The sequence below is a fragment of the Euleptes europaea genome, chromosome 9 (assembly GCF_029931775.1).
Source record: "Euleptes europaea isolate rEulEur1 chromosome 9, rEulEur1.hap1, whole genome shotgun sequence".
Lineage (NCBI taxonomy): Eukaryota > Metazoa > Chordata > Lepidosauria > Squamata > Sphaerodactylidae > Euleptes > Euleptes europaea.
The window spans coordinates 12676597-12798492 of record NC_079320.1 but is presented as its reverse complement, the minus strand read 5'-3'; the positions used below and the strand labels follow the sequence as shown (position 1 = coordinate 12798492).

Here is a 121896-nt window from a genome sequence, read left to right as displayed (position 1 = left end):
ATGCCTTTAGTGTTTAGCAAATCCTTGGAAATTGGATCCAAAAGAACATAAGAAAAACCATCTGGATCAGACCAAGATCCATCAAGTCCAGCAGTCTGTTCCCACAGTGGCCAACCAGGTGCCTCTAGGAAGCCCACAAACAAGACGACTGCGGCAGCATTTCCCTGCCTGTGTTCCAAAGCACCCAATATAATAGGCATGCTCCTCTGATCCTGGAGAGACAAGAAGAAGAAGAGTTGGTTTTTATATGCCTACTTTCTCTCCCACTTAAGGGAGACTCAAACCAGCTTACAGTCACCTTCCCTTCCCCTCCCTACAACAGACACCCTATGAGGTAGGTGGGGCTGAGAGAGTGTGACTAGCCCAAGGTCACCCAGCTGACTTCATGTGTAGGAGTGAGGAAACAAACTTAGTTCACCAGATTAGCATCTGCCGCTCAGGTGGAGGAGGGAGGAATCAAACCCGTTTCTCCAGATCAGAGTCCACCACTCTTAACCACTACACCATTAAGTCGAGCATCAGTTTGCCAAGGAAACCAGACAGTGCATGTCTTTCCTCATGAACTTGCTGGGCCATTAATCTCTTGTCTTTTTGGATTTTGTAAGCATCATTAAGTTTGAGCACACACTGTGTTGTTTTTTGGTGGGGGCGCATCTGAGATATTGTAACTAACCCTCTGCCCTCTGTCAAGCAGGCTGGCAGTAGCGTGTTGACCATCCACAAAAGACCATATATGCTGCAGCACTCGGATGCTTCAAGGTGAGTTTAGTCCTCTGCATTGAACTCCCTGCTACTAATTAACGTCACTTGGGACACGAGCCAAATGGAGATGCAAGGCTGGTTCTCCGGCAAAGTCACCCAAGCAATTGCTTGGAGCGGAGGCTCTGAGAGGCTGCACCTAATTCTCTGCCTGGAAGATGTGTTCTCTGTTTGGCCAAGCACACAATCCACAATAGCTCTCTAGACTAGTACCTTGCTGGAGGCCCAGTTCAAACCCAAGAGGCCACACATGTGCTGTTTTGAGATCTTCATGAAGCCACTAGGAGAGCTCATCCACATCTTTGGAGTCTAGTCATCAGTGTTTGGATGATGCTCAGTTCTGCCTGTCCATTCAATTCCTGATGTACTAATGCAGTGTCTGGAAGTGGTGAAAGGCAAGATGAGAATGAACAAACTGAAACTTAATTCAGATTTATTATGTCATCTCTATGGGTCTTCCAGTAGGTTTAAAAGACTCATCAGCAAGTTTAAAAGACTTGGCGTGCAGAAGGTCCCAGGTTCAATCCCCGGCATCTCCAGTTAAACGGACTAGGCAAGTAGGTGATGTGAAAGATCTCTGCCTGAGACCCTGAAGAGCTGCTGCGGGTCTGAGTAGACAATACTGACTTTGATAGACCAAGGGTCTGATTCAGTATATGTGCTCAGATAAAGCAGAACCGAAACTTAATTCAGATAAAACAGAAGGGCTGAGGGTTGTGTGTAAAACCAGTTTGGAAATAGGTATACAACCTGTTTTGAATGGGGTTATATTCCCATTAAAACTGTAGCTTTGCAATCTGGGAGTGTTCTTGCATTTGTCTGTGTTCCTGGATATGGAGAAGTGGCAGGGGATGCTTTTTACCCAGTTATCTTGGTTCAGCAACAGTGACTGTTCTTGAGAATAGTGATCTGGCCCCAGTTACAAATGCCTTGGTAGCCTCCAAGTTTGACTGCTGTAATGGGTTCTGTGTGGGGCTGCCTTTGAAGGTGGCCAGGAAACTTCACCAGGTTCGTTATGGGGCAGCGAAAATGTCACCTGGGGGCAGCAGCAATGAGTTTGTTAAACCACAAACCTCTTTAGTCCAGCTACACTGACTTCCAGTATGTTTCCCAGACCAATCTGAAGTGGTGCTTTTCAGCTTCAAATCAGGTCAGGTCCAAATTACCTAAAGAACTAAGGTTATGGAAGGGTGCTCTGCTATTAGGAGTTGTATTATCACACAGGTGTGTTTGACGGGGACCAATATGAAAGTAGCAACCCCTAAACTGTGGAACTCCCTGCCCAATTAGATTTATTATGGCACCTCTGTGGGTCTTCTGGCAAGTTTAAAAGACTCATTTGCTTTGGGAGGCCTTTAATAGGATTTTATGTCATATTCTAGTCTTTATGCTCTAAGTGTTTTATGATTTTATGGATTATGTTGTATTTTAATTAAAGAGACCTCGACAAAGTCCTCCTAATGAATATATCTCCATCTCTCCTTAGCAGAGTGGGGTTCTCATCATTTTAGCATTCTCATTGTCTTTTTTTAGAATGATTCAAAGGGGAAAGACTTGTGTTAAAGCTAACTATATTTCCATGCACACAAAACTTGATGTTGAAAGCAGGCCTTTTAAAATATTGGGAATCCTGAGCAGGCATTCATTTGGTGCAAAAGTCACACATTTCCTGGACAATGTGGTGGGGTGTTTGTGTGTGTGTACGTGTGTTTGCTTGGGGGGGGGTTTCCTTGCCTGGGTTCAGTTTTGAAAAATCACACAATGAAGGGTAAAGCCCGACTTTTTCTCAGGCAAGCAAAACCAAAAAATGCGCAGGTTTAATATCCCTTATCCTAAATGCTTGGGATCAGAAGTGTTCTGTATTTCGGACCTTTCCGTATTTTGGAATATTGGCATATACATAATGAGATATCTTGGGGATGGGACCCAAGTCTAAACACAAAATTAATGTTTTATATACCCCTTATACACGTAGCCTGAAGTAATTTTATACAATATTTTTAATAATTTTGTGCTTGTGGGGCATCGCGGGGAACCTGCTGTTGGCGTGACCATTTTGTTACCCTTTGTGGGTGCTCATAACGTTTTTGATTTTGGATCATTTTGGATATCGGGTCTCCAGATAAGGGATTCTCAACCTGTATTAAGACACACATGAATTAGAAAAGTGGATTTCGTTTTCCAGTGGATTACAGGGAGGATTTAAGAACAGAAGGAGCTGAGTGGAATAAAACAAGAAGTCTGTACGCTAAACTATAATCTAAAAGGATCTGGGATTGTAAGGAAATGGGCTGGGTGCTTCACCTTGAGAATTACCATTTTCCAGATTCATGAGATTTAAAACATGGAGGGGAAGGGGGAGTCTGTAGAAAACTCCAGGAATCGGAGAGAATGATGGCCGGGTCAACTAAGATTCTCTTTATCTGCTTCCCTTGTTAATTCCAGTCACTCTGAGGCCTTCAGCAACACCCATCTTCTGTTAGGTCCAGTTGAGTAGTTCAGTTGTTTCCAGAGTTGTTTCCTATTATCTTACACAAAAAACTCATGAACACTAATTACTGAAGCCTGCCAAACTTGGAAGAGGGGGAATCATCTTTTCAAGCATGGATGTTCTGTTCTACATAAACCTTGGTACGTGTTGCTATAATAGGCCTCCATCCAATTAAATAGCCAAGACCTATTTAAACATAGGGTTGCCATCTCTGGGCTGGGAAATCGTTGAAGATTTGGGGAGGGCAGGGTTTGGGAAGGGGAGGGAGCCCAACAGGGATACGATGCCCTAGAGTCCATCCTCCGAAGGGGCCATTTCCTCCAGGGGAACTGATGTCTGTCATGTGGAGATCAGTTATAATTCCAGGAGATCTCCAGGCCTCACCTGGAGGTTGGCAACCCTATTTAAGCCAGTACGACAAGTTAGTCCTGACTCATATTTTTGTCCTACTTTTCCTCCAGGGAGTCTGATGTGATGTACAGTGTTCTGCTCTCCCTTGCTTTATCCTCACCAGGTTAGGCCAAGAGAAAGTGTCTAGCCCAGACTCACCTACTGAACTTCATGGTTGAGGGAAGACCCGAACTTGGGTCTCTTCAGTCCTAATCCAATCGCTACTGTAGTTGTGACTGAACTTATGTCTTACTGCTTTTAATGCTGTTCAGATGCAACTAACTTTAGCAGGAACAGTATCTTGTGAGTCTAATCACATTTTGCAATACGAATAAAAATGTTTTAGATGAAGCCAGCACCACCAAGTAAGTGAAGTTGTGCCCTGTTTGCATAATTTAAAACACAAAATGGGGGTGGGGGTGGCGGCATACAGCTTGAGGTCTTCTGTGGAGCTGAAGGCCTGGCTAGTGTTGTCATTACCTCTGAACAACCTGACACTAACTCCTGGATCTCCAGATCCTAGCTTGAGACTCTAACCACTGTACCACACTGGATTTTATGGAGTAGCTGCGCCCTGGTTGAGTCATGCAAGTCAGGTGGTAGCAAGTTGCCCACTGGTTGCTGATAAACCTGGTCTGACGAGTCCTTCTTTGAAGGCTAAAACTGCCCTTGAAAGGGCCTTGCCCCTTCCCCCTGCATTTTACTGAGATTAACCAAGGCATGAAGGCTGCCAATGTTGTTGTGGTTGCCTAGCAATGGCCACTGAGAGCATTCATTTCTTAAAGCTATAGGTGCTGCTTCTATTATTTTGGAGAGTTTTACCCCCATATATGTGGATATGCGTGCGTAAGATTTTTCTGCAAACATGGAGCTTTTCTGAGGTTTGTAGAAAGATCTTTCTTGTCTATTTATAGCTCAGATCTCTGGATTTGCGTAGCCACATATTTGGATACATTGAGAAATAAATATATTGATGATAATGCCAGCCTTCAGAGTCAGTCTTACAAAGCAAATCCTAATCAGGTCTATACAGAATCCTACTCAGGTCTGTTCAGTGAGGCTTCCTCCCAGGAAAATGTTCTCACGATTGCCCTGCCAATTGTGGTGGCACAATGGGTGCTTTCAAAAAAGGGATTTTCCCCATGGGCACTCTGCAATGGCATGCCCTCGCGTGACTGTACTATCTTAGCAGTTACATAATTTAAATTGTTCCAGACCGTCTTCTCTATGCTCCTGCTTGTACAATGTACCATGGTAGTCCCACAGAACAAAATTCAACCCAGCCGTGTGAGAATTTAGGATGCTGGTTGGGGGGAATTATTTTCCAGACTGGACCCTCTGTATTCTGGTATCTGGCCTAGGGAGATGTGACTGTCTTTGTTGGTCTCTAACTTGCTACTGGACTCAAATCTAGCTCTTCAGGGCATGGAGTAAGGGTCACTGGGGGCGTGGAGGGAGGAGGCAGTTGCATTGTGCAGGAGGTTGGACTAGATGACCCTTGTGGTCCCTTCCAAGTCTATGATTCTATCATTCTTTTACTACAGACCGACATGGCTACCCACCTGAAACTCATATTCTGGCAGGGTTGGGTCTGATTGAGTGAGTTGTCTGCCCCTCTCTGTTGACCCCTGGAGACTGGCTTCCTGTGACTTGCACATGTCTCCAAGATGTGTCAACTCTCTATGCGGTGAAAGGGATACTAAATTCATTCTGGCTTTCACAATCTGTGTCAGAGCGTGTTGCCCGAATGAATTCTTTCTGGGTCCTGTTAAATGTTCCTGAACAGAACCTAGCTGTTCAGTTTATCCCTACCAAGGGCAGAACATCCGGCTCATGACATAAGCAAACGAGTCAGTGGCTGCACGCCGCCCCGTGCCTGGCCATTCCGTTCTCGCTTCGTGCATTTGACCAGTGGATACTATTTGCAGGAGCGGTCAAAGTTTATCAAAAGGACTATTGTAGCCTCTTGGTTTGTAGAGCAGAGTAAAGCTTAATGCCCCATCTCTCGTTTGGAACTCGCAGAGTGAGGAGGGGAGGGGCTGTGGCTCAATGGTAGAGCATCTGCTTGGCATGCAGAAGGTCCCAGGATCAATCCCCAGTATCTCCAGTTAAAGGGACTAGGCAGGTAGGTGATGGGAAGGACCCCTGCCTGAGAGCCACTGCCGGTTTGAGTAGACAGTACTGACTTTTATGGACCAGGGGTCTGATTCAGTATAAGACAGCTTCATGTGTTCATGTGAGCTCCACCATCCGGCCTTCCTAATCCGCGTAATCCTGCCATTAATAGCTGGCTGTTAATGTTACCGTGATTCCCTGACGGTTTATCTAGCACGAGGCATTTGCTGACTCAAGGAAGGTGCTCCTATGGGCAAGAATGGAACCAAAGATACAGGCTTGGCATGCAGGGGCCATTGCAAAGTGCAGGTCACATCTACGTTCTACAATGCACACACGCACACCCCCGATGACAATGGCTGCATCCACAAATTGTTGTAAATAAGAAATAACTAGCATGATGGCAAATGGCCTATTAACTACAATCTAACAATGGTCTAACACCTTTGCGCTATTTCAATATACTGCAAAAAGGAATATTGTATTAATCTATGGTTTATATGTTCTTACCTTGTTGATGTTTTGTATTCAATTATAAGCTTTAGAAGAAGAAGAAGAAGAGTTGGTTTTTATATGACGACTTTCTCTACCACTTAAGGAAGACTCAAACCGGCTTACAGTCACCTTCTCCTCCCCTCCCCACAACAGACGCCCTGGGAGGTAGGTGGGGCTGAGAAAGTGTGACTAGCCCAAGGTCACCCAGCTGGCTTTGTGCGTAGGAGTGGGGAAGCAAATCCAGTTCACCAGATGAGCCTCCGCCGCTCATGTGGCGGAGCGGGGAATCAAACCCGGTTCTCCAGATCAGAATCCATCGCTCTGAACCACTACACCACACTGGCTTTAGATGAACAACAGTGGTGCTCTTGTGTGAGACATTGGGAGACTCTTTTTTCTTCGCAGTTAAGTCTCTGGTAAATTGTTAGCTTGTCGTTAATAGACCGCTTGCCATCGTGCTGGTTATTATTTACATGGTATTGCCTGTATCGGCAGAGGTTATTTTTTTGTTTTGTTTATAGTAGTCCACACATTGCTGGATGTCGCTCTGTTGTTTCACTACAGCTGTGTAGACCGCCCAGTTGCGAATGACGGCCATAGTGCTGTGATAGCACAATATCCAGTGTTGTCTGGATACAGCCAGTGGGTTGGAACCAGCAGAAGAGTTCACAGAAACGCTTAGCACAGCAGATCTTTTCTCTCCCAAGCCCCCTGCCACTCGTCCCGAAATTTCCAATGACAATTGCGAGAGCTTTGCAAGTGTAATGGGCCCACAGTCACAAGAGGGCAAATAAAGTAAAAACCCCTTTCTCCCTTCTCTGTTGATGGAAGAGAGAGAAGAGGACAGAAAAGCAATCTTACTCGATTTCTCTTTGTCCCTGCAACGGCCCATCCTGTTCTGCTTACTTTCTCGTCTCCCAGTCCTCAGAGAAAAGTTGTGGGTTCCTTAGGGAAGGTAGGGAAAGAGCCATCTCTATAATGCCTTTGGTAAATTTATCCGCTGGATCCAGCCCAGTAAATTGCTAGATGAAAGTTCCTACCCCTAGCAGCAAAAGGCTTCTTTCGGCTTGTTGGGGAGCCAGGGATATCCTGTTCTGCTTACTTTCTCGTCTCCCAGTCCTCAGAGAAAAGTTGTGGGTTCCTTAGGGAAGGTAGGGAAAGAGCCACTTCTATAATGCCTTTGGTAAATTTATCCGCTGGATCCAACCCAGTAAATTGCTAGATGAAAGTTCCTACCCCTAGCAGCAAAAGGCTTCTTTAGGCTTGTTGGGGAGCCAGGGATATCAGCAGCCCCTAGAAGCGCTTGCATTTATTTATTTATATCCCACATTTCTCTCCAGTTGGGACTCAAAGCAGCTTTAGAACATCGTTCTCCCCTCTTCTACATTCTCACAACAACTCACCCAATCGAGGCGAACAGAAGCACACACAAACTTGCACAAAGGAAATGCAAGAGATACAAAAAAAGATTTTGAGGGGCATATTGCTAAACACATCAAAACAAACAATAAGGAATTCTTTAAGTATATTAGGAGTAGGAAACCAGCTAGGGAAGCGGTTGGACCATTGGATGACAATGGGAGGAAAGGAACTCTAAGGGAGGATAAAGCGATTGCTGAAAAACTACATGAATTCTTCTCATCTGTCTTCACTGTTGACGATACAGGGCAGGTTCCTTCTCCTGAACAGAGATTTTGGAGAGGGGAGAATGAGGAACTGAGACAAATAGTGGTAACAAGGCAGGAAGTCCTAGAACGTCTAGACAAACTGCAAACTAACAAGTCACAGAGACCAGACGGTATTCATCCTAGAGTTCTTCAAGAACTCAAATGGGAAATTGCTGAACTTCTAACAAAGACATCTAATATGGCCCTTCGATCAGTCTCTGTTCCAGAGGACTGGAGAATGGCCAATGTAACACCCATTTATAAAAAAGGTTCCAAGGAGGAACCAGGAAATTACAGGCCAGTTAGCTTAACATCTGTTCCGGGTAAATTAGTGGAAAGCATTATTAAAGATAAAATTGTCAAGCATATAGAAGGGCAAGGTCTACTGAGCAAAACCCAACATGGCTTCTGTAAAGGTAGGTCCTGTCTCACTAACCTATTAGAGTTTTTTGGAAGCGTCAGTAAGCATGTGGACAGGAATGAGCCTGTGCATCTGGATTTCCAAAAAGCTTTTGACAAAGTCCCCCACCAAAGACTGCTAAGCAAACTTCATAGTCACGGGATAAGTACAAGTCTTATGGATTGAGAGCTGGCTGAAAAATAGGAAGCAGAGAGAAATCAATGGTCAGTTCTCACAATGGCGGGATGTGAGCAGTGGGGTGCTTCAGGGATCTGTGTTGGGACCGGTGCTTTTCAACCTGTTCATCAATGATCTGGAGTTGGGGTTAAACAGTGTAGTAGCCAAGTTTGCAGATGACACCAAATTATTTAGGGTGGTTAAAACAAAATCAGACTGAAGAGCTCCAGAAGGATCTCTACATACTGGAAAAATGGGCATTAAAATGGCAAATGAGATGCAATGTGAGCAAGTGTAAAGTGATAAATATTGGGGCAAAAAATCTCAACTTCACATATACACTGATGGGATCAGACCAAGAAAGGGATCTTGGGGTGGTAGTGGATAGCTTGATGAAGATGTCAACCCAGTGTGCGGCTGCTGTAAAAAAGGCAAATTCCATACTGGCCATAATTAGGTGAGGAATTGAGAATAAAACTGCTGATAGCACTGCCCTTGTACAAATCTATGGTGAGACCACACTTGGAATACTGTGTACAGTTCTGGTCACCGCACTTAAAAAAGGATATTACAGAGCTTGAGAAAGTGCAGAAAAGAGCAACCAAAATGATTAGGGGACTAGAGCAACTGTCCTATGGGGAGCAGTTAAGACACTTAGGGCTGTTTAGCTTGGAAAGAAGGCGGCTAAGGGGAGATATGATAGAGGCCTATAAAATTATGCATGGTTTGGAGAGAGTGGACAGGGAGAAGTTTTTCTCCCTCTCCCATAATACTAGAACGCGGGGTCATCTGTTGAAGCTTGAGGGTGAGAGATTCAAAACAGATAAAAGGAAGTATTTTTTCACGGAACGCATAATTAAATTGTGGAACTCCCTGCCCCAGGATGTGGCGATGGCTGCCAACTGGGAAGGCTAAGAGGGTAGTGGACATGTTCATGGAGGAGAGGGCTATCCATGACTTCTAGTCACAATGGATACTAGTCATGATTCACACCTATTCTCTCCAGGATCAGAGGAGCATGCCTATTATGTTAGGTGCTGTGGAACACAGGCAGGACGGTGCTGCTGCAGTCATCTTGTTTGTGGGCTTCCTAGAGGCCCCTGGTTGGCCACTGTGTGAACAGACTGCTGGACTTTATGGGCCTTGGTCTGATCCAGCAGGGCCTTTCTTATGTTAGGTAGGCCAGGCTGAGAGTTTGTGACAGGCCCAAGGTCACCCAGGAGCACCTTAGAGACTAACAGAATTTATGGCAGGGTATGAGCTTTCATGAGCCAGAGCTCACTTCTTCAGATATCTGCCAGCATGTTTTTTAGTCTTTAAGGTACTACCGGACTCTTGCTCTTTTCTGCTGCTACTGACAGACTAACATGGCTACCCATTGTGATCTATCTCCATGGTCACCCAGTAGGGTTGACAGGTCCCTCTTCGCCACCTGCAGGAGGTTTTTGGGTCAGAGCCTGAGGAGGTCGGGGTTTGGGGAGGGAAGGGACTTCAATGCCATAGAGTCCAATTGCCAAAGTGGCCATTTTCTCCAGGGGAACTGATCTCTGCTGGCTGGAGGTCAGTTGTAATAGCAGATCTCCAGCTAGTACCTGGAGGTTGGCAACCTTATCACCCAGTGAACCTCCGTGATATAAGTGGGGATTTGGAGCCGAGTCACCAGGGTCCTAGTTAGGGTTGCCAGTTCTGGGTTGGGAAATACTTGGAGATTTTGGGGGTGGAGCCTGGGGGGGCGGTTTCCATAGTGGCCATTTTCTCCAGGTGAAATTATCTCTTGTCTCCTGGAGATCAGTTGTAATCCCCAGATATCTCCAGCCACCACCTGGTAGTCCACCACTCTATCCACTACATCACACTGGCTGTGAGTGTGCCCCAGGCCTCCCCCAGTACAGGCATACCTCATTTTATTGCACCTCGCTTTATTGCACTTTGCAGACATTCCTTTTTTTACAAATTGAAGGTTTGTGGCAGCCCTGCGTCGAGCACGTCTATCGGAGCCACTTTTCCAACAGCATGCGCTCACTTCGTGTCTCTGTGTCACGTTTTTAGAGATAAAGTATTTTTAATTAAGGTATGTACATCTTCTTTTTAGACATGATGCTATTGCACCCTTCATAGACTACAGTATGATGTAAACATAACCTTTATATGCACCGGGAAATCCAAACTTTTTTTAACTCGCTTTATTGCGATATTCGCTGGAACCGAACCCACAATATCTCCAAGGTGTGCCTGGATCTGATGGTTGGGGTTAACTCAAAGTCAGTCTGGAAAGATAAGCTCTCAGAGAAGGAGAGTTCCAGTCTAGGCTTATGCCTGCTTGACCACATCAGAAGAGAGATCTAAAGACAGGAATGGTCTGATTTCATGACACATGTACCCCTTCAGGAGGCAGTGGTCCCTGAAGCGACCATTCCACTAGAGACCTCCACACAGCCCCAAGAAACAGAGTCACCTCCATCCTCTGCTGCTGGGAAGATAGGCCTGACCCCTTCCTCTGATTCTATCCCTTTCCTACAATCTTTGCATCTTTGGAGAGCTCTTCCCCCTTCCGCCGTTCCAAATCCCATGGGGGCAGAAGGCATCACAGCCCCACCCAAGCGAGTACGCACCAGCAGAACAGAATGAGCCCCCCACCCCAATTCCTTCGCTTATTTTGTTTTGTTTATATCCTGATTTTCAGACCCTTGTCTCCCCCAAAACGGCTCACATCAGTAAAGAGAGACAGGCCCTGCCTGCAGGATTAAAAAAATAAAGAGGCAAAGACACGCCAGGAAAGGTGAGTGGAAAGAAAAGGGAAGAGGGAGAATGGTTGGACAGGGTCCGAACAGAGGGAATTGATCTCGAACTAGGACTCCGCTCAGGTGGATAGCTGTGTTGGTCTGCACTGCAAGAACAAGATTTGAGTCCAGTCACACCTTACAGATTAAAAAGATTCCATAGGGATAATATTGTCAACCTTGACTTTCGAAAGCTTATAACCTATAAATGGGGTTGCCAACCTGGAGATCTCCTGGAATTAGGACTGATCTCCCTGAGACAGAGATCAGTTCCCCTGGAGAAAATGGCTGCTTTGGAGGGTGGACTCTATGGCATGATAGCCTGCCGAGGTGCCTCCCTTCCCCAAACTTCTCCCTTCTCAGGCTCCACACCCAAAATCTCCAGGTATTTCCCAACCCAGAGTTGGCAACCCTACCTGGAGATCCTGTTCTTTAAAGTGCTACTGGGCTCGAATCTTGCTCAGGGGCTGAGCTGATTGTCCCTTGCTAGTATTCTTGCTTGCATGGAAGACCATGACCTTCAATGCACGGCTGTTTCCCTTGCTGGCACCCCTCCGACAAGTTGGGGTCTTTGTGTTGATCATGCATGCCGCTTCTGACCGTCAGCGGTTGCCTCGCTCTCCTCCCTGCTTTCCGCGCGTTTTGCCCGCATTTTCAAACCTGTGATCAAACAGGTCTCTGAAAACCTGGGCACAACGCGAGGAAACGCGGGGGTGGGGGGAGCGTGGCAACCTCTGACGGTCGGAAGCTGCATGCATAATCAACACAAAGACCCAAAGTTGTCGGAGGGGTGACAGCAAGGGAAACAGCTGTGCATAAAAGGCCCCTGTGGCCTCCTACAAAACCCCACCCTCCCCTGGCTCCACCTCCAAATCACCTGAACTCCACAGACAACCATGAAGTTCTCCTGGGACCAGGGTGGGGATAGAGATAGACCAGTGGTTCCCAAACATTTTGAGTCATGGAGCACTTTTCAGGAGAGACATTAGTCACGGAGCACTCATTCTCACCTAGCACCTATATGCTAAACCGAATGACAGTCGCATTTTTCTTTCCAATCTCTTCACGGAGCAGTAGGAGATGTTTCGCGGAGCACCAAGGGCTCTGTGGAGCACAGTTTGGGAACCGCTGCGATAGACAATTACTCCCCTCCCTGATCTCTGCAAATAGCAAACACGTTTCTAGAAAGAAATGTTCCAGCCTAGCTCTCCTTTCCCATGGTATAGTAGTTTTCTATGCGTAGGAGCTTTTTAAAAAAAAAAATTCCATGAGCGAAAACTCCATCCTGTTAGCTCCCATCTGTAGTAGGGTTGCCAACTGTGGGTTGAGGAATTCCTGGAGACTTGGAGATGGAGGGTGGAGTGCCATACAGTCCGCCCTCCAAAGCAGCCATTTTCTCCAGAGGAATGGACCTCTCTAGACTGCAAATCCATTGTAATTCCAGGAGACCTGCAGGCCCCACTTGGAGGTTGGCAGCTCTACCAATCTTGAGGTGATAGCACACCTCATGTTTTGTTGGTGTGAATGAGGCCAGTGTAATGGGAGCACACCATCAAGATCAGCTTTTCACATGTCAGTGAGGCAATGCCAAGCTGCACAACAGAAGAGAGATGTTTGTAAAAGTCATCCACCACATCACCTGACCTGGATAGTCTAGGCTAGCCTGGTTTTGTCAGATCTCAGAAGCTAAGCAGGGTCAGCCCTGGTGAGTACTCGGATGGGAGACCACCACGGAAGTCCAGGGTTGCTATGCAGAGGCAGGTGACGGCAAACCACCTCTGAAGGTCTCTTGCCGTGAAAACCCAACGGGGTCACCATAAGTCGACTGTGACTTGACGGCAAAACAAAATTACTTCAGCAAATTGTGAATTAGGCCTCAAAGTAGGGTTGCCAGCCTCCAGGTGGGGTCTGGAGATCTGGAATTACAGCTGACCTCCAGACGACAGCGATCCATCCCTCTGGAGAAAATGGCTGCTTTGGAGGGTGGCCTGAATGACATTATAACCCACTGAAGTCCCTCTCCTCTTTAAGCCTCACCTGATCCAGGTGCCACCCCCAATTCTCCAGGACTTCCCCGACCCAGAGTTGGCAACCCTACCTCAAACAGGCCTTGTTTTCTCCTTGGCTTGTAGGAGGCAGTCTGTCAAAACCAGCTTGCTGTATTTGATTGCTGCATCTCTGTGGCCTACCACTTGGGACCTAAATGCCCTTCTGGTTTGCATTTTCCTTCTTCCCACACTACTGCAATAACTCCCATGTTCTGACTGGGGAACATGGTGCAAGGAAGCCCTTAGCAGCCCCCCACCCCAGATTAAACCTCCCAGGACAGAAAAAAAGATTCTTGGCGGGGAGGTTCCAATTTTGAGACTTCTAGCCTTAAAGCACTTTGTGATCTCCTGACCTGAATACACGCAGATGGCAGAGACCCCTGGAAAAGGAATGGCCAAGACGCAAGGCTACAAAGCAGCCACTGAGGTGCCAAAGGATCGCGTAGAAACATCCCAACCTCCAGCAAGTAGACGGCTGGGTCCGTGGCTTACATGTGAGTCTGCCCCACAACAGGGGCTCGGGTCCTACTGTGATGTCCCCCATGCTAGGTTACAGCCCTACACCTCGGATAATTGCATCCGCACCCTGGTATGGGAGCTGCATTTCTGTGGCTTTGTCTTACGGTGGATCTGTAACGTTTGACAAAAAAGCACCACATAGTTGGTGCCTGTTGTGTCCGGGTGCCATGCAGTTGTTTCCTGGTCAGGACCAGGTGGGGAAGGAACACCTGTGCACCCTGGCCCCACACTTGTGGTTCCAGGTCTTTAAAGGTTGCAACAGCACTGTGTAGGGAAGCCAGAAAACAATGGGGAGGGTCTCTGGCTCAGTGGTAGAGCATCTGATTGGCATGCAGAAGGTCCCAGGTTCAATTCCAGGCATCTCCAGTTAAAGGGAACAGGCAGGTAAGACCCCTGCCTGAGACCCTGGAGAACCGCTGCCAGTCTGAGTAGACAATACTGACTTTTTTAATTCCATGAGCGAAAACTCCATCCTGTTAGCTCCCATCTGTAGTAGGGTTGCCAACTGTGGGTTGAGGAATTCCTGGAGATTCGGAGATGGAGTGTGGGGTGCCATAAAGTCTGCCCTCCAAAGCAGCCATTTTCTCCAGGGGAATGGACCTCTCTAGTCTGCAAATCCATTGTAATTCCAGGAGACCTGCAGGCCCCACTTGGAGGTTGGCAGCTCTACCAATCTTGAGGTGATAGCACACCTCATGTTTTGTTGGTGTGAATGAGGCCAGTGTAATGGGAGCACACCATCAAGATCAGCTTTTCACATGTCAGTGAGGCAATGCCAAGCTGCACAATAGAAGAGAGATGTTTGTAAAAGTCATCTACCACATCACCTGACCTTTTCAGGAAAGAGATATATATGACTTTGATGGACTGAGGGTCTGATTCAGTAGAAGGCAGCTTCGTGTGTTCAGTGTCTCCTGGGCCACTTCCACTGCATAAAGGGCGCTCCTGTGAATGTCCATGCTGGAAAGAATTGTGTCTTGAGATGACGTCAGGAAATCTCGCTCTTCTGTGATGGCCGTTTCATACATTCTGGTGACAACATGGAGCTGGTTAATGCACTTGCCCAGTGACAGTCGTATTCGTGTGATGGATCTATAAACGGCTGACCTGTGGAACATAGGCCTGCTCTATGCAATCCCCTGCCCTTGTAGGTAGGACTGCCAACTCCAGGTCGATAAATTCCAGAAGATTTGGCGCCTGAAGAGGGCAGGGTTTGGGGAGTGGAGAGACATTATAGTGCCATAGAGTCCATCTTCTCAAGCAGCTGTTTTCTTCAGGGGTACTGATCTCTGTTGTCTCGAGAGCATTTCTAATTTCAGGAGATCTCGAGGCACCCCCTGGAGGTTGGCAACCCTACTTATATGGGTGTTCCATAGTCACTCAAGTTGGGTCTTTGCCAAGTCACAATTACTGTGTATGTGTCATGAATGAAGCTTATTTATGAATGAATACCCTTATGAATGGAGCTTATGAATGAATACCCTTATTTTCTCAGGTTTCCCGTTGACTTTCCACTGCAGCATGGTGACTTTTTTCCTTCTTCTAGGGAACTTATGATATTTTTTTCTCCGCTTTCCACATTGATTGCTATTATGTTAAGAGATTCTGTGTAGTCTATATGTTTTTTGTTGCTGCCAATTATATTTGATCGTCGTCTAGGTACAGCATTGCTGGGTTTCTGTCTGTTTCTTTGTTGTGCTTTTTATTGCACGGCTCTCCTTCTGATGCAGTTCTCTGATCTTTTGATTGTTACGTGTTACCTTTTAAAATTTTCTGTCAAAAATCCATCTTCCCAAGAGTGTGGGTAGAAAAATCTAATGATAGTCATGTGTGTTCATATGATCTTAGATATCAGGTGCTGGGAAGGATCTTTCCCTTCCCAAGATCCCTGGAGGATTGCTACCATTAAGAGCAGACAATACTGAATTAGGTGGACTAACCTTCTACAAGGTAGCTCATATTGGGATATTTGGTTAATACAGCAAAGTTTGCCCAGTCATGGAAGCATGATATTGAGTGCAGTAAATAAATCTCCCAAGAAGTATATTGCAAAAATTAAAACTTATGTTTATTCTAGCAGATTCAGTTCACATTCGGGTTGCAGTCGAAAGGAAGAGAGAAAAGCCTAATCTAAAAAGTACTTTTCCTATCGCAAGTGGCCAGCTGATCTGGCAACATGTGTATGGAAGTATGAGGCATTGTTCCTACTGGAGAGATCTGTAAATACCTGTGACTCCATGAAAAGCCATGTGGAGATTGGAAAGAACAATAGACGCAGAAAGAGAGAGACGAGGGGTCAGAGGGCAGATCCCAGGTTAAGACAAAGAGCTCAGGGCACAGTTCCCCCTGGGGCTGACTAAATGCTTCAGTCTTGGGTGTGTCCTTTGCTTAGTTTTACTTCTTTTTCTTTCTCTCAGGCATGGATGGGAAGAAATGCAGTGTATGGATGTTCTTACCTCTTGTACTGACACTGTTTACCTCAGCGGGACTGTGGATTGTGTAAGTGGCTTGTGATTTCTTCTTTTTTAATGGTTCCTGGAAGGAAGCGTTTCTTCAACATATAGCATGTGTCAAGGTGAGGTAGCTTATCACTAAGGGAGCATTATTGTGGTTAGAAGATCTCTCTTGATATACTCTATTCTTTTCCCGGTGAGACATATTTTGTCTCTTGAAAATACCTGTTTTCAGGAAAGAGATATATATAGGTATGGGTGTTCCGCATCTGAAATATAACTAAAATTCTACCTCCACAGAATCCAAATTTTGTGCCAAGGAAATCTGAATTCTCCAGGCTCTGTATATTAGCTCTATATGTATCTATGTATACATCACAGTTGCTATGCAGAGGCAGGCCATGGCAAATCACCTCTGAACATCCCTTGCCTTGAAAACCCCTTAAGGGGTCACCAAAAGTTGGCTGAGACTTGATGGCAAAAAAAGAAAAAAGGCCATCAAGTTGCAACCAACTTTTGGCAACTCTTGCAAGGGGCTTTCAAGGCAAGTGAGAAGCAGAGGTGGTGTGCCAGTGCATTTCTCTGCAGCCTTCAATCCATGAACCTGGCTAAACTGCTGATTCTGGCTTGGCTTACTCGTTTTGAGCTGTGCTGCTCAAATGCAGGTGGAGCTCCCCATAGCCTGATTCCCTGTTGAATGACACCTTTGCTGAACTATTTGCCTGCCTCCGGGCTACCAATTATAACATCCCCTTCTTTCTCAAACAGGCAAAAAAAATGATATCAGCTTCTCCATTTCTCTTTTGGCAGATATTTTATAGCTGTAGAGGACAACAAAATTCTCCCACTAACGGTGAAAGAAAGGTAAAGTACTTGAAAAGCTATTTTCTAATGGCAAAGGCCTCATTATTCAATATTTTGAATACTTCACAGCATCACGATTATCAGGTTGTGTGTGATTCTTGGGAACAATGGTGAGATGCTAGAATTAGCTTTGACTCAAGCTTAGAGTTCAGTCCTCCTGATAGGGTCCAATTCCCCTGGTGGGATGGGGGAAACCCCCCCCCCCATGTTCCTGTTGCCCGCTGTTGCTCCAAGAACACCTGGCTTCTTTTTTCGCTATATGTACTATATCTCATCATGGGAAAAATGAGGGGGGGGAACCTCAGAGCTGGCTGTGATGCTGTGTCACTTCCAATATTTAAAAAGAGGAAAGTGACATGGGTAGCTTTAGGAATTGGTGGGAACTCTATGGTTTTTCCAAAGAGTTCCCGCCAATTCCTAGAGCTATCCATGTCACTTCCATTTTTTTACCACAAGTCATGTGGCGCTGCAGCTGGCATCACGGCCACCTCATATCCCCACCCACAACCCTCCCACCAGTTGCCAACGTAGTTCCTGAGTGGAGACAAATTCTCGGGTCCTGGTTGTTTGTGGTCCAGGCCCAAACAACGAGAAGAGTGTGAGTCAGTATCGGTACTGCACCAAGTATCTTCTTTGTTAGACATTATTCTGTGATAGCCTGTTTACTCTTTGCAATCTGCTACTAGCACTGTGCTTTGGTTGAGTTGTGAAACACATTGAAAGTTTAAAATTGGCTAGAAAACAGTCTGCATTGAGCCGTGAGCTCTATAACAATGTGACAAATTGCAATATTTTTCCCCCCAATTTCACTTAGGAAACCAGGTCCCCTGAAGCCGCCTTATATAAGGTAATGAGATCATTTTCCTCCTCTCCATTTCAATAAGGCCCATTCCTTGTCAATGGACTTTTATTGATTGCTTTAATCTTTGTTGCAGGCTGAGTAAGAGTTACAATGATACGCGTTATATTTTTGAAGTATTGCAGGTGATGCCCCTCCTGCAAGCTGTGTGTTTAGCCAAGTCATGAACATGGCAGCATTTCTAGGTAGGAAGTGCATGAAGAACGCCTGGTTTCTTTTCTCTCTCTCTCTCTATACTATATTTTATCACGGAGTAGTCAGACTCTGCCCAGTAAATGTCAAGATCAAATACTGGAGAGTCAACGAGGTGTAGATACTGTGGCATAGTTCTCACAGAGGAGTTAAACCTTCGTTTGAGCAGCTCAACTTCAGACCGCAGGCATGGCTTTGCATCGCACCAAAAGAAAACATAAAACACCCTGCACATGGAAGTCAAGCGTGTAAAGGGAAAAGGATTCTGACCTAGCCTTCTTCCTGACATGTTTTCAGTAGTAAAATAATTGTTATCTATCTGTATTAGGGCTGTGCATTTATTTTCTGGTAAATTTTGGGTTCAGGTTAAATGGACTTGATTTTTCAGGAAAACTGAAATAAGCCGAATACCCATACCTGTAAATGGGTATTTTGGCATTTTTAAGGTTTTCCCCCAAAAACCGGGTCTATTATAGTCAGTGGGAATTTTTTTTTTTGAAGCATTGCTTTCCTATGGAGAAGGGGGCAACCCCTTTGGGGTTCCATAAAATTGGACTGTGTCCCCCCAAACTTTACCAGACTTCGGAGTTCATGCAAGGAGAATCCCTTGCAGATACCCTGAAAATGTGGTAACTACCTCAAAAAATGCCCCCCGGAGCTCCTCAAAAAAAAGATTCCCATTAAGAAAAGCCTTGGGAAAGCAAAAGCTCACAAAAGCCAAATCCCTATTCGGCTTTTTGGGCGGTTGGCTATCCAGCTTAGGCTTTATTCTCTGTTTCAATATTCGGCCCCAAATAAATCCGAAAAAAGCCGAAATGCCTTTTTGGGATTTATTTTTGGGTTGGTAAACCCGATATGCACAGCCCTAATATGTATGCCTGGAATTTATTGTTTGTGTGTGTTATGTGCTGTCAGGTCGCTTCCAACATGGTGACTCTATGAATTAATGACCTCCAAAACATCCTATCATTAAGACCTTGCTCAGGTCTTGCGGGCCAAGGGCCGTGGCTGCCTTTATTGAGTCAGTCCATCTCATGTTGGGTCTTCCTCTTTTCCTGCTGCCTTCAACTTGTATAGAAGACTGTTAATCATGTGAGTCTGAGGTGGTACAGCCCAAACTCAGGTCTACTGCTCCAATGAGAACTAGGCTTATAATGTGATTATTATAGGGAATGTTTGTAAAATATGTGGATGAAAAAAAAACATTCATGCTTCCCTTTCTTCCCATCTGTTCAATCTTTGGAATCACTTCACCGTTGCCACGATTTTTTTTTATTTGCATGACACTTTCACCAGTTTTGAGTGCTTTAAAATCCCGCATAAGTGTGACCACTGCACGTGTCATAACTGTGGTGCTGTGCCATTTTTATGCAGCACGCATTTATGTGCTACAGGTCACAGTTCCCATGTAATAGGCAGGAACTGAGATATTGTCGCTCATAGCATCTTTGTCAATACCTACACACCTCGTTGCCTGTGGCAAGTAAAAATTGCTTCTTGGCGGGCAGACATCGGTTTTGCATGTGGAAGTCTAGTGTATGTGTCTGTGTATTTGACTATATACGCAAATACGATTCGTATATACGTACAAAGGGATACATAATGTAAATCTTTATTCAGAAGCCATTGAGGTGTTTTCAATTTATCAAGCATGTATGCACACAGGATCTCTTAAAAGCATAACTAATCTGTGTTTCGTTGTCTTTTCTCGGTTTTAGTTTATTAACTGAAAGCAGGCTGTGATTTTTAGCAGCGGAACAGTGGGGAGAGGCAAGGGAGGGAGGGAAGCTCAATCCCTTCCCTCCCAGCTATTTTCCTCCTCAAACATTTTCTCCAGTTGCTTTTTATTTTTCGCTTTGGTGTGTGTGTGTGTGGGAGCTATCTGAATACTTTCTTACGCATGGTGAACACCTGCTGGAGGGAATTACAGTGAAGAGAAAAATGGCTAACAGGGAAAGGAGGTAGGCAATATCTCTAAATTAGGGGCTGAAAATAGGTTGACTGGGTATCAAGGAGAACAGATCCTCATGGACAGAAGAGGGACTTTTGACGGGCTGTTCATGAAGCCAAAATTTCCTCTTTTATGCAAGCACGCAAGGTATAAACAAGGGTCACCTTCATTAGACAAGTTGAAACAAACAATTCCAGAGATCCTACTGAGATAAATGGTGGCCCTGGAGAGGCTTACAGGGCCCTAGTGGGGGGTGTTGCTTCACGTTAACCTGGAAGTAACCTCCATGAATCAAGCATGGAGGGCGTATCAGTAGATGTACCTTCACATGCATGACCTCACACAAATGTCCTGCAGACAGAGGGGCAGTAGCTAACCCAGTGGGTCAGCTGGGGCAAAGTAATCGGCAAAGATTACTCAGCTCTTGGTCTGCTGAGCTCCTGCAAGTATTTGCCTGGTAGCAGACAGTTTACGGGCGCTTTGCAAAACCTAGCTTTTGGGCCTCAGTTTGGATTTGTAATTGCGGTTAGATTTGGAGCTTTAACGGCACGTTTGTGTGACTCTTTTCCTCTCACAGCCCTCGTGGTGGCCGTCCTTCGCTTCATTCAGCTAAAGCCAAAGGTCCTGAATCCCTGGCTCAATGTGAGCGGTCTGGTGGCGTTATGCTTGGCCTCCTTCGGAATGACTCTCCTTGGCAACTTCCAGGTGCGCTGTTCTCTCTCCTGCACATAAATACACCCAAAGCTGTCTGATAGTGGATCAGACCATCGGTCAGCCAAGCTCAGCCAGCGTGATGTAGTGGTTAAGAGCGGTGGTTTGGAGCGGCGGGCTCTAATCTGGAGAGCCGGGTTTGATTCCCCACTCTTCCACATGAGCGGCGGGCTCTAATCTGGAGAACCAGGTTGGTTTCCCCACTCCGCCACATGAAGCCTGCTGGGCGAGCTTGGGCAAGTCGCAATTTTCTCCAAACTCTCTCAGCCTCTCCTGCCTCACAAGGTGCCGGTTGTGGGGAGAGGAAGGGAAGGCAATTATAAGCCACTCTCAGACTCCTTAAGGTAGAGAAAAGCAGGGTATAAAAACCGACTCTTCTTCTCAGTCTTGTCTACTCAAACTGGCACTGGCTTTCCGGGGTCTCCCTAAACAAGGTTACACCCACATTAGTTTAATGAGCAGGGTAGGATTGGACTGCATGAACAAATGTCTCTGCATTGTAAATGAATCTCCTGCCGTTTCTTGTATGGCCACACGAGGGCCGCTTCTGTGAGCCTGGTGTTTCTTGGTAGTGGTCCCTGGCTCAGTGGGTAGCCGTGTTAGTCTGTCTGCAGTAGCAGAAAAAGGCAAGAGTCCAGCAGCACCTTAAAGACTAACAAAAATATTTTCTGGCAGGGTATGAGCTTTCGTGAGCCACAGCTCACTTCTTCAGATACAGCTCGAATGTGAATCCATCTGTCTTTAAGGAGAGGAGAGTGAATTTAGACAAGCATTAGTATGTAAATGTTAACAGTATGTAAATGTGAATAGCAGGTGTGATGGGATTAGGTGTGGTATGCAGAAGAGTCTGTGATGTCCAGGGGAGAGATGGGTGTGGAGAAATCAGCATTGGTCATGAGCCATGAATACACAGTTTGCTTCATTCTTGGGAGCAATTGGTAAGTTCAGGGGTGTCGAGCTCATTTGTTACGAGGGCCAGATATAACATTAATGTCACTTGGTCTGGCCAGGCCTCGCCAGCCCAGATTGGGACTGGGGAGGGGGTTGCCTGGGCTGCCTTGCACGGTGTACATTACCAATTTTTAAAAATCTCCAAAAAGCCCCGATGGCTGCCACAAGAACTAGTCTAGAAGACCAGGAAAATACAGATTTTCCCACCCGTGCAGCAGCTATCCTGGCCTTGCTGCGTCCTTTCCCAAAATATCACAGCAGATCAAGTTTGGGAAAGATCACAGGAAGGACAGGGGAAACCTAAGAGGTGCACAAGAAGAAGAAGAGTTGTTTTTTATATGCCGACTTTCTCTACCTCTTAAGGGAGAATCAAAGCGGCTTACAATCACCTTCCCTTCCCCTCCCCACAACAGACACCCTGTGAGGTAGGTGAGGCTGAGAGAGCCCTAAGAGAGCTGTGACTAGGCCAAGGTCACCCATCTGACTTCATGCGTAGGAGTGGGGACACCAACCCGGTTCACCAGATTAGCGTCCGCCGCTCATGTGGAGTAGTGGGGAAATCAACCTGGTTCTCCAGATTGGAGTCCACCGCTCTTAACCACTACACCATGCTGGCTCTATGACAAAAGCACTATGATGCTGCAGGGGAAGTGAGGGGGGGAACCTATTTCCCAACAGCATCCACAGAGGGAGCTATTGGGCCTGTTGGGGAAACCCACATGTATCCCTGGGAACATGTGGGTTTTCCCAAAGGGTACCTTTCTGGGACTGTTTCGGGTTGAGAAAAAGGCATGGGTGAGAAGGCTGAAGCTCCTTTATCCCATGCACCACGGTTCTGATCCTAATTGGGCAATGTGTGGAAAAGAAGTGAGGGAAACCCTCAGATCACATACAATTGCATTACATCTCACGCAAGGCGGGGACCCTATACCCAACCTTTGTATCCCATAATTACACTGTGACCACAACTACCAAACCCTTTGCAGATTCCACTGTATTTATTAGGAAAGCTGTTTGGGGAGGGGCTGTGGTCTGCTTTGCACACAAAAGGTGCCAGGTTCAATCCCCGGCTCCTCCAATTTAAAGGACCAGGCAATAGGTGATGTCAAAGACCCTGAGCCCCTTGGAGAGTCGGTGATAGTCTGCATAGACAGTACTGACCTTAGTGGACCAGTGGTCTGATTCAGTATAAGGCAGCTTCATGTATTAATTGTTGGAGTTAATAAATCAGAATCATTATGAAATTTGGGTGAGTGTTTTTTCCCCCCACTGGTCTTGCAAAGAGGTCACAAGTTCTTTTCTTGGCAGCTTTCCAACGATGAAGAAATACATAATGTTGGCACTTCCTTGACCTTTGGGTTTGGCACCCTGGCCTGCTGGATTCAGTCTGCGCTAACGCTCAAGATAAACTTGAAGAATGAAGGAAGGAAAGCTGGAATCCCACGAGTTGTCTTGTCTGCAGCAATAACCCTATGCGTAGTCCTTTGTATCCTTTGGAGTCTATACGTTCCCCCCCCCCAAATTTGAACAATCAGTTTCAAGATGATGATGAAGAAGAGTTGGTTTTTATATGCCGACTTTCTCTACCACTTAAGGAAGAATCAAACCAGCTTGCAATCACCTTCCCTTCCCCTCCCCACAACAGGCACCCTGTGAGGTAGGTGGGGCTGAGAGAGCTCTAAGAGCTGTGACTAGCCCAAGGTCACCCAGATGGCTAGTTCACCGGATTAGCCTCCGCTGCTACCATAAATAAACCAATAACATCCAGTAGACAACGCAATAGGATTTGACTTGTAAAACTCTGGAAACCAACCAGAGGTGAAGCAAAGCATAAATATTAACATGAAATGTTGAATGAATGCAAATATTACCTAGTAGTCTACATCCCGTAACGCTTTACGCCTAGCTTCTTTCTGAAACATACTGTTGCAGTTCAGTCCCATTTCCTGTGCTAAAAGCCCTCTTAAATAATTCAGTTTCGCATAGCTTATGGAAAGCCATGAGGCAGGGAGCTTTCCTGACCTCCTCTGAGAGCTAGTGTGGCATAGTGGTTAAGAGCAGCAGACTCTAATCCGGAACCGGGTTTGATTCCCCACTCGTCCACATGAGTGACAGACTCTAATCTGGAGAACCGGGTTTGATTCCCCACTCCTTCACACAAAGCCAGCTGGGTGACCTTGGGCTAGTCACAGTTCTCTCCGAACTCTCTCAACCCCACCTACCTCACAGGGTGTCGATTGTGGGAAGGGGAAGGGAAGGCAATTGGAGTCCACCGCTCCTAACTACTACACCACTACACAACCATCTAAAAGCAGCCTCTAATTTCCCACAGTCCTGTACATGGCAAGACTTGCTACCATTGTGCCATCCGCATGCTCGTGCTCCCAGGTGTATCTTCCTTGACCCCCCCACCCCTTCAGATTTCATCCTGATGGGACAGAAGTTCCACATGCACGCGTCGCGGATACAGTGGGGCATGGTGATGTGCTTCCTCTGCTTCTTTGGCACCTTTGCGGTGGAGTTCAGGCACTACCGGTTTGAGATCGTTTGCTCCGAGTACCAGGAGAACTTCCTCAGCTTCTCCGAAAGCCTGTCCGAAGCGTCCGAGTATCAGACGGATCAGGTGTGACCCAGCCTCTCCGCCCTTTTCCCCAAGGCGCTGGGCATTTGCAGTCACATGACTCTACTCACCGCTCCATTTCCTGCTTCTTCTTCTTTTTAAAAACACCTTATTTCCCATGCCTGTAATCACTGGCAAGTTGGCAAAAAGTTAACCGGCGAGGCAGGAGTCGACCTACGAGATGCGGAGCGGCTGCCACGCTGCACCCTTTGGCTCTTCCTTTCTTCCGCAGCGTAACAAGATAGCAAAGGGGCGTGGAGCGTTCTGCCCAGAGGGTGATTATCAACTGTTTAGGGGTCCGGATGGGGGACAGAGCCAGAAGTCTTGTCCATTCTTGGGTGAACCTAGACTCGAGCCCTGCAGCACCTTAGACCAACCAGATTTTTTTGGGGGGGGGGGCATAGAAGCTTTCTGGAGTCAAAGCTCCCTTTGTCAGAGCTCTGACTCTCCAAACCTCTGTGGTTCCTGGCCTCTGGGTTTTCTTGGTCCTCCCGTTCACTCTGCTCTCTGGCCTGCTGCAGTACAGACCAAAGGCCAGGGGAGGGGAGGGGACGACATGGAAAAGCCACGACTGCTGAGTTTCCTGTTTTCAGCAGCGGATTGAAAGGTAATCTCCAGTTTGCAGTCCGGCAACACAACTCTTCCTTCCACAGCGTAACAAGACAGCAAAGGGACATGGAGTGTTCCACCCAGAGGGTGATTAATTATCAGCACGGGAACACATGAAGCTACCTTCTACTGAATCAAACCCTCGGTCCATCAAAGTCAGTATTGTGTACTCAGACCAGCAGCGGCTCCCCAGGGTCTCAGGCAGGGGTCTTTCACATCACCGACATGCCTCGTCCCTAACTGGAGATGCCGGGGATTGAACCTGGGGACCTTCTGCATGCCAAGCAGATGCTCTACCACTGAGCCACAGCCCCTCCCCGGTTTAGGGGTCCGTGTGTGGGGAGCAGCTCTCCAGGGTCTCAGGCGGAGGTCTTTCACATCACCTGCTTGCCTCGTCCCTTTAACTGGAGATGCCGGGGGTTGAACCTGGGACCTTCTGCATGCCAAGCAGATGCTCTACCACTGAGCCACAGCCCCTCCCCGGTTTAGGGGTCCAGGTGGGGGGGGGGAGAGAGAGAAGTCTTGTCGATTCTTTGGTGGCCCTAGACTCGAGCCCAGTAGCGCCTTAGAGATCGACAAGATTTTGAGGTGGCATAGAAGCTTTCAAGAGTCAACGCTCCCTTCGTCAGAACTTTGCCTCTCCAAACCGTATACCCCCCAAATTTTGTTGGTCTCTTAAGGTGCTACTGGATTCGAATCTAGCTGTTCTACCGCTGACTGACACAGCTCCCCTCTAAAGCTGTCTTCCTTGGTGAACCCGTAACTCGTTTAGAACATAGGCAAGCTAAAAAGCGGTCACATTGGCAGCTGCTGTTTTTGAGGCTGTCTTCGCACCGACTTCCTGTACTCTCAAAGTGCAGAGTTTAAAATGCAAAGGCAGGTGCGTGAGCCACCCTCTCCGCTCCATGAAATTGGAGGGAATTTGGCCACACAGTTTGCATGTCCTGAGCCAGTCCCTGCAGCCCTAGGATTTCCAGGTTGCAATCTGGAGCTTTCTCCTTTACTGCTGAACTGGGAGCCGTTGCCTCTGTGGTTCCTCACCTCTGTGTTTTCTTGGTCCTCCAGCTCACTCCGCCCTCTGGCCTGTAGTACAGACCAAAGGCCAGGGGAGGGGACGGCATGAAAAAGCAACAGCTGCTATAGCTTGATGTTGAGAAATCAGCCAGGAACGCTTCACAGCATGGGAGGTTAATGTCATCACCTGTTAGCATCAACACATCAAATCACTATTAGCTGTGGCTACAGGTGGCCATTGAGAAGTTGGCAGCTATCACTTGGGGAGCATCAGAAAGGTTGGCATCCCTCCTTGCAGTCACAGATCTTTGGAATTGGAGCCTTGGCTTCTTCCTTACACCATGTAAGAGAATAGTTAGATAGCTACAGGTGAAGATGTGTCAGTGCTGGATTGTTCTTTTCTCCTGTTGGGGTCTAGATAACAATTGCAGGCTTAACACTACAAACTTGTCAAAATGGACAATATTTGAGCATGTTCACAGTGGGACAAAGTCTGCCTTTGGATATGAACTATTTGGGGTTGGAGAAGCTGGCTAGAAATGTGTAAGGTAGGTATGGGGTTTTTCTCTTGGGAGAATCGGGGCCCCAGAGTAGATCCAGTCCCAGTATATTTTATGCATGGTCATGGAAAGGTAAGCTTGGAAGAAACACACTGAGAGTGAATTTCACACACGTAGCTGAACTGATAGGTTTCTGTTCAAATTACTGTAAATAGTCCACTGTGACTTTTTAAAAAGATAAATGTTTACACGGTATCATTTTATATTTAAGTATACTAGACAAAAACAATCAATTTGTGAAAAGGTCCCCACCCCCCCAAACCCTATATGCAATCCGAGCCAAAATTCAAGCTTTTTTGGTGATATGTTGTACATTTCTTATGAGTATTTCTTATGGCACATTTCAGTACAACTGAGCAATGACTGATAACTGTACACTGAAACATGACCACTAAATACATTTCTTTTATGGAGAGCGTGTGTCTGTATGTAAAGTGCCGTTAAGGCGCAGCCAACTTAACGGCAACCCAGTATGGTTTTCAAAGCAAGAGACACAGAGGTGGTTTGCCATTGCCTGCCTCTGTATAGCGACCCTGGTATTTCTTGGTGGTCTCCCATCCAAATACTAGCCAGGCCTGGCCCTGCTTAGCTTCTGAGATCTGACAAGATCAGGCTAGCCTGGGCCGTCCAGGTCAGGGAGAGTATGGAGAGATTGTTGTTGTATTATTGTACCCACGGACCACAAGGCAGGATGCAGTGGAGAAGCACACTTGGACTTGCATCATCCTCAGGAGCTCAGATAATAAAGTGTCATCAAGTCACAACCGACTCATTCTGGTCACCACACCAAAAAAAGGATATTGAACAGCTTGAGAAGGTGCAGAAAAGAGCAACCAAAATAATTAGGGGACTAGGGCAACTGCCCTACGAGGAGCAGTTAAAATGCTTAGGGCTGTTTAGCTTGGAAAGAAGGGAGACATGATAGAGGTTTATAAAATTATGCATGGAGTGGAGAGGGAGAAGCTTTTCTCCCTCATAATGCTAGAACGTGGGGTCATCTGCTGAAGCTGGAGAGATTCAAACCAGATAAAAATATTTCTTCACACAACACAGAGTTAAATTGTGGAACTCCCTGCCCCAGGATATGGTGATGGCTGCCAACCTGGAAGGCTTTAATAGGGGAGTGGACATATTCATGGAGGAGAGGGCTATCCATGGCTACTAGTAAAAATGGATACTAGTCATGACGCATACCTGTTCTCTCCAGGTTTAGAGGAGCATGCCTATTATATTAGGTGCTGTGGAACACAGGCAGGACTGCTGCTGCAGTGGTCTTGTTTGTGGGCTTCCTAGAGGCCCCAGTTGGCCACTATGTGAACAGACTGCTGGACTTGATGGGCCTTGGTCTGATCCAGCATGGCCTTATGTTTTCATGCCAACCCCTCATGGGTTTTCAAGGCAAGAGATGAGCAGAGTTGTTTGCTATTGCCTTCCCCTGTATCACAACCCTGGTCTTCCTTGAGGGCCTCTTACCTACTACTGACTTGGCCGACCTTGCTTAACTTACTAGCTCAGGCTAGCCTGGGCTACATGTCTTTGTGTATCACACACTCCATCTGGCAGTAGGTGATGTAAAAGACCTCTGCATGGAGAGCAGCTGAATGTCTGAGTATACAACACTGACTTTGATGGGCCAAGGATCTGATTCAACACAAGGCAGCTTCTTGTGGCAAATACAACTGACTCAATTGGGTATGCTAGCTAAAAAAATCACCATTTGGATCTCCCACGCCTTGGGAGTTTCAAACAAAAATTTTCTGTGTAGAAGAATCACCCGCTGGAGAGCCTCAAATGTGTGGATAATTGTGTTCTGCAATATAGTCTATACCATGATAACATACGAAAAGCCATGCTGGATCAGACCAAGGCCCATCAAGTCCAGCAGTCTGTTCACACAGTGGCCAACCAGGGACCTCTAGGAAGCCCACAAACAAGATAACTGCAGTAGCATTATTCCGCCTGTCTGCCTGTTTGCACAGCTAGCCGGAGCTTGCAATATTTTCCAAAACAACTGACCCCACAAATGGAATTGGTTATAACCCACTCAGCAAAAACACAAAAGGAAAGAACAGAAAGATTAAGATATTTTTATTTGTAGGAAAAGCTTTCAAAGTTACGGAAATGTGATGGTCACACTGGGCCACAATCCACCAAGAGATTCTCTTACGGAGCCCCGCTGAAATGAACAACCATCTCAACCAGGTTTGTGCAGAACTTCCCAGTGGATTGGGCCTTCTGGTTCCTCTCTGTGCAATTCAGAAGTAGGGGTGCCGACCACCAAAGGGCTTCACGGGTGCTACTCTGAAATGCAACACCGGTAGACGCACCAGTCACGCCGGCCTCTGTTTCTTGGCATCCAATGATCTGACATGCTCTCTTTCAAAATCACCAACAAAGCTACCATAAATTATACAGGAAAAATTCATCAGGTGACCACTGGGGGAGGGGGCAGTTTGCTTTCATTCCCTGTGCAATTTTGCGTCTTAAGTGGACGGTGGCAGGAACAGTTCGTTGAAAGACGTTATAAGTCTGTAATAAGATTTCTCGTCATCTGTTAGTCCGGCGTTGCCTGGCCGAATGACAACCGCGACGTGAACATCGACTTCTTCTGCGGCATCAGCCTCTGAGGGGGAGAAAAGACCCATAGCCAGTCAATTATTGATAACATTTATATCCCACCTTTCAAGGTGAGCCACAAGAAAACCTGGTCCATCGGTCCAGGGTTGTCATCCATATCACACATCCGATGCTGAAAGTAGCCAGCAATATTAGGTTGGTTGTGTGTGTGTTAAGTACCGTCAAGTCATGGCTACACTATGAATCAGTGTCCTCCAAAACATCCTATCTTTAGTAGCCTTGCTCAGGTCTTGCAAAGTGAGGGCAGTGGCTTCCATTATACAGTCATTCTATCTCTTGTTGGGTCTTCCTCTTTTCCTGCTGCCTTCAACTTTTCCTAGCATGATTGCCTTTTCCAGTGACTTCTCATATGACCAAAATACGATAGCCTCAGTTTAGTCATTTTAGCTTTTAGTCATTTGATTACCACGTTTCTTTGGGGTCAATCTACACATGCAGATGAACCACAAGGTACAATTCCTAGGACTGTCCCAATTTAGACTGCAGATGGTGGGGGGAAATCACAGATTTAAATAACCCTCTCAAAAATCTCCCTGCACATTTAATGTGTTAGAAAGAGCATTCTAACTTAGCAAACTAGAATGTCAGGGAGAAGGCTATACACGGGGAATTTCTCTTTAGCACGGGGGAGAATTAAGAATGAAATTTAACACCTTAACACTTTGCAAATGAGGCCTGTATCACGCTCCTTGCCTCTCATCACGTCTCACAAACACAGAATATAGGTCTATTATTCACGGCTGTTTCACTCACCGTCACCCTTCCGACAACTTTGGGTCTTTATGTTGATTATGCATGCTGTTTTTGACCGTCAGAGGTCGCCTCGCTCTCCCCCTGCCTTTCCCCCCCCCCCCCCCGCATTTAGTCCACATTTTCAAATTTGAGATAAAATAGGTCCCTGAAAACACGGGTGAAACGTAGGGAAAGGCAGAGGGACAGCAAGACGACCTCTGATGGTTGGAAACAGCGTGCATAATCAGCAAAAAGACCCAAATTCGCCAGAGGGGGTGACGTTGAGTGAAACAGCCATGCATAAAAGATCATTGTGAGTCAAATGAGATATGAAGTTAACTTTTTGTAGAAAACTGACTTGGGGAGGGGCTGTAGCTCAGGGGTAGAGCATCTGCTTGGCATGCGGAAGGTCCCAGGTTCAATCCCCAGCATCTCTAGCCAAAACGACCACGCACTGGGTGATGTAAAAGACCTCTTCCTGAGACCCTGGAGAGCTGCTGCCAGTCTGAGTAGACAATAGTGATCCTGATGGACCAAGGGTCTGATTCGGTATAAGATAGCTTCATGTGACTTCATTCACACATGTTAGGGAATTCAGCTTTTCTTGATGCAGAACCTGAATTAACTTGGTAAGGAACTGGTTTTCCCCCCCTAAAACCAGGGTACATCAAACTCTGATTACAATAGATAAGGAGTGTTTACCTAAGTGACTTTGTTCCCAACTTTGACCTGCACTCCACTATCACCGCTTGGTGTCAGGCAACCTGGACAGGTTTGCCCTATTTTCCCTTGCTCAGAGACAGAAACATCATTAAACGGGCTGAAACTAAAATGCAGAAGCGGCAGAGACAGGCTGACACAGACAATGCCTGTACAGGACCCTGCCACTTCCCCACTGGGATGGGGAGGTCCTCCGTGACCCCAATTACTTCGCAGTTCACCTCTGGGCACATCTGTAGAGGTACGGACAATGGGGAGGGGGGGAACCAGCCCTCCTACCTCGAGTGACATCTGTCAGGAACAGGATATTGTTTGTAGAACACCCGATGCTGGTGGCAATCCGCTGGTAACTTTCGCTGTCTACTTTGGAGCCAATTTCGGTGTCAAAGTGGCCGTCAAGGAGCTGTAAGGTTCCGTAAGGAGAGAGCAGGAGGGTCAAAGGTCGCTTGCGGGAAGAAGCAAAATTCTGACGGTGAAGAACAGAGCAGACCACAGCAGGGGCTCTCCAAAGGGATTCAGTAACATTCGAGCCCCGTTCACAAGTGCTAGTGAATGCACATAGAGAGCCAGCGTGGTGTAGTGGTTAGCAGTAGTGGACTCTAATCTGGAGAACCAGGTTTGATTCCCCACTCCTCCACATGAGCGGAGGATGCTAATCTGGTGAACTGGATTTGTTTCCCTGCTCCTCCACATGAAGCCAGCTGGGTGACCTTGGGCTTGTCACAGCTCTGTTAGAGCTCTCTCAGCCCCACCTACCTCACAGGGTGTCTGCGTGGGGAGGGGGAGGGAAGGTGATTGTAAGCCGGTTTGATTCTCCTTAAAAGGTAGAGAAAATCGGCATATAAAAACCAACTCATCCTCTTCATACCAATCACATGCACCTATTTTTTTTATATACCTGCACTACATTATTCTCATGTTACATTCAATGCATGTCTAGCTAGGTAATGTTAGGTAATGTTTTGTATTGTTTTTTGTATTGTGTTAAAATATTAATAAAATAAAATAATTTTTTTTAAATGCATGTCTAGCTGAATATGTGAAGGAAACCTTTAGTTTCTCCTGGTGCCAGTGCCCCTTTTTTTTTTTGTAAAGTGAACACGTGTTGGCGCTTTCTTACAAAGAGGCGTACGCATGTACACACAGGCTGAGCATGCATCCACCATCAAAATTTGATTTATTTCTTTATTTCAAACATTTATTAGCCACCTTTCTTCCTTACGGAGCTCAAGGCAGATTGCAATATAAATAAAACACATAAAATAAAGTATATAAAACTCAAAAAATTTTAAAACCGCAATTTGGAATGCTTTGACTAGACGCAGTCCTAAATAAAACGGTCTTCAGCTGCCTCCTAAAGATTGGAAGTGTGAGGGCCTGGCGCACTTCCCTGGGGAGGCTGTACTGTAACGTATGAACAGGGCTTCTGAGGATCAGAGCTCTTTGCTCTTCCCTGGTGCTACTAGCAGAATTATGCGTGCTCAGAGAATGTCTGGAGGCCCCCCAACAGCACTGTACTGCTAAGCTTGGCAAACCTGGCTTGACAAGCTGCCCAAGGAGAGCCAGTGGGGTGCAGTGGTTAAGAGCGGTGGTTTGGAGCAGTGGATTCTGATCTGGTGAACCGGGTTCGATTCCCCACTCCTCCACATGAGCGGCGGACGCTAATCTGGTGAACCGGGTTGGTTTCCCCGCTCCTACGCATGAAGCCAGCTGGGTGACCTTGGGCTAGTCACAGTTCTCTTATGACTCTCTCATAAACCGTCACCACTGGACCTACCTCCAAAATATCGCCTTCCGTTGAGTTTCCAAACAAGAGCTTTTGTGCCTCCACGCTCCCAGAGGAATAAACATAAATCTTCATTCCTCTTTCTCGCCACTTCCTAACCGCCGGTACCACATCCTCAAAAAGCCTGCATGAAGAGCACAACAACAGGTCAGCAGAAAACAACCACCTCTCTAACTCTGCCTGAAAAGCCGTTTGGATTTTCACTCGGTCAGGATTGGCCTGAATTCATCCGAGCCACAATGCTCATTGCAGAAAAGCTCTGCGATGAGCATCCGGACAGACGTTTGGAAACAACAGCTCCCAACTAAGAATGCATTGGTGTGCGGGGGTGCATTTTCAGGGGAGAAGCCATGGCAGAGAGCGTGAGAGAACGCGCAGGGTGCGCTCACTGTACCATCTGGGCCCTCCCCCGCCAAAGATTCTACCTGCTTATTGTAATTTTTTTATTTTATTTAAAATTTTCAAAATATTACAAACAAACATACACACATACTTCTCAGTCATCCATATATATACACAATGTGAACAGTCTTTCTAGAGTTCATTTTAAATTAGTACTTGTGTCAAACTGAACATTTATTTAATCAGTCTACTTAAATTCAGTATCCATGTTTCCTCTCCAAGCTGACTATAAAAGCTATACTTAATATTTAATACTTAGTACAGTTCTTATTTTTGCAGTCTATGCTTCACTTTTATTCTTCATCTGCTACTCTAGACTTGACTATTACATAAACACAATATTTCAGTTACTTTGATATTAGTGTTCTTATATTTATTACTATATCTCCCCCGTTCTTTACTGACATTACTAAATTCTAATGTCTACTTCTTATTGTAAATTTTCTACTTATTGTAAATTTTTAACTGTTCCCAAATACAGAGTGCTTCTCTCCAAGGCTAGATTAAGTGTGCTGGTATTGGGGCAGTTAGCAGGCAGGTGTTCAGGGGTCCCCTTTTCCGAGCGATTTTGTGATAGTGGATCGGGGAGTCGGGACGCGGTTTGGCATTTTTTGTTGTCGTTGACTGTAAAAAGCATGCTCTCGCCAGAGACAAATGGATCACAGCATACCTTCAGAGGTGGGGACCTGCCCCAAAGCAAGAGATAGTTGCAACGCTATTGGCTGGTACTGATCCAAATGTAACCCTTGCCCTGGCAAAATTTGTATCTGTGGTTTTAAGTGATACTTCCTTTTAACTGTACTGCTCAGATACTGTATTTCTGTATGTTTGGTTATTTCTGTATTATTGAATTTATTGAATTTGTTTTGCTCATGACCTGTTTGTCTGCGAGCATAAAGAATAAAGGACAGGCAGAGAGTGTGTTTAACTCTTCCTCGGTCTGCCATGTTCTTCCACAACTGTGCCCCTCCCCTCCCGGCTCTTTTGCTCCTGTTTTCCGCACCGCTGGGTGCCAAAACTAGAAATAAGCCAACTGGCAGAGGGGAAATGGCGGGCAGGAAATGTGAAATGCCTTCCCCCTCGCCATTTCTCCCTTGAAAATGCTTCCACCACACCCCCTGCAGTTCCATATCTCAAGCATAATTCAGCGGACCAACGTCATGCAGAGGGAGTGTTGGACTACGATCTGGGAGACCCAGGTTCAAATCCCCACTCTGCCATGGAAACCTGTTGGGTGACCTCTGGCTAGTCACATGCTCTCAATCTAACTCGCCTCACAGGGCTGTTGTGAGGATAAAACGGAAGAGAGGAGAATGATGAGGGTCGTTTTGGGTTCCCCTTTGAGGAAAAAGGTGGGGTACAAATGAAGTAAATAAATAAACCGATGAAGATACACACTTCAGATCATCCCCCTGACTTCAGTAACTGCAAAGCATATTCAAGGGGCTGGTATATGAAGCAAGCTAACGCGATCATTAGAGTATAAGCCAGCTCTGTTAGATTCATTTAGTGGAGGGGCTGTGGCTCAGCAGAAGGGCCTCTGCTTTGCATGCAGAAGGTCCCAGGTTCGATCCTCGGCATCTCTGGTTAAAAGACCAGGCAGTAGAAGAAGAGTTGGTTTTTATATGCCAACTTTCTCTGCCACTTAGGGAAGAATCAAACCAGCTTACAATCACCTTCCCTTCCCCTTCTCACAACAGACACCCTGTGAGGTAGGTGGGGCTGAGAATGTGACTAGCCCAAGGTCACCCAGCTGGCTTCATGTGTTGGAGTGGGGAAACAAATCCAGTTCACCAGATTAGCCTCCTCTGTAGAGGAGTGGGGAATCAAACCCGGTTCTCCAGATCCAAGTCCACTGCTCCAAACCACCGCTCTTAACCACTACACCAAGCTGTGAAAGACCTCAGCCTGAGACCCTGGAAAGCTGCTGCCAGTCTGAGTAGACAATACTGATCTGGATGGACCAAAAGATCTGATTCAGTATAAGGCAGCTTCGTGTGTTCAAACAAACATGTTGCCAACGTAGCACATGTTTTTGCCCTGACGTATACGGGGGGGGGGGGGAGTAATATGTATATGGGCCTTCAGGACTATACCAGGAGTTCAAGAAACTGGCTACTCACTCTCCCTTCACACAACCATTTTCATAGGCTGCTTTCCATATGTGTCCCTGGAGCTGTTTCAAGGCCGTGGTCTTTCTATCTGAAGACATCTGCCAGTGAACGTTGTCTATGACAGCCTGGATAACGCGCTCGATCTCTTCTTCCCCGTCCCTGGTTTCCAGCGGGATAGGAACAACCCCATGCATGTGAGAATCCTCTTCAGCCTTTGAAATTTGGAACAGAGGGAAGGTAACACAATGCCAGCCACGGTCTCTTTCACAGGGCTGGCAACTTATTCCATGCAATGCAACCTTTTTAAAAAAAATCTAAAAAAGGACTAAAAAGTAACAGTAAACCTTAGTGCATTTTTCCATACTGAGGTTATTCTGGGCATGATTAAAATCCTGAGACACTGAGCCATAAATCACGGGAAACAAGGTAAAATGCACATTCTGTAGTCCTTTGAAGAACTGGCCTGAATGGCCCAGACTAGCCTGGTCTCATTAGATCTCGGAAGCTAAGCAGGGTCAGCCCTGGTTAGGACTTGGATGGGAGACCACCCAGGAAGTCCAGGGTTGCTACACAGAGAAAGGCACTGGCAAAACTAACTCTGAACGTCTCTTGCCTTGAAAACCCCATGAACAACTCCCATAAGTCGGCTGCAACTTGATGGCACAAAACAAAGTCTTGGCCCTAATGCAAAACTTTATCTACTGCATTCTTATTCTGCGCATCCTCCAGGGAACTCAGGGTGTAGTTTCATAAGAACATAAGAAAAGCCATGCTGTATCAGACCAAGGTCCATCAAGTCCAGCAGTCTGTTCACACAGGGGCCAACCAGGTGCCTCTAGGAAGCCCACAAGCAAGACATAATAAGCATGCTCCTCTGATTCTGGAGAGAATAGGCATGCATCATGACTAGCATCCATTTTAACTAGTAGCCATGAATACCTCTTTCCTCCATGAATATGTCCACTCCCCTCTTAAAGCCTTCCAAGTTGGCAGCCATCACCACATCCTGGGGCAGGGAGTTCCACAATTTAACTACCGTATATACTCGGGTATAAGCCGACCCGAGTATAAGCCGACCCCCCAAATTTGAGGCCAGAAAAGGGAATTTCTTATTGACCCGCGTATAAGCCGAGGGTCAATAAGAAATTCCCTTTACCGGCAACACTGCGCTCTAAAATGGCGGCCGCCATTTTAGAGCGCAGGGACCCTGCCCCTGGTCGCCCTCCCGCCGGCCTCCCGGGCCCTCCCGACCCACCCCAACCACCCCGACCCCAGTGCCATCCAAGGGGGGGAGGGGGAAGAGCCCCTGAACCCCCTACTTACCGGGAGACGTGGCGAATCGGCGGCGGCGCGGCCTTCCTGGGCCGGCAGGAGGCCCCTCCAGGCCCCTGCTGGCAGGAGGAAGGCGCCTGGGCGCGTGGGTGGCGGCGGCGCGGCCGGCAGGGGCCTCCTGGTGGCCCAGGAAGGCCCCTGCCGGCAGGAGGAAGGCGCCCGAGCACCTGAGAGCCGGCGGCGTGGCCAGCAGGTGCCTCCTGGTGGCCCAGGAAGGCCCCTGCCGGCAGGAGGAAGGCGCCCGAGCACCTGAGAGCCGGCGGCGTGGCCAGCAGGTGCCTCCTGGCGGCCCAGGAAGGCCCCTGCCGGCAGGAGGAAGGCGCCCGAGCGCCTGAGAGCCGGCGGCATGGCCGGCAGGGGCCTCCTGGTGGCCCAGGAAGGCCCCTGCCGACAGGAGGAAGGCGCCCGAGCGCCTGAGAGCCGGTGGCGTGGCCGGCAGAGGCCTCCTGGCGGCCCAGGAAGGCCCCTGCCGGCAGGAGGAAGGCGCCCGAGCGCCTGAGAGCCGGCGGAGCCCCGGCAGGGACCTCCTGCTGGCCCAGGAAGGTCCCTGCCGGCTAAAAGAACACGCCTGGGCGCGTGGGCGGCGCGGCCGGCAGGGGCCTCCTGCTGGCCCCTCCAGGCCCCTGCCGGCTGGAGGAAGGCTCCCGGGCGCGGCAGCGATGGCGGTAAGTTCCCCCCTCCCTCCCTCCCTCTTTCCTCCCTCCTCCCCTACCCTACCGTATTGACCCGCATATAAGCCGAGTTCGGCTTTTTCAGCCCTTTTTTGGGGCTGAAAAACTTGGCTTATACGCGAGTATATACGGTATGCGTTGTGTGAAAAAATACTTCCTTTTATCTGTTTTTAATCTCTTACCTTCCAGCTTCAGCAGATGACCCTGTGTTCTAGTATTATGGGAGAGGGAGAAAAACGTCTCCCTGTCCACTGTCTCCAAACCATGCATCATTTTATAGACCTCTATCATGTCTCCCTTTAACCGCCTTCTTTCCAAGCTAAACACTTCGTCAGATATCAAGGGTGATGTATGCAGACCTCCCCCTCCCAAAAAAAAATGTTTTATGCTCACAACAAACCTGTGAGGTAAGCTAGGCTGAGCGAGAGTGGTTGGTCCTGTCCCCAAATAAGTGGAGATTTGAACCCAGATCGTCTCAGTCTCCAGTCTGACCCTAACCACGGCACCACACTGACCTCTAGTGGTGGGACAGGGATATTGTACACTGCCTCCTTTTTCTTCTTCCAAAAATCATTCCTGATTCTGCTGGAGTAGGAAATGGGATCCCACTTGTCTGCATGGAGGTCCTTGGACAATTCTTACACTGACGAAAGAATCCTAAAATTGCCCTTAACAAGGCTACATCAGCACCAGAATCTGAAACCCCTGATGAGGGGAGGTTTGACTCTCAAAAGTCAAACCCGGAAATCTAGGCTGTGTGACCGTGGTCTTGGTATTTGATCACACAGCCCGGATAACCTACAAGAACCAATGAACTCTGACCGTGAAAGCCTTCGACAATACTTCGACAATACCCGGAAATCTAGTCGGCCTCTAAGGCGCTACTGGTCTTGAATCTAGCTGTTCTACTCCAGAGCAACACAGCTACCCTCTGAAAAAAAGGTAAAGGTTCCCTGTGCAAGCACCGGGTCATTCCTGACCCATGGGGAGACGTCACATCCCAACGTTTACTAGGCAGACTCTGTTTACGGGGTGGTTTGCCAGTGCCTTCCCCGGTCATCTTCCCTTTACCCCCAGCAAGCTAGGTACTCCTTTTACCGACCTTGGAAGGATGGAAGGCTGAGTCAACCTTGAGCCGGCTACCTGAAACCAACTTCCATTGGGATCAAACTCAGGTCGTGAGCAGAGCTTTTGACTGCAGCACTGCAGCTTACCACTCTGCGCCACAGGGCTCTTACCCTCTGAAACTGTCCCCGAAAATCTTATTGGTCTCCAAGGTGCTACTGGACTGAAATCTAGCTGTTCTACTGCAGACCAACACAGCCACCCACTTGAAACCCCTTTTAGATGGTTTCTCTAGCATGGCTTTGTCAGCCAAAGAATCGTGAATTGTCATTCCATGACAATACACAAAGAAGAGAATCCTCAGCGACTTGGGAAACAAATCCTAGGGGCTAAGGGGGGGTGTTAGCAACCTTAGAGGAAATCTGATTCCCATAAATATACCTGTTCTCTGGTTAAAAGAGACGCAAGGTGCTTTCTTGACAGTGGCTATGTGAGAACCACAGTCAAAACTTGCTGACCCAGAGTCAGCAACACAAGCTGCAGTTTGTAAACAAGCCAGATTCCAACTCCTTTCCAGGCGATCTGTACTCTGCTCTTCATACAGAAGGCCTCATCTTCTCTCACTTCGAGCCATTACCGCTCTGAAATATTAACGACACACGTTTCCCACACTTTCCCCTCTGAGCGTTTCATATAGCATACATCACTGCTTAAGAGAATACCTTAAGGTTTGGGAACAGCCCCACTGGTGGGTAGGAATTGCCACCTGGGAACCAAAAGGAAATAAGCTGATTTCCTTCCTGATCCTCAGTGTGCCGCAACAGATTTAGGCTAGTAAAAAATTCTGGTTGGCTACCAACTGTTGCAGACTTTTTAGCAATGCTGAAATAAAACCTAGCCCTAATGTCTAAACTATAAGTGACTGCAAGACATTGGATCACTCCTACGAGGTGGGGGGGGGATCTGAATCAGAGCCACAATGCAGAGGAGAGAGGGGATTTAAGTTTTTGCCTCTGTGTATTCCCCAATCGCAGTCATGCCCTTCTCCCCCAAAGCTATTTCCCCACAGTTAACCCTCTCTCCCTGCCCCAATCTGAATTTCTTCACATTACGACTAATCTTAGTACTTAAAATTTTAAAAGAAACAAATACAGGTATTCCTGATCTATCATGGATCTCCTATGTCTATGCATGGCGGTGGAAAGGGCTGTCAAAAGTTATGGCGACCCCGTAGAGCTTTCAAGGCAAAAGACTAACAGAGGTGGTTTGTCATTGCCTGCCTTTGCCTAGCTACCCTGGTATTCCTTGGTGGTCTCCCATCCAAACACTAACCAGGGCCAACTCTGCTTAGCTTTCATGATCTGAGGAAACTGGGCTATCCTGGACCACCTGGTTGGCCGCTGTGTGAACAGACTGCTGGACTTGGTGGGCCTTGGTCTGATCCAGCAGGGCCTTTCTGATGTTCTTATCAGGCTACGGCCCTAAATTCATAGAGAGGTTTTTTTAAAAAAGACAGCGGAGAAAGAAAAAGGTTTCAGGCACCCAACCTGTTTTCTCAGAAGGCCGATGTCCTGTTGACACGCCTCGTCTTCCCAATGTGCTCGCAAGTAATCTTTGATGTTGTCTTTGATGTAAGGAAATAAGATGTCCTATGGATACACAAAACACAACTGTTGGTAGGCAACCGACATTTATTACCAGCCCAGATCTGTTGGGGCACACTGAGCACCAAGAAGGAAGTTATATACCTGGAGACGGTGCTCACATCATAATCTGAAAACAAGAACACAGGGGGATATTTTAAAGATTCTTAAACAACAGTACAGCGTCAAAACAGCGCCTTCAGAAATGCCATCCGGTACATCCTTCTTGGGTTTCAGAATCTGGATGGGGGGAAACTGCATGTCTGAATGATCGAAAACTGCCTATGGAAAGGTAGCATGTCAAGATGAAATGTTTTAGGCCTCTCTAGAGCTGGCAGCTTTCCAATATGATTTTCAACAGGCACCAAAACAGGCGCTGCCCAAGAACATGGTCAGATAGTGGCATAAAGACAGTTCACACCCAACTGAGGTTGTGCTTGTACTCCACACAACAGTTTTTGAAAAAAAAACACAACAAACCTGCTCTTAGGGGGGGAAAAGAAGAAAGGAATGGTAGAACTTCCTGACAGCACGGTTCCTCAGTGGGACAGGCTTCCTCGGGAGGTGGTGAGCTCTCCTTCCCTGGAGGTTTTTAAGCAGAGGCTAGATGGCCATCTGTCAGCAATGCTGATTCTGTGACCTTAGGCAGATCATGAGAGGGAGGGCAGGAAAGGATGAGCCAGCATGCAGCTGTCATGGCTCTTTCTTACATGCCCAGGGTCACACCAAGGGCCAATTTGGGGTCAGGAAGGAATTTTCCCCCAGGCCAGATTGGCCAGGGATCCTGGAGGTATGGAGAGATAATACCACAACGTGGGGTCATCTGCTGAAGCTGGAGGGTGAGAGATTCAAAACTGATAAAAGGAAATATTTCTTCACAAAATGAACAGTTAAATGATGGAACTCCCTGCCCCAGGATGTGGTGATGGCTGCCAACTTGGAAGGTTTTAAGAGGGGGATGGACATGTTCATGGAAGGGTTATCCAGGGCTTCTAGTCAAAATGGATACTAGTCATGATGCATGCCTATTCTCTCCAGGATCAGAGGAGCGTGCCTATTATATCAGGTGCTGTGGAGCACAGACAGGACAATGCTGCTGCAGTCGTCTTGCTTGTGGGCTTCCTAGAGGCCCCTGGTCGGCCACTGTGTGAACAGACTGCTGGACTTGATGGACCTTGGTCTGATCAAGCATGGCCTTTCTTATGTTCTTATAACCCTTGAGGTCCCTTCCAGCTCTATGTTTCTAACAGCAAATTGATCACGGCGTCATCTGGAACCCCCAGTATAACAAACAATGGTCATTACGCTACATTTCACAAATGTGGAATCAGCCCTATTGCTGGTTCTTGTAGGTTATCCGGGCTGTGTAACCGTGGTCTTGGAATTTTCTTTCCTGACGTTTCGCCAGCAACTGTGGCAGGCATCTTCAGAGTAGTAACACTGAAGGACAGTGTCTCTCAGTGTCAAGGGTGTAGGAAGAGTAATATATAGTCAGAAAGGGGTTGGGTTTGAGCTGAGTATTGTCCTGCAGAAGTATTGTCCTGTAAGTATCAAGATAATGTGCTAATGAGGGTATGGTATGTTAATATGGAACCATTGTATCCTGAAGTGATCTGTTAATGTGTGTAATCCAAAACTAATCTGTATGGCTATTGTTGAATGTTGTCTTTGTCTGGAGGTTTTTCAGGGCAGGAAGCCAAGCCTTATTCATTCTTAAACTCTCCTCTTTTCTGTTAAAGTTGTGCTGATGTTTATGAATTTCAATGGCTTCTCTGTGCAATCTGACAAAATAGTTGGTAGAATTGTCCAGTCTTTCAGTGTCTTGGAATAAGACCCTGTGTCCTGTTTGTGTCAGTCCATGTTCAGCCACTGCTGATTTCTCAGGTTGGCCAAGTCTGCAGTATCTTTCATGTTCTTTTATCCTTGTTTGTATGCTGCGTTTTGTGGTCCCGATGTAAACTTCTCCACAGCTGCAAGGTATACGATATACTCCTGCAGAGGTGAGGGGGTCTCTTTTGTCTTTTGCTGATCGTAGCATTTGTTGTATTTTCTTGGTGGGTTTAAACACTGTTTGTAGGTTATGTTTTTTCAAAAGTTTCTCCATCCTATCAGTGACTCCTTTAATAAATGGCAAGAATACCTTTCCTATGGGAGACTGTTTTTCTTGAGTTTTCTGATTTTTGTTTGGTTCAATGGCCCTTCTGATTTCATTCTTGGAGTAGCCGTTTGCTAGCAGTGCGTGATTTAGATGGTTAGTTTCTTCCTTGAGAAACTGTGGTTCACAGATCCGTCTTGCACGGTCCATTAATGTTTTGATTATTCCTCTTTTCTGTCGGGGGTGGTGGTTGGAGTTTTTGTGTAAGTAGCGATCTGTGTGAGTTGGTTTCCGGTAGACCTTGTGACCTAACTGTAAATCAAACCTTCAGTTAGGTCACAAGGTCTACCGGAAACCAACTCACACAGATCGCTACTTACACAAAAACTCCAACCACCACCCCCGACAGAAAAGAGGAATAATCAAAACATTAATGGACCGTGCAAGACGGATCTGTGAACCACAGTTTCTCAAGGAAGAAACTAACCATCTAAATCACGCACTGCTAGCAAACGGCTACTCCAAGAATGAAATCAGAAGGGCCATTGAACCAAACAAAAATCAGAAAACTCAAGAAAAACAGTCTCCCATAGGAAAGGTATTCTTGCCATTTATTAAAGGAGTCACTGATAGGATGGAGAAACTTTTGAAAAAACATAACCTACAAACAGTGTTTAAACCCACCAAGAAAATACAACAAATGCTACGATCAGCAAAAGACAAAAGAGACCCCCTCACCTCTGCAGGAGTATATCGTATACCTTGCAGCTGTGGAGAAGTTTACATCGGGACCACAAAACGCAGCATACAAACAAGGATAAAAGAACATGAAAGATACTGCAGACTTGGCCAACCTGAGAAATCAGCAGTGGCTGAACATGGACTGACACAAACAGGACACAGGGTCTTATTCCAAGACACTGAAAGACTGGACAATTCTACCAACTATTTTGTCAGATTGCACAGAGAAGCCATTGAAATTCATAAACATCAGCACAACTTTAACAGAAAAGAGGAGAGTTTAAGAATGAATAAGGCTTGGCTTCCTGCCCTGAAAAACCTCCAGACAAAGACAACATTCAACAATAGCCATACAGATTAGTTTTGGATTACACACATTAACAGATCACTTCAGGATACAATGGTTCCATATTAACATACCATACCCTCATTAGCACATTATCTTGATACTTACAGGACAATACTTCTGCAGGACAATACTCAGCTCAAACCCAACCCCTTTCTGACTATATATTACTCTTCCTACACCCTTGACACTGAGAGACACTGTCCTTCAGTGTTACTACTCTGAAGATGCCTGCCACAGTTGCTGGCGAAACGTCAGGAAAGAAAATTCCAAGACCACGGTCGCACAGCCCGGATAACCTACAAGAACCAATGAACTCTGACCGTGAAAGCCTTCGACAATATTTAGCCCTATTGCTGTTCACTGGTGGTGCGGTATGTCACCTGAAATCCAATTCAGCATTCAAAGACACACAACAGACTGGTTTCTTCTACCTCCGCCCCATACAATCTTTTGCATTTTCTGGTATCATCAATACAGCAACATTAGCAAAGGCACAGGTTTCCAACGGTGACTTTCAAATGGTATTTCCATTATATGCATCACTGAATGAAGAATTAGACAACAAAGTCCTCATATAGCTGCTACTGCAGACAATCGGGAAAGGTGCCAGGGATAAAGCATATCTGTATCAGGAGCTGTCAACTTAGAGAACGGAAAGATTTGTCACAGCTGGCACTTGAGTTCATGGGGTCCAGGAAGAAGGTACTCACTGAACTAGACCTTCAGACCCTCTAGTCAAGGAAGAAGGAGGGTTGGTTTTTATACGCCGACTTTCTCTACCTTTTAAGGAGAATCAAACCGGCTTACAATCTCCTTCCCTTCCTTTCCCCACAACAGACACCCTGTGAGGTAGGTGGGGCTGAGAGAACTGGGACTAGAACAAGGTCACCCAGCTGTTTTCAGGTGGAGGAGTGGGGAAACCAACCCGGTTCACCAAATTAGAGTCCGCCGTTCATGTGGAGGAGTGGGGAATCAAACCCAGTCCTCCAGATTAGAGTCCACCGCTCCTAATGAGTACACCATGCTGGGAGTTGTGGCTTTACGATCATCTCAAAACAGTTGTTCTCACAAGAAACTCCTGGGAAGGATCCACTCATTGCTGGATACTATGCCATCAAAATCCTTTGTGCTGTCTGAAACAAAAATTCAGGAAGTGAAGGATTACAACAGAACAATGTCCAACGGCATGTCGATCTTCTCCTGATCTTCAGAATTTAGCTGAGAGAGACATTCCGTGAATGGCTGAGCTGACATTTGAACCGGAAAGCTCACAGCATACGCTCTTAACTCCTGCAGTACAACAGCTCTCATTCAGGAAGACCCGTGCATCGACTATTGGCTTGATGGAACTTGGCGGCATGCTGCAATTCCCTGTGGAAATGGTGTTAACTATGGGGGTTACCGCACTTTGTATTCCCAGCGACGTATTAAGAGTTTGAAAATGTTATAAAAAACATCGCTTTGAAAGGGTTTTTGGATACCACGGCTAAAAAATGGTTGGAAGACGTCTTCACAGCTAAAGGGGCCAAACAAAGTGCGAGCACTATTTTTTATAACGTTTTCAAACTCTTAATACATCGGTGGGAATACATAGGAAGTGCGAACAGTATTTTTTATAACATTTTCAAACTCTTAATACATCGCTGGGAATACAAGTGCGGTAACAGCCAAAGATTACAGATTACTACATTCTTGGCAACCTTTTGTACGTGGTACAACGTATATAGTCTGCCAGCCCATTTCAACAGAGCTTGTACAGAAAGGCCGAGTGTTGTGTATCTGAAACTTTGACGTGGGTTTCCCTTGGGGAAAATGTTTCGGAACCACAAGTTTAAATAAACTGAAGCACCAGCTCTAAACCCGTTAAGAGCTTATCTTATCAGACTGACTTATAAGGGAAGGTCACTCCAGTTATCCATTTTTAACAGGCAAGGGTCAAAGATACAGACGACCCTTCCAAATGTTCTTCCGGGCACACCAACTCTGGCTCCTGTGCGTGCAAAGACAAAGTACGACACAAGCACGCCACGATAAAAGCGGGATGCCCGAGGCACAAACCGTGACCTGGTTCTCCAAAGACTTGATGTGACAAGCCCGCGTATAAAATCCTGAACGAACTCGTTCTATTTTGATAGCAGGAACGCAGGCAGAAGGCATAACGGCCCCAAGTTATTTCTCACGATTATCAAGTGCTTGTTCAACTTCAAGAGCAGTTCTGACTTCTCTTAAGAAAACAGGGTAGTAAAGGCTACATAGCAAAAGTCAAGGGACTTAGTTGAAACCAATTTTCAAAGGGAAAATATTGCTTTCTATTTAGTACATTTTCCCCAGACCCTTCTCCAAGGATCGCAGGGCGGTATACGTGTTGCTGTGCACCCCCCTTTAATCCTCACAACAACTCTGAAAGGTAGACCAGGCTGGGAGAGAGTAGCAGGCCCAACCTCATCCAGCAAGCGTCGCGGCAGAGAGGGGATCTGAACCGGACTCTCTCAGATCCTACTCTAACCACTGCATCACACCGTCTCTCAGATCCTAGTCTGATGCTCTAACCACTACACCACACTGTCTTTCAAAGCGGTAAGAGACAATTCAGCTGTGTCTTCTCCAGCCAGAGGTCACTTCATCAGTCCTTTCCACTAACTGCCACAGCTGAACTGCCACATTTTGCCGTGGAGCAGGCAGGATATGAGGGCAGGCGAAAGAACCGAGCCACGAGAAATCACCGCTGTGTTGTATGCTTTAAGAGACACACAATATCTCCAAGTTGCAACCTAGTCTGATTAAATTTGCATTGCATGTGTAAAGTTCCATCATAGACAACTAATGATACCCCCCCCCCCCCGCACAGGGATTTCAAGGCAAGATACGCTCAGAGGTGGTTTGCCATCGCCTTCCTCTGCGCCGTGAACCTGGTCTTCCTTGGAGGTCTCCCATCCAAGTACTCACCAGGGCTGACCATGCTTAGCTTCCGAGATCTGACAAGATCAGGCTAGCCTGGGTCAACCAGGCCAGGGCAAATGCGAACTAGGCAATCTATATTTTGTGGAGCCAGCGTGGTGTAGTGGTTAAGAGCAGTGGTTTGGAGCAGTGGCTTCTGATCTGGAGAACTGGGTTTGATTCCCCCCTCCGCCACATGAAAGGTGGATGCTAAACTGGGGAACCAGGCTGGTTTTCCCACTCCTACACACAAAGCCAGTTGGGTGACCTTGGGCTAGTCATAGTTCTATTAAGAGCTCTCTCAGCCCCACCTACCTCACAGGGGGTCTGTTGTGGGGAGGGGAAGGGAATGTGGTTGCAAGCCGGTTTGATTCTGTCTTAAGTGGTAGAGACAGTCGGCATATAAAAACCAACTCTTCTTCTTCTATCCTGCTCTTCTCCGGAGGTCAACCACGGAGCTCCCCCCATTTTATCCTCAACAAACCAACGCAGGGTGCCAGGCCAAGGACAGCAATTTGCCCCAAATCAGTCTAGTGGGCTTTACAGCTGGGTGGGGATTTGAACTCCTGCCTAGGCAATTTTTTTGGCCCCAAGTGCCAAAGAAGTGACAACTACCAGGGAAGATGTCTGTGTGCTGACAAAGAGGAGGCACGGCGCATAATCATCAGGCCGCACCCAGCTGTGCATGCTTAGTGCACCACTGCTTGGCACACGTGCTAGGGGCTGTTGACTCCACACTATCTCCTACCCCATACTGCCCCTTTAAACTCACCCACTAAAGCCGGCAGCCAAAGCCAGTTAGCTTCCATAGTGAGCAGACTTCACTGACACCAAGATCATAAATCTGACTGTAATGAAACAGGATTTACAAGGAACGATACTGATCACGGTAGAGGACAGAAGCAACCGACATTTAACCGGTAGCACGGCAATGGCGATTCACTCAACACGGTGTAGTGGCTGCACTGTTAGCTAGGACCTGAGAGACCCAGGTCTGACCCTCAGCTCTGCCATGGAAGCTTGCTGCATGACCTTGGGCTTTTCACGGTCTCAGCCCAGCCTACCTCACAGGGCTGTTGTTGCGAGATTACCACGGAGGAGGAGAGAACGGGGAAAGCTGCTTCGGGGCCCCACTGGGGAGAAAAACAAGATGTAAGCATCTAAATAAATAAATATGAACTGCAACCTTTGGGACCACTCCAGGACTAACTCCAAAGCAAATACTTTGCAGACTGCAGTATATCTACAATGCAGGAAAGCACACGCACTGAAATTTAGGCAAATATAATACCTGCTGTGACAACATCAGCTTCAAATGTTAATGCTTCTGTTTGTGGCTTGTTACTGTAATCGTTGGCAACGTATTCATTCATTCAGTCTGGTTTATATAGTATGTTTACTACAAACCCATACAAAGAAATAAGCATGGGACCTGGAAAGACTCATGGTAGGCGTCTCATTTTCCCCGCCCCCATCATTTCTTATTCTCCTTCCAGTCTGAAATGCTAACCACCACACCACACTGGCTTTTATGGGGAGTTTGCTGTTGCATAGTAGCAGCCATTTCTGGATGAGTCATGCAAGTCAGATGATAGACAGTTGCCTGCTGGTTGCTGAAGGCCTGACCCTGATGAGTCCTCCCTCAAAGGCCAAAACAGCCCTGGAAAGGATCCTTCCCCCCTCCTGACAGAAACCAAGGCTTGAAGGCTGGCACTATTGTTGCGGTTGCCTAGTAACAGCCACTGAAGGCATTCATTTGTTAAAGCTACAGGCGCTCCTTTTTTTAACCCCCATGTACTTTCTTTTAGACTTCAGATTTCTATTCCAGGGGTTGTCTGTCCCTGTCCCCAATCTTCGGATTTAAGTATCTACAGATGGGGCCCTGTTGAGAATTGGGATATGTTGATATCAAGAAATCCATGCAAACTGATAAAAGCAACTTTTAGAACATTAAATTCTGCATTCTCCCAAAACCAAAACACAAAGCAGTACTTAGCATTTCATAGTTTGGGACTGTAATAATTATATGACAGATGGCACAATTACATCGAGTTACAATCTTGAAAAGAGAGGACAAAGTTCACTGAAACTACCTAAACAGCGGCTTGTGAATGACAGCGGCTCCCATCGATAGAAGATGGTCCCATTAAAGATGCTGTCAGTAATAATTCACATTTCATCAGTACAAAACATGACAGCAATGGTTTGCCATTCCTGTCTTTAACAAACAACAACCCTAGTCTTTACAAGTTTATAGAGAATGTAATAACAAGAGGGGTAGTATAAAGTAGATGTCTGTGAGCAGTAGTTTGATCAATTTTAAACTGAGTTAAAATATTGATAAAATAACAATCAATAGTACACAGGCAGCACTGATAAAAAGCAGTAAGAAAATCAATCTGATATTTGAAGGATTATGAATGTCGCTCAATATATGTTCCCTTTGGAAGATATGATATTTGTATGTATGTTTTATTTTTTACTTTAATAAAAATTTGGGGGGGACGACCACCACCCTAGTCTTCAAGCTTGTCAGGATGGCGGTGCTAAATGCAGTTTAAAGAAGAAGAGCACAATCGTCTGGGGGAAATAGCCACGTTCAGTGGCTTCTCAAAGAATAAGACACTTGAAAGCCATAAGTGGGTTCCTCTGTTGCAGTAAAAATAAAATAGAGTCTTGTACCATCTGAAATGACTGAACTGAGGCTGTCGTACCTTGGTCACATTATGAGAAGAGAAGAGTCACTAGAAAAGACAGTCATGCTAGGAAAAGTTGAGGACAGCAGGAAAAGAGGAAGACCCAACCAGAGATGGATGGACTGAAGCGATTTGAGGGCACTTAACACACACACCCCATCTGAAACCCTAACCACATTTTATTTCCGCAACAGCCGTCCCGACTTAGACCCCGCGCATCTGATGAAGCGATATCGGGCTCATGACAGCTGGTCATAAAAATGTGTGTGTGTGTTAAGTGCCATCAAGTTGCTTCCGACTCATGGCGACCCTATGAATGAAAGTCCTCCAAAATGTCCTATCGTTGACAGCCTTGTTCAGATCTTGCAAATTGAAGGCTGTGGCTTCCTTTATTGAGTCAATCCATCTCTTGTTGGGTCTTCCTCTTTTCCTGCTGCCCTCAACTTTTCGTAGCATGACTGTCTTTTCCAGTGACTCTTGTCGTCTCATGACGTGACCAAAATACGACAGCTTCAGTTTAGTCATTTTAGCTTCTAGGGTCAGTTCAGGCTTGATTTGATCTATAACCCACTGATTTGTTTTTTTGGCAGTCCACGGAATCCGTAACACTCTCCTCCAGCACCACATTTCAAAGGAATCTCTTTTCTTCCTATCAGCTTTCTTCACTGTCCAGCTTTCACACCCATACATAGTAATAGGAAATACGATGGCATGAATTAATCTAGTCTTGGTCATAAAAATACAGGTGCCAAACCCAACGTGCATTTTCACATGGATCGGGTCTAAGCTTTCCTAAAGCAGACTCTTCCCCCCTCCCCTCCCCGTGCTGCATCAGCTCCGCCTAGAAAACCAGGCTTCGGTGACTCAGCCCAATCCTATGCACAGGCGTCATCCCCAAAGGAAGGAAGCCGTTCGGAAACCTGCAGGGGCTGTTCCGCCCGAGGAAGCGCGCAGCAGCCTTGGCCCGATCCTAAACACATAAGAACATAAGAAGAGCCCTGCTGGATCAGACCAAGGCCCATCAAGTCCAGCAGTCTGTTCACACATGGCCGACCAGGTGCCTCTAGGAAGCCCCCAAACAAGATGACCGCAGCAGCACCATCCTGCCTGTGTTCCACCACACCCAAGATAATAGGCATGCTCCTCTGATCCTGGAGAGAATAGGTATGCAGCATGACTAATATCCATTCTAACTAACAGCCATGAATACCCCTCTCCTCCATGAATATGCCCACTTCCCTCTTAAAGCCCTCCAAGCTGGCAGCCATCACCACATCCTGGGGCAGGGAGTTCCACAATTTAACTATGCCTTGTGTGAAAAAATACTTTAGTTTATCTGTTTCGAATCTCTCCCCCTCCAGCTTCAGCAGATGACCCTGTGTTCTAGTATTATGGGAGAGGGAGAAAAACGTCTCCCTGTCCACTCTCTCCAAACCATGCATCATTTTATAGGCCTCTTATCACCTCTCCCCTTAGCCGCCCTATTTCCAAGCTAAACAGCCCTAAGCGTCTTCACCGCTCCCCATAGGACAGTTGCTCTAGTCCCCTAATCATTTTGGTTGCTCTTTTCTGCACCTTCTCAGGCTCTGCAATATCCTTTTTTAGGTGGGGTGACCAGAACTGTACACAATATTCCAAGTGTGGTCTCACCATAGATTACTACAAGGGCAGTATGAGATCAGCAGTTTTATTCTCAATTCCTCGCCTAATTATGGCCAGCATGGAATTTGCCTTTTTTACAGCAGCCGCACACTGGGTTGACGCCTTCATTGAGCGATCCACCACCACCCCAAGATCCCTTTCTTGGTCTGTCGCTGCCAGCACAGATCCCATCAGTGCATATGTGAAGTTGGGGTTTTTTTGCCCCGATATGCAACACGCACGGCCTCCCCCCACCTCGCCCCGGCCCCCAAAGCACCTGGACAAACGCGACCGGCGTGGTCGTGCCTTCGACGTCGAGCAGGATCACGCGGACTTCTGCGGGGACGGCGAACCCCGCCATATCCACACCCCGCGGCACACAAAGGACCACAGCAAACCCCCCCGCCGCCGCCTCCAAAAATGCAACCTCCGAGCTCCCGGGCAGCTAGCAGGAGGCGTGGAGGAGGAAGAGACCCACGTGGGGGGAAGAGAGCCGGCCCCGGCGTCCGCATCGCCGCGGCCTGATTGGTGGGTCGGAAAGGGGGGCGGAGACGGGACCGCCCTACTAGAGTGGGGAGGAGATGGGGAGGGGCAGACATCCCCCCCTCCTTTGCAAAACATGGAAGCGGTCGTTGTGCTGCAGATCTAGAGGAAAAGGGCCAGAGTCCAGCAGCACCTTAAAAAATAACAAAAATATTTTCTGGTAGGGTATGAGCTTCATAACCCTGCCAGAAAATATTTTTGTGAGTGTTTAAGGTGCCGCTGGACTCTTGTTGGGATTCACAGGCTAACGAAAGCTCATCCCCTGCCAGAAAATATTTTTGTTAGTGTTTAAGGTGCTCCTGGACTCTTGCCCTTTTCTAATAGCTGTACCTGAAGTGAGCTGTGGCTCACAAAAGCTCATAACCCTACCAGAAAATATTTTTGTTAGTCTTTAAGGTGCTACTGGACTCTTGTTGGGATTCACAGGCTCACAAAAGCTCATCCCCTGCCAGAAAATATTTTTGTTAGTGTTTAAGGTGCCCCTGGACTCTTGCCCTTTTCTGCTAGCTGTATCTGAAGAAGTGAGCTGTGGCTCACGAAAGCTCATAGCCCTACCAGAAAATATTCTTGTGAGTCTTTAAGGTGCTGCTGGACTCTTGCCCTTTTCTATTAGCTGTATCTGAAGAAGTGAGCTGTGGCTCACGAAAGCTCATAGCCCTACCAGAAAATATTCTTGTGAGTCTTTAAGGTGCTGCTGGACTCTTGCCCTTTTCTACTAGCTGTATCTGAAGAAGTGAGCTGTGGCTCACGAAAGCTCATAACCCTACCAGAAAATATTTTTGTGAGTGTTTAAGGTGCTGCTGGACTCTTGCCCTTTTCTAATAGCTGTACCTGAAGAAGTGAGCTGTGGCTCACGAAAGCTCATAACCCTACCAGAAAATATTTTTGTTAGTCTTTAAGGTGTTACTGGACTCTTGTTGGGATTCACAGGCTCACAAAAGCTCATCCCCTGCCAGAAAATATTTTTGTTAGTGTTTAAGGTGCCCCTGGACTCTTGCCCTTTTCTGCTAGCTGTATCTGAAGAAGTGAGCTGTGGCTCACGAAAGCTCATAGCCTTACCAGAAAATATTCTTGTGAGTCTTTAAGGTGCTGCTGGACTCTTGCCCTTTTCTATTAGCTGTATCTGAAGAAGTGAGCTGTGGCTCACGAAAGCTCATAGCCCTACCAGAAAATATTCTTGTGAGTCTTTAAGGTGCTGCTGGACTCTTGCCCTTTTCTACTAGCTGTATCTGAAGAAGTGAGCTGTGGCTCACGAAAGCTCATAACCCTACCAGAAAATATTTTTGTGAGTGTTTAAGGTGCTGCTGGACTCTTGCCCTTTTCTAATAGCTGTACCTGAAGAAGTGAGCTGTGGCTCACGAAAGCTCATAACCCTACCAGAAAATATTTTTGTTAGTCTTTAAGGTGTTACTGGACTCTTGTTGGGATTCACAGGCTCACGAAAGCTCATCCCCTGCCAGAAAATATTTTTGCGAGTCTTTAAGGTGCTGCTGGACTCTTGCCCTTTTCTTCTAGCTGCATCTGAAGAAGCGAGCTGTGGCTCACGAAAGCTCATAACCCTACCAGAAAATATTTTTGTTAGTCTTTAAGGTGTTACTGGACTCTTGTTGGGATTCACAGGCTCACGAAAGCTCATCCCCTGCCAGAAAATATTTTTGCGAGTCTTTAAGGTGCTGCTGGACTCTTGCCCTTTTCTTCTAGCTGCATCTGAAGAAGCGAGCTGTGGCTCACGAAAGCTCATAACCCTACCAGAAAATATTTTTGTTAGTCTTTAAGGTGTTACTGGACTCTTGCCCTTGTCCATGTTGTTTGGGATTCACAGGCTCACGAAAGCTCATCACCCTGCCAGAAAATATTCTTGTGAGTCTTTACGGTGCTCCTGGACTCTGGCCCTTTTCTACTACTGCAGACAGACGAACCCGGCGACCCACTGTAGATCTAGAAGTTGGGGCTCGGCTGCGGCCCGGGGTCGCAATGCGCGCGTGCCGGGAAGCGCGCTAGCCAAGGGGGCTTTGCTCGCGAGTCGGCTGCTCAACCCGCGCGGTGGTTTGCACCGCCCGCCGTCGTTTCGGATGACGCGTTTGCAAAATGCAAGGGCGAAAACGCACGGGAGGCTTTGGCCGCTCTCTAAATGCCTGTTTTCCCTAGCTGGGTTCTCAAAACTCTGCACGGGGGCTTATTGTTGAGCTTTTGAGGACTTGGATGGGGGGGGGGAACGGTGCATTTAGAGAGCGGCAAATCCAAGGCAAAACCTCCCATGCATAAATGGCCTTTTTTTTTGTGAAGTCTGGTCGATCCGAAGCGGAGAAAATGGATTTCCTGGCTTGGGGCTTTTCCTGTCCAAGTCCGGGGAGGTTGGAATATATATTTTGACTTGGGTTGGAATCGCACTGTATACTGACCATTTTATGCATGGGAGGTTTTGCCCTGGATTTGCACATTTCCCCCCCCCCCATCGGAATTCTCAAAACTCTGCATGGGGGGCTTATTTTTGAGTTTTGAGAGAATTCGGATGGGGGAAAACGTGCATTTAGAGAGCGGCAAATCCAAGGCAAAGCCTCCCCAGCGTTTTCGCCCAGTGTCGGCCTGGAGAAGGGGGGGGGAGGAATGCACGGGGGTGCAAAATCGCGGGGAGGCTGCAGCTGCGTCAAGACGCGGCTACTGTTTCCTAAATGAAACGAAGCTTGGATCACGCCCTCGCGGTGGGTTTTTTTATAAGCAGAAGGGGCTCCGGCCTTGGCGGTTCAAACCCAGGGCGCTGTGTGTCGTCTAGCCTCGGACGGCCATTTTCCCCCCCACTGCATGGCCATTTCTGCACGGGAGGCTTTGCCTTGGATTTGCCACTCCAGATGCACGCTTTCCCCATCTGGATTCTCAAAGCTGCATGGGGGCTTATTGTTGGGTTTGGAGAATATGGATGGGGGAAATCTGCAGCTAAAGAGTGGCAAACCCAAGACAAAACCTCCCGTGCATAAATGGCTTAATATGCATAAATGGCTTATGATGCATAAATGGCTTATGATGCAATCAAACGATGGGAGGATGAAAGCGCGTCCTTCCTCTGGAGCGATGCATTGGCAGGACGGTGGGCGGCTGTAAGAGAAATCAGCTAGGTTGATCACTCGATACGGGAGATCGCGGATGCGATTAAAAAAATAACAGCTTGAAAGTTGTCTGCGTTTGCCCCGCCTCTCCTAAGGCAGAGGCCATTTACGCACGGGAGGTTTTTGCCTTGGGTTTGTTGCTCTAGATGCCCTTTTTTACCAGCCGCATTCTTAAAAACTTAAAAATAAGCCCCCGGGTAGAAGTTTGAGAATTCGGATGGGGAAAAATGTGCGTCTATAGAGCAGCAGATCCAAGGCAAATAAATGCATAAATGGCCGGAGAGTTTGTGTGTGAAATTGGAAGGTTGGGAATCTGCCTCCCCTAGATGGGGCATCTTTCGAAAAGGGTGTTTTCCCCCTCCGGGGATTCCTGAAAGACTTAGGGTTGCCAACTCTGGGTTGGGAAAATGCTGGAGGTTTTGGAATGGACCAACATGCCAACAACAACAAAAGGGGGGGACCCTAAAAAACTAGAATAAGGTACCCAAAGGTCAGGAATCAACATGAAACATGGGGATAATATTGTTGTGCATATTAATACAAGTAATCCTGTAAATGGTGTATAATACATTGAATACAAACAGAAACAACTTATATATAGCCCTGTTCTATGTATCTATTATAAATAGATAAATATGTATCTATTATAAATATGCCAAATAAACACAAAAATACAGCCAAACAATTCCAAAGCTCAGACCAAACATGTTTGGGCTGTAAAGCCTTCTTCATCGGTGTGTATACATGCAGTTCTGAAGAGACCTATGCCATTATACAAGAACATAAGTATATATGAATATTACAGACTTGGTGACTGAGTAGAATGAAGTTTGTAAAATACAAAATGTGTTTATACCATCCAGGGTTGCCTTTTTAGTCTTAGGCGCCTACAGATCTACTGAAGTGTACCGTTCAAAGTGGAGCCAAGGAAGGGGGAGGAAATTTAGCAGGGATGTCATAAGAGTCCACCAGCCAAAAGCAGTCCTTTTCTCCAGGGGAACTGAGCTCTAGCCTGGAGATGAATAATAGCACTCCGAGATCTCCAGGCACTGCCTGGAGGCTGGCAACCCTAAGTCATAGCAAAGCCCCATCCTGCTTCCAACAACAGCTGGAACAAGAAACAAAATTCCTATTGGGGCTAGCCAAAACAACACAAAGCAATGCAAATTTTCAAGCTCATCAGAGCTCTTTGTTAGGCCAGATGTTACAAACATTTCAAAATGAAGGAGGGAAAAAAGATTTTTCCAGGTCCAGATCTTAAGAACCGTCATGCCAGCCTTGTGTTAGATACAACAGCCCTACTTTGTCCCCTAGGGTATGCTATTCAAAGGTGTGCCATCTCTGAAAGTAGAGGCTCTCTTTAACTGTCATAATTAATAGCAATATCATAGGTGTAACATTGTGTAATAGGAATTACACAACTTTTAAGATAATGAAAGATTGTCTATTCCTTGGCTCCACCATCAACCAAAAGAGAGTGCAACCAAGAGATCAGAAGGAGGCTGAGACTGGGAAGGGCAGACATGTTAGCAACAACTAACAAACATTCAGCAGAGCTCCTCCAATTTGGAGCAGGAGTTAATTTTTGAGCTAAAGGTGTAGAAAATGGGGAATAGTGGTCTAGAAAATAGGGGGGAATAGATCAGAGGGAGAGCAAAGATTACCTGTCCTATTCTACACAGAAATGAGATGGAAGGAGGGATCCAGTGTGCGTTGGGAGTCTGTTGCAGTTCACCTGGTAACCAGGATTGGAGACTTTCCTGGTCCTAAAGCCAGGTTAGGTATACTGTTTGTGGCCCATAGCATAAAATGGGTTCGTTTCAGGAAACAAGATTACAACAGAGGATAAAGGAAAAGAAGAAAGGTGGTTTTTATATGCCGACTTTCTCTACCACTTAAGGAAGAATCAAACCGGCTTACAATCTCCTTCCCCACAACAGAGTTAGGTGGGGCCGAGAGAGCTCTAAGAGGACTGTGACTAGCCCAAGATCACCCAGCTGGCTGCATGTGTAGGAGTGGGGAAACAAATCCAGTTTACCAGATTAGCCTCCGCCGCACCAGATTAGCCTCCGCCGCTCGTGTGGAGGAGTGGGGAATCAAACCCGGTTCTCCAGATCAGAGTCCACCGCTCCCAACCACCGCTGTTAACCACTACACCACGCTGGCTGTCGGGAGTAATCAGGAGAAAACTATAGAACTGACTGAAGGGCTCCAGGAAGGGCAGTTTTTGATTGGATTATGATTACAAAAGCTGGAGATGTTAAGGGGATCATGTATTTGGCCGGAGCCTTGGGGATAAGGGGAAGCTTTGAGTCGTAGATTCCAGACTGCCACAGGGCACTTAACTTCCGAATGGTGTTAATGGTCAGTGATTGCATCTCCTGTGAAAGAATACAGGGACAGGCATCTTTGCTTTCTTGCCTGGTGTGGCTTGATTGCTGTTGGCACACCCTGATTTCTCCCAGAAAGGCTTCCTTGGAAGCATTGCTGCGGTCTTTGTCCCAGGATCCTCTGCTGAGTTCACTGCTGCATGGTTCCCTGTGAGACCCGCAACATGGAAGCGCCCCCCATGTTTGGCGTGTACCTCTTGGGACTTGCTCACGGTGTTACTCTGGCAGTACGGAGGCACAACATTCAAGTCGCAAGATGTCCTAGTTCCACTGTACGCTGCATTGGTCAGGCTGCAGCTGGAGTATGGTGTGCAGTTCTGGAGGCCTCAGTTCAAAAAGGATGTGGACAGTAAGGAGCAGGTGCAGAGGAGAGCGCTGAGGATGATCAAGCCCTACGAGGAAAGGCTGAGGAAGTTGGGAATGTTTAGTCTGGAGAAGAGGAGGTTGTGGGGGACATGATTGCTTTCTTTAAGTATTTGAAGGGCTGTCACTTAGAGGAGGGCAGGAGCTGTTCCTGTTGGCAGCACAGGATAGGACTCACAATATTGGATTTAAATTGCAGGCGGAAAGGTACCAGCTGGCTATTAGTAAACAAAAATTTACAGTAAGAGTTGTTTGACAGTGAAATCAGCTACCTAGGGAGGTGAGCTCCCCCTCATTGGCAGTCTTTAAGCAGAGGCTGGACAAACACTTGTCAGGGATGCTGTAGGCTGATCCTGCATTGGTCAGTATTGACCAAAAAAGTCAGTATTGTCTACTCAGACCGGCAGCGGCTCTCCAGGGTGTCAGGCAGAGGTCTTTCACATCACCTACTTGCCTAGTCCCTTGAACTGGAGATGCCAGGGATTGAACCTGGGACCTTCTGCAGGCCAAGCAGAGGCTCTACCACTGAGCCACAGCCCCTCCCCAAAAGTTCCTGGCTTTTTCAATTCTCCTCTACAAATAAAGCATTTAATAAACTTCTATGCAAACATAAAATCTTGGAACGTTTACACTATATTAGCAATCAAAACTCAAACTCACCCAGTGCAAAAATACATTCATCAGTTCCTTGGAGTCATAATATTTTGCTGCTTCTCTGGAGTCACAAGGATCAGGCTGCCCAGCAGTTTCCAGATTGCAAGCTGCCGATATTGTAGGCATAACATCTTCCATGTGAAGTCAACTGTTCCTTTGAGGATACTGCAGTCTTTATCAAGAATAACCCTGTTTATGTGTTAAGAGTGAATTCATTTCTTTATATGTACACTGAGTAACTCAAAGGCATGTACAGTTAAATGTGTGATTGAAACAAAACATTTGGATTTCCAGAAGGCTTTTGACAAAGTCCGCCACCAAAGACTGCTAAGCAAACTTCATAGTCATGGGATAAGAGGATAAGTCCTCTTATGGTTTGAGAGCTGGCTTAAAAATAGGAAGCAGAGAGTAGGAATCAATGGTCATTTCTCCCAATGGAGGGACGTGAGCAGTGGGGTCCCTCAGGGATCTGTGTTGGGACTGGTGCTTTTCAACCTGTTCATCGGTGACCTGGAGTTGGGATTGAACAGCGAAGTAGCCAAGTTTGCAGATGATACCAAATTATTTAGGGTGGTTAAAACAAAATTGGACTGTGAAGAGCTCCAAAGGGATCCCTACAAACTGGAAGAATGGGCATTAAAATGGCAAATGAGATGCAATGTGAGCAAGTGTAAAGTGATGCATATTGGGGCAAAAAATCCCAACTTCACATATACACTGATGGGATCTGTGCTAGCAGCGACAGACCAAGAAAGGGATCTCGGGGTGGTAGTGGATAGCTCGATGAAGATGTCAACCCAGTGTGCAGCTGCTATAAAAAAAGCAAATTCCATGCTGGCCATAATTAGACGAGGAATAGAGAATAAAACTGCTGATATCATACTGCCCTTGTAGAAATCGATGGTGAGACCACACTTGGAATATTGTGTACAGTTCTGGTCACCACCTAAAAAAGGATATTACAGAGCTTGAGAAGGTGCAGAAAAGAGCAACCAAAATGATTAGGGGACTAGAGCAACTGCCCTATGAGGAGCAATTAAATTGCTTAGGGTTGTTTAGTTTGGAAAGAAGACGGCTGAGGGGAGACATGATAGAGGTCTATAAAATTATGCATGGTTTGGAGAGAGGGGACAGGGAGAAGTTTTTCTCCCTCTCCTATTGTACTAGAACGTGGGGTCATCTACTGAAGCTGGAGGGTGATTCAAAACAGATAAAGGGAAGTATTTTTTCACGCAACGCATAGTTAAATTGTGGAACTCCCTGCCCCAGGATGTGGTGATGGCTGCCAACTTGCAAGTCTTTAAGAGGGGAGTGGACATATTCATGGAGGAAAGGGGTATTCATGGCTATTAGTTAAAATGGATACTAGTCATGCTGCATACCTATTCTCTCTAGTATCAGAGGAGCATGCCTATTATATTAGGTGCTGTGGAACACAGGCAGGATAGTGCTGCTGCAGTCGTCTTGTTTGTGGCTTTCTAGAGGCACCTGGTTGGCCACTGTGTGAACAGACTGCTGGTCTAGATGGACCTTGGTCTGATCCAGCAGGGCCTTTCTTATGTTCTTATTTATCCAGGTACAGGTCCCTGGTTTCATTAATAAAGTGAATGGGTGTTGGCTCCTTCCTACAAACATTCTGGCAGTGTGTGCATATTGTGGCTGGGCCGTGATTTAGGAATGTGGCTTTTAAAGATGTTCTCCTACCTTTCCTTCTCTCAACCACCCCTTCTGAACCATTTCCTTAACAGTCTCTGTTGTTATTGTTTTGTTCTTTCCTTCCTTCTCCTTGCCACTAAGGTATGCAAGAATATCATACCAGTAACTCTCCTTTTGGATGCTAAATATTCTTGCGCAGCAGTCTGGGCAACACTCCAAGTGAAGATCCACTTTTTATGGTTGCATCCACATGAAGATTTTTCTCTGCCTTGGCTCCAAAACTGCAGGGTTTTTTTGGAAGGGGGAGATGAGGAGCATCCACACAACATCCTACTTTATGGACCACCTTCCAAGCTTTCTCCAACCTCAGCACATCCTTTTTCAAACCTGTGGAGCAGTCACGTGGGAGCTTTGTGTGCACTTTCCTCTCCCAGGCACCATTTTCTTTGCAATTCCCCCCTACCACACCACCAGAGGGCTTTTTAAAAAAGCAATTGCTAAAGTGCTGTAGCACAATACATATTGATTTACTTTGTTTATACTCCGCCTTCCTTTGCAATGGGGACCCAAAGCCTTTACATTGCAATTACTCATTCCTTTGAATTTCTAGCTTTCATTTTTTTAAAGTAAGTTACTAGCTCTTTTCATTGCAGGGTGGGTTTCTCTTAGAGACCAACAAGATTTGGGGGGGTATAATCTTTAAAGAGTCAAGGGTCCCATCATCAGAGCTCACGATCTTGTCTGATCCAGCGGGCTCCACTTATGTTCTCACTTACGCTGTGAATCTTTCAAGTGGAAATCTCAACGTTAAGGCGAAATTGCTATGTGCTCCTGTGCACATGGGGAATGTAGTCCAGGAGGCTTAGTTCTTAGTAAACACATAGGATCTGAAACTGAACATGATAGTTGCAATGATAATTATATTTGCAACGCAATCCTATGCATTTGCCTTGAAACGGGACTTCCTGCAAAGAAAGCGCGCATAAGATTGCAGCCTTTGGATAATAAAAGAGCTGAACTCGTGGCCCACGTCTGTTTTGTTATTTCGGCTACCCTTTTGGCATACAGCCTGCCCTGGACGCAGTCTTGCAGTGCAAAAGTGCGGGAAACTATGTGAAAACGACTCCCTCTGACCCCATTGCTCTAAGGCAGTGGTTCCCAATCTTTTTTGGACCAGGGACCACTAGGACTTTTTTGTTCGGTGCAGGGACCCCAAGGTTCAAAATAAAAATTCTGAGAATTTGAAAATAAACTTTAATCATAACTGTTAGTTAAACATTAAGCTTAGAATAATATTTGAATATATATTTTTCTAATAGAGAACTTTTAATTGAAAATATTAATTTATTATGAGTTTATAACTTTGTTTTGCGGATCTTAATTTAGTTCTCGCGGACCCCTGGGGGTCCACGGACCTCTGGTTGGGAACCAGTGCTCTAAGGCCTGTTACGTGAGAACTCCCTGCAAATAAGTCTTTGAATACCCGCTGTTTATTGCATAAAGAAAATGAGAATCGAGTTGAGCTAAATAAGAGATGATAATAGTTAGTTGTTTATATGATAAAGATATGGGTGATTTATCATAAAGAACTAGACAACAAATACAAAGAGAGTAAAAAGGGTAACAAACGGATAGAGGAGGGGAGGGGGGGAAAGTCAAAAATATATATGTTAGTTAAATGGCAAGAAAGGACTCGTTTGATTATATAATCTGTTAATGGATATTTGTAACTGAATATGAACCAACTTGGAAAAAAAATTTATTAAAAAAGAAATAAAATGAGAACCGCGTTGAGGCCTGCCTTAGTGCAAACAGTCGCCAGGGACGAGGCCTGGCAGGGTAGAAGCTAAACCCAGAACTGGGAAATAGGGCCTCGGTACAAAGGTGATCCCAGCGGGGCAGCCGCAGCAAAACCCCGTTTGCCGCAGCAAAATTAAGTGGTCCGGAGGTTAACTTTACTAGGAAAGTAGTCCCATTGAACTCAATGCGATTTACCGCCAAGGCAGGCAAACGTGTCCAGCCGCGGGCGGGAGAAACCGCTCATCCCCCCCTCCCCCGCCGGCGCCATTGCCCTTCCGCCGGCGCCTCCCGATTGGCCCGCACGGATGTCGGCCCCGCCTTCCCGCTGTCCCATTCGGCGCCGCCGCCGCGCCTGCGCCAGGGGGCTGTTCCCATTGGCGGAAGGAGCGCGTATATAAAACCGTCTCAGGCTCTGCCCGGATCTTTTCTTACAGCCGCCATTTTCGTACTCGGGTCGCGTCGCCTGCTTTTCCTCCCCCTTCCCGCTCGCTTTTTGTGGGTTTTGTCGTCCTTCTCGATTATCCCCCCCCTCCCCGGCTCCCTCTCTCCGCTATGGAGGACAACACCGACTACGGCAGTAGCAATAACAACAACGCCGGCTCCGGCAGCGGCCAGGAAGACTTCGCCGAAGGCTCCAAGATCAACGCGAGCAAGAACCAGCAGGATGACGGGTACGAAGGGGGGGGAGGGGTGCTTCACCTGGCGCCATTTTGGGCCTATACGGCGAGGAGGGGGGAGGGGCCTGGCTGCCACAACAGCCTTTTTTTAAAAACAGCCGCCACGTGACCCGGCTGTTCCCTTTCTAGCGCCTCCCCCCCGTCTTGAATTCCCTTTGTCTCCCCTCCCCCCCTCGTCCTCGCGCGCTGGCCTGAACTTCTCAGTGGGCGGGTGCCTTGACGTAACCGCCAGCCTATAGGAGCGCGGAGGGGCGGGGTCACGCTGGGCGGTAACCTGAAGCGCTCGAGCGCGGGGGGGAGCTGAGGAGAGAAGAGTGGCTGGTGCCGTGTGCACAAGAAGAGGCGGGGCGATCGGAATGTGCGGAGGACGGGAGGGGGGGGAAGCCCGGAGAAGGGCGGGGCTTAAGAGCGCCTCTGCAGGGGGAAGTGGAGTCGTGTGGACAGCCTTAGCATCGGCTCCTGTTTGAGGAAAGGGAGCTTTTGGCCGTCGAAAGCTGATACCCTGACAACCGTGTTGGTCTCTGAGGTGCCACTGGGCTCGGATCGGACTTTAAAAGTCTTGTTGGTTTCCAAAGTGCCACTGAGCTATTAATAAAAGTGCCACTGAGCTATTCTACTGCAGGCCAACATGACTGTTCTCTAAAATAATAATAATCTTATTACTAATAATAGTAAGATTATTATCATTTCCATTTTAGAATAAGGGGAATATTTCCACTCCAGAATAAGGCAGCTGGGGCAGGCCAACATAGCTGTTCTCTGAAATAATAAGATAATTATTATTTCCACCCTGGAATATGGGGACTATTTCCAGTCGAGAATAAGGCAGTTGGGGTGGGTGGTGGTGGTAGGAAATGCAGAACATTCCCCCACTTTTTGTTTGGGGGGTCCTGGTAACTATCTGGCAGAAGGGACTTTCTTAACATAGGTTCTCCTGTAGAGAGGGAAGAAGATGTACCTCCTGAAGTTGCGTCTAAAGTGAGCTAAAGCGCTTCGCTTTTGCTTCTGGTCACTTTGCTGGGTTCTCCTTTCTCTTACAGTCTGTCTCTTTCTTTGTGGCCCATGTCACAAGATCTTTGGAGTACTTTAAAAACTGTCAAATATGCTTTTTGTGTGCTGAAGCCTCCTTTGTCAGATGGCATCATGAAAGCTTATGAATGTGTTGGCCTTATAAAAGTGTCACAGGGCAGCTATTGCTGCAGCCAAAACACCCCAGGTATCCTCTGGAATCTCCCTCTGCCTCCTGATAAACTCAACCAGTGATTGGCTGTGGTGGTGCTTTGTTCCACCAATGGGAAATCAGTGCCTCGCAGTACAATCCTATGCAGAATTACTCCAGTCTAAGCCCATTAAAGTAAATGGGTTTAGACTGGAGTAACTCTCTTTAGGATTGCACTGTAAGTATATATCTGACATAAATCTGTGTTTTTAAGGGACTTTTCTGCTGTTGGTGGCAGCTCAGTGGAACTCTTTAGGCCAGTGACTTGTAAGTTCTGTGGCCACTTCTCCCATTTATGTGCATGGCCCTAAGATCATCAGTTCTAAATGGGTGACTTGTTTGCCCTACTTGAGGCAATATAGTACTGTCATAACAAGGGTTACATATGCTTTGCTGGTTTGCTTTCCTTGTAGAGACCTAAGGAAGGATGGTGACTGAGCTTTGAGCTATTAAAGCTTTAATTTAAATTTAAAATTTTCTTCTGCCATCTGCGGTAACACTGTAATTACCGGGAAGATGTCTGCATATTTATAAGTGCTTGTTCTTCTTACATTGTGGCTTTAATTTGCAAAGTACCTTACAATCCTTGATAATTGCCCTTAAACAGCTTTTGGGCGTAGGTAGCAGGATTTCCATGTTACAGACGAGAATATGAGTTTGAAAGAGTGATATGGGGTTGAACTTTATTCTGGGGCAGACACATGTAAGGTTTCACAACTTTTTATAAGTTGTATATTAAATCTAAGGGGAGTCTGCATTTTCTTGAACTACTGCAGTAGTGGTTAGAGTTGGATCAAGGAAACCAGGGTTCAACTTCCCAGTCCGTTGCAGTGTGTACCGGGTGACATTGGGTTGATCTCTACTTTCCCAGCCAAATCTGCCTCACAGACTTCTGATAAGGGGTGGGTGAGTGAAGGCATCTCTGCTTCAAGTAGTTGAGCTTCGTATTGCTTATGTATGCGTCTGAAAGGGCGGTAGAGTACAACTTGCATATGAACATGTCTTGAAACTGTAAGTCAGCTTTTGAGTGAAGGCATTAGAGTAGATAAACATTTGTCAGTAAAATAAAAATACTATGGCAAAGTATAAAACAAATAACAGTTTTAGAACCTGGAAAAGAATCTAATGAACTTTAGTGATGAGGCTTGTTTGCACACAAAGCCCTGTGCATGTTGGTAAAAATGAAATAGTGCTTGCATTAAGACTAGGGACGTATGTTTGTCCTTTTAAAAATGCAGCATTAGTATTCATATTGCTTGAAATTGAATTATCCCTCTATATGTGAACCTTGTTGTATGTTTATAGATTGATCTGCTCTTCCCCCAGTGAGGTTATGGATATTAACATGAGGAGAAGCAATCCAGCTGAGCTGTATGTGTTAATAGTTTCTGTTTGTAATACATTGATATGATTGCTTTATGGGATTTCAACTTTGTCGGCCATCTTGAGTGTGCTAATGGAAAACGGGGATATCAGTTTACTAGTATTTATTGTTTATTTTCTTAAAACATTTCTACGTCACCTTTCCACCCAAATAGGGTCCCCAAAGAGTTGAACATCAGAATGTTGAATTAGCATTTAAAATGTATGTAACATAAACAATCCAATAAAAAAAATATGGCCTCCAAAGATGACCCGAGTGGATGGGTAGGTTCATGTGGAAGAAGGTAGTCCTTCAGGTATACTGGCCCCAAGCCGTATATGGCTTTAAAGGGTGATGCCAGCACCTTGAATTGGGCCTAGAAGCAAACTGGGAGCCCACGTAGATGGAGCAAGACTGCTGGGATATGTAAATAAAGCTTTGTGGAAGTGTCACTCAAATACATCTTGTGTTCTTCCACTGCAGCAAAATGTTTATTGGAGGCCTGAGCTGGGATACAAGCAAGAAGGACTTGACAGAATACTTATCTCGCTTTGGAGAAGTGGTGGACTGCACAATTAAAACCGATCCCGTGACAGGGCGGTCCAGAGGCTTTGGGTTTGTGCTTTTCAAAGATGCTGCCAGTGTTGAGAAGGTATGTCATCACATAGTATACAGCCATAAGGAATGTATTTATATTCTTGTTGTATCGATGTTCCTTGCCCTGAAGATAATCTTCGTGTCTGTCTTTCTAGGTATTGGAACTGAAAGAACATAAACTGGATGGCAAGTTAATAGATCCCAAAAGAGCAAAAGCTCTGAAGGGGAAAGAGCCACCTAAAAAAGTGTTTGTTGGTGGACTGAGTCCGGATACATCTGAGGAGCAAATAAAGGAATACTTTGGCGGCTTTGGAGAGGTAGAGTCCAATGGCTTGATGTGGGTACCTCTAGTGTGAATGTTAGGTCTACAGTTGAGGGCTGTCATGTACCTTTTTTTCCCCCTTTCCCCGCAGGGTTTTCAAGAGATGTTTTTGATGTGGTTTATTTATTAACAGTACAATCCTTAGGAGAGTTACTCCAGTCCAAGGCCATTCATATCAGCGGGCTTAGATTGGAGTAGCTCTGCATAGGATTGTACTGTTAAGGTATACTACAGTTATTTAGAATTCTAGAGTTCAATAAGACACGAAGGGGCTGTGGCTCAGTGGTAGAGCATCTGCTTGGCATGCAGATGGTCCCAGGTTCAATCCCTAGCATCTCCAGTTAAAGGGACTAGGCAAGTAGGTGATATGAAAAACCTCTGCCTGAGACCCTGGAGAGATGCTGAGTAGACAATACTGACTTCGATGGACCAAGGGTCTGATTCAATAGAAGGCAGCTTCATGTATTCTTGTTCGTTCAAAGTTTCAGAAGAGAGGAATAATTGGGAGTCATGCAAGGGTTACATTGGGAGTAAGATTTAAGTCATTTCAGATTATTAATCGTGCCTATTGCTGTTGCACTGTTGGTGTGTATGTCCTTAAGTTAAAAACAACAACAGATCCTTGCCCCAAGGATTTAAAATCAAATACAGTTGGCAGGCAGGGTAGAAAGGGCAACAGTAAAAAGAGATTAAAATTGTAATTAACTTCTTTTCAAGGTTTTGGTATAAAACCTCAATTTGTAAAGGAGGAATTTTGAAGAGCTGATACCATGTGGCAACTTGAGATGGAATTCATGACATATGTTGGAGGTAGAAGGGCTAATGGGGGAAGTTACTCCATAGGTGAGAGACATTAGTAATGCAGGGCAGAACAGCTGAGGCATGCCATTCAGTGGATAGCTTTAAGGAAAAGACGGAGTGTTTTATGTTGGTACAGCACATAACTGTTTGATGTGGGTTTACAGATTGAAAATATCGAGCTTCCCATGGACACCAAGACAAATGAAAGGAGGGGGTTCTGTTTCATCACGTACACAGATGAAGAGCCAGTAAAGAAATTGCTGGAAAGCAGATACCATCAGATTGGTTCTGGCAAGGTACTGGTGCTCAGATTTAAGAATGTGTTCGGCCCTTCCGCAAAAGGAATGGCTGAGAATGGAAGTGCCTCCTCATGGTATTAAAGTCAAGCAATTTTTTTTATTTCCATAGTGTGAGATCAAAGTAGCACAGCCCAAAGATGTGTATAGACAGCAGCAGCAGCAACAGAAGGGGGGCAGAGGCACTTCCTCTGGTGGGCGTGGTGGTTCCCGAGGACGCGGCAGGGGTAAGTGTGGTTTGACGTCTCAAACTGCCTGTTGAAAATGCACATGTACAATTTCAGCAGCAAGAATAGTATATGCACAGAAATGGAAAAATTCATATATACCTACAATAGAAGAATGGCTTGTAAAGATGTTGGAATTAGCAGAAATGGCCAAACTGACTGCTTTGATTAGAGAAATAGTTTACCTACGTTTATAGAAAGTTGGAAACCCTTTATTGACATTTTGTGTAATACGGGAAAAAATGATTTGATGATTTGTGGGTTTGAAGATTAGAAGAATAAGAACGTAGGGATGATAGAGAAAAGTCCCATTGTTAGTTGTAAGAATAATTTAAAAACTACTTTTTTATTTGTGGCTAGAGCAGAGGAAGGCACTGGCAAACCACCTCTGTTAGTCTCTTGCCTTGAAAACCCCATAAGGGGTCGCCATAAGTCAGCTGCGACTTGAAGGCACTTTACACACACACACACACACACACACACACACACACACACAGAACAGGTAGTAATTTTAAAATTAGATTTATGCTCGATACGAATGAAAACGGAAGTGTCTTTTTGTCCCTCTGTTTTGTATATTTTTCTCTTTGTTTCCTTTTTATCCTGTTTATTGTCTTAGTGTAATTTTGTTAGCAATAAATTTCATTTAAAAAGAAAAAATGCGCAGCCAGGTTGTGGGGGTGCTTGCAGAGGAGCACTGCTTTCCGTTCTTGCTAAGAGGCAAAATTTATAATCTAGTCTTCCAGTGCTGAGCCCAAATTGGGAAGTGTGTTTTTAAAGCAGGTGTGCTGTTGTGTGCTTTACCAGCTTTGCATTTTTGTTTCAGTAAAACCATAACGGCTAGATTTTTTTAAATGAGTTGTTATGAGCCAACATGGTGTAGTGGTTAAGAGCGGTAGTTTGGAGTGGTGGAGTCTGATCTGGAGAACAGAGTTTGATTCCCTACTCCTCCACATGAGTGGGGGATGCTAATCTGGTGAACTGGGTTGGTTGCCCCAAACCTCCACATGAAGCCAGCTGGGTGATCTTGGGCTAGTCACAGCTCTTTCATCCCTACCTACCTCACAAGGTGTCTGTTGTGGGGAAGGGAAGGTGATTGTAAGCCGGTTTGTTTCTTCTTTAAGTGGTAGAGAAAGTCAGCATATAAAAACCAACTCCTCGTCATCTTCATTTTAGGTCAAGGCCAGAACTGGAGCCAAGGTTACAATAACTATTATGATCAAGGATATGGAAGTTACAACAGTCCTTACAGCGATCAGAGCTACAGCAGCTATGGCGGATATGATTATTCGGGGTATAACTACCCCAGTTATGGCTATGGTCAAGGATACGCCGACTACAGTGGTAAGGACACTTTCTCCCATTTGCAGTAGTGTCTCTCTGCCATAGGATTCTCTATAGGACTTGGGAGCTCCAGTGGACCAGGAAAAGAGGAAGACCCAACAGGAGATGGATTGACGTATGGCAACCCTATGAATCAGTGTCCTCCAGAATGTCCTATCTTTAACAGCTGTGCTCAAGTCTTGAGCAAAGCCGGTAAAAATAGGACGTTTTGGAGGACATTGATTCATAGGGTCGCCATGAGTCAGAAGCGACTTGATGGCACTTAACACGCACGCACACAGTGGACCAGGGGAAGGTGCCTCTAGTACAGCTCTTGGTGGCTACAATTCTTAAGGCTTTTTGTGGTGTGTTGTGGCAATTAGAAAATTGCAAGAAGCTTGTAGTATAGATGTTGTAGAACAATTGTATTTAAAGTTTGGCATAGAGGGGTGTGTCCACATGATTAAAAATAAAGCCTAGGTGGATGATAAAAATTATTATTGTAATAATTCTCAGTCAGGTTTTGGTGGTAGGACCAAGCTGGATTTGAGATTTGAGTATTGCTTGCTTTTTTTCTCAACAGGACAGCAGAGCACGTATGGAAAGGCATCCAGAGGTGGTGGTAATCACCAAAATAACTACCAGCCATACTAAAGGAGCACTGGAGAAGAAACAGGTGTGTAGTGAGTGAAAGCGTCACCTTCCATACCTCTAAACTAATTTAAAGATCAATAGACAAACAAGTAAAAACCACTTTCTTGAATAGTCTGACTCCTCTTCTTTTTTTAAAAAACTGAAAACGCGTGTTTAAAAGATGTGTTTTAAAACTCTTTGCCTTAAGTGTCTATAGATCTTTAACTCTGTAAAAGGTGGTTCGGCGTCCTTAGTACTTCAGAGAAACATAAGAGTTTTTCTGCTTACAATGTGTACCAGGTGGTGTAGAGGAATAATTAAAACTTTGTAGAAGTATTAACCAACAGGTAAAGTACTGAAATGGGTACAACTTAAGCAAAACAAGATTGTTGTCTTCTAACTCTGACATTATACCTTGTTTGTACCCGCCAGCGGGAACTTCATTGCAGGCCGTGTGTCACCCTGACCACGTCTATCTCTGGGGGTCGCACGTTGCAGGCAGAGCGCAAGGCATACACCAGAAAACGCTGTCCTGTGGTATGGTCTCTTCCAACTTCATGTACCAGCGTAAAGATTAAAGTGGAAAACTTCAGACTTTGGCTTCTTTTTTAAAAAAAATCTTCTTTGAAGATTTCTAAGTGTCTTAACTTAAAATGATTTTTTACAGGAGTTAAAGTGCATAAATGCCTTTACAGCTTAATCATTTTTTGGTCTTCTGTTTAGTGTTGTATATCAATTGTGGAACCTCATTTTAAGTGTTCGTTCTTTAAGATTTAATGCTTGCTTTTTTCTTTTTATAGCTTAGTGAAATCTACAAACCAAAACGAACTTTTAAATCTGGGAACATTAAAGATCATATGCAAGCAGCAGGGCTGTATTTGAATCACCTGGCTAACAATTTTCCTCAGTGTAATCTCCACTCTTTCTTTCCCACTAGCAGTTGAAGCCGTGAAAGGCTCTTTCCGAAGCTTGGTTTTTAGGAAACCAAGAATTTCTCTTTTCTGAGTTCCTACAGTTCTCTGAAATAGCTCCATCATTTGAGCTGAACTGGTACCATCCGGGCATGTTAAATCTAATTTGGGTCCTCAGAGATAATTTCATGTCAACAGATGTGCATATGATCTTTAACGGTGAAGCGAGGAATAAATAAAGGACTTAAAGCAGTTCATGAAAATGGACCTTTTAAAATGCTTGTAAACGTTTCACAGGCCTGATAATGGGTTTGTCTTGGTTTTATAGGTGGAGACTACAACAAAGCCATCTTGCAGAACATCTGGACTCGACTTGGAGGGTGGTCTTCGTGACATGAGATTATTTTGTAAAAGACTTTTAGTGTATGACACAACAGTGTCCAACTGTACATAGTGACCGACTAGTTTTCTTTATGGTTTTTACTTTGTCCTTTTTCGTCATCCGTGTTATGATGCAAATGTGGTTTTTGTGTTTATACCATTTTTATTTGTATGATTTCATGTTGACCGATTCCCAAATAAAATGCTTCTGTGATTGCTGCCTTCTGAATTCAGACAATGTTGCAGCATTGTTAACGTTGGTAAGAATTGGCTTAGTGTACCCAAACGAAGTGCACCGAGTCTTAGCTGATGCCCAGATGTACAAGGGGATGCTCTGTACGTGCAACATTTCCTAGTTTTCAGCATCACACATGGTGTTGCAGCATGATTAGTCAGTGCCATGACTTTTAATGGCGATATCACAATGTGGTGAAGGATCAGTTGCCTTGGTTCAGGACAGATGCTAATAAACGTCCTTTGGTGCATATGTTGGTCCCCTGAGTGTTTGTGAAAGGGATTGCTGTAAAGGGGCCGTGACTTGGCATTTTTGATAAACTGGATTAAAAATTAGGCCTGGTGTAATAAACATATCAGTTGAACAATGACTGAGGGCTCTTTATACTCACACGCATAGTGGGACAAGTTTTTGCAGGCTCAGATTCCCGAAACTGTGTGCCTCGAGTCCACTGAGCTCTTCATAATTTTGATTTACTTTTATCACAGTTTTGGTGAGGTTGCCCATAAATAGTGTGGTTAGTAAAGAATGCTAAAGCAGAGACCCTAACCTCTTTGCTATGGGAAACCCCGCGTAGTATCTGTCAAACCATTAGTGCCATTCTAAATAGAGTAACTAAGCCCACGGACTTTGGTGTAGATAGGATGGCATCATATATCACTATGGATACATGGGAACAGACCAAATGTTAGATTAACTCCCACCCATCAGCAGAACTTGTAGGGGAGGTGAGGTTTTTAAATCTAATCTTTGGAGATCATAGCTTTGAATTCATGAAGTGGGGTCAGGGAGGCCATTTCAGTCCTTCCATCTGCCAGCTAGAATATTACCATTTTGCAATTGAAGATGCAGACTCCTGCAATAGCTTTTTTTCTTTACCTTGCTACTAATTTTGCCCAGCGCTAATCTACCAATTTGTGTCTTGAACACTGTCTTGTCAGTCTGATATCAGGTAACAATGTGTAGAATGCACAGGCAACAAGAATAAACCTTATTCATATAACTTTGGTTCATTTATGCTTATTCATGGCCAGTGTGCCCTGTGAACCCAATTGTATTCAAATTACAGTCTGCTTTTGATAAATCGCTGTCAGTGGCTGATAAGTGGAATGTCGGCAGTAGGTATGTCCTGGAATCCTTATTCTAAGGTGAAAATAGGTACTTTTACACAAGTGCACCATACAGTCACCCTTTGGTCACTACAAGTGTAGGAACTGACAATGAAGATGGCTATTACGTGGAATGTAAAAAAAATGCTCTGCCTGGGCACAAGTGAAGAGTTGGTTTTTATACGCAAATTCTTTCCCACTTAAGGAAGGCTCAAACCGGGTTATGATCACCTCCCCCTCCCCATAATAGGCACACTGTGAGGTAGGTGGGGCCGAGAGAGCTGTGACTAGTCCAAGGTCACCCAGCTGGCTTCATGTGTAGGAGTGGGGGAATAAATCCAGTTCACCAGATTAGCCTCTGCCACTCATGTGGAGGTGTGGGGGAATCAAATCCGGTTCTCCAGATCAGTCCATCACTCCAAACCACTGCTCTTAACTACACGCTCTACTCAACCCAGTTTTAATAGTCTGATGTGTTTATCTGAGTATCTTACACTTGCTCTCTAATAGCATTTCTTTCAGAGGTAAGGGAAGTACATTTATTTAGAAAATATGTGTATTGTATTTAGGAAGAACTTTTTATGTTACATGGGAAAGAAGTTGTTTTGACCTAGATCTACATACTGAACATTCTCCAAAGGTGTACGTGTCAACTTGGAAGCAACAGCAGGAGACTGTTTTTAATTACCATTCCATCCTGCTTGCCTCCAGTTAACAGCTTTCTCATCCCTGTTTCTAACTCATCAGTTAGGTGGTTAGCAGGAGGGCAGGAAAACTGCTCCCTCCAGTTCCAATAGAATCACAGTACAAAGGAATATTTGTTTTATTCTGGTGATCTACTTCAGGAAGCCAGAAGCTGCGATTAAAACAACCAGGCATAAAGATGGTGTTTAAATATTTCCTTGTTCAAATCTGAGGTTTCCCCCTTTTTTCTTCTTGAGCTCAAGTACGTAAAGAGAAGCAGTTGCTTTTAAAAATTGGCTTGCTGTGGAGAAAACTCGTTCTGTGAAGCCTGTTCAGCTAATGCAAAGATGTTCGTCTGTGCTATTGACAGTTTTTCAAAGGAGCAGGTTCAGATGCACGCTTTCATCTCAACATTCCCAAGACCATATGGCTTGTTTACTTCAAAAATTCTAGGATACCCTAGAGTGGATAACTGCTCATTTATTACACAAATAGATGCAAAATCTTTTAGTTCTCAACCTTGTTTCTGCCCTGTATTCCATAACAGAGATGGGCTAGTGTTTATTTTGACAGAACAGCATGTTTGAGAAATAGCAACAAATAAAACAGTATCTTTTAAAAATTACAGTAAGAGTCCAAGGTTAAATATGAGCCCCGTGGTGCAGAGAGGGAAGCTGCAGTAATGCAATCCAGGTTGACTCAGCCTTCTTCCGAGATCGGTAAAATGAGTACCCAGCTTGCTGGGGGTAAAGGGAAGATGACTGCTGCCAAACGTCGGGATGTGATGTCACCCCATGGGTCAGGAATGACCCAGTGCTTGCACAGGGGACCTTTACCTTTTGTCGAGGTTACATATATGAATGCTGTCATACAGCAGCCCTGCAGAGCGCTGTAACTTTATGATATGTCTGTAAATGAGTGGAGAGGGAAAATATGGCAACTGGTAGCACGTGGGACTACAGGGGAAGAGGTGCTAGGGTGAAAATAGGCACCTACAGTTTGGTATTGGCCACTAGCTTAAGCTTTAGCGGTGGTATAGGAATTCTAGACAGAAAAACATGTGCAAAGCACCAGAGGTTTCAAGGCGTTTAATAACTTGTAGCTACACCAAAAATTTTACAAAATAGTATTAACAACAAAGGTTCAAATAAATTGCAAAACGTATTACAGTATACAAATAATGAGCAAACAAAAAGCAAAAGTGTTGATAATATAACACAGAACCACAACAGTTTGAGCACAAACAAAAGTGTTTGTTGTTACTACTATTTTGGAGTAGCTACTAGTTATTAGATAAATGCCTTGTAACGTCTGATGTTCTGCACCTTTTTTTCCTGTCTTCTATCAGAGGTTTCTCCCCCTTCTTCGGTATAGGAATTCTATACTTTGTACAATGTAATAATGAACATGTTCGCTTGGGTGTGTTGACTTCAGGCTTCTTTATGGCTTTTCTTTCTATAAAAGGACTCAGTGGGTTACAATGTTATTTGAAAACCCAAATAAAATCAATGTAGCAATACTAGTAGCCTTCAATAAAATCAATGTACCCTTCAATTTGCAAGATCTGAGCAAGGCTGTCAAAGATAGGACATTTTGGAGGACTTTCATTCATAGGGCCGCCATGAGTCGGAAGCGACTTGACGGCACTTGACACACACACAGCAATACTAGTATCTGACATAGAAGCTGGACTGTCTTGAGAGTTCAGATTTCACGTTTGAATCGCCCGAGTTTATCAGCCTCCAAAACAATAGCATGGATGCATTCCCAACAGCCTGAGGAAGCCCTTTCCTTTACGTGGGAGCTGCTATTGGAAAAGCTCTGGAATGAACAGGTGCTGTTCCAGCCTGTCTGAAAGATAGGGCCTTAATCAGCACAGAGGAGCTTTCACAGTAAAGCACTGTGGGAGAGGTGGTGACATCAATATTTGTGCCTTGAAGTCCTTGGATACTTAATGGGCACTCAGTGAAGTGCTATCAAACAGGTGCAAGATATCTGTTGCTGTTTGCTCCAAATACCAACTGGGTGGTAACATTTTGCACTAGCTCAAGCTTCCAAATGGGAGGGAAAGCTGCGTGGTGCGGCCTGATCTCGTCCTTTCTCTGACGCGAAGCAGGTCAGTCTTTGGGTGGGGGACTGCCGAGGAAGGCTCTGCAGAGCAAGGCAATGGCAAACCACCTCGCTTACCTTGAAAGCCCCTTTCTGGGGTTGTCATAGGTTGGTTGCAATTTGACCATGTACAAGCGGAGTTTCAAAATACTAATCAAGGGCAATCCTACATGGTATGGAGAGAGTGGACAGGGGGAAGCTTTTCTCCCTCATAATACTAGTATGTGGGGTCATCTGCTGAATCTGAAGGGCGAGAGATTCAAAACAGATAAAAGGAAGTATTTCTTCACACAACGCATAGTTCAGTTGTGGAACTCCCTGCCCCAGGATGTGGTGATGGCTGCCAACTTGGAAGGCTTTAAGAGGGGAGTTGGACATATTCATGGAGGAGAGGGCTGTTCATGGCTATTAGTAAAAATGGATACTAGTCATTATTCATACATATTGTCTCCAGGATCAGAGGAGCGTGTCTATTATATTATGTCTATTCTGTTAGGTGCTGTGGAACATAGGCAGGACAATGCTCCTGTAGTTGTCTTGTTTGTGGGCTTCCTAGAGGCACCTGGTTGGCCACTGTGTGAACAGACTGCTGGACTTGATGGACCTTGGTCTGATCTAGCATGGCCTTTCTTATGTTACTATGTACATGTTATCATAACCCAGTCTGGAGGCTATTCTGGCGTGGATCATTGTGGCCAGATCGGCTGAGTTAGGGAGCTAACTTGCACACTAGTTGGAAGAAGCCATTCTTCGCTAAATTAATGTGTTTCTCCAGCATTGTTGGATCTAGTACAACTGCCAGAGCTCACTAAGTCAGACAGAGCCTCACTAAATACATGGAGCCCTGTGGCGCAGAGTGGTAAGCTGCAGTACTGCAGTCAAAAGCTCTGCTTATGACCTGAGTTTGATCCCGAATGAAGTTACTTTCAAGTAGCCGGCTCAAGGTTGACTTAGCCTTCCATCCTTCCGACAAACAACCCCGAAAACATAGTCTGCCTAGTAAACATCATCAGTGTGACGTCACCCCATGGGTCAGTAATAACCCGGTGCTTGAACAGGGGACTACCTTTATCTTTTAAATACAGGGAACACAGTACCCTCCAAGACAGCTTTACCAATGGCCATCCTCTCCAGCTCAGTCAGGATCCACCTTCAGACTTAAGCTCCTTGACGTTGATTGCCCAGCAGTTGGAATTCCTACTGTATTTAAATACAGCATAGAATCATAGAATAATAGAGCTGGAAGGGACCACCAGGGTCATCTAGTCCAACCCCCTGCACAATGCAGAAAATTGGCAACTACCTCCCCCCACATCCCCAGTGACCCCAATCCTCCACCCACCATGCAGGATCCCTCAATCAAAGCACTCCTGACAGATGGCCATCTAGCCTTTGCTTAAAGACCTCCAAAGACGGGGACTCCACCACCCTCTGAGGCAGCACATTCCACCGTTGAACAGCCCTCACCGTCAGAAAGTTCTTCCTAATGTTTAGGTGGAATCGCTTTTCTAATAGGCAGTAGCAGCCTATTTACGTTGGAGTGAGTCTCTTTTTATATTATGGCCTGCAAGCTTGATTCATATATGAAAGTGACTTGAGGTAGCAGAACAGACTGTGCTTTAGACTGTAGATAAAGGGTACATTTGTGGAATGCTGATTTATATTAAACTCCATAATACATTGGGCTGTCTTTTCTCTCTCAATGAGCAAAGGGTAGGCCCATTTTCTGCATGGTTGGGTTATAAAAATTACATTGCATTGGTTGCCTAAAGAAGGGGCACGGGTATAATAAAAATGTTTTACATTTTTTAAAAAATGGGATGGTCCTAAACAGACACCAATATAGGATGGGGGACACTATGACTAACAGATTCCCCCCCACACTGCTGCCATTCTGGCATTATTAGGATTGCCAGCTCCAGGTTGGGAAATACCTGGAGATTTTGGGGGTGGAGCCTGAGAAGGGCAGGGTTTGGAGAGGGGAGAGATTTCAATGCCATAGAGTCCAATTGCCAAAGGGGCCATATTTTCCAGGTGAAGTGATCTCTATTGGCTGGAGATCAGTTGTAATAGCAGGAGATGTCCATCCACCACCTGGCAGTTGGTAACCCTACCAGGTGAACTGATCTCTATCGGTTGGAGATTAGTTGTAATAGCAGGAGATCTCCAGCTAGTACCTGGAGGTTGGCAACCCTAGTAGGGATTCAAACCTGGGTCATCTAAACAGTAGTTCAGCAGTAGCAGTAGTCTATAAAATAGGTTTCCCAACTCCGGGCTCACAAGTTCCTGGAGATTTGAGAGTGGAGCCTGGGATACACCATAGAGTCTACCCTTCAACGCAGCCATTTCCCCCAGAAGAACTGATCTCTGTAATCTGGAAACCAGTTGTATTCTGGGAGATCTCTAAGCCCTACCTGGACCTTTGCAAACTTAATAAAATTACACTAAGACACAGTTCTTTGCTGCGTCTGTCGCCCATTATGTAACCAACAGAAGCCACCTATCCATCTCTGTGTCCTGCTTTCCGCTGTGTTTTCTGACTCCCAGGGGCTGCTCTGCGCTGCCACTTTTCTCTCATCTATTATTCAGAAGTCTCTCCTAAACTGTGCCCGCCCGCAATGGTGGCAATGCCCTACAGTACACGGATAATCCACAGCTTGATTTAAACAAACCACAGAGTTGCTGATTTAAGAGTAGCAGTTCTCTTACAAAGGGATTTCCAAGGGAGATTAGAAAGAGAGACTGCTGAATTACAACTAATAATGAAGCGCAAGACAATTCATTATCCTGGACTTAATAGTGATCTGGGATTCCTGTCTCATTATCAAGGCTGATTTCTCCACAGCTACGACCCCTTTGCATATCACACCTAATCCAGTCACGCCAGCTAATGTCATTTACTTGCTTTTGACATTGCCATTGCATGTCTAATTCACTCTTCTCTGCTTAAGGATAGATGGAATGATATTCTATCTGTATCTGAAGATGTGAGCTGTGGCTCAAGAAAGCTCATATACCCTGCCAGAAATTTTGTTAGTCTTTCAGGTGCCACTGGACTCTTGCTCTTTCCTATTTTGAAAGACAGACTCACACGGCTACCCATTGTGATCTATCTCACATTCTAGCAGTGTCTGAAGAAGTAAGCTGTGACTCACAAAAGCACATATACCCTGCCAGAAATTTTGTTAGTAGAAAAGAGCAAGAGTCCAGTAGCACCTTAAAGACAAACACAATTTCTGGCAGGGTTATGAGCTTTCGTGAGCCACAGCTCACTTCTTCAAATACAGATAGAATGTCATTCCATCTATCCTTAAGCAGAGACCAGTGAATTAGACACACAATGGCAATGTAAAGTCAAAAGCAAGTAAATGACATTAGCAGGCATGATTGGATTAAGTGTGATATGCAGAGGGGTAGTAGGCGTGGAGAAATCAGCACTGGTAATGAGACAGGAATCCCAGATTTTGTTAGTCTTTAAGGTGCTCACTGGACTCTTGCTCTTCCTTACTACATGTGTGTGTGTTAAATGCCATCAAGTTGCGTCCTACTCATGGCAACCCTATGAACCAATGTCCTCCAAAACGTCCTATCCTTAACAGCCGTGCTCAGGTCTTGCAAACTGAGGGCCGTGGCTTCCTTTATAGTCAATCTATCTCTTGCTGGGTCTTCCTCTTTTCCTGCTGACTTCAACTTTTCCTAGCATGGTTGTCTTTTCCAGTGACTCTTCTTTTCTCATAATGTGACCAAAGTATGACAGCCTCAGTTTAGTCATTTTAGAAAAAAAAGAGTTGGTTTTTATATGCAGACTTTCTCTCCCACTCAAGGGAGACTCAAACCGGCTTACAATCACCTTCCCTTCCCCACAACAGACACCCTGTGAGGTAGGTGGGGCTGAGAGAGCTCTAAGAGAACTGTGATTAGCCCAAGCTCACCCAGCTGGCTTCGTGTGTAGGAGTGGGGAAACAAATGCAGTTCACCAGATTAGCCTCCTCTGATCATGTGGAGGAGATAGGGTTGCCAGGTCCCTCTTCGCTATCGGCAGGAGGTTTTGAAGGCGGAGCCTAAGGAGGGCGGGGTTTGGGTAGGGGAGGGACTTCAATGCCATAGAGTCCAATTGCCAAAGTGGCCATTTTCTCCTAGTGAACTGATCCCTATCGGCTGGAGATCTGTTGTAATAGCAGGATATCTCCTGCTACTACCTGGAGGTTTGCAACCCTAGGAGACCAAGCCAGGTGCCAAGTGGCCCCGCCAAGGGTCACTTGACAGTCTTCTTTTGCAACTGGAGGATTGGGGGAATCAAACCCGGTTCTCCAGATCAGAGTCCACTGCTCTTAACCACCACACCACGCTGGCTCTCTTTTACCTTCTAGATAATTCACAGTGGGTAGCCGTGTTAGTCTGTCTGCAGTAGTAGAAAAGGGCAAGAGTCCAGGAGCACCTTAAAGACTAACAAGAATATTTTCTAGTGGGGTATGAGCTTTCGTGAGCCACAGCTCACTTCTTCAGATACAGCTCGAATGTGAATCCATCTGCCTTTAAGTAGAGGAGAGTGAATTCAGACAAGCATTAGCATGTAAATGTTAACAGTGTGTAAATGTGAATAGCAGGCGTGATGGGTATGCAAATAACAAAATATTTTTGTTAGTCTTTAAGGTGCTCCTGGACTCTTGCTCTTTTCTAGTATGTAAATGTGAATAGCAGGTGTGATGGGATGAGGTGTGGTATGCAGAAGAGTGTGGGATGTCCAGGGGAGAGATGGGTGTGGAGAAATCAGCATTGGTCATGAGCCATGAATGCAAGGTCTTTATTGAGCCCAGGTAAATGCAAATAACAAAATATTCTTGTGAGTCTTTAAGGTGCTACTAGACTCTTGCCCTTTTTTACTACTGCAGACAGACTAACCCGGCTACCCACTGTGAAGAATATTTCCTGGCAGGGTATGAGCTTTCGTGAGCCACAGCTCACTTCTTCAGATACAGCTAGAATGTGAATCTATCTGTCTTTAAGTAGAGGAGAGTGAATTCATGACAAGCATTAGTATGTAAACGTGAATAGCAGGCGTGATGGGATGAGGTGTGGTATGCAGAAGAGTCTGGGATGTCCAGGGGAGAGATGGGTGTGGAGAAACCAGCATTGGTCATGAGCCATGAACGCAAGGTCTTTATTCATTCTTTGACCTTCTCGGTTCAGTTCAGCCTTGATTTGATCCAGGACCTCCTGATTTATTGTTGTTTTGTTTTGGCCCTCTGCGGCACCCGTAACACTCCCCTCCAACGCCGCATTTCATCACGACGTAGAGCGTAAGGAACGTCAACGGTTCAAAAAAAAAACTTCCGGGACTGATTCGAAAGCCGCCATTGGTCAGGATCCCTCTCCCCCCCCCCATGGGCGGAGCGCTCTTCGAACCTCCTCCGGCATGGCGCGTTAGCTCCACAACCTCCCTCCCTCTATCTCTCTCCCCCTCCCTCTCTATGGCGGTGGCCACGTGACCCACCGCGCCGTTGCGGCCCTTCCGGCGGCCATTTTAGGTTGGGACCATCGAGGCGGCGCCATTAAAGTGTGAGGGAAAAGGAAGGGGGGGGGGACAAGGCCCGCATCTCCCGCGCTCCGTCCCCGTCCCTTCTCCTCGTTCCCCTCCCTCGTTCACCCGCCGAGGCTGCAGGGCGGCCATGTCGGAGCAGCAGTTCGCCGAAGATGCAGAGGCGGCGGAGGCGACGGAGCCGACGGAGCCGCTTGAGGGAGACGCGGGGGGCGCCGAAGGGGGCGAAGGCGACGGCGCGGAAGGGGGGGGCGGCGGCGGCGAGTCGGAGGGCGCCAAAATCGACGCCAGCAAGAACGAGGAGGACGAAGGGTAGGCGGAACGGGGCTCCCTCTCTCGGGCCGGCTCGGAAGGCGGCGGGGCTGGGCCCGCGGAGGGCAACGGGGGCTGAGGCCTGGCGGGCGGTGTTTGCTGCTGCTGCTGCTGCTGCTGGGGGGGGGGGAGGGGAGGGAGTCGAGGGCGGCTTCGCTGCCCAGGCGCCGGTTGCTCTCCTCGAGAAGGCCTCCCGGAGTGGGCATGTTCATGGGGATAACGCGCAGGGGGTCGCCGGGTTCGTCTGTCTGCAGTAGTAGAAAAGGGCCAGAGTCCAGCAGCACCTGAAAGACTCGCAAGAATATTTTCTAGTAGAAAAGGGCCAGAGTCCGGTAGCACCTGAAAGACTCGCAAGAATATTTTCTAGTAGAAAAGGGCCAGAGTCCAGCAGCACCTGAAAGACTCGCAAGAATATTTTCTAGTAGAAAAGGGCCAGAGTCCGGTAGCACCTGAAAGCCTCACAAGAATATTTTCTAGTAGAAAAGGGCCAGAGTCCAGCAGCACCTGAAAGCCTCACAAGAATATTTTCTAGTAGAAAAGGGCCAGAGTCCAGCAGCACCTGAAAGACTCGCAAGAATATTTTCTAGTAGAAAAGGGCCAGAGTCCGGTAGCACCTGAAAGCCTCACAAGAATATTTTCTAGTAGAAAAGGGCCAGAGTCCAGCAGCACCTGAAAGCCTCACAAGAATATTTTCTAGTAGAAAAGGGCCAGAGTCCAGCAGCACCTGAAAGCCTCACAAGAATATTTTCTAGTAGAAAAGGGCCAGAGTCCAGCAGCACCTGAAAGCCTCACAAGAATATTTTCTAGTAGAAAAGGGCCAGAGTCCAGCAGCACCTGAAAGACTCGCAAGAATATTGAGACGCTGTCCTTCAGTGTTACTCCTCTGAAGACGCCGGCCACAGCTGCGGGCGAAACGTCAGGAAAGAAAATACCAAGACCACGGTCACATAGCCCGGATAACCTACGAGAACCAATAACAAAAATATTTTCCGGTAGGGTTATGAGCTTTCGTGAGCCACAGCTCACTTCTTCAGATACAGCTAATAGAAAAGGGCAAGAGTCCAGCAGCACCTGAAAGACTCACAAGAATATTTTTTGGCAGGGTATGAGTTTTCGTGAGCCACAGCTCACTTCTTCAGATACAGCTAATAGAAAAGGGCAAGAGTCCAGCAGCACCTTAAAGACTCACAAGAATATTTTCTGGTAGGGCTATGAGCTTTCGTGAGCCACCCTACCAGAAAATATTCTTGTGAGTCTTTAATGTGCTACTGTACTCGTGCCCTTTTCTACATGTTCATGGAGGAGAGGGCTACTTGTGGCTACTAGTAAACATGGGTGCTACTTATGATGCATATACCTATTCTCCCCATGATCAGAGGAGCATGCCTATTATATTAGTTGCTGTGGAACACAGGCAGGATGGTGCTGCTGCAGTCATCTTGTTTGGGGGCTTCCTAGAAGCACCTGGTTGGCCACTGTGTGAACAGATTGCTGGACTTGATGGGCCTTGGTTTGATCCAGCAGGGCTTTCTTTATGATATTATGTTCTCTCCAGGATCAGAGGAGCATGCCTATTATATTAGGTGCTGTGGAACACAGGCAGGACAATGCTGCTGCAGTTGTCTTGTTTGGGGGATTCCTAGAGGCCCCTGGTTGGCCACTGTGTGAACAGACTGCTGGACTTGATGGGCCTTGGCCTGATCCAGCAGGGCCTTTCTTATGTTCTTATGAGTGGACATGTTCATGGAAGATAGGGCTATCCATTGCTACTAGCCAAAATGGATACTAGTCATGTTGCATCCCTACTCTCTCCAGGATCAGAGGAGCATGCCTATTATATTAGGTGCTGTGGAACACAGGCAGGACAATGCTGCTGCAGCAGCTGTCTTGCTTGTGGGCTTCCTGGAGGCACCTGGTTGGCCACTGTGTGAACAGACTGCTGGACTTGATAGGCCTGGGTCTGATCCAGCAGGGCCTTCCTTATGTTCTTACGTAGGGGTGTGTGATTCCTGCTGCAGAGGCAGGAAGGACACAAGCTCCTTTTGGGATCTGATGGTTAGTCGGGTGGGAATGGCAGCAGCTTGAGAAAGGTGGGCAGGGGTTTAATAAGGGCCGTGGCTCAGGCGGTAGAGCATCCGCTTGGCATGCAGAAGGTCCCATGTTCAATCCCCAGCATCTCCAGTTAAAGGGACTAGACAATTAGGTGATGTGAAAGACCCTTGTCTGAGACCCTGGAGAGCCGCTGCCAGTCTGAGTAGACAATACTGACTTTGATGGACCCAGGGTCTGATTCAGTAGAAGGCAGCTTCATGTGTTCAATAATAATGATTTATTTCAGCCATAGACCAGAAAACATCATATTGCATTTCTATGCTCCATTTCTGAAAACTTAAAAGCTTGAATTCAGAAATTGCTAATGAAACATAAAATACAGATAAAATACTAATTAAGCCAAATATAACAGTGTGAACTTGGAGCAGTATTTCTATACTTATTACAGTTCCTTATCCTTTCCAGCAGCCTCTCTTTCGTGCTTCGGGCTTTTACACACAAGCACAAAATTTGGCCACTTGTTTTGAGATCATGGGATTTTCACCAATTAATAACTTTTCCAGCCATACCCGCTCCGAACTTTCCGTGAATTGGGCAGGGGTTTTGCAGTTGTTTCTTCAGGGCTCTCCGGTGAGATGCTTTGCCACATGGAGTCAGAGAGTACTGTGGAACAGCTAAAAAAACAAAACAGGCCAAAACCGCACATGTGTTTTTACAAGCTGTTGCTGCAAATTTGCTAAATAAGATCGAGATCTGTGTAATACCAGCCAAAACTGTATAGTCCCCATTGTGTGGACTTTTGCTAGAGAACATGCACACACACAGTTCCGGTTGGTCGTAATAAAAAAACCCATGGATTTTTGCTATGGAATGACCTTTAAAAAAAAAAGAAAAAAGAAGCTGTGTTCCACAAGAGCAAGTCACTCATGCTTTCATCTCTTGAAGAGTTTGGAATCTTTTCTTCACTGAAGTGGGCGCACTGAAATACGTTGACATCTGTTTTGTTACTGTTTTTGGCTCAAATCCTCAGGCTTTTCTTTAGTCCGATTCTTCCTCTAAGCAGCTCAGGCTGGTGTACCTATTTTTCCTTTTATTTTCACAACTGCCCTGGGTGACGAGGAAAGACTGGCCCAAAGATCACCTGGATTGCCTTGTGGCATGGTCTTATTGGTCCTAATCTAGTACGCTAACCACTAGGCCATCCTGGCTCTCTTGAATGCCAGGGGGAGGCTTGCAGAACTTTTTAGGCACTTCTCTTTGAGAATAGATGGAAGAGGATAGATGGACCATAAGCTTAGCATTAGTTTGTGATATCCTCCAGGCAGGGGCCTGTCAAGTGTATATTTGTTATAAAGTTTGGTGATCCCACAATAGAAGTAATAATCTTGGTGTTGTGTTGTATGTGTGTTTGTATGTTTGAGAGGGACCATGTATATAAGGAACACCTAAAGCAGGGGTGTCCAATCTTTTGGCTTCCCTGGGCCACATTGGCAGAAGAAGAATTGTCTTGGGCCGCACATAAAATACACTAACACTAACGATAGCTGATTTGTAACGTTTTAAGTAAGTTTACAATTTTGTGTTGGGCCGCATTCATGGCCGTCCTGAGCCCTAGTTTGAAATAGCCTAATCTAAAGCATCATGTTTCGCTTGCTTTAGGTTTGGGGATTGGCTTTGAAATGCTCTTTGGACAAATTACCCAAACTTACAATAGTAGTTACTGATTCTTGGCTCTCGGCAAATATTTCCAGTTCTGGAGTGCTTTGTGTTAACACAAGTTCTTTCGGCTCAGTTCTGTTTCTGTGCCCGGTGTGGATGTTGAATAAGAGCTCGAGCTGGGTTGTTACAGATGTCCAAAGAGTGCTCTGTTAAAAGAACGGAAGGAACTGGGAATTTTTAGTGCATTAGTGGAAATGGGAACCTGCATGATTGAAAAGCAAACAGTGACCGTTTATTTCATGCAGCATAATAGGCAGCCTGGCACATAGCTGCAGCTTTCGTATAGCAGATGGCAAACTGTCTTTTTGGATATATATAGCTCTCCTTAAGCCTACGTAGTATAAGTGGAAGTTTGCTGCATGGGTTGTGCACAAAGTCCTGTAAACCTTTACATTAATGCTGGAATTTAGTGGTTTGGAAAACTGAGGATAGGGGATTTCTTTTTGAGTCCTCAATAAATGCTAGTCTTTTCCTTAACCAGTCCGCCTTTGTTCTGTCATGAAGCCTGTCTTTACTTACTGCTCGCATGGTACTGGCTTCACAGTTTGAATAAAATGTATAAGAAGCTATGATGAGTTTAGGATTAGGTTTTGTTGTAACTATAATGAGAAAATATGGTCATTAGAATACAAAACGCTGAAGACCCGAAAATGAGTCTGATGCCTGTGCTTTTGAGGGGCTGTGGCTCAGTGGTAGAGCATCTGCTTGCACGCAGAAGGTCCCAGGTTCAATCCCCGACGTCTCCAGTTAAAGGGACCAGGCAAGGAGGTGATGTGAAAGACCTCTGCCTGAGACCCTGGAGAGCCGCTGCCGGTCTGAATAGACGATACTGACTTGGATGGACCAAGGGTCTGATTCAGTATAAGGCAGCTTCATGTGTGAGCAGATTCCTAGAGCCCCCCCTTTTTAGTCAATGCCTTCTTTTGAGCAATATTTTTCCAGAGAAACTAAGCGTTACCTGTGGCCTATATTTCCAACCCTTTTCATTTGTGGTTCTGAAATACTGTCTTGACATGCTTGATAATCGGTAGAGATCATCTTCCCACAAACTACTCTTGTTGTGAAATGTGTATTTTTTCTCTCTCTCTTCTGGTTGACAGATGTAACGTGCTGAAGCATAGAAGGTAGCCTGTAGGGTCATCTAAGGGCATGCATGCAGGGTGTGTAATCCTGTGTGGTGTGGCGGCACGCAGGCACTAGGATAGTTGTTCTTTTTCAGGCCACCTGCAGATACTTGTACATGAACTGATTTTCTCTGGACTTGTGGACTGCTTCCTTAGAAGGAAGCTGTGTCTTTCTATGTATGACCTCCTAGGCTATCCTTAAAAAAAAAAAAAACTTTTTTACCTTCGGAGATCGCTGGCATATTACCCATGGAATAAATTTAAAGGTATGTCTGTGTTGGTTTATCAGGTGAGCTGTTTCTGAAAATAGTCTTAGGAAGCCTGCAAATTTCTACCATTTATTACTGCGTTCCGTTAGCTTGCAACTTCTTGGTTGGTTCCTTCAGTCCAAAATTAATGCCCAAAGAGTGGGCACCACATTGGGCTGCAGCATCTGACTTAGCTTGGGGTACTGCTGACAAAGACAGCTATAAGGTATAGTCTTCAGATAGGGAGGAGGAGGAGAAGAAGAGTTGGTTTTTATATGCCAACTTTCTCTACCACTGAAGGAAGAATCAAACCGGCTTATAATCACCTTCCCTTCCCCTCCCCACAACAGATACCCTGTGAGGTAGGTGAGGCTGTGAGAGCTCTAAGAGAGCTGTGACTAGCCCAAGGTCTCCCAGCTGGCTTCATGTGTTGGAGTGGGGAAACCAACCTGGTTCACCAGATTAGCGTCCACCGCTCATGTGGAAGAGTGTGGAGTCAAACCCAGTTCTCCAGATTAGAGTCCACCGCTCCAAACCACCGCTCTTAACCACTACACTACATTGGCTCTGCAGCTGCTTACTGATAGGTGAAGGGGTAGCCTGTTGAGGATGGAGTCATGTGGCACCATTGAATGCTGGCCATTGGACAGTCACCCCCTTTTCTTCTTGGACCCTTAGGTGTTACTTCCTCTCCAGACAGCCTTATTTGCAAAGCTTTAGGGAATCTGGCATAGTTGATGGCATATGAATGCCTCTGTCTGGCGCTGCTATGTAAGGAGTGGCTGAACGTGTCTCTACCTGTTGGTTTGGAAGCTGCTGTTTGGCTGTGTGTTTGATTAGCAGGGGCCTCTCGTGATTATATCAGCACTATCTCACGTGAAAATCCTTATAATATCCAAAACTTGTTCACACTGAAGTTACTTCTGCAGGCTTGACATTTTAATTTTTAAAAAAATACTTTAATAAAACATGTGTAACAACGTGGTGGGGAACTACAGGAAAAGGCGGGATAATTGTAAGACTAAGAGAAAAATCAAATTGATCACCTGATGAACATTAGTCATGTGACTTACTACATCACCACCACAAACAAGATTCTGTTCAATCTTGTAAGGGGTTGACTGGTCATATGCACTTCAAGAGTGAGTGGCAAAGAAACTCTGGGGTTCAGCCTGGTCCTTTGACGGGGATTTGATTGTTGTCTGTCATGGGAACCTACTGCAGTGATTAACTTGGATATTTGTGGGATTAATTTGCTTTTGTACCTTTCTTATAGCTTTAGAAACCTATCAATTCACAATCTTGTGGAAATGAAATGTAATAGTAAAATATGTTCAAGAAGGCACTTGGTCTGGAACTGTACTGTTGGATTTTATTCAGTAAAGGTTCTGTGGCATGCCAAGTAGGGTGGTTTGTGCTTGCACTGTTACCTAAGTTTTGTGTTGTTGCCTGAGACTCAAAGCGGGTTTGGTCTCATCAGATGAGCCGGCCACCCATATAACATAGTCACCTCCATATCTCGCTGGCTGTACTGCTTTTATTTAGCATAGTGAAGCTTCCAGGTGTAGGAAATGCGTTGGGCTACTTTGATAAGTGTAGTGGTTAAGAGCAGTGAACTCTAATCTGGAGAACCAGGTTGGTTTCCTCACTCCTCCACATGAAGCCAGCTGGGTGACCTTGGCCTACTCACAGTTCTCCTAGAGCTCTCTCAGCCTCACCTACCTCACAAGGTGTCTGATATGGGGAGGGGAAGGGAAGGAGATTGTTAAGCCGGTTTGATTCTCCTTAAAAAAAGGGTAGAGAAAATCAGCAATAAAAACCCAACCCTCCTTCTAACAGATTAGCAGTGGAGAAAAGGAGTGGGGTATGACTCTTGCCACAATACTCTAGTTAATTATGATTCTTGTTTGTTCCCGAACCGGGGGGTGGGGGAGTTGAGAGAGCATTTCAGTGTTCCTCCAAGCTGCGTGCTTGACCAAGTGAGTAGAATTATCGGGTGGGAGGAGAATGAATACTGGTCGGTGATTCTCAAATATTTTAAGTGGAAACCACTACTGGCAGACTCAGCCTCTCTTAGTGAAGTTGGGGCACAGGATGGAAGAGTGGGGGAATGTCCATTTCCTTCATTCTCCTTTCCTTACCACTAAGGAAGGTGGGTCTGAATCCTTCCCAGCTTGTCCTGTTCCTCTTCTTCCTTCGTGTCTTTGCCATCTACTTGCTGGAGTCAGAGCCTGCTTCTCAGTCCTCCTGACCCAGAATTAGGGAACAATTCAAATGAGCTGTGTTCGAGTCCAGTAGCACCTTAGGCAGTTCATGAGAGGCAGTTTATGACAGGAAGGGCATCTTGGCCATCTTCTGGGCATGGAGTAGGGGTCACTGTGTGTGGAAGGTAGTTGTGAAATTCCTGCATTGGGCAGGGGGTTAGACTAGATGACCCTGGTGGTCCCTTCCAACTCTATGATTCTATGATTAGTGACTAACAAGTCAACTCTTCTGACGAAGAGAGCTTTGACTCTCGAAAGCTCATATCCTGAAAACCTTGTTGGTCTCTAAGGTGCTACTGGACTTGAATCTGGCTCTTCTACAGCAGATTGACACGGCTACTCTCTGAAAATATCATACAAGCTCTATCTGTTAGGTGGGCTTTTTTTAATGGGTATTTTGTGTTGCTTTCCTGCTACCCTATTAAATCCCGTTAACATTGTTTATTTTCATATAGCAGTCTTACAATGAGCAAGCGTATATTGATCACAATGTAAATAGTTCATGTCGCCTCAATCTAGTTATTTGAGTATTGAATGCATGTCCAGTTGTTGAGTTAAGTTTTAAAGTGTTCATTTAGTCACAAGACAGGATTGCAGATTTGGTTTTTTTTTTTTAAAGGTTGGTCCTAATAACTTTAAATTCAACCTGGCTTAGTTCTGAAATGCACATTTAGAGTGAGGGCAACCTCTTACCATGGCTTGCTGTTTGAATGTGGATTTTTTTCTTTCTTTTGAAGCTCAACAGCTTTAAAACTTCTTTACAGGAAAATGTTCATTGGAGGGCTTAGCTGGGATACTACGAAGAAAGATTTGAAGGACTACTTCACCAAATTTGGTGAGGTTGTGGACTGCACCCTGAAGCTGGATCCTATCACTGGTCGGTCAAGAGGTTTTGGCTTTGTGCTGTTCAAGGAATCTGAGAGTGTGGACAAGGTATATTTTTTAAAATTGTTTTTAATTTTGTTTTTGTTAACGTAGAAACAATATTTTAAAAATTCCTATTCTTACGTGATTATGAAAATACACTATTTAGGCTACTTTGTTTTTTTATGGCAGGCGTTTTTTGTTTTTGTTTTTTTTTAAAGATGTGACTCTTTGCAGGTTACGGATCAAAAGGAGCATAAATTGAACGGCAAAGTGATCGATCCCAAAAGGGCTAAAGCGATGAAAACAAAAGAGCCAGTTAAAAAGATTTTTGTCGGGGGCTTATCTCCAGATACACCTGAAGAAAAAATAAGGGAATACTTCGGAGGTTTTGGTGAGGTAAGCCATCCTCCCATCTGTTATGGGGCTAAAATACTCTAGCTTGAGATTTAAGAAACTGTACTCACGATCCTGCTTCTCATATGCTAAGCAGGTGACTGTGTAAGAGTGTCATGTAGTCATATTTTAAGTGTTCCCTCACATGTTCTGTTGCCTTCTAATAGTACAAGCACACTGGATCAGAAAAGACTCAACTAGTTCTGCAGTATTAAATTACTCCCCCCACCCCTGGTCACCACCCCAAAAAGTGTTCAGAGATGGTGGTAGTGTTCTTTGAAAGCTGGGTTAGAACTAAATGATAACATAAACTACTTATGGTGCATTTGTGACTTACAGAACAGTAAGTAGCCAGTCTCCGAGTGTGAGAAAAGAGTTATCAGATAAATGGATTTGGAAGACTACTGAAGTTGGCCTTGGAGGACTGGCAAATTACAAAAACTCTCAGCCTTTCTAGCATTTCCACAAGAACTGCTCTTTTCTGCACCTTTTCTAATGCGATACACTTTGAGATGTGGCAGCCGGGATCATATGCAGCATTTCAAACGCAGTTGTATCATAGTTTTTTCTATAAAGGTATTTTGGTGTTGGCAGTTCTGTTTTGAAATTATTAGGAAAGATTTGAACGCAGTTGCTATCTTTCAAAGCATGCGTTTTCAGTAAAATGCCATCACTCCAAGGCCTCTTTCCTTCTGATAATCTTAGTAACTTAAGGCTCCTATCAGCATACATATCAGTTCAGAACTTTTCGGCCAGTTTGCTATACTTTGAATCACATTTACCAATTTGTTGCCCATTCATCCAGTTGGGCAAATGCCTTCTGGAGTTCTTCAATCCCAGTACAGATCTGAGTGAATTACACCGCTAACTTCACTCTCCTGTGCAAACTGCTAACCAGAGTCTCCCTTCTCCCTTCTGCTCTTTAACCAGTTACAGTAAGATGATCTGCCCACCTGTTACTGCTTAGCCATTGCTGAGGGACTTTCTGGAAAGCTTTTGACAAACTCTCCTAATCATTTTTATTTTTGGCTGGGAAGAGGCAGTGGCACCCCCCCATAGCCACAATTTCAGGGGTCAGCAGGCTGCAGTAGAAGGTATCAGAAGGAAAGTGAGCTTCTGTAAGCTCTGCTCATGCTACAAGAAGAGTTGGTTTTTATATGCCAACTTTCTCTACCATTTAGGAAGAATCAACCCGGCTTATAATCACCCTCCCCACAACAGACACCCTGTGAGATGGGTGGGGCTGAGAGTGCTGTGGCTAGCCCAAGGGCACCCAGCTGGCTTCATGTGTAGGATGGGGGAACCAACCTGGTTCACCAGATTAGCCTCTGCCGCTCATGTGGAGGAGTGGGGAATCAAACCCGGTTCTCCAGATTAGAGTCCACGCTCCAAACCACCGCTCTTAACCACTACCCCATGCTGGCTCTTAAAGGATTCAAGTTGAAGGTCTTTAAGTGTTCACAGGCGTACATGTAGGAAGGGGGTAATCTGATAGATATTATATACTTAATATCTACCAAAGTACTCCCTTCCTACATGTATGCCTGTGAACACTTAAAGACCTTCAGAAGGCTGTTGAAGAAAGACTTCTATGGAGCCACGATTTGTTTTTCACTGTGTTTAATGGTTCTGTCACTAATAATGTGTTCCACCAATGTACCTGGGCAGAACAGAGGCCGGTATGTTTGCAATTTTCCTGGGTCCTTTGTGTTTTTTAAAAAAGTTATACAGGCTGCTTTGAAATTCTCAACCTATTCCCACGATTGTTCCAGGCACTCTTAATTTGCCCATCTTGGTGTTGAGGTTTGTAGCAGTAGCATAAATGCAGCGACATGCTCTGATCCTCTTTAATCTGCCGGGGACTCTAGCTGTGATGTCTTTCTCTGTGCTCACAGCAACTTCTACCCTGTCCTACATCTGAGGGCATAAAACGTTCAGATCATCGTTCCCGAGGAATAACATATCCCAGACCAGATGCCTTTACGCTCCTGTTGGCTTTCCACCACTAGTCAGTTGAAAAATGGCCGTGACCTTTCTAATGCTGTGCTCAGTTTGGGAGTAATTAGTTTCCAGAGCCTTAGGACACTGGCAGCTCGGTGAAATCGATGGGTGGTTTGCTGTTGACTTCAATGGGATGTGGACTGCAGTTTATTGCCTCACTATAAAAGACTTCTAGTCTAATTGACTTGGACAATAAAAATTAAATCTTAAGAATATAATGCCTTTCAGACAAATTGGTGGAAACCTCATTTGCTGAATTTCTGTTTTGTGTTGGAGAACATGACATCTGATAATATTGTTGAAGGCTTTCACGGTCAGAGTTCATTGGTTCTTGTAGGTTATCCAGGCTGTGTAACCGTGGTCTTGGTATTTTCTTTCCTGACGTTTCGCCAGCAGCTGTGGCAGGCATCTTCAGAGGACTCCTCTGAAGATGCCTGCCACAGCTGCTGGCGAAACGTCAGGAAAGGAAATACCAAGACCACGGTTACACAGCCTGGATAACCTACAAGAACCAATGAACTCTGATAAGTTCTTAAGTTCTGTTTTGGGAAATTAAGTTTTGTGCAACTTTGTAAGAACTTAAATTGGTTCTTAGTGGCTTCTTGTTCCATGTCTCCCAGCCTTTTATGGGCTTAGCAAAGTTATGTGAGAATAATTAAGGTGCTGGGTAAGTAATCTCAGGGGAAATCGGTCTGTACAAATACAGTGCCCTAGGCTGCTGTTAATATTATATGCCTTGGTCTGTTAACCAGGTGGAATCAATAGAACTTCCTATGGACAACAAAACCAATAAACGTCGTGGATTTTGTTTCATTACTTTCAAAGAGGAGGAGCCAGTGAAGAAGATTATGGAGAAAAAGTACCACAACGTTGGTCTTAGTAAAGTATGTTTCAAGCTTTGCTCCCAGAGCGCGTTTTTTGGAGAAAGAGTCACTGAGCCAAAACCCCAGGGATAACAAAGATGGGAGTGCAGCCAAAGACAGTGGAGTGCGGACAGAGCGCCAGTAAAAAGTAGATTTTGGTCCTGCATGCTAGGGATGAAATGGCACTTGTAAGTTCCACCAGAGCAGCTTTAGATACATGTACAACTCTTCCACTTGTCTGGGGCAGTAAAGAATTCTGTAACTTTAAGCGCTGAGTGTTACTCTTAGTAAGACCCTTAACTGCTTGTTATTGTATACCATTTACTGCCTTGAACACTCACTTAACGATGACAGTCATTAAAATGCCCTTTCCTTTGGGCAACAGAGCTCATACGAGTTTTAATTTTTGGTAAATAACATTCTGGAACTTTGCCTGTCCTTAACCATTCCAGTTGCTTTTCTCTGGCCAGCCCCCTCCCCCCTGCATAGATATCTAGACCAGGGGCGTCAAACTAATTTGTTACAAGGGCTGGATGTGACATAAATGTCACTTGGACGGGCCATGCCTCACCAGCCCAGATCGGGAGTGGGGGTCGCTGCCTTGGCTGGTGAACCTGCAGGGGACTGGGAGGGGGGGATGGCTGGCTCGCGGGCCAGATAAGAGCTCTCAAGGGGCTGGATCCAGCCTGCGGGCCGTAAGTTGACACCCCTGATCTAGACTGTAGATTTTTAGTCGAAGTAGGCATCACTTTGCTAAATAGTGGCCAGTTCCTGGTCCAGTAACTAGTTTGAGCTTATCAACAAAGATTTTCCTGGTGAAATAAAATACAAGCAATGCTGCTAAATTACCCCTGGAGTAAGTTTTGGAGCTCCACGGCATTGCGAGAGAAATTTGCTTTGTATCTCTTTAAGTATCTCCTAGTCTCATTTTTCCATTATAAATATTTTAAAACTCGTGCTGCCAGAAGTCTTGCTCCTCGTGATGCATTCTCGTTCCTCAGTTAACACTCCAAAATGAATTACTCGGGTGCAGAATAGGCAAAACGGGCAAGCTACGTGTTCAGAGTTACTCTTTTCCTTCTTTTAGTGTGAAATAAAAGTAGCCATGTCAAAAGAACAGTATCAGCAGCAACAGCAATGGGGGACTCGGGGGGGATTCTCTGGAAGAGCTCGCGGACGAGGTGGAGGTAAGCTGTCTGCCTATCCGTCTTAACACATACCTGTTTGCATAATTGGCATTCTGATACCAAACACCAGTTGCCTGAAGGGAAATCCTCCACCAGTTTGTTTCACATGACGCTGCCTTATACTGAATAGACCCTTGGTCCATCAAAGTCAATATTGTCTGCTCAAGACAGGGAGCTGCTCTCCAGAGTCTTTCGCATCACCTACTTGCCTAGTCCCTTTAACTGGAGATGCCGGGGATTGAACCTGGGACCTTCTGCATGCCAAGCAGATGCTCTACCACAGAGCCACAGCCTCTTGGGCCAAATTACACTCTTGTAGCTTCATAGGGTCGCCATGAGTCAGAAGCGACTTAACAATACTTAACACACACACACACACACAACTCAGAATGGGATGATTAGTATCTTCCCCATTTAAGCATTCTGGAAGATCTGTATGTGTTAAATGTTCACCAAGTTTCTCTATGAACTTGAGCACCCGATTGGTGATATACAGCTCTAGTTTTTCTTCTTGATAGTGAAGCCTCTTAAAAGGCCATTAATTGACAGCCCTTTTAAGATCTTGGGAATTCAGTGGTACTTGAATGCTGTTTGAAGAAGAAGAGTTGGTTTTCATATGCCGACTTTCTCTACTACTTAAGGCAGAATCAAACCGGCTTACAATCGCCTTCCCTTCCCCTCCCCACAACAGACACCCTGTGAGGTGGGTGAGGCTGAGAGAGAATGACTTGCCCTATGTCACCCAGCTGGCTTCGTGTGTAGGAGTGGGGAAACAAATCCAGTTCACCAGATTAGCCTCCGCTGCTCATGTGGAGGAGTGGAGAATCAAACCTGGCTCTCCAGATCAGACTCCACCGCTCCAAACCACTGCTCTTAACCACTACACCATGCTGGCAGAATAGTTACACTTGAACTGAAGGGAAGGTTGCACAGCTGATTAAAATGTACTCCGTTATTCAGCATGGTATGGCCTATCTTTTAAAAATTCATTTACTTCATTTATACCTCACTTTTCTCCCCAGTGGGACCCAAAGCAGCTTATATCATTCTCCTCTCCCCCATGTTACCCTCACAACAACCATGTGGTGTAGGCTAGATTGAGAGCTATGTCCTGTGGCACCTAGCCTGCTTCCATGGCAGAGTGGGGATTCAAATCTGGGTCTCAAAATCTACATTTTATTTATTGATTTATTTATTTACACCACATGGGCTCTTCTGCTACACCATAAGCCCTTAATCTTACATATGTTTTTACTTAGAAATATGGCTTGTTGATTTTCCCCGTTAAATGTTCTTAGCTTTGTGCCCTCGGGTTTATTGGTCTCAGGCTGTTTTTGTAAAGCGGCGACTCTTCCAATTCTCTTGCAGGCCCCAGTCAAAGCTGGAACCAGGGGTACAATAACTACTGGAATCAGGGCTATGGCAACTACGGATACAACAGTCAGGGCTATGGTGGCTACGGAGGCTATGACTATACTGGCTACAACAACTATTATGGATATGGAGACTATAGCAGTAAGTATAGAGCTGCTTAGTATGCCGCAACACCTCAGTTTTTTTTTTTTTTTTTGTCAAATACACTGAGTGTTCAGGTGATGTTTGTCTGTCTTCGCTAAGACTTAGAGGGGCTTTGTTTTGTATGACGAAAAAGCGTAGTTGAATATCAGCTTAAATGAAAAATACTGCTAAGTGAAAGAGACGTGCCTAAAACTCGAAAGGCTGGCTGTGGTGTTGATGGAGCGTTATGGCTGTGCGTGAGATGGTCTTTGAGCTCTCAGCCACTTAAATGCTCAGAGAACAGTTCTTGGGGGGGTATGTCTACTAGAGTCTCGATGCTCTGCTTATGTATTTTGAATGCACAAGTCAAAACAAAAGTCAGAAAGCAGTCTAGGATTGCAGAGGGACTAGAGACAGAAATAATCCTGCTCTGGTGTATCTACTCACAAGTAAATTGACTGTGAAATAGAGGGTGGTGGTTAGGATTCCTCCTCCTAGCTCAGATCGAATGAGGTCTGCTCGCGGAGCAGAGCCCTTCTGATTCTCCTTCCCACTGCAGCCCTCTGAAACCACCACCCCCTTTAAAATTTTGTTCCTAGAGTCATCAGTTCCTGTGAGGGTCTGCTGAGGGGCTTGGATGCAGAATGTTAATGATCTTATTTGTCCTGAGAAGGCTGAATAGCCAGACTCTGCAAGCCAGTGGTGCCTGCCGTTTTACCGTGTGCAGTTTTTTAAAAGAAGGCTGTCTGTTGTTCCAGATTTGTTAGGCGAGTCCAGGGTGGTGGTGGAAGAGCATATTGGGTATCCCAGCCTTGCTATATACACACATATATATATTTAACTGGTCTTAAAGCTTAGTGGCTTGAGACTTAACAGTTCTGTTCTGTATTTAGATCAGCAGAGTGGTTATGGGAAGGTATCCCGGCGAGGTGGTCATCAAAATAGCTACAAACCGTACTAAATTATTCCATTTTGCAGCCTATCCCCCGACAGGTACGTCCTGCATTTGTAAGCTGCACGTTCTAGCTTTTCGATACAAATAGTAGCGTCTTTTTCGAATATATATTGTGTAAAGATATATCGGTAATGATATGTTTTAAAATTTCACAGCACCCAGACGTGCTTACCGTAATGTAACGTAAAATGACTTTGAAGATAAGTAAAAACACAGGTGTGCTCTTATAAGCTTTTTTGCCTTTTTTTGCCCTGTAAAATTAACAAAGTCAGTAAAGTTAACAGGTAAAGTACTGCTAATGGGTACAAATTAAGGAATTGCAGCGAAGATAGTGTTGCCTACTAACTCTGACATTATACCTTGTTTGTACCCGCCAGCGGGAACTTCCTTGCAGGCCCTGTTGTCGCGCTGACTTCCCGATTCTCACAGGCCCGCTCAATGCGGACAGGGTACGAGATGCTCACGCTCTCGAATGCGGCCGTTTGGTATGGTCTCTTCCAACATCCTGTATCAGCATTATAATAAAATTGGATACTTCGAGCTTTGCCTTCACTTATTTCTTTGCTTTTTAAAAAACAAAAAAAACAAAACAACAACCCTATTTGTAATGTAATTTATAATGCAATTTTTTACAGGCCCAGTAATGGTTAAATAACGTCAGCTTTTACTGAATAATTTTAACTGTTTGTTCTTCTAAGGATACAGCTTGTCTCTGGATTTTCCAGTCCTTAATTATATATTTTTTATTAATCTATTTTAATGCTTGCTTTTCCCATTTTTATAGACGTTGTAGCCGTAATTGCAAGATGTTCTTGAGCTGAAGTCCTGTTGTGTCAACTTCTCTAACTTTTGAATATATATACTATTATAAGGAGATATTTTTAACCCTTTCTTTAACCCTTATTGTATTTCTCTTAATGGGCACGTAAGCGTTGTTTAGCCGGCCAGTATAAAGTCTTCTAACAGAAGTGTTTGGGCCCCAAAGTAGCCACTTGCCATGTTACTACTCGGTGGTGGTTGAAGGGTTTGGGCAGATGCTTTATGGCATTGGTTGAGTAAACAAGTATTTCTTGAGTAATTTCAGACTTGTGGAAAGATCCTTTTTCAAACAGTGGTGCACACGTGGATTTCCAGCTCATGGACTCTCCTGTACAGCTTTAATATAAAAGGCATACTTGATTTATGTTGATACAGTATTTACATAGTGGGACATTAGGGGTATGTAAATTTGGCTAGAAGTCATGGTTGTCACCAGAATTGACCTCTCTTTCTTTCTCTCTAGGTGGACAAGCAGTATTCTCATTCGAAGATTCATTTTGAGGCGGCTCAGGCTGCCCGCTTAATAGCAGTTCAAACTAAAAAATTTTTTGTATCGAGTCCCTGAATTGGAAGTAACATGTTGGTCCCTCTGAAGTTTGCGTTCTCATTACAACAGAATTGCTTTCACTGTCTTTATTATTTTTTTTAATTGCTATGCTTAAGAATAAATTTGACTTACCCCCCCGGCCCATTTTGTCCCCCAGTATTGTAGAGCACGTCTTGTGTTTAAAAAAGCCCAGTGTGACAGTGTCATGATGTAGTAGTGTCTTACTGGTTTTTTAATAAATCTTTTTGTATAAACGTGTGCTGGCCTTCTTCATCTCCAGAACGGAGATGCTCTTGGGAGTTTTGAAATTTCAGCAAAAATTGCTCTCAGGACTTAAAAGTGAAGCTGATTATGTTTTTGCCGAGGGAGTAGTAGAAGAAAAAGAGTTGGTTTTTATAAGCCGACTTTCTCTACCACTTAAGGAAGACTCAAACCGGTTTACAATCCCCTTCCCTTCCCCTCAACAGACACCCTCTGAGGTAGGTGGGGCTAAGAGGGCTGTAAGAGATTGTGACCAGCCCAAGGTCACCCAGCTGGCTTCCTGTGGAGTGGGGAATCAAACCCAGTTCTCCAGATCAGAGTCCACGGCTCCAAACCACTACACCATGCTGGCTCTCTTAATGTACACAAGATGTCTTTCTGCAGCTCTGCATGTTAGAGGTGGGCAACTCATTCAGAGTACACATTTTGTCAAAGGGACCTTTCCCCAGAACGTCCAGATTTTTCCTTTCAGATTCTAGTAATAGAGACAGTATTAAATATATGGAGCATTGGGCTGTGATTAAATCCTGTTTTGCCCCTTGACTTCTAGAAGTCCAGTAGCACCTTGGAGACAAACAAGATTTTCGGGGTATAAGCTTTCGAGAGTCAAAGCTCCCTCCCTTGCATTGTACCTTTGCATCCTGATGCCATTCTGTGCAGCACCCTTCCTGCCACCTGACTGGAATATAAACACTCCGGGATCTCCATTCTTATTTGTATCTGATGGAAGGAGCTATAACTCAAAAGCTCATACCCTGAAAATCTTCTTGGTCTCTGGCCTCTGACGTGCTTCTGGACTCATAAAAACATAAGAAAAGCCATGCTGGATCAGGCCAAGGCCCATCAAGTCCAGCGGTCTGTTCACAGTGGCCACCCAGATGCCTCTAGGAAGCCCACAAACAAGTCAACTGCAGCAGCATTGTCCTGCCTGTGTTCCACAGCACCTAATATAATAGGCATGCTCCTCTGATCCTGGAGAGAATACATATGCATCATGACTAGTATTCATTTTGACTAGTAGCCATGGATAGTCCTCTCCCCCATGGACATGTCCACTCCCGTCTTAAAGCCTTCCAAGTTGGCAGCCATCACCACATCCTGGGGCAGGGAGTTCCACAATTTATGCGTTGTGTGAAGAAATACTTCCTTTTATCTTACACCCAATCTTTTGAGACTGTTTAATGACAATACTGACTTTGATGGACCAGTATTGATGATTCAGTATAAGGCAGCTTCATGGGTTCATGTGTAAAGCATATTTTCCTTTCCTCTGCATCCTTGAGATCAGAAGACAGCAGGCAGTGCTGCAGAGGCTAATAATTTTGAGTTGCTGATATGAGCAATGGACTCCGTGGATATAATCCTGGATGTAACTTTCAGCTCGCGTGCAACTATGTCGATCGTCTTAGCAAGAGAGAGGCTGCATTACAGAAGTGTGCAGTCAAGACACCAAACTCTAGAGTAGTTGTGATCATGTAAAAGATTATTGTATTGTCGCTGTGTTGATAAGAAAACTGAATTGCAGTAAAGAATTAGCAGGAAAATCACACTGGGCAGAAATCCCTGCATCCACAGAAATGTGAGTTTGGATCCAACCCATTGTCAGTGTTTGCCAAAAGTTATACGGAAGCAAAATAGTAAACATGGGGGCTACAGCTCAAGGTATTTTTTACCCCAGTGCCCCCTTTTTTAACCTAAGTGGGAGAAGAGCAGAAATTAGCTTGTTTTATCTATTTACTCTTGGCACTGGGTTTATCAGGTTCTGAACTTTGCTTGGATTTTTGCTTTAGAAATAATATGTATAAATTATAGCATATTCCAGAAGTCACCCACCTTTTTGAGCCTGTAGGCCCCCTCGGAATTTTGATATTGGTTGGCACAACCACAAAATGACTGTTGAAGGAGGTGGCGCCAACCACAAAGTGTCAAGGAGTGAGGTCCTGCTTATCCAATTATCTACAGCATTTCAGGCAGAAGTTGTGTTTAACAGGGTGCCTTTTAAAATGAACATTATTTTAAAATATTTTCTTGCATACACATAGCTGACCTTCAGTCACACAGTGAAGGTCGATTTGCTGCTGCCAAAGCAACTTTTAAAAAACCTGCGCAGCTAATCAGAAGCCCTGCTGGGCAAAAGCCTCACCTGTCCCTACCCACTTTAGAAAAACACTTGGTGGGTGCCATGTTGCCTGAGGGCACCATGTTAAGGGCTCCTGAAGGGATGGCCCTGTGAGTCTGCAGCAGCCAAAATTAGAGACTTGCGGCATCTTAAAGACGAATGCATTCACCGAGGCACAAGCTTTCATGAATTATTTACTTGATGCCTTGGACAAAGTGCTACATTCAGTTGGCAGAGATTTATATCCAAAGCTGCAACAGCGGGAGGATGGGAGTCATTACGAAGAAGCCGGAAATCCGAACTTCAGCAATGTACTGTCATATGGGCCTTGCAGTATCCTTTGTAATAATGTACCCCCCACTTCAGATATTTGTAGCCTTGGGATATAGATCTCTGCCAACTGGATGCAACACTTCATGCATCTGCAGAAGTGAGCCCTGATGTACAGAAGCTTGGGGCATTACAAATCTGTTTAGAAGAAGAAGAGTTGGTTGGTTTTTATATGCCAACTTTCTCTACCGCTTAAGGAAGCATTGAACCGGCTTACAATCTCCTTCCCCTCCTCACAACAGACACCCTGTGAGGTAGGTGGGGCTGAGAGAGCGCTAAGAGAAAAAGGCCGCTTTGGCAATTGGACTCTATGGCATTGTAGTCTCCCCTCCCCAAACCCCATCCTGCCATGCTTCCTATTATACTCCCATCTGTTTAAGAGAAATCTTCAATTTAATACGTTGTACAGAATAAGGTCTACATCACAGGTCACGCAGCAGGCTTCATGAGGAGGAGTGGGGAATCGAACCCGGTTCACCGTATTAGAGTCCACCGCTCTTAACCATTACACCACACTGGCTTTTCTGTTTAGTATTTAAGGGGGCCATAAGATGCTCAAGTTACAACTTTGTTGCCTAACCATTTCGGCTAACAGCTCATTGCCTACATGAAGCTAAGGTATTCTAATTGTGAGAAATAGTTTGCTTCTTGAAGGTAAGTCTTATGAAAATAGCCTCTAATACAGGGGTGTCAAATGTAAGGCCTGTGGGCCAGATCCGGCCCTTTGAGAGCTCTTATCTACCCCATGAGGCAGCCCCCCCCCCCCCGGACTCGATCTGGGCTGGCGAGGCATGGCCCGGCCCGACCAAGTGACATGTATGTCACATCCGGCCCTTGTAACAATTGAGTTCGACACCCCTGCTCTAATACGTATTACACACATAGAGAAGGCAAGCGCTATAATACATATTATGCACATAGACAATTTTTATTGTACAAAAATAAGACTAGGCATAAATATTAGTGCTTTAGAATATTAAAAACTTTTTTACAGAGTCAGTATTGGCTTGTCATTAATTTCCCAACAGATGCTTACGAGGGAATGACACCTGTGGCAAAAAGAATAATGAAAACTACAATGATAAGGACAACCACTGAAATAATTATGATTAGTTTCGTGTTTTTCCACCACATCTTCCTTGAAACCTTTGCAGTGGTTTTTTGGAAACCATGAGCCTGAAAACAAGTGGAAAAAATGCAGGTTAGTAATAGACCATATCCCCCCGCCTTGGGGACCCTGATTGGGTGGAAAGGTGGCATGAAATTGTTCTAAATAAAATGGGCAAATCCAAGGGTGGGCAGTTGCCCCAAATGAGGCCCCCTCCCTGAAATGGCCTGCAGGCTAACTCTCTACCACAAATACCAGTTTTTCCACAGCTCTTTTGTTTCTAGGTTGGAAAGTGAGGTCAGCTGAGTTCTTGGTGGGCTAGTTGGGGGCAGGGGGCTCCCTATGGCTGATGCCTAAATTTGGGGGGGTCAGGCTGAAGCCTTCCTGCCAATGACTATTCCATGTCCAGTGCAGGGGACGGTAGAATTACCGCTGTTTCCAGATCACTGCTTCGATCAGCCAGTTCGCTCAGTCTTTCGTCTCTCTCCAAAACTTTGTCAATGTTTTGGGTCATGACATTTTTCACGTCATCCACTTGAACTTGAAGAGTAGAAATGACGACATCGCCTTGCTTCTTCTGATACTCCATCTGTTTAAGAGAAATCGTGAATTTAATACATTTTACAGAATAAGGTCTACACCACAGCTTAGAGCAGATCACTTAAGACGCCTCTTAATATTTTTAGGAAAACAGCCTATATTTGACTCGCAAGCATATTTTGAAACTTGACTTGTTTCCACTGGACCTCTTAAAAATATTTTAAATGCTCTCATTAAATCATTCATGCCACTTAGTATTACTAAAACAGTTTATTGCAGGTATTTATGCCCCCCTTTCTCCTGATACAGGAGAATAAATTCATTAGGCAAATAATTTGTTTTACCTTTGTAAATATATAAAAGCCAAGACTCAGTATTAAAGCAGAAGTTGTATACAGTGCGTGTGTGTATGTATAGAGATGAAATTTGCATAAGAATGTAAGAAAAGCCACGCTGGATCAGACCAAGGTCCATCAAGTCCAGCAGTCTGTTCACACAGTGGCCAATTAGGTGCCTCTAGGAAGCCCCCAAACAAGACAACTGCAGCAACACCATCCTTCCTGTGTTCCACTACACCCAAAATAATAGGCATGCTCCTCTGATACTAGAGAGAATAGATATGCAGCATGACTAGTATTCATTCTAACTAATAGCCATGAATACCCCTCTCCTCCATGAATAAGTCCACTCCCCTCTTAAAGCCTTCACCACATCCTGTGTAGCCATCACCACATCCTGGGCCAGGGAGTCCCACAATTTATGCGTTGTGTGAAAAAATACCTCCTTTTATCAGTTTTGAATCTCTCACCCTCCAGCTTCAACAGATGACCCCGCGCTCTGGTATTATGAGAGAGGGAGAAAAGCTTATCCCTGTCCACTCTCTCCCAACCATGCATTAGCCCAATCACTATAAAAGCTCTTGTCTAAGCTCCAGCATTCAGTTTTAGTCTTAATCAAGTCACACAGATGACCTGTTGTACCATTGCAGTAGTTCAGAAGCGTGATTAATTATAATCCATAAACCAAAGTGTCAATGAAGTGCCATTGTATCCATTTACTTCTTAATTTGGCAGCTGTTTGAAATTATTGTGGATGCAATCTAACCCCTCGCCCACGATGGGGAAAAATGAATGGAAGAGCTGCTTATTGCAATTGCTGTTTTTAAATAAACCACTGCAGCTAGATCTGCATCTGTAGTTTCCTCGCTGCTACACTAAGCTAGTCTTTCTCCCTTAATTAACAAACAGATGTGTTCTAGCCAAAATGTCATCAATCTCGCCGAAGAAGCCACATGCTTCAGTACATTTGTTAGCCTCTGAAGTGCCACAACCCGCCCCCTTTGTTTTAATACAAGTGCCGTCTCCTTTTCTGAGCCCCTAAAAGCAAAATAATTGCTCTGGTCATAGCTACCTTCCTCCGATTTGTTGCCAATCGTTTCCGGTTTTGAAGCCTTTGCTGCCCCACCTCTGTGTGTCTCCTTAGACAGGTGTGTCATGAGTCCATAGCTCAGGCTCCAGCTCAGTGGCTGCTAGTGTTGTGAAGGCGGGGAGGAACAAAGGTGACACTCTTGGGGAAAGAGGATGCTGGGAAACAAACCTTGGCAAGGAGGACTGAAGTGTTTATAACCCTAGACACACATTCTCACTGTCGTTCTAGCAGTAGAAAAGAGTAGGAGTCCAGTGTGAGTTTTCGGGCAGGGTATGAGCTTTCGCGAGCCACAGCTCACCTCTTCAGATATCTGAAGAAGGGAGCTGTGGCTCACGAAAGCTCATAACCCTGCCAGAAATTTTGTTAGTCTTTAAGGTGCTACGGGACTCCTACTCTTTTCTACTGCTAGTGACAGGCTAACACGGCTACCCATCGTGATCTACCCCTGTTGTTCTAGTTTGTTAAAAATGTACACATCAACCGTAGGTTAAAACAGAGTCTAGATTCCTAACACAGAAGAAGAAGAGATGGTTTTTATATGCCGACTTTCTCTACCACTTAAGGGAGACTCCAACCGGCTTACCATCCCCTCCCAGCAAAAGGCACCCTGTGAGGTAGGTGGGGCTGAGAGAGCTCGAAGAGAGCTGTGACTAGCCCAAAGGTCACCCAGCAGGCTTCAAGGGAGATAATGAGCAGCTGGGAGAGAGACAGAGGAGGAGCTTAGAGACAGGTCAGTGAAAGTTTTATTGTAAAGTTTGTGTTTGTGTTTTCCTCAGTAGCTGGGGAGCAGTAGTTGAGGTTGCTGTGTGTGAGAATGAGTGAGTGCCTGTAGCCTGCTGGAGGTTTTATCTAGCTGTAGCTGGCTGAAGGTAATTGCTGTGCTGTTGATTGCTGAGGGGTGGGGCTGAGAGTATTTAAACAGGCTCTGCTTGCCAGAGGCGTGAGCCGAAGGGCGAGAGCACAAGGGCTCTTGGCCTGTGGCTCTTGGCCTGTGGCTCTTAGTCTGGGGGCCTTGAAACAAAGTTTGTATTTGTAGCTTACTCTAAAACCGGGAATGCCATGAAGTTTTTAGTAGGGTTACCATTGAGGGATTGTGCAAGAAACCACACACTAATCTCTCTCTCTTCTTTTCCTGACAGCCCCCATACCTTCACCTTTCCCCGCTTCCTTTCCTTCTTCCCTACCCATCAGTCTTTTATCTGCCCCCATCTTTAGCTACATTATTTATTTACTTAGTTTATACCCTGCCTTTCTCCACAATGGCAGCTTGCATCATTCTTTCCTCCATTTTATCCTCACAGCAACCCTGTGAGTTGGGTTGCCAACCTCCAGGTGGTGGCTGGAGTTCTCCTGCTATTACAACTGATCTCCAGCCTATAGAGTTCAGTTCCCCTGGAGAAAATGGCCGCTTTGGCACTTGGACTCCATGGCACTGAAGTCCCTCCCCTCCCCTCCCCCTCCCCTCTTCAGGCTCTGCATCCAAAATCGCCAGGTATTTCCCAACCCACAGCTGGCAACCCTACCTGTGAGGTAGGTTCATAGAGTCATAGAGTTGGAAGGGACCACCAGGGTCATCTAGTCCAACCCCCTGCACAATGCAGGAAATTCACAACTACCTCCTCCCCCAAACCCCCAGTGACCTCTACTCCATGCCCAGAAGATGGCCAAGAAGCCCTCCCTCTCATGATCTGCCCAAGGTCATAGAATCAACATTGCTGACAGATGGCCATCTAGCCTCTGCTTAAAAACCTCCAGGGAAGGAGAGCTCACCACCTCCGGAGGAAGCCTGTTCCACTGAGGAACCGCTCTAACGGTTAGCAAATTCTACCTAATGTCTAGATGGAAACTCTTTTAATTTCAACCTGTCGGTTCTGGTCCGACCTTCTGGGGCAACAGAAAACAACTTGGCACCCTCCTCTCTATGACAGCCCTTCATGTACTTGAAGATGGTTATCGTATCCCCTCTCAGTCTTCTCCTCTTCAGGTGTTCCTGGCCCAAGATCACCGAGGGAAATTGCACAGCACAGTAGGGATTAGAACCTGGTCTCTCACATCCTAGTCTGAAACACAACCACTACACTATACTACACTACACTGGCTTTTTGTGTGGTGGCTGCTGTTGAACAGTAGCAAGCAGCCAGTCCTTAGTGTGTCTTGCAAGCTGCACAGCAGCAAGTTGCCTGGTGGCTGCGAGGCCTAGCCCTGCTTAGTCCTCCCTCAAAAGGCCAAAACAGCCTTGGAAAGGGCCCTCCATCCCGCGCTGCCTTTTACTGAGAGAAACCAAGGCTGGCAATACGGTTGTAGTGGCCTAGCAACCCCCTAATGCCCACTGACAGGGCATTCATTTGTTGAAGCTACAGCTGCTGCTTCTACAATTTGGGGGGGGGGGTTACCCCCAACTGAATTTTTAAAGATTTCAGGTGTGGGTTTTGTTTTGTTTTTTTGCAAACCTGGGGCTTTTTTCAGGTTTGTAGAAAGATTGGTCTTGTATGTTCATGGCTCATGTCTCTGGATTTAAATAACCACTGATTTGACCGTGTTGTAAAAGGTAAAGGTAAAGGTAGTCCCCTGTGCAAGCACCGAGTGATTCCTGACTCATGGGGTTAGGAACACTTGTCACTTGTTACAAAGTCCACATGATGGGCGTGTAGACTGTCAGCAACATGTTCTTGGATTTCTGTGCTGAGAACTCAGTTACGAAATGTGCAGGGGCTGGGTTTGGATTGGGACCGTGGCATGTGTAGAAACGATGCTTAGGCTTTTACCCTCCCCTTGCTGGTTTCCTGACTTAAAAGGGCCCCGGAAACTCACAATTGCCCAACTGGGGAACCAGTGCCTTGAACCGTTTCTGCTCAGGATAATGACCTGAACATGACATGCTTCTCTGAATCAGGGCCCCACATGCCTGCAACCTGACGTTCCTAGCAAGGAACTCCAGGTGTACATCGTATCCAAAGTCTTTGGGGCCACATGTCTACTGTCTGGAATCTGGAACTTCTGAATCAGTCCTAAAACAGCCTACAGCCATGAAATGTACAAAAAAAACAACAACCATAAAAACATCTCAAACCTCCTGTACTTTCGTGTGTGTATGTTAGGATAGGATACAAAGCAAAAAAAGAGACTTTAAAAAACCAAATACATGTTCTAACCAATGCAGAGATTGTATTCAAATGAGACGTAAGAAATGTAAAAGTAATTTAAGCATAATGTGTGAAAATGCCCAGAACAGCATCTCTAGCCTCTGTCACCATAACGGCTACCTTATCCATGCTCTGATGTGTTAAAGGGCACAGCAGACTGTAAAGCATTAATTAAATACCATATGTAAGATTCACAACTGCTTAAATTAAAACCATCATGCTTTTATTTATCTTTTGCTTTTCAACATTTTTTTTTGCCATCAAGTCACATTTTACTTACGGCGACCCCTGGTGGGGTTTTCAAAGCTGGAGACATTCAGAGGTGGTTTGCCATTGCCCCCCTCTATGTCACGCCCCTGGTATTCCTTGGAGGTTGCCCATCTAAAAACTTGCCAGGGTTGACGCTGCTTAGCTTGTGAGATCTGACAAGATCAGGCTAGCCTGGGCCATCCACGCCAGTTCCTTGTTTGCTTACAAGGCATTAATTGGATAGGGCAAGGTTGAGTGTAAAGCGCTGTCAAGTCACAGCTGACATGGTGACCCATAGGGTTGCAGCGGGGAAGTGAGAGATTATAATTCTCTCATGCTCTGTGTACTATAGGGAGAAAAATTATCAAATATGTTCTAGCTTTCTATCATATTCTGTTTAATCTGTGTTATTTCCCATTGAAGTCCCTCCCCTCCCCATACCCCTGCCCTCCTTAGGCTCCATCCCCAAAATCTCCAGGTATTTCCCAACCTGGAGCTGGCAACCCTATCCACCCCACAGACCTTTTGTCCACGCAGATCCCATGATCACCAGCACAGCGGTTTCCAGAGTCAAAGGAAACCCCTCTCCCTTTTTCTCCAGCAGAAAAGCTGGATGGATTTATGTCACAGTGCAGATGTACAGATGAGTACGAATTTCAAAGAAGGTATGAGTACATTAACACATTAGTATCTTGCTTCTCCCCTGCCCCCAAAAGGGGCCTAGGATAAAGAAGCACTGATAATAAGGTTGCCAACCTCCAGGTACTAGCTGGAGAACTCCAGCTACTACAACTGATCTCCAGCCGATAGGGATCAGTTCACCTGGAGAAAAGCCGATAGGGATCAGTTCACCTGGAGAAAATGGCCACTTTGGCAATTGGACCCTATGGCATTGATGTCCCTCCCCTCCCCAAACCCCGCCCTCCTCAGGCTCCGCCCCAAAAACCTCCCACCGGTGGCTAAGAGGCACCTGGCAACCCTACCTCAAATGCTGCTCTTTGATTTCCTGCAAGGATTTATCATGTTTGTTTTGTTTTTCATTTTGTATTCATATTATCGTTCCTTTATAGATCTCTGAAGTGCTCTAAGGAGCACAATAAAGTAAGTCACTTATGTACATTGGAGTATGCTTTCTTAATCCCCATTAAAATTCAGTCTATTTGTGGAATTCATTAAGCATCAACAATGAATGCAGGCCATCTCTTTATAAGCATCTGGTTCTTGTGCGATTCCCATTCAGAGCCAGTTATTAATATATTAAGTGCTGTCAGTATAAAACAGTAATTTAAGACTTTAAACATTAGCTACTTTATCCCCAAGCTTTTGTAAAATTTCAACTACATTTGCAGCAATTCTCTCTTTTCTGGAAAAATATGTTTACCAAAAAAAAAGTGTATTTATAAAGTACGGGGGGAAATCAAGGTATCTTAGCCTTCCAGGTACAAGAGACAGATGGAAAATAAACATTTTTATATCAACACTGTAGGAAAAGAGATTTGGATTTGTTTTGTCTATTTCTAAGCCACCTTTTTTGTCTAACAGAGGCTACAAGTTTTTAAAACTAGCATTGCCAATGCAATCAGAAACTAGTATATTAATAAACTCAGTGATTGTTTTTACTAATCTCAGACAGGCTTATATAGAGAAATAAATTGTTTTACCTAAAGCAGCGTGAGAAGATCGAGGAGTAGAATAAAAGTACTTAAAATATGTTGATCGCTCAGTTCTTTGGAAGATCTGTTTAATCAAATGGCGCAGAGGAAAAGAACTACTTAAGCTCCTGGTTAATGTTTTACTACAGTGACTAGTCTTGTGGGATAAGCTATATAAATATTAAACTCAAAACGATTCTACCACAGCAATCATATTGACACAGCCAGATTTACAAGTTTATGGAGTGGACAGTCATCTTATCCCAGACAGCACAGACTGACTGATCTGGCGATGAGTTTCTCTCAATGATTGCTATGAACCACCATTACATTCAAGTTGATTTAATATTGCTTACTCTGTATTTTGATAACACCTCTGGAAAACATGCACTATGCTAACAAAACTAAACCAAACCTGCTTGAAATACCACTGTTACTGTCGCCTGTCTTGTAAATATGAAAAAAGAAAAACGTGAAGGCATCAGGTTGCCATTAATTTCAATTAGGGATGCCAACCTCCAGGTAGTAGCTGGAGATCTCCTGCTACTACAACTGATCTCCAGCCAATAGAGATCAGTTCACCTGGAAAAAATGACCACTTTGGCCATTGGACTCTATGGCATTGAAGTCCCTCCCCTCCCCAAACCCTGCCCTCCTCAGGCTCTGCCCCCAAAACCTCCCGCCCATGGTAAAGAGGGACCTGGCAACCCTAATTTCAATAAGCAACCCATAATCATAATCAAAACCTGGAATATGTACTGTTTTACATGGAAAAATCCTTTCTTTGTTTTTCTGTCTGCAGGGCCTGGAACCATCAAAAGTATGACAGCTAAGCAGGAACAAAGTACAGAAATAGGGTTGCCAGCTCCAATTTGGGAAACACCTGGAGATTTTGGCAGTGGAGCCTGAGTTCGGTGGGGTTTGGGGAGGGACTTAAATGGGGTATAATGCCATAGAGTCTACCTTCCAAAGTGGCCATTTTCTTCAGGTGAACTGGCCTCTGTTGGCTGGAGCTCAGTTAGGGTTGCCAAGTCCCTCTTCGCCACCAGTGGGAGGTTTTTGGAGCAGGGCCTGAGGAGGGCAGGGTTTGGGGAGGGGAGGGACTTCAATGCCATAGAGTCCAATTGCCAAAGTAGCCATTTTCTCCAGGTGAACTGATCTCTGTTGGCTGGAGATCAGTTGTAATAGCAAGAGATCTCCATCTAGTACCTGGAGGTTGAGGAGGAAAAAAGACACCTTTGTACAAATATCCAGGGGATAAGAAAATCAGTACAGGAGCTAACAGTACAGTACCTGGAGGTTGGCATCCCTAAGCTCAGTTGTAATAGTGGGTGATCTCCAGCCACCACCTGGAGGTTGGCAACCCTATAATGCACACAACTGTTTTTTTGCAGTACTATTATTTGTTTAATGCTTGTTCCAGGCCACTCCGTGGTATTCCAGAGGCATTTCGGCCTGGAAAGGGTTAATAAATGAACACATGAACACACGAGGCTGCCTAATACTGAATCAGACTCTTGGTCCATTGAAGTTAATATTGTCTACTCAGACTGGCAGTGGCTCTCCAGGGTCTCAAGCAGAGAGAGGTCTTTCATGTCACCTCCTACCTGGTCCTTTTAACTGGAGATGCCAGCAGGGATTGAACCTGGGACCTTCTGCATGCCAAGCAGATGCTCTACCACTGAGCCACAGCCCCTCCCCATGCATGCCCTTTCTGCATTTTTATTTTTAAATATTGTTCTGGAGTGTCTTTGGCACACCACATTTTTTTGTGGTACTATTATTTGTTTAACACCGGTTCCAGGCTGTTCCGGCTTTTATCCTGTCCCAGTCTCTTGGCCTAGGGAGCTGACGCTGTGGGGATATTTGAGGAGGACACCACAGCAAGTCTCTTTACTTTCCCTCACTTTCCCTCTATAAACTATTCTCTTCCACAGGTGATTCACAAACTAAAACCAATACAATAAAATCATAAGAACAACATAAGTTAAAACAAGCTGGAGGAATAAAAGGAGAATAAAAACTACATTCAACAGCCTAAAATGATATCCCCAAAACAGGCAGGCTAGAAGCAAACCATAAAAACAGTTTTAAAAAGAGGGACACCCACCCCCCACAAACTGGGTAAAAGGAAATTTAACACAACCACTAGGAATGCAGCTTAGTTTGGCACCTTTTAAAAAACAAATTAACATCACCAAGAGATTGTATGTTATTCCATTCGCACCGTTTATATGGTAACTAAAGGCTTTTCCCTTACAAGGAGTTAACATGGGCTTTGCTTCAATGGGTTTTATAATCCAAATACAAAATCAGTATTGGCAATTTGCATTGCAAATATCTTTCTTTGCCTTCTCCCCAACTCTGCATTTAAATGATCAGATGTTAACATAAATAGTGTGTTGTCTGCCTCAAGCCTCTTTGGTTAGGCTCTTTAGCTTGTTTAAAATATCTTTATTTTGCACAATTGAGTGGCGTTGTTATTTGAGGCCCCTTACAACAATAAAACCATTCTGATAATCTACCAAAATAAAACCACTTGAATAAAATGTATATGTATGTATCTATATTTTAATTTAATTCATTTACATTCGCACCTTTCTCCCCAATAGGGACCCGAAGTGGTTTACATCAATCTCCTCTCCTCCATTTTATCCTCACAACAACCCTGTGAGGTAGGTTAGGCTGAGAAAGAGTGACTAGCCCAAGATCACCCAGCGAGCTTCCATGGCACTAGTGGGGATTTGAATCTGGGTCTCCCAGATACTAGTCTGACACTTAAAGTGTATGAAGTATAGTTGTAAAACTGTAAGGCAGAACAAATCGGAAGGCTATTGGAACGCCAGTGTGGTGAGTGGTTGAAGTGACAGATTAGGATTATTCAACCCTGAGTTCAGATCTCAACTTGAAGTCTGGCTGGTCTCTCAGGTGAATCTACCTTACAGGGTTGTTATGAACTCAGAGGTCCTTTAACAGAGGTTTAACATGTAGAAATAGGTCCGGAAGCTTTTCATAGTATGGAGATAAGCATCACCTGATAATTCTTGCAGATCCAGCTGTTATTAAAGGTACTTTAAGCCCCTCTTGGTAGGGTTGCCAGGTCCCTCTTTGCCACCGGCGGGAGATTTTTGGGGCAGAGCCTGAGTAGGGGGGAGTTTGGGAAGAGGAGGGACTTCAATGCCATAGAGTCCAATTGCCAAAGCAGCCATTTTCTCTGGGTGAACTGCTCTCTATCAGCTGGAGATCAGTTGTAATAGCAGGAGATCTCCAGCTAGTACCTGGAGGTTGGGAACCCTACCTCTTGGGCTCTTTGTGTACCTGATCTCTTTCACCTGCAACTCTCTGAGGTAGGTTAGGTGGAAACTGGTGACTGGCCCAAAGTCACCCAGAGAACTTTATGGTGGAGTGGGGATTTGAACTAGGGTTCTCCCAGATCTTCCTCTGACTACTACATGCACAAACCCACACAGAGCTGTTAATCATCCAGTTGTTTCCCTAGAACTCCACAGAGCTGCTACTTCCTCTGTGGACATTTTGATTCCCCACTCCTCCACATGAGTGGTGGACGCTAATCTGGAGAACTGGGTGGGTTTCCCCACTCCTCCACATGAAGCCAGCTGGGTGACCTTGGGCTAGTCACAGCTCTCTTAGAGCTATCTCAGCCCCACCTACCTCACAGGGTGTCTGTTGGGAGGGGAAGGGACGGTGATTGTAAGCCGGTTTGATTCTTCCTTAAGTGGTAGAGAAAGTCGGCATCTAAAAACCAACTCTTCTTCTTCTAATCAGTTTTCATTTCATTTGTACCCCATCCTTCCCAAAAGTCAAAGCAGCTCAGAATTTAGCACTAACACCAGGTAATAGTTTATTATACATTGCATCCATAAAATGATGCAACTTTATAGAACTCATTACAGCCAGAATTCACATCACATATGTCTCCCTTACACATTAAGAAAATTGAGACTTTCACAGAAATGGCACAAGAGATGCTCAAAGGCAACTGAAGCCTCTCTGTATAGGTCTGTTCTTTTTCGGGAGGGTTCTTTTAAAGAGCTGCTGGCAAGGAACTCCCTTTTGTAAATTTTTATTTTCCGCATGCACATTTCTTCATCAATCACAGGGTGGCAGCATTTGCCTTAAGAAAGATTCTTGCTTTCTAACTCAACTGAGTTTTTGTTAATATTGCAATAGTACTTAGGACTGTGTGTATTATCCTCTTTTCTGCTGCAGATATGCAGACCTCTTTTCACGGGAGGGGCAATCAGAATAACTCCTCCTTAAATGTCAGCATGAAGGGAGTACCCTCATCTTTTTAACCTCTTTTATTTACGATATGTTTTTCATCATGCCTTTCTGACCAAAACACCCTTTTGGGATAAAAGGAGGAGACCCGGAGACGTCTTAGTGGAACTGTGATATAGCTGTGGTAGTGCAAGATCAGAAATAACTTAAAAATCTATGCATGGGTAAATTAGCACCTGGTTGGATTTAATTATGCTGTGCTCCTTTTACAGCAAGAATTAATTCCAGATTAATTTGGGGGATGTATTGTTTAGACAGCCTGGAAGGATCATGCATTCATTTTTGCAGAGTCTGCTGTCTGCCTTGGCACTTCTTAAGAACATAAGAACATAAGAAAAGCCCTGCTGGATCAGACCCAGGCCCATCAAGTCCAGCAGTCTGTTCACACAGTGGCCAACCTGGTGAGTTCCCCTACTATACAATACAATTGTATATGATTTCTGGAGTCATTTCCAGTAGTATGCATAGTCTATCCCTGGAAGAGGAAGAAGAAGAGTTGGTTTTTATATGCCGACTTAAGAATCAAATCGGCTTATAATCACCTTCCCTTCCCCTCCCCACAAGAGACACCCTGTGAGGTAGGTGGGGCTGTGAGAGCTCTAAGAGAGCTGTGACTAGCCCAAGGTCATCCAGCTGGCTTCATGTGTAGGAGTGGGGAAACAAATCCAGTTCACCAGATTAGCCTCCACTGCTCATGTGGAGGAGTGGGGAATCAAATCCGGTTCTCCAGATCAGAGTCCACCACTCCAAACCACCGCTCTTAACCAGTACACCCATACTGAAAGGCTGCTAGAGGAGGATGTGGGGTGCCTTAAACAGTTTAGTCAACCGTCAGGTAGTCAGTTTAGTCCCTGGGGCATTGGTGATGAACCTTTTTTGGCAAACGGGCTACCAGTGAAGTCCAAAGTCTGAGACAGCGCCATTGCAGTACATGCTGCAACACAGAAACAGCTTATCGGTTGCTTCGAATGGCTTTGCAAGAACACATATGAACCCATGAAGCTGCCTTATACTGAATCAGACCCTTGGTCCATCCAAGTCAGTATTGTCTACTCAGACCGGCAGCAGCTCTCCAGGGTCTCAGGCTGTCTTTCACATCACCTACTTGCCTAGTCCCTTTAACTGGAGAAGCTGGAGATTGAACCTGGGACCTTCTGCATGCCAAGCAGATGCTCTACCACTGAGCCACGGCCCCTCTCCAAGTTAACACCCTGCTCAGTGGGGTCTAATGCCATAGAGTACCCCCCTAGCAGCTATTTTCTCCACAGGACCTGATCTTTGTTGTCTGGAGATCAGTTGGCATTCCTGGAGATCTCCAGGCCCCACCTTGAGGTTGGCAACCCTAATTAACAGCTGAGGTGTAGCTTGGCATTTTTGTCCTAATTTCCCCCTCACATTTTACTGGCACTGTGAAGATTTTCCAATGTTATCGGCGACAAGAGCTGCCGCACCATTGTTTCGCCTTTGATGGGTTATTAAATCATGCACTATGATAAGTAAACACTACCTTGATGGACCATTTTGGAATCGTTCTCCAAAGGATTTATGTTGTGGGGTTTTTAGCCTGTACCGATGGAAGTCGGTTTCAGGTAGCCGGCTCAAGGTTGACTCAGCCTTCCATCCTTCCGAGGTCGGTGAAATGAGGACCCAGCTTGCTGGGGGTAAAGGGAAGATGACTGGGGAAGGCACTGGCAAACCACCCCGTAAACAAAGTCTGCCTCATAAACGTCGGGATGTGACGTCTCCCCATGGGTCAGGAATGACCCGGTGCTTGCACAGGGGACCTTTACCTTTATTATGCTATGCCCACTTGGTGGCAGAATTACGCTGCGGAGTGCTGTGAAATAGGTAGTGTGGTTTTTCAGGAACAATGGTGGACGTCTGCTGATTTATCGGAACAGAAGTTTTATTGCTTTCTCCCTCTCCCCAGACAACTGCTTTAAAAGAATTTAAAAATCTGTATCGTATGATAAAGGAGGCGCGACCCTCTCTACCTGTTTGAAAATTAGGAGTAAAAAACAGATTTTTATGCTAAATTAGTCTGAAAATTGTTACTGCCTTCTGGAATCTGCATGTGAAAAGGTGTGACATTTGCAAGCATTTGTTGCAATCAGCATAGATAGAAACGTTGATTCTGACCCTGCACGGCTGTGTCATTATGTGTGTGTGGGTCTGTTGTGGGGAGGGGAAGGGAAGGTGATTGTAAGCCGGTTTGATTCTTCCTTAAGTGGCAGAGAAAGCCGTCATATAAAAACCAACTCTTCTTCATCGACCTGGAAGTTGGCAACCCTATCATGCCGAGGAAGTGTGTCTATAATTCACTACTCTCTACTTAAGAATAGATGGACTCACATTCTAGCTGTATCTGAAGAAGCGAGCTTTGGCCCACGAAAGCTTATACCCTGCCAGGAAATTTTGTTAGTCTTTAAGGTGCTACTGGACTCTTGCCCTTTTCTACTGCTACAGACAGACTAACTAGGCTACCCATCGTGATCTATTCTGAGGAAGGAGATAAAAGGGCCAATTCTTTGGTGGGAAGCCTGGGAAAAGAGCAGTGGGCAAAGCTTTGTAAAATTCTGGCAGCCCTGCTCAGTTGCACGGCCATCCAGGCACGGCTGGGTGAAACAGGCTATTCCCTCCCCGCCCCCAGGCCAGTGGGTGGGAATTAGGGTTGCCAGCTCCGGACTGGAAACACCTGGAGATTTTGGGGGTGTAGTAGTGTTGCAAACCTCCAGGTAGTGGCTGAAGATCTCCTGCTATTACAACTGATCTCCAGCCGATAGTGATCAGTTCACCTGGAGAAAAAGGCCGCTTTGGCCATTGGGCTCTATGGCGTTGAAGTCCCTCCTCTCCCCAAACCCTGCCCTCCTCAGGCTCCGCCCCAAAACGCGAAGAGGGACCTGGCAACCCTAGGGAAGGGACTTCAATGGGGTTGAGTGCCATAGAGTCCAATTGCCAAAGTGGCCGTTTTCTCCAGGGGAACTGATCTCTGTCGCCTGGAGATCACTTGTAATAGCGGGGTATCTCCAGCCTCCACCTTAAGGTTTCCAGGTCCCTCTTTGCCACCGGCAGGAGGTTTTTGGGGCAGAGCCCAAAGAGGGCAGGGTGTGGGGAGGGGGGGGTATTTCAACGCCATAGAGTCCAATGGCCAAAGCGGTCATTTTCTCCAGGGGAACCGATCTCTATCGGCTGGAGATCAGTGGCAATAGCGGGAGATCTCCCGCGATTACCTGGTGGCTGGCCACTCTACCCCGCCATCATCCCAAGTGGGAACGCCTTTAAGGCCGAGCCTCGAAACAAGGATAGCGTGGCCATTGCAGAAAGAAAGCATCTCTGCAGGGGGAGCCAGGCCTGAAGCGAGGAAGGAAGATGGCAAGCGCTATTAAGGAAGGCAAACTCTGCTTTGGCTGCCAGGCCCACGGAGCTGTATTGCAGTTAAAAACGCTGCTAAAAAGAGACACCTGTGTTTTTACCTGTGCTAGTTGGTTGCTGCGGCGGCGGCAGGAGGAGGATGGGACCGAAGGCCGAGGCGGCAGAACTTTCCGGAAGAGCTATGGCTGGAGGCGAACATTCCTCCGCATGGGCTTGGGGCCTAGGGGTTCCTGCTCTTGAGTAGGCCCCGCGTTCTTGTTGCTTTTCTTCTGAATCAGTGGTTCCCAATGTGGGCAGTGGGGTTACCTAGGGGGACACTAAGAGGCGCAAGGGGGGTGCTAGAGGTGGGGCCCTTTCAACCTAATTTGCAATCGATCACGCACCGGGCTGGCAAACTGGGTGGAAACTATCAGAATCCCCCCCCCCCCAGACTTTGAAGAGCTGGTACCACCGGCTAAAGTCCATCCGTTTTGTCGAATAAATTTTCAACTAAAAGGTTTTAATTTGATTTTGAACAGGTGTGCAATTAATGGTTACTGTTTTGAAATGTTATCGTTCTTATCTTTTTTAGCGAGTCGTGCAAACCTCTATTTTGAATAATGCTTGTTATAGGGTAGGGTCGGGGGGCGCTGGGGTTGAGTTTGTGGAACCAAGGGGGCGGTGGCCCGAAAAGTTTGGGAGCCACTGTTCTGAATGCTTCCAAGTACAGGAACACCTCACAGGTTTTCTGTTGAAGCTGATAGAGAGCTTTTCCTTAGATCTCAAACTAAGCTGAAGATGTTCTATCAATATTATGGATTTCACTGTGTTTATCTTAAAATGATATTAGAGCTTATAGTCTTAAACCATATTGTAAATATCCACTTGCAATTATCTATCTATCTATCTATCTATCTATCTATCTATCTATCTATCAGTCATCTATCATCTATCTATCTATCTATCTATCTATCTATCTATCTATCTATCTATCTATCTATCTATCTATCTATCTATCTATCTATCTATCTATCTATCATCTCTCTATCTCTCTATCCATATCCATCCATCATCTCTCTATCTCTCTATCTCTCTATCTATCTCTCTATCTATCTCTCTATCTATCTATCTCTCTATCTCTCTATCTATCTCTCTATCTCTCTATCTCTCTCTCTATCTCTCTATCTCTCTATCTCTCTATCTCTCTATCTATCTATCTATCTATCTATCTATCTATCTATCTATCTATCTATCTATCTATCTATCTATCTATCTATCATATGTCTTACCGTGTTATTATGTTTATCACAACTCAGCTTGGGTTATAACTGAGTTTGTGCGTTGAAAAGAGAAGAAATGAAGAGAAGAAAAGAAGACCGGACAAGAAGTGTAGAAAACATCCGATATTATTTTAATAGGCAGGTTTTAATGTATTACTGAGTTTGCCACAACATATTCTGGGTGCCAAGGAAGGAAAGAAGAAGAAGAAATTTTGAATGTATATCATTCTTTTTTTTATCTTTTCCTAATTTTCCCCCTCTCCTTTCCTTTTTCTTTTCAAATTTCCCCCCGAAAAATAAAATTATAAGAAACAAGATTTCAAATTGAATTTAGCTGCTTAATGGCTAGGATATAGTTAGACTGGGATAACAGAAGAATTGTGGACGTCAAGAATCTCCTAAAAGGGTGCCTTTGTGGACTGTCGTTTGGCACGTACCCTTGCCTTCAAAGCGTCAGGGATTTGGTATCCAAAATACCACGCTTGCAAGGGAAATGTTAGGGTTGTCAACAACATGGAAAGAAAAAAGAATCCCTTCCCTTTAATAGAGGCTTAATGAGATGTTATGATATTTTTATTTATTTATTTTAAACTTATACCCTGCTGCTCCTCCCCTGGGTCAACGGGACGTAGGGCGGCTCACAACATTCAATAAGCAATCTATCAATAGATTTGTAAAATAGTATCCTGGCTCTGTCATTAGTAGGGTTGCCAACTGCCAGGTAGTAGCAGGAGATCTCCTGCTAATACAACTGATCTCCAGCCGATAGAGATCAGATCACATGGAGAAAAATGGCCTCTTTGGCAATTGAACTCTATGGCATTGAAGTCCCTCCCCTCCCCAAACCCCGCCCTCCTCAGGCTCCACCCCAAAAATCTCCCGCCGGTGACGAAGAGGGACATGGCAACCCTAGTCATTAGAATAAAACATGCTAATTTGGCACCCGACGACCAACATCCCAGACTGCTGTCAAAAACAGGCCGCGCTGCTAATAGGTGGTAGAAAACTGTCCTTGATATTATTTACCTCCGTGCCTTGAAAATCTTCATCTGCCCACATTAAGCTTCTGTTAAAGGGATGGGACATTTTTCTTCCGGCCAGTTAGCATCCCCATGGACACCCTGGTCTGAGAACATCCCTAAATCTCAGAATTTCCCTCCCCACAATCCTTCCTCTTAATGTTTGTCACCTTGGGCAAGTTGCTCCCTTCCTTCCCCTCCTTCACGGAAGCAGAGAGGGGGTACCAAAGGCAGTGGAGCAGATGTCTAGTGAGGACTGGGAAAGGTAATGGGGGGGGGGGGTGAACAAGATGGGAGAGGGTGAAGAATTTTTTGTTTTGTTTGGCATACCCCCAGTAATGGTTATTAGCCCTCCTCCCTGATTCTGGTGGTGTTTGTTTATGTGTTTTTTATTGCATTATTGTATAATTATTTTAAATTGTTCATGTGTTTTAATGTTTATATGTTCACTGCCCTGGGGATGCTGATCGGGTGGAAAGGAGGCATAAAAATGTTTTAAATAGTTTTAAATAGTACTAAATAGTACTAAATAAATAAAATAAGTTAGAATAATAGAATCATAGAGATAGAAGGGGCCATATAAACCGTCTAGTCCAGCCCCCTGCTCAATGCAGGATCAGTCTCGAGCATCCCTGACAAGTGTTTGTCCAGCCGCTGCTTAAAGACTGCTAGTGAGGGGGAGCTCACCACCTCCCTAGGTAGCTGATTCCACTGCTGAACTACTCTCACTATAAAAATTTCCCACCTAATATCCAGATGGTACCTTTCCCCCCGTAATTTAAACCCATTATTGCGAGTCCTATCTTCTGCTGCCAGCAGGAACAGCTCCCTGCCCTCCTCTAAGTGACAGCCTTTTAAAATACTTAAAGAGAGCAGTCATGTCCCCCCTCAACCTCCTCTTTTCTAGACTGGACATTTCCAAGTCCCTCAGCCTTTCCTTGTAGGGCTCGGTCTCCAGGCCCCTGATCATCCTCGTTGCTGTTCTCTGCATCCGCTCCATTCTGTCTACATCCTTTTTGAAGGGACGCCTCCAGAACTGCACACAGTACTCCAGGTACAACCTGACCAATGCAGTGTACAACGGAACTAGGACATCTTGCGATTTGGATGTTATGCCTCTGTCGATACACCCCAAGATCGCATTAGTTGCCAGAGCCAGTCGGGTGACATCTGTTTTCCTGTAATAGATGGCTCGTGGTTGTCTTCCACATTACTGTTATGGCACAGTAGAAGCTATGCCATACTCCCTCTTTGACAATTGATTTATAGTGTGTCTGGGGATTATAGTCTCTTTGTACTATTTGTGCAGTGCCTAGTAGTCCCATAGTACACACAGTCCCTTGGAGTAATGTAAAATATTTCTGCATTACTTTAGTATATCGGCTCAAAATCACCCCTTGATGGAACTTGAATATAACTGCTTAATTTCATCATCTGTCAAATACTGTGCAAGTGTCATGTCTAATATCATTCTCATTAGTGTTTCATGCATTATTACCTGACTATTTGTTTTGCAATGAATATCTCATTAGGCTAGTACTGTGGAATCTCTCCATAGACTTTTGTTGTTGTTAATTCTTTGGATCCTTTTCTAGGAAAGGGCTGTCTAGGAATACGCTGCTCATTTTTTCCTCTCATTCACTGAAGTCAGAAACTTGAAAGTTTTAAAAATAGAAACCCAAATCTCCACTGAAGAATCCACACCTTCTGGGGTTGCCACCTCCAGGTGGGGCCAGGAGATCTCATGGAATTACAACTGATCTCCAGGTGAAAGAGATCAGTTCCCCTGGATAAAATGGCTGATTGGAGGGAGGACTCTATGGCATTATACCCCACTAAGGTCCCATCCCTCCCCAAACGCCTCCTTCCCTAGGCTCCACCTCTAAAATCTCCAGGTCTTTCCCAACGCAGAGTTGGCAACCCTAGCCACCTTCTGATGCTACCAATTGGAGCAGTAAAACTGATGTAGAGAAATAACTTTGGAAGCAGGAATGGTGTGCTTCTAAAGGACACTGTGCCCATATTGCTCCCAATTATGTTCAGACTCCATTGGCCCAACTGCACCATTAGAAGAAGAAGAAGAATTGGCTTTATATGCCAACTTTCTCTACCACTTAAGGGAGACTCAAACTGGCTTACAATCCCCTTCCCTTCCCCTCCCCACAACAGGCACCCTGTGAGGTAGGTGGGGCTGAGAGAGCTCTAACAGAGCAGTAACTTGTCCAAGGTCACCCAGCGCTTCATGTGTAGGTGTGAGAGATCCCCCTCTCTGAGTTTGCTTCTCCAAATCAGTTGCTCAGACGTTGATACAGAAACAATAGATTTATTGAAGCCTTCAGGAGATGAGACAGGCACAGGTAGAAAGTTGCAAGTGAGGGGCTATACGGGTTTACAGAATATATTGACTCCAGGGCACTGGGGCACTGGGGTTCACACTTATTGTTATGGGAAGTTACAAGCTTGGCATAATACAAAACATCAGACGGATCCCAGGAAGTCTGGTGCGGCTATCACACTTCCAAGGCCGCACCGGCCTGAGGGAGTACTGGCAGGAAGAACAGCGGGGGGGAAGATACATGGGCCATCAGGCCTGGCGCCTGAGACCAGAAGGTGTGAACTGCTTTTACGAGTTCACTGATAACACCGCAGGTGATGGAAAGCAGAGACACAAAGACAGAGACCCTCACATTCTGCCCCCCTTAAGGCCCCCCTCCGAGAGGACGAGGCTTATCGGGATAAGCGAGGTGGAATTCTCGGACCAAGCGAGGAGCTGCCATGTGGGGTGCGGCCACCCATTCGTCATGAGCGGAGCCAAGGTTTTTCCAGCGAACAAAGTAAAACAGTTTCCCTTTCTTCCATTTGGAATCTAAAACCTTGGATATTTCCAAATGGGTATCCCCTCCTACTACGGTAGGAATCTCATGAGCGGGAGGGGGGTGGAACTGGGGAGCTGCTACATAAGGTTTGAGGAGGCTTATATGGAAGACTGGATGAACTCCCTTGAGAGTCTTAGGGAGACTCAGTTCCACGGTAACCTCGTTGATTACTCTGGTAATGGGGAAAGGTCCTACATAACGGTCGCTCAGTTTTTTGCAGGGGCGAAGAGAGCGGAGGTTTTTGGTGGACAGATAGACTTGCTCCCCCACCTTGAGTTCCCATCCCGGAGACCGGTGTTTGTCTGCTTGTTCCTTGTACTTGCTTTTTGCCCTTTCCAGATTTTTGAGCAACCATGGCCAGGTGGATTTAACCACCTGAATCCACTCCTGAAGATCAGGGGTAGACTGGAGCTCTGGCGAGACGGGGGCAGAACCGAAAGGGCCAAAATCCGTCCCGTATATAACTTGGAAGGGACTAAAGCCGGTAGAGGAATGAGGCGCATTGTTGTACGCATATTCGGCAAATGGCAGCAGGTCGACCCAGTCGTCCTGGTGGAAATTTACATAGCAACGCAAATAACATTCTACTACCGCATTTACTCGTTCCGTTTGACCATCCGTTTGGGGGTGATAGGCGGAAGAAAGGCCCTGTTCCTCCACTCCCATTAACTTTAGGAAAGCCCGCCAGAATTTGGCAACAAACTGGACCCCCCGGTCGGAGAGGACCTTCCTCGGGATCGAGTGTAGCCTGAGGACGTGCGTGATGAACAGTTTAGCTAAGCCCTGGGCTGAAGGAAGACCTGCACATGGAACGAAATGAACCTGTTTGGAAAAGAGGTCTGTGATAACCCAGAGAACCGTTTTCCCCCGACTTGGAGGTAGGTCGGTGATAAAATCCATGGCGATGACTTCCCAGGGACGGGAGGGGTTCTCAAGCGGTTTGAGAAGCCCCGGGGGTTTTCCCATCCGTTTCTTGGCTGTGGCGCAGGTGGGGCAGCTGCGCACATACAACTCTACATCAGATCTCATACCGGGCCACCAGAATTGCCTTCGAACCAGGTGAAGCGTTTTTATGAAACCAAAATGACCCGCTAGCCTGGCCCCATGTACAAGTCCCAATACTTCTTTGCGAAGGGAAGATGGGACATATAGTTTCCCCCCTTGCACCCACCAAGTGTTGGTTCGTTCCAAGCCAGTGGGGAGGAGATGGTGCTCCTCCTCCTGTAAGGAGGCGTCCCGGAGTCGCTGTTGGAATGCTTCCGGGATACCTTTGAGCGTAGGGGGGGTCTCCGGTTGGCGGGCTTGGGATCGGGTGGTGACGGCCAAGCCAGGGACCTCCCCTCGCTGTTCGGGAGTGAACAGGGAGTCGACGGGGCGATCGAAATCGTTGCGATACTGGGGAAGTCGTGACAAAGCATCAGCTAGGGCATTTTCTTTGCCAGGGACATGTTTGAGGGTGAACCGGAATTTTGCAAAAAATTGGGCCCACCGAATTTGTTTGGCATTGAGTTTTCTAGCTCCCTTGAGAGCCTCAAGATTCTTGTGATCTGTGCACACTTCGAACGGCAGCTCGGCCCCCTCCAAGAAGTGTCTCCATATGGTAAGGGCATGTTTGACCGCTGCTGCCTCCTTCTCCCAAATGGCCCAGTTGATTTCGGACTGGGAAAACTTCTTGGAGAAGTAGGCGCACGGCCTCAACCGTCCCCCCTCATCCCTCTGCAATAGGGCCCCGCCCATGGCTACATCCGAGGCATCCACCTGCACCACGAAGGGCTTGGTGCAATCCGGGTGAGCCAAAACGGGTTCGGATGAAAAAAGTAGCTTTAAACGTTCAAAAGCTTGCTGGCACTGGGGAGACCATTGCAGCCGGGCTGAGGGGAGTGCGGCGCTAGCCCCCCTGTCCTTGGTACGCAACAGGGCAGTGAGGGGAAGCGCAACTTGGGCAAAGTTGGGAATGAAATTCCGGTAAAAGTTGGCAAACCCCAAAAACTGTTGAAGTTGGCGGCGGGTAGTGGGGGTTTCCCAGTCCCGCACTGCCTGGACCTTGGCGGGGTCCATTTCCAACCCTTGGTGGGAAATCACATACCCCAGAAATGTAATAGAAGGTTGGTGGAATTCACACTTGGACACCTTAGCATACAGTTTGTGCTCCCGCAGCCGCTGGAGCACTTCTCGCACTAGGCGCACATGTTCTTCCATGGTCTCAGAGTAAATAAGAATGTCATCGAGAAATACCACCACCCCCCGAAACAGTAAATCATGCAAAAC

The 121896-nt window shown here is 45.7% G+C and overlaps 4 protein-coding genes across 8 annotated transcripts; 3 read left to right on the top strand and 1 right to left on the bottom strand.

Moving 5' to 3' along the window:
- The first annotated feature begins 696 nt into the window (after positions 1-696).
- On the top strand, positions 697-24456 carry TMEM150C (transmembrane protein 150C). 2 transcript variants are annotated; one of them, XM_056855691.1, is made up of 8 exons: positions 697-759; positions 16259-16340; positions 17105-17158; positions 17973-18005; positions 18135-18202; positions 20738-20865; positions 23131-23308; positions 24243-24456. In XM_056855691.1, the coding sequence occupies exons 1-8, from the start codon at positions 750-752 to the stop codon at positions 24449-24451; spliced, it is 762 nt and encodes a 253-aa protein (XP_056711669.1). In that variant the 5' UTR covers positions 697-749; the 3' UTR covers positions 24452-24456. The 2 variants fall into 2 exon arrangements, with proteins under 2 accessions (XP_056711669.1, XP_056711668.1); XM_056855690.1 differs by lacking the exon at positions 697-759 and adding an exon at positions 13736-13816.
- A 4613-nt stretch (positions 24457-29069) lies between these two features.
- Positions 29070-61404, bottom strand: ENOPH1 (enolase-phosphatase 1). 2 transcript variants are annotated; one of them, XM_056855153.1, is made up of 6 exons: positions 61396-61404; positions 39632-39733; positions 35026-35228; positions 32492-32624; positions 30994-31117; positions 29070-29248 (listed from the first exon to the last, which is right to left on the bottom strand). In XM_056855153.1, the coding sequence occupies exons 3-6, from the start codon at positions 35208-35210 to the stop codon at positions 29109-29111; spliced, it is 582 nt and encodes a 193-aa protein (XP_056711131.1). In that variant the 5' UTR covers positions 35211-35228; positions 39632-39733; positions 61396-61404; the 3' UTR covers positions 29070-29108. The 2 variants fall into 2 exon arrangements, with proteins under 2 accessions (XP_056711131.1, XP_056711130.1); XM_056855152.1 differs by lacking the exon at positions 61396-61404 and adding an exon at positions 50464-50547.
- On the top strand, positions 61225-69660 carry HNRNPDL (heterogeneous nuclear ribonucleoprotein D like). Of its 2 annotated transcripts, none has more exons than XM_056855150.1 (8): positions 61225-61367; positions 64439-64607; positions 64708-64869; positions 65840-65971; positions 66084-66198; positions 67375-67542; positions 68105-68199; positions 69394-69660. In XM_056855150.1, exons 1-7 carry the CDS (start codon positions 61249-61251, stop codon positions 68173-68175), a joined length of 936 nt encoding a protein of 311 aa, XP_056711128.1. In that variant the 5' UTR covers positions 61225-61248; the 3' UTR covers positions 68176-68199; positions 69394-69660. The 2 variants fall into 2 exon arrangements, with proteins under 2 accessions (XP_056711128.1, XP_056711129.1); XM_056855151.1 differs by lacking the exon at positions 69394-69660 and adding an exon at positions 68587-69168 and having other exon boundaries at positions 68105-68197.
- Positions 69661-79252: 9592 nt separating this feature from the next.
- On the top strand, positions 79253-96224 carry HNRNPD (heterogeneous nuclear ribonucleoprotein D). Of its 2 annotated transcripts, XR_008933508.1 has the most exons (9): positions 79253-79434; positions 87606-87774; positions 87943-88104; positions 90855-90986; positions 92053-92152; positions 93521-93667; positions 94543-94642; positions 94982-95089; positions 95887-96224. XR_008933508.1 is itself a non-coding variant. In XM_056855438.1 (8 exons), exons 1-7 carry the CDS (start codon positions 79253-79255, stop codon positions 94608-94610), a joined length of 960 nt encoding a protein of 319 aa, XP_056711416.1. In that variant the 3' UTR covers positions 94611-94642; positions 95887-95918. The 2 variants fall into 2 exon arrangements, 1 of the variants encoding a protein (XP_056711416.1); XM_056855438.1 differs by lacking the exon at positions 94982-95089 and having other exon boundaries at positions 95887-95918.
- Positions 96225-121896: the final 25672 nt, after the last annotated feature.

What these genes read in the sequence shown, in the direction of transcription:
- HNRNPD (XM_056855438.1), top strand. Translation starts at nt 79,253, where the DNA reads ATGTCGGAGCAGCAGTTCGCCGAAGATGCAGAGGCGGCGGAGGCGACG. An exon ending in AATCTGAGAGTGTGGACAAG is followed by an intron (nt 87,775 to 87,942) that starts GTATATTTTTTA and finishes GACTCTTTGCAG; the next exon opens with GTTACGGATCAAAAGGAGCA. An exon ending in AGCTCGCGGACGAGGTGGAG is followed by an intron (nt 92,153 to 93,520) that starts GTAAGCTGTCTG and finishes ATTCTCTTGCAG; the next exon opens with GCCCCAGTCAAAGCTGGAAC.
- HNRNPDL (XM_056855150.1), top strand. Translation starts at nt 61,249, where the DNA reads ATGGAGGACAACACCGACTACGGCAGTAGCAATAACAACAACGCCGGC. An exon ending in TTCCCGAGGACGCGGCAGGG is followed by an intron (nt 66,199 to 67,374) that starts GTAAGTGTGGTT and finishes TCTTCATTTTAG; the next exon opens with GTCAAGGCCAGAACTGGAGC. An exon ending in AGGATACGCCGACTACAGTG is followed by an intron (nt 67,543 to 68,104) that starts GTAAGGACACTT and finishes TTTTCTCAACAG; the next exon opens with GACAGCAGAGCACGTATGGA.
- TMEM150C (XM_056855691.1), top strand. An exon ending in CTCTCCTTGGCAACTTCCAG is followed by an intron (nt 20,866 to 23,130) that starts GTGCGCTGTTCT and finishes TTTTCTTGGCAG; the next exon opens with CTTTCCAACGATGAAGAAAT. An exon ending in AACCCTATGCGTAGTCCTTT is followed by an intron (nt 23,309 to 24,242) that starts GTATCCTTTGGA and finishes CCACCCCTTCAG; the next exon opens with ATTTCATCCTGATGGGACAG.
- ENOPH1 (XM_056855152.1), bottom strand. Translation starts at nt 50,547, where the DNA reads ATGGCGGGGTTCGCCGTCCCCGCAGAAGTCCGCGTGATCCTGCTCGAC. An exon ending in AATGGTTGTGTGAAGGGAGA is followed by an intron (nt 32,625 to 35,025) that starts GTGAGTAGCCAG and finishes CTCTTCATGCAG; the next exon opens with GCTTTTTGAGGATGTGGTAC. An exon ending in CCTGACAGATGTCACTCGAG is followed by an intron (nt 29,249 to 30,993) that starts GTAGGAGGGCTG and finishes TCTCCCCCTCAG; the next exon opens with AGGCTGATGCCGCAGAAGAA.